General features: G+C 40.9%; 5 protein-coding genes across 14 annotated transcripts; 4 read left to right on the forward strand and 1 right to left on the reverse strand.

Annotated features, from left to right (window-relative positions):
• The first annotated feature begins 24945 nt into the window (after nucleotides 1-24945).
• Nucleotides 24946-54848, forward strand: prickle1b (prickle homolog 1b). Of its 2 annotated transcripts, none has more exons than XM_039791539.1 (8): nucleotides 24946-25151; nucleotides 45630-45827; nucleotides 46677-46790; nucleotides 48847-48984; nucleotides 51342-51545; nucleotides 51648-51834; nucleotides 51988-52992; nucleotides 53093-54848. In XM_039791539.1, the coding sequence occupies exons 2-8, from the start codon at nucleotides 45642-45644 to the stop codon at nucleotides 54034-54036; spliced, it is 2778 nt and encodes a 925-aa protein (XP_039647473.1). In that variant the 5' UTR covers nucleotides 24946-25151; nucleotides 45630-45641; the 3' UTR covers nucleotides 54037-54848. The 2 variants fall into 2 exon arrangements, with proteins under 2 accessions (XP_039647473.1, XP_039647472.1); XM_039791538.1 differs by lacking the exon at nucleotides 24946-25151 and adding an exon at nucleotides 41385-41769.
• A 387-nt stretch (nucleotides 54849-55235) lies between these two features.
• Nucleotides 55236-74248, reverse strand: pphln1 (periphilin 1). 5 transcript variants are annotated; one of them, XM_039791542.1, is made up of 11 exons: nucleotides 74144-74248; nucleotides 73479-73543; nucleotides 72999-73063; nucleotides 72328-72543; nucleotides 70950-71014; nucleotides 68917-69042; nucleotides 68127-68299; nucleotides 67707-67793; nucleotides 65128-65183; nucleotides 61157-61297; nucleotides 55236-56236 (listed from the first exon to the last, which is right to left on the reverse strand). In XM_039791542.1, coding segments are annotated over exons 2-11 (1203 nt in total). In that variant the 5' UTR covers nucleotides 73480-73543; nucleotides 74144-74248; the 3' UTR covers nucleotides 55236-55963. The 5 variants fall into 5 exon arrangements, with proteins under 5 accessions (XP_039647476.1, XP_039647474.1, XP_039647475.1 ...); XM_039791540.1 differs by having other exon boundaries at nucleotides 68121-68299; XM_039791541.1 differs by lacking the exon at nucleotides 74144-74248 and adding an exon at nucleotides 73914-73937 and having other exon boundaries at nucleotides 68121-68299.
• zcrb1 (zinc finger CCHC-type and RNA binding motif 1) lies at nucleotides 74244-76384 on the forward strand. 2 transcript variants are annotated; one of them, XM_039791545.1, is made up of 8 exons: nucleotides 74244-74396; nucleotides 74545-74647; nucleotides 74830-74858; nucleotides 75011-75122; nucleotides 75238-75345; nucleotides 75518-75627; nucleotides 75715-75790; nucleotides 75994-76384. In XM_039791545.1, the coding sequence occupies exons 2-8, from the start codon at nucleotides 74564-74566 to the stop codon at nucleotides 76144-76146; spliced, it is 672 nt and encodes a 223-aa protein (XP_039647479.1). In that variant the 5' UTR covers nucleotides 74244-74396; nucleotides 74545-74563; the 3' UTR covers nucleotides 76147-76384. The 2 variants fall into 2 exon arrangements, with proteins under 2 accessions (XP_039647479.1, XP_039647480.1); XM_039791546.1 differs by having other exon boundaries at nucleotides 74251-74403.
• A 1253-nt stretch (nucleotides 76385-77637) lies between these two features.
• Nucleotides 77638-94139, forward strand: yaf2 (YY1 associated factor 2). 3 transcript variants are annotated; one of them, XM_039791822.1, is made up of 4 exons: nucleotides 77638-77810; nucleotides 78224-78349; nucleotides 88913-89068; nucleotides 89471-89854. In XM_039791822.1, the coding sequence occupies exons 1-4, from the start codon at nucleotides 77785-77787 to the stop codon at nucleotides 89646-89648; spliced, it is 486 nt and encodes a 161-aa protein (XP_039647756.1). In that variant the 5' UTR covers nucleotides 77638-77784; the 3' UTR covers nucleotides 89649-89854. The 3 variants fall into 3 exon arrangements, with proteins under 3 accessions (XP_039647756.1, XP_039647757.1, XP_039647754.1); XM_039791820.1 differs by lacking the exon at nucleotides 89471-89854 and adding an exon at nucleotides 90646-94139 and having other exon boundaries at nucleotides 77642-77810; XM_039791823.1 differs by lacking the exons at nucleotides 78224-78349; nucleotides 89471-89854 and adding an exon at nucleotides 90646-94139 and having other exon boundaries at nucleotides 77641-77810.
• A 670-nt stretch (nucleotides 94140-94809) lies between these two features.
• Nucleotides 94810-104196, forward strand: gxylt1b (glucoside xylosyltransferase 1b). Of its 2 annotated transcripts, none has more exons than XM_039792224.1 (7): nucleotides 94810-95654; nucleotides 97593-97803; nucleotides 97933-98064; nucleotides 98545-98796; nucleotides 99052-99175; nucleotides 99358-99530; nucleotides 103136-103862. In XM_039792224.1, the coding sequence occupies exons 1-7, from the start codon at nucleotides 95452-95454 to the stop codon at nucleotides 103277-103279; spliced, it is 1239 nt and encodes a 412-aa protein (XP_039648158.1). In that variant the 5' UTR covers nucleotides 94810-95451; the 3' UTR covers nucleotides 103280-103862. The 2 variants fall into 2 exon arrangements, with proteins under 2 accessions (XP_039648158.1, XP_039648157.1); XM_039792223.1 differs by lacking the exon at nucleotides 103136-103862 and adding an exon at nucleotides 103871-104196 and having other exon boundaries at nucleotides 95053-95654.
• The last annotated feature ends 23432 nt before the right edge of the window (nucleotides 104197-127628 follow it).

Consider the following 127628-nt stretch of genomic DNA (forward strand, 5'->3'; position numbering starts at 1 on the left):
CAGGCATCCAAAGGGGCTTTTGACCGACCAGTGCTTCAGCCATGTCTGACAGCAAATCTTCAGGGACTCATAGGGAATCTTTGCATGTAAAAAGGACATGGGTATTAACTTCAGGAAATCCCCCCCAAATACTGCTTTGGACGTTTTTGTATGCTGACATGAACAAAATCCAGACAGGAAAGTTGTGTTATTCGTTACTTAATGATTTTGACTTTGGCTCATAGTACAAATTTTCTACTTTGCATGAGCCCAGGTAACAAGTTCTCGTTTTACTTTCTTGTGCACAGGTTCTTTTCTGTCTTTTCACATATCTGTATCTGTGTGTTAAACTCTGAGCTGTATGAACATTAGGCTTGAGTGTGGGCTGGGCTTGTGTAAATGTGGTTTACATAAACCTATAATTGCTTTCACATCCCTGATCCCTGCCGCAGGCCTGTTCCTCCTGTGTCATGCTGCCGCAGTGTCAGTAGCATGCCAACCCACACTGTTACATACGTAATTGATAAGTCTCCATGGTGACATGGAACCTGAGGAGTCATTGCCTTAGTTATCTTGATTGGATTCACAGGTTTCTTATCTGATTATGTTATTCTTACTTGTCTGTGTAATTTGAACCAATTAACCCTTGTGTTGTCTTCCATTCGACCATGCATCATCCTCCCAGGTCAAAACTGAAAATCAACACTTTTTCTGGCGTCTTTGTCTCTTTTTTCGACATTTATTTAATTTATTTTTTACATATAGACGCTTATTTTCACTACTATGCATGAACACCATCACCAACTTATATAGTGTTACACTTATTTTTGGAATTCATGGTCAATAAACCTCCTTTTTAGGAAATTGTACACAATTCTGTAGTTAAAAAAGCAGGAATTATGAATTATTTTATATTATTATATATATTAAAGGAAGGATAATCAAAAAAATGAAATGTTTCGAAACTGAACCCGACTGGACGTTGACATATACCCTGTCAACGTCCAGTTGGGTTCAGTTTCGAAACATTTCATTTTATTTATTTTTTTAATGTTAAAAAATTGAACAAAACTGTGAATGAAAGTAGAGATCCGATCTTCTGTTGTACTTGCAAAGCGCGTTGTATGGAATCAGCCATGTTATTTTTTATCAAAACTAGGTAGTTAAAAAGAAACCCATATTTCTGATAAAAATGTTGAAAACGGGTCAAATTTGACCCAAAGACAACACAAGGGTTAAACTCGTGTTACATGTGATTTAGTTTTAAATTTGACATGGTTCAGGTAACATTTGTCATTTCCAATAAGTGAGATTCAGTTATTGTTGCCTATATTTTACATATTTGGAGAGTTACTAAACAGGACATGGTAATGAGATGAGTCAGTGAAGGTGAGGCTGGTGAACCCATCACAAATGATTTGTATAAAAGCCACTGTGGACAGACGAGACAGTGCATTATCATAATGCAGGATGTCTATTTAAAGATAGGAGGACATGCTCCGTAATTTTTTTGTTGTTGAATTTTTCATTATGCTGTCAGCCCTGGGGCCCATCTATTTTCTTTCTTTTCCCGTCTTATTAGTCACAATGGTTTTATTTGAAACACTAAAGTGTGCATAGTAAACCACTGGGGATGAGAGTGGATACATCTTCTGTATGGAAGAACCCCCTTGTACATGAGTTAATCCTCATAGCAGTAGGTGGGTTTTTGAGCATAAATCAAATTATATCTGTAAAGCAAAACTACATTTCTGTTGTAAAATGGCCTGAAGTTAGTGGGGTGAAACTGTGCCACAGGTTGACGTATGTTAAAATTAACTGCCATTGCCACAAGCGCATGTGTTTCAAGGTCTGATAGGTTGAGGAAAGCTGCAGTTTGACAGTTAAAAACTGAGACTGGGCTTTTGCTTGGGGAAGAATGAAAAGTCACTCAGAGTTCAGACACAGCTGCCTGTCTGTCTGTCTGTCTGTCTGTCTTTCTGTCTGTCTGTCTGTCTGTCTGTCTGTGTCTGTTTGTCTGGCAGATGATCGATGTGAGGCGTCTTTCTGCATAATGTGAAAAACCCTAGCGGGGCCAGCCAAAAAGGGCACCACTGAAAGTCAACAACAAGGTTTAAACCCACTGAATAGAGCATTGCACTGAAACTGGGGGAATTTTGGCATTCAACTGCCATTAAGGTCATCAAAATTAAAAAGGTCAGAGGAAAACTCTGTGGAATGTGGATGCAGCTGTTTATAAAATGTGTCTGTCTATTAAGATAAGGAATTACCTTACCATATTTTTCTATGGATACATATTGTTTTGAAATGGAATCATTTATACAGTATACCCCCCCCCCCCTTTCTGTCCAGATAAACAGTTACTACAGAAAATAAATAAATGTCAACACACCCAGGTTGAATCCAGAAATAGTTGGAGCTAGTGAGCTGGGAATCCAAACAGCTATGCGTGATATTGCCATTTTGCCATTTTAATATGTGATTATCTGGCTATTATAACAGCAGACACTGCATGGGCACAGTCTTGCTGTGCCTATAATAGCTGGGTGTGGTGGAGGAAATGATATAAGTACTGCAAGGGTATCAAGCACAAACGCTGATCTCAGTTTGGCCATTGTGTGCATGTGTGTGCGAGAGAGAGACACAACGTGTCATCCTGTTGCTGATTGATTGGCCCTATAGCGCTCATGGTGATCTTATGGACTTATCTGATCTTACAAACATGTGACTGGATGGATTCATCCGACGCTGACACACACACACACACACACACAACAACACACACACACACACACAACACACACACACACACACACACACACACACACACACACACTGCTGCCCATGTGAAAGTCCACAACATCCAATCCAACATGTTAAGGCTTTGCATGCAAGTGGAAACCTGTTTGAAGAAAGCACAAAGAAGCATTTATAAGTCCTCCATACTACAGAATAGGTTGTTTGTCATTGCCTTCCGTAATGACCATTATTAGCTTTTTTTTTTTTTTAGATCTGGTGCCTCTATTGGCAAAACCAAAGTGTTTGTCAATGTCTTCTAAAATGCGTATGACTTTTTTTCTGCTCTGCCACCAGGTTAAGGCATAAAAACTCCTTGGTTAAGGTTATAGAAAGATTGTGGTCATGGGAGATTTTGCAGCACCATATTTGTCACACTACTTCCACCTTTACTTCTGACAGACAATATCAATATTATTATGCTCACGTAGAAAAGTAGAACCCCCTTCAGAAACCTGGATAAGCATAAACATTGCTACTGTAGAAGTGTCAACTTTCTCTTAATCCCTTACCCTGATTTACCAGGTTCAAAAATATGGTATAAATACAAAAATAGTTTACATTTTTTACTTTAATCAAGTGCATGTAAATGTAGTGGGGAAACATATATCTTATTTCATAAGGAAACTGGTCGTATAGTTTATATCGTTTAAATAAAGACATTTCAATAAGAAAGACGGCAATGTGCATGGTGGTGACCTATATTGCTGGTGGGAACACTGTAAACACTTCTGTTTGTTTTTGCCCTCCAAATAGTCGCACAATGTCCATTAAATCCACATAATGAACATGTGGCACACTTAATCTTGAATGCACAGATTATAAAACAAAAGGCTGGCTAATCCTGTGGCTCTGCACAATTTAGAGAATGACTTGTTCTCAGCTCTTTGTATTAATTAATGAGCAACACTTTTACTACTTTTTCAAAACTGTGCCAAACTTAAGCCACATCACTTACAATTCCTTTCTTAATGTGGTTGATGTTGGCCCGCACAGTCCCTCAGGCTGCGGAGTGATGCCGTCTGTTGCTCTGCACACCACCTTGTAATTAACCTGTTTATTTTAAAAATGCTTTATAAATAAATTTGACATTGCTTGATGTGATGGATGTGTGGTTAGCTTCATGCATTGCAGCAGACTTCTAAAGAGCTTTGAGCTGCGAGTGTAAAATGGCCCTGTTAGTGCCCGGCCTTAATATTTACATTAATCTTTTAGCTCCAGGGGGCCACGACACGGGAACGGCTTTAATGAACGCCACTGCAACAGCAGGCAGTTACCCACACATGCATAAACATACACATGTATGCACAAAAGACAGTATATATAGGCTATGCACAAAGAGAAAACACATGCACGTATGTACTGTATGTATGTGCACTCGTGGTTACTCAAGCAAACGAGGTTAATCAAGCTAGGATGATTCAGCCCCCCCCCTTCAGCTTCTGTAATTGCTTTGAGTGCCCCCTTCTTCACAGTCTGCCATCTCTAACATTTTGTTTACACATTTAGCTGATCCTCCTATAATGATCCTACATTTTTATTTATTTTACACATGAAAGGGAATTTACTGTACGTTAAGCCCCACCCCCCTTCGTTACTGTTCCTATGCAAGCTTTTCGTTCTTACAGTTAAAAGTGATAACGAAAGATGAGTTATAATAAATTCCTAGTCATTTTTAAAACAATGGGTCCTTAATTTCAGACAGAGGTAAACAAAAGCAGGGTTCTCATTTCTATTTTTTATAATTATGCTGAAACTTGGATTTCCATGCATTATTATTATTATAAATTTATAATTTGGTCATAAAATATGGTCTGATAGCCTTCAAAGTCACAATAATGCACAAGCTTCATCTGCCTGAAATAGTAGCCTAATACAAGAACAATTGCATATTTTGGTGTAGGCCTGTTGATTGAACTATTTGCTTGAACGTTCAAAGTCAGGTTGGAAACAAATGGTTTTTGTAACTAGTTAAACCTTTGTCTACAGCAGTGACTTCAACCAAATTTTTCCTGCATGTGTTAATCACATCTCGTCATTGAAGATTATAGCAAGCTAGATCCCTGGGCAAAACCTTTTAATTACATTGATATTTTAGGAATGTCTTGATCATAAATGGCTCTCTTCAGTCCATGTCACAGAATCTCAATTGATTAGCGGCCAGGATTGACCTTAACTATTCTCAAACATTACCTTTCATATGTCTTATGTTCATTTTTCATGTTTAAGGGCATTGTCATGATACATCTCCCAACATCTATTAAGCATCAGATGACCCACAGCTACCCTGAAACGTTCAAACATATACAAATAATTCTTACAAGTGTGTGCATTGTTTTCTTAATGAGTAATGACTGTTCAGGGCGAAGGGGAGCAAAGCGTCTACTAATCATAGTGATCCCTACACCATGCTTCACTTTAAGGATGATGTTATGGTACTGTAGGCTATTAGGCCATTTGTTTCAAGTTACCACATAACATTGTCCCAGTAACATAATACCAAATTCAGGTTTCCAATTTGAGATGTACAATGTCATCTATTTATTTTAAGGGAGAACCATGTTTTCCTCCATGGTGCCCTTCCATGAGCACCATTGTCGCCCTATACTTTTCTTATTGCTGAGACATAAATCACAGCCTCATTGACTTTGAGATGTTTAGACAGATCCTTAATTGCAAACCAAGGGCTCTCTTCCACCTTTATAAAGCTTTTTTTGCCATCTTGCTTCATCTGAAGTCCTCTGAAAGCACATAGTACAGCACATTAGTAACCAATATTTTTCATACAAAACAAGACAGAATTAACCACTAACAATTTCAACTCATTGATGGGAAAATCAGACTTGCAGTAGGCCTAGCTTTGCTAGGAGGTTGTTTGTAAAGGGGTTCACATTCTATTTATAGAGTGTATCTGTTTATTATAGTTACTTTGATGAAGATCAGACCACATTTTATGGATGAATTATGCATAAATGTAGGTAATTCCAAAGAGTCCACGTTTTTCTTGGCCTCCTGCTTCCAAGCAAAACAAGCTGACAGAACTGGGCATGGCAGTGTGGAGCTAGAGGGGGCAAAAGGATACAAGCCGTACCTTATGTTATCCACAATGGACATTTTCCTCCCTCCTTTCCATAACTAACCCCCCTCTTGGCCCAGCGAGAGTGGCTGTGCTGCTGTATGGACTGTGTGCTTGGCCCAACGTTGGGTTTCATTGTGAGTCAATGGGGTGTGAATAAAAAGCATGGTCTTTCGCAGGACACAGTTTGGCATTAAGAGATGATCTGCAGTAAACAAAAGATCAGAGGGAGTAAGGGACAAACTGTGCAGGACGGTGCAGATTTACACACACACACACACACACACACACACACACACACACACACACACACACACTTAAAGATCATACAATACAGTAGAGATGTCAAAGAAAAAACGGATTATCTTGAAGTCAGCCAGAAGCCATTCTTTTGTATGTGTTTTCAGCATTAGGGAATGCCGTTTTTTGCATTAGTGCTTTATCTGATTAATTTGAAATGGATAGTGTTTACATATTGTGTTTTTTTAGAGTTAGACAGCTTACTCACAACTCACATTTGAATTCATTCAGGCAGGGCCGGAGGTTTAGCACCAGTCTAAATCAGCATATGTTTTCGTGTTTTCTTCCCCCTCTTCCTAAGTCAACAGAAATCGGGCCGGTAAGTCAATGAATAGTGTCTTTATTCCACATGGATGGCTGCAGCAAGGATCTACTAGAAAATATCACCTAGGTGGTCTTGATTCAAGAGCAGACTGGAGCAGGAGTGAATTACTGACCGAAACCTTTTATTCAAAATGACAAGATTAGCTATGCATAAAAAACAGGAAAGTTGTTTCAGGTTGCCTTGAAAACTGGATTTGAAGGGAGCCCAGTAACAACGTTAGAAGGCTGTAATGTGATTACCAGACAGCACAGAAATGTGACTTTAAGAGCAGCAGACTCATGATTGTGACGCTTCTTGGTAGCAATCAGTTTAACTTGTGGAGGTGTCAGAGTTGTAGGGCGCACAAAGTGGGACATAATCAAACATGATGTATGGTTTTGTGTTGACTGGGAGCTGGTTGGCAGGAAATACACATCCATCAAACCAACAGCCAACCTATTTAGTCTCCGATTGAACACTTTAAACTGTGCTTAATTTGATTGACATTTGCAAAATGGCAAATCCTATTAAGTAGCCTTGTTTTGTGTTTCTGAATTTTGGCAGTTGAAGGTCGTTTAAAATAAAAGTCAAAAGGGCGTTTTTCGTCCCATCATGAACTCACTATTTGGTTTAGTGAGAAGGAAAGGTGGTATGAATGTAAAGCCTTGACAAGGTTAAAAATCTACAGCCATGTTAGCAGCTGTTAGGCTGTACTTATGTATAGTAGTGCTTTGTGCTAATAACAATGTTAACATGTTTACCATATTAATTTAGCGTGTTAGCATGCTGATAAACTACATCTGGTAAATATTACACCTGCTATTCTGCATCTTAGCATTGTCAAATTAGCATTTAACAGAGAGTAGAGCTCAATGACAATGCCTATGTTTTTTCAGGTATTTGGTCATAAACGTGAAAGTATTAGTCAAAGTGAAATTTTGACCTGTTGATAAATTAGGGATTACCAAAGTGATTAAAATGTATCCTCTCGGGACTATGAAAGTCTGTACTACATTTGGTGGCAATCCATCGAATAGTTGCTAAGGTTTGTCACTAAAACACAAAAACGTCAATCTCGTAGTGGCACTAGAGGGAAAATCAGGGGATCACCAAAGTGAGTGGGATTCATCCTCTGGTGACCATGCAACAAAACGTCAAGCTAATCCATCCAATAACTGAGATATTTCAGTTTAGACCAAGGCGGTGGACGGACCAACAGACCAACATTGACATCCATAAAGCCATGCCACTAGCATGCAAAAAAAAAAATCGTAATATCTATCTCAGAACACTTTCTCTGCTTTTAAGATATACAGCAAAATGTATGCCAACGTTTGCCAGGGTTGTTTTGCAAAGAAACGTCTAAATCTCTTCTTTTACCAAGATCTCTTGGAAAGAAACCGAAAACTGCTACTTTTTTTAAACTTTTATTTTTCTGTCGGCTCCAAAACATGTCAGAACCGTTTAGTGTAACACACGTGACCTTGTGAATGTCTTTGTTTTGGTTGTGGTGAACTGAGGTCACTCGTGTTGTGTCCTCAGGCTAATAGCGGGTTAAATGAGCCTGGCGAGTTGCAAAGAGGTTAAGAGTCCGTCAGAAGGGTCTCAGAGCTGATTATTCGGCAGACGTAGTCCAACACCATGCAATTTATGCAATTAATTAATCTGCTGGGATGAATGAAATTCATTTTTTTTCTTCCTTGGACGTTGCCTGGGTAAAGTTTGGGCTGTCAAGATCGATGTAGTGTTCAGACTGTTGAGTCAAGCCTGTAGGTCCGGGGTGTCGCCACTGGTTCCCCTGGGAACAAATGACCTTTGACCCCTCTGGTAGCCAAGGAGTCACCAGGCTTTGACCTCAGCAGTTACAAGGGTGCATTCCCACTTAGAGGGTTGAAGACTTGAAATCCCAGGGCCACAACACACACACACACACGCACACACACACACACACACACACACACACACACACACACACACACACACACACACACACACACACACACACACACACTCTAGCATAAACACATTCAAAATATGTACCGAGCTCCTGCGCTCCTCTGCTGAATCAGCAAAAACATACTCCCAGGCTACTTCGTTTTGACAATCAAGTTTGACTTTGAAGGTTTTCCTGTGAACATTATTAAATTTCCCCCAGAGTCACAAAGTCTGGCACGTCTTTATTAATTAGTGCAATGAGTAGCGAGTGATTTACGACAGGAGTCTTTGGTGTCAGAGTTTAGAGTGGTAGAAATAGGTATCATTAGTCTGCGAGACGCTCTAAGTAGTGGCCATATAGGCATAATGAAAGCTTTAATTAGGAATCTGGGAAGATTGGTTGGTTGTTGCGAGGTGAGTAAGCTTGCGTGTGTTGTGGCAGCATGATATGCATGAGAGTATGCACGCATGCTTGTGTACGTGTACCTTTTTATTTGGCTTTGTTTGGCTCCCTTTCTCGTCAGGGTTACTTTTGGCAGTAAGCAAGTGTATGTGTGTAGCACACGCACACATAATTGTCTCTTTCTCTTCTCCCTTTTGTCCATTTTGGCATTTCTTCCTTATCCCACTTGACCGGTACCCCACCAGTATCTGTTACCCCCACTATGTTTCTATTTAATTTATTGTGTACCAGTATTGACTTTTAATGTATTCAAGCTATAGCCCATTGATTCATGGTTACAGGTTGCTGATTTTGCATACCATACATACAGTACTTCATACATACATACATTGATGATTCTACCAGGCTTCAAAAGTAGCATGGGAAAGTGCAATGTGCTACTGTGCACCAATGTGAAGCAATAGTGTTTTACATGGTGGATCTGATTAAGATGTGGTTAAGTTCATTTTACTGAAGCATTTTGCCCTGAGTGCTCTCAGGTGTTGCTACTTTGTGAGTTTCATCATATTAGGCTAAATTCATTAAATATGCAGAACATACTTCAAGTAGATGTAAATTTTTTTTAATAATCTGAGTTTTGTGGTATTGATTATTTTGCATAGTTATGTCTGTATCTTCCTGTGCAGCTGCTCTCTTGACCCCATCCTCCATATTGATTTAAAAAACAAAAACAAAAAAAAGGAGTAGTTAAAAGGACTACTTCAGTCCCACATGATCTCATGGATGACATTTTAGCCTCTCTCGCATTGTGGCTCTATGGCAATGTCAGCGTGTGGATCCAGCACTTTTGGTCAAGCTAGGATGCACACAGCACAGCTGAGGTCAAAGAAAGAACAAAGGGGGCAAGGTAGTATATGTAACCTCTCGTTTTGGGTGAAGTGATTGCACTTGAGGGGGGCGTGTCCTGTCCAGGTAGGAGTGCTTGTGTTGTCCTCCCTGCCTCAGGTGTGCAATATGGGTTATGAATTCAAATCCAATGACCTCTTTACCAAACCTCCTCTGTAAAATGGGAATTTATGCAGCACAATCACCCTGAAGTGTTAATATGAGCAATGCTTTTTTCCCACGTGTCCTGCTTTGCTGCCAGTGGATGAAATACTCTCTCTCTCTCTGTCACTCACTCACACACACACACACACACACACACACAAACACACACACACACACATACACACACACACTCTCACTAACGAACACACACACAACTAGCACAAAGCAGCCAATTAACCACAGACCACACCAGTTCATCATTAACACTGTGAGTCTCTCAGTGTGTGTGTTTGTGTGCAGACAGAGGGATCTCTAACCTTATGTAATCTGTGTATATCCTGTAGGCTTGTCATCTGTTGGTAAATTAATCATTAAGTCCTGCTGCTGCACTGTACCATCTCTGGCCTCTATGTTTTTAAGCTGTGCATCAAGCTGTTCTTTTATATAATACTATGCCCAGTGTAAACATTTAAATATATTATTTTCATGAGAATCTCATTCCTCCTTTGTGCTGATTGAAGAAATAAATTCAAGCTGACTTTGGTGTATCTGTACTCACTTTGAGTCAAACAACATTCAAACACCTCTCAAGGAAATGAACCAAAATTAGACATAAAAACCAAACGCAATGGAGTTTCATTTGGGATAAAATGAAGAGTTTATCCACAAGGGCATCTTCTGATGGCTTTGGTCCTCAGAGACTCATTGATCTCAGCAGCAGGTTTTATCTCAATTCCTGTCTTCCCTGCTGCTGCACGCAGATGGTTATATTCCTTCAAACAGCTTAAAAGGTTCCTTAAAAAGCACCTCTAGGTGAGTGAAAAATGTGTGCTTTAGCAGAATGTTTTTTTTGTCAGATCTTGTCCTTTTTCTTGGTGTAAACTCTTTGTTTCCCTCTTTTTCTTTCAACACACACACACACACACACACACACACAGACTCTGTGGGAGTTGGCTGCCATAGTGCTGAGATTGTGTGATGCCAAGGCAGCAGCCTGGTGCGGCAGTGACGGTGAGTCATAACTAGCAAGAACACAGCAAGGAGCCATGGCGCCCCGTCATTACAACACACACACACACACACACACACACACACACACACACACACACACACACACACACACACACACACACACACACTGCAGGGCTCCAGATAAGGTACAATCCAGGTGCAGTGCAGATGCAGCAGCTTTGATTCAAGTTAGAATCAGTATGTTGAATTCATGAGTTTTCCCTCTCCATCACTCAGTCTCTATTTGTATATTTTTTTCATTCCTCTGTGTGTATTCCTTTCTTCTTCATCTGTACTCACTTCAAAGCTCCTACATGCTTTTCAACCCACTCAAACACTGAGCCTTCGCACCCTCAAACAACACAATCTTGCAGTTGCGAGCACAATCAACCAAACAAATAACCTCGGCAGAAGACAGAATTAATCTTCCTGCAGTTTACTTTGTTTACATACTTGAGGAGATGGTGATGCCGTGCTTGGTTGCAGAAATCTATGATGGTGCGCCGCCACATGCATGAATGTGTGTGTTTACGTCTGTGTGCGTGCACGCACACGTCAGCATTCATAGCCTGTGAATGCATTAAAAGCCCCTATTAATGATCTGGAGATGTGATGAGATGCAGGAATCAATCTTTTCCCTCCTCTTGAACCTGTAAATATCAGCTGAGCCGAGCACACAGCTGGTTTGCGCTGCACTGCATGGCACCGCTCTGGTGGCTTTATGCATCATTGGACTCTAATGTAGTGTGATAAGCAGCAACACAGATCAGGTAGAGGGAGTTGGACTTATCGCAAATGAAGAACTTAAGAACAAAATCAGATAGCCGTTATTTGAAAATTATGAGGCCTGGTCTAATTACTGGGTGGAATTAAAGAATGAACCCCGTAAACATTGGTAAATACCCTTTCAGATGCTGCACTATATTTTAAAATATTTTCAACTGTGCTGACCTCAAATGAAAAATGGTACATCATAATGTATGTATGTACAATAACAAGCAGACATGGTGGACAAATGGTCACACGGACTCTCCTGTAACATACAGGTCACAGGTTCACTCTAAACAGCCTCCCATTTGTTGCCATTACCAGCCAAGTATTCACTCTCAGTTCTGCTGTTTGGCTCATCTGCTGTAAATCACCGTAATGAGATTGTTTGCAGAGCGTCCACAGTACAAATGCAAATAGAGCGAAATTAAAATGATCCGACAAGATGTAGAGTCATTACAACAAGCCTTTTGTGTTCCTTGTGCTGCAGCAGCAAGGTCGTAAACAACATATGGGTTCCCGAGGGTGGCATCTTTACTTACAGATAGTTTGTCAGGAGATGCACTGTGGGACTGGGTGCATGAAAAACAGCATTCCTAACTGTAGCAGTTCTCCTTAACTCTCTCACTCTATTTCTACCTCACACACACACCTGAGCCCACCTGTGGGGGTTATTCTATACCCAGCAGCAATCGCAGGAGAGCTCGGGCAGGTGTAGCGTTACATTACTGACAGACTTTACCATTAGCTTCAGCTCATTAGCGTAAACTGGTGCTTCTGTACTTGCTAATCACTGTTTTGGAAGTTCTACTCTACTGAGTTGTCATTAGTTCACTGAACAATTAGCTGTGAGCGTTATGGACTTCTGAAACTGTGGTACGATATTGTGTACGTTAAGTAATGTTTTCTGTGCAGGCGGAATAAACCATCTAATTTTTAGCTGGACTTGTAATATGGGAGGAGAAAAAGCAAAAACAATCCAACAATGTCAATGTGGTGAAATGTAACTAGGGTAAGTACATTTATTCAAGTACTTAAGTACAATTCTGAGGGTCATTTTCTGTATTTCCATTTCATGCTACTTTATACTGTTCTCTGCTACATTTAGAGGGAAATATTGTTGGGAAACCTGGATATGCTTCATGGAATATTCTGATGTGCGAAATATGTGTCACCCAATGGTTTTACAAGCATTTCCAAAAATAGGATTTGGGATTTTTTTGGCATAACAATGAGGGACATGGTTGAACTTTGGCACAAAATAGTGGATGTTAACAGCTACAGCTTCAGTGCCACAGTATCAGTACAAAAATGTCTACTTAAACCTACTCTGGAAATGTGATCTACACATTTTGTCCTCATCAGTGTACGTCTCTACGATTTTCCCTCGTGCCACCGACTAAATGAAAACTGTGTTTTTTATGTTTATTTATAATGAAATATATATATAGCACACTGTTATATGTTTTGCACCATCCTGATGCCCCTCTGCCAAGTATTCCAGTGTTTACTTGTTTTAATCCACTATTTGTTGATGTGCCTCTCCAACTGCCTCAAAACCAAAACAAATCCATGTCCATTTATTGCCCTTGGCAAATAAAATGATTCGGAGTGTCAGGGCTTGGCTCAGCACTGCTTTCAATACTTCCAGAAGATGGATGAGTGACGAAACAACAGAGAGGGGAGAAAGTGTCAGAGACCAAATGATAGATGGACCAGGCACAGAGGAGGCATGTTCAGTGGATACAAGCCAAGATTTCTGTTGCAGGGGCTAAACCCAACAGGGAGAGCTATCTCACATCCTCCCCAGTAGAGTTTCAGACCCTCCCCTCGACTCTGTACGTCCCAGCCCTATCCCCACTATCCCTAATATTCCCCCTCTTTCCTTTTCTTTTTATAGCTCCCCCCTCCCCTGATATTTTTCCATCTGTCTCCACTCTTCCCTTCCTTCTCGCCGCTCTCCTCCCTCTCTCCTCCCTCTCTCCTCCCTCTCTCCTCCACTCTTCACAGACGTGATGACAGAACTTCCCTGGCACGTGTTGCGCAGATGAACCTCCAGTCTCTAGACACACACCAACACACATGTACCCACCCACACACACACACACACACATACAACACATTAATTCAACTGTGCCATACCCACCTGGGCTGAGGAGATTGTGATGGAACATGCAGGGAAGTCTGCAGCCTGGCTATATGTATATGTATACACTGCACAATTCCTTACTGCCTTGCTGATTTCCCAGTTTTCCTAGTACCATGCTAGCTACTGATATGCAGCCATGTAACTGTGTATCAGTGCCTGGGACTAATTCATGTTCAAGGAATAGTTTGTTCAGTAAATATGAAGCTCCAAGCAAGCAGGCAATTATCTCAGCTTAGGATAAAGACTGGAAGCAGGTTGACACCATAAAACTTGTAATTTTTACCCAAGAAATAACATGTTAATTAGGGGCTTAAGGGGTGAGCTTTACAGGTGGTGGAGAGGGATTTTTTTTAACTTTTGGACTGATTTTACATATTTTATTAATTATTTATCTTTATTTTAAAAGCACTGATCTGGAGTGACACCTCAAATGTTGTTGTTTCATGACAAATAAAGCTTGATTTGATTTGATTTGATCCAGGCTAGTTGTTTCCTCCTGTTTCTAGTATTTATGCTACGCTAACGCTAACTGGATAGTCAGCGCACAGTCATGAGAGTGGTATCAATCCTCTCATCTAACTCTCAGCAAGAAAGAAAGCCAAATATCAAACCATTAATTTACAGGCTGTGATGGAATGTCATTTTGGTTTAGACTGAAAAGGTTCTGCACTTCCAAATGTATCTTTGTTTACTTAACGTAACCCCAGTTCTCTGATAACATTATAGATATTTAGTTAAGGCAGGCTACAGTTTGGACATAAGACTGTGTCTCAAGTAATACATGAGAAAAGACAACTACTTTTTATTTATTTTATTTCACCTTTATTTTACCAGGGAAGTCGTTAAGAACAGGTTCTTATTTATAATGGTGGCCTGACAAGTGGCAAAGCTACTTAGGGAAAGGGAATGAGGGCTATAAAATAAAATAAATTAGAAAAACATACAGTTTAAATGACATAAAATACAATCTGAAATACAACACAGACAGCAGTAAACACATATACTGAGAGGAACACACAGGTACATGGGTGAGTAAAAGAGGGAGAAACCGTACAAATATTTAGCTGGGAAATTTTGATGTAGAACAGCATATGTCACTTATAGGCAAATTAGGAATGTGGCCAATTCAGAAAAAGGCTTTATTGTGGATGCATACGCAGCTAGAAAAGAATACTATGGTCAGTCTTTGCATTCTGAAAACCTGAAAAATCGCAGTATAAAACCAAAAATGAGATTGGAAATAGAAGCATACATATTCTTTCCTTTAACTAAAAGGCTGCCTTAGAGAGGCATTCAGGGATGCATTTGCATTCACACAACACTGCATATGTGGACAAAGGCATATTTGAGATCTGCTTCTTGGGATTCAAAGCTCCATCTGAGATAGATTTGTTTTGCCAAGTGTGAACAGAGTCAAAGTAGCTTTGAAAGTCAAGTTTGAAGCAACATTAATGAAGCAAATTTATGCTTGTACATCTGTTTTTGAGCTCTTTTCTACCTTCTTTGATTTGTTTTATGATTAATGGAACTTCAAGAGTGGGTGTCCTCTTGTGTTAGTATGATTGAGAGAAATAGTACATGAGTATTTTTTTCTGCTTTCTCTGGATTATGTCTTGTAATGGTGCCTTTGCTGGCAGTGGAAACGGACCAACTCTGAGCATTCGAACTATTGAGCTCTCAGAAACTGGAAAGATCTGGATTTTTGATAAGTTTGCTGTCATCAAGCAACTGATATTGAATATGCAAATATTGATTTTTAAAGATTTGGAACAGGTCATTTCTGGAGTATTTTAACCAGTGAGCAACAGACATAATGCAGAAAAAGATGCATCAAACTAACTCATTAAACTTCAAACTATACATAGGAAATCAATATGATTTGGTAAAAGGCTTTGTGAAATTGCCAGATAAATTTTTTGTTTCAACAAAGTGTTTTGTTTCTTCTCAAAGAAAATAGTGAGCGCATTATCTGGCCAAAATCTGCACTTGATTTCTTCTTCTCTCTTGGGCCTGTGGGAGCCTGGTTTTTATGCTGGACAAGGCTGTGAGCATTAGCTAAGGTTATGGAGTACACATTTCACAGGGTGTAGTTTGATAGGGAGGCATAAAACACAGAATTGCATAATCACTGTATATATCATAACCTATATGTTATGGGGGCTGGATAGCTGATTATGCCCTGTGTTTATACATTCTGTGCATACATCATCTGAAACATAACACAGCTATGAGCTCCTGCGATTGTGTGTGTGGGAACGAGTTGGTACATCAGAGAGACTGTCCATGTGTGGAACATGTGTTTCTCATTGGGTGTCATTGAGTTTCATTCGCCTATCTGAGCCAGGTTCTCACCTCTAAAGCCCCTGGCTTTATGCGTAAAGGGAGATATGAGACAGGTTTGAAAAATAGATTGTTCTAATGTTACAGATGCAAAGAGGAGAACTGTAATGCTTCTGACCACATAGATGACTGATTGAATGACAGGGAGCAGGGGTGTTGGAAGAGTGCCCATTAGTTTTTGACCACCCAGTGTAGTTTTCTTGACTTAAAGGAAGAGTTGATACTACTCTTATATCTGTAACCTACAGCCAGCAGCGGGTTAAATCAGCACAAAGTCTGGAAACAGCTAGCCTGGCTATGTCCGAAGGTAACCACATCGCTTCAGTTAACTATCTAATATGTTACATCCTGTTTGTTAAATCTGTAGCCGACTAAAACCAAGTGTAAAAAGAACATTTGGTTTTATAGGGGTTGGAGCCCAGCTAGCTATTTCCCCCTGTGTTCAGTCCTTGTGCTAAGCTAAGCTAACTAGCTGTGGCTCCATATTTACGGTACAGACATGAAAATGGTATAGCTTTTTCGTCCATCTCTCTACAAGGCAGACGATGGGCTAAGTGAGATTCCCAAAATGTCAAGCCAAGTCAAAGGGAAGTTCATGCTACAAACCGGATGGCATACCGTGTGCCATTTCAAAAGGATTGACTGATATCACAAAGTCTAGTTCCTTGACTTTCAAGTCTTTAATGAACAACATTATAATACTGTTGCCAAGTGGATACCGGATTGTTTTAAATGGCAGTTTGGAATTGAACACTTCATCTGCGAGAGAAAGACAGAGTCTCCTGGGACACTTCAGTTAAGGAACCTTCAAAGAGTTGTCAAATAAAGTATTTTCCTAATATTTTATCTGTCGTTGACGTGCTGCAGTCTGGGGACTGTAGGGAGGGTTTGACGTATTTGGCTGCAGTTGTAACAACGGCAGGATAATTCATTTCTGGACTGTGAAAGACATTTGTTCTCCCTGCCCTCCCAAGGCGGGAGTGCAATCAGAGGTCTTTCTTCTCCTCTCTTTTCCTTTCCTTTCCTGTCTATGTTTCCTATGTCCTTACTCTCCTTCACCCTCCCTCCAATCTCCTGTCTTGCCCTTGGCTGACATATCCCCTGGGTTTTGTGTGGGTGTGTGTCCGTACGTGTGTGTGTGTGTGTGTGTGTGTGTGTGTGTGTGTATGTGTGTGTGTGTGTGTGTGTGTGTGTGTGTGTGTGGGTGGGTGTGTGTGTGTCTTCCTGTGTGAGACATTCCTCAGTATGGTCCAGGAGCTACATGCTGTCACACACTTCCTCCCTAAGGCCAGAGCCCTGTGGAGGAGGGAGGAAGAAGAAGAGGGAGGTTGGCTCACAACTTGAAAATACTTTTGAAAAATGCACACAGGTAGGTCAAACAATAGCCTCCAGTGAGCATGAGTATTTGAAGATTGTTGATGTGATATGCACAGTTGACAGGTTAAGGTTACTTCCTTTATTAAGCTGAAACATACCATTGAGGCCCCCCTGTCATTCTATCCACTAGGTGTGCATGTATGTGTGTTTTCAACTTGCCTAAATGCCTGATGCTGTTTGTGTTTTAGCTCACCTCAGTAACTGCCAAACCAAAAGTTTAATTTGTTTACCCCTCCCCCCTCCATGCACACACACACACACACACACACACACACACACACACACACACACACACACACACACACACACGTGAATCTAGTGTTTACTCGTAGGACCTCCTTCTCGTGTTGAAACCATAGACTGTAAATATTAATGGACCACGCATCCGGTTCGACAAAGTGCTGCAAATGCGGAAGTGCCTTAAACCTGCATTCTACCTGAATTCCAGCAGGGGGCGACACGTGCGGTTGCAAAAGGAGGTCGGTTTCTGTAGAAGTCTATGAGAAAGTGATCCACTTACCACTTGATTTATTACCTCAGTAAACATTTTCATAATGAGTTTATGGTCTCAATCGCTAGTTTTAAGTCTTATGCAACACAGAATGATGTTCACTTTTTGAATTATGGTCTCGTTGATTTTAAAATCAGCGATAAAGCAGGGGGTGTTTTAGGGCGTGGCTATGATGTGATTGCCAGTGAAAGTGTGTAACGTAACGTAGAGTGTAAGCAGCTCCTCCCTCACTCCTCACTCTCGTCTAAAATCGTCACACCCGCAACCAGGATGGCTGCGCCCGTAACGGCAAACACCACGACTCATGGCAGATCTCCACAAACCAATGGGTGACGTCACACATGCTCTGTCCACTAATTTACAGTCTATGGTTGAAACAAATAAATGACATAACTATCACAGAAGTCCCTTTGCAGTTTAATGAGTATCAGCTCCTCATAGCTCACATCCTGCACTTTTATATACATACTAATATTTTAATGAATATATTGTATTATATTCAACTGGCCTAGTTGACAGTGCCACAGTAATCTTCATCACCTCAGTAAATAATGTGTTGGTAACAACACAAAAGGGTTACATCCATTTAAAATGTGCTCCTTTGTTTTACTGCTTTGTTATTATACAGTATATGGTGACCTTTGGGTCTGCGGAGGCTCAAAGTTTAGGCAATGTCATATAGGAGAGGTTTAATTCTGTGAGGTTATCACTTTAAGATCTATAGACAGAGAAGCAGTCGATTGGGCCTTTATATGGTCATAGATCTGACCGAGGCAACAGCGAAAACAAGCGTATTAATAGTGCTGGCAGTGTCAAGACTATGTAGACAGAATTGTAAATTACAATAGACATGAAGATGGCATAATGATTTATACATGATGAAATCTGAAATAGTTGTTGCAATTGATATTAGATAGCCTAATGTGGATTTCTTGTGTGATTATTTGCATCTCTGATAATAAATGTAGTTTCTTTAACTCATTAGTAAAGTTAAGTTCATTTATTAACCCTTAGGATTTGTTTACAAATGATCACAATAATTACTGCATATAATATTCATGGTATTCTTGGTCTATCAGCATTACAGTTAACTGACACTGTTGATAAAGGTAAACCTTGTTGACAACAAATAGAAATTAGCGCTTCCCTGACCCACTGTGAGGATCTTAAATCTTGAGTTAAAGGATGACCAACGCTTCTGCTGAGTTTGGGATTTCACTGTCTGACAGTACAACCCTGAGGGGGAAACTCCACTCCAGGGACACCATCCAGTGTTACATTGCAGATGTGGACATGGTTGCTCTGTAGGCCAAGCATTAGTTTAAGTGTGTACCTTCTTTTTATTTTAATTTTTTTTATTTTACCTTTTATTTAACCAGGAAGAGACTCATTGAGATTAAACATCTCTTTTTCAAGAGTGTCCTGGCCAAGACAGGCAGCAGTACAACCACACATACAGTATTTACATAGATGTTTGAGTTAAGGGTCTGGATTCTGAACCCTTATGGCACACAACCAATGGTAGTGGCAAAAATTTGGACTATAGTGTTAGAACTGACAGCTCTGATGGAAAGATTTGATTCTTCCAGTTAAACTTTCATGTCAAATCGATTTTTATTACTGTAGAGCCCATAATCACAAATTTGCCTCAAAGGACTTTACAATCTGTACAGCACACCAACAGCAACATCTTTGCACCCTTTCATTCGGAAAAGGAATAACGCCACCCAAAGGGAACTGGGGGGGGAAAGGACAAAAAGAAGTAATTCACCAGACAACAGAATGTTTTGTAATTCACCAGACAACAGAATGTTTTTAGCTCATTAATAATACGTTTTTTGCTTTTTGCACTAGATGGTTTTTCCCACGACAGACCAATCCAAAACCAGATTTCAGTTACTACGATTAAAACGTTGCAAACATTGCTATACCGACATATTTGACACGTATGCGACATTCAAAAACTTTCTTAAAAGGGCTGCCAATACATCCTTGTAAAGTCAAGTGTGGGTCACTTGGCCAGGCAGTGACTGAAATGTCCAGTAATTGTGTTTAGAAATGGGGATGCATCAGGAAGACGCAGGCCGCGTTGTGGCTACTTCCATTCACTCGAGTTGGGCTTAACGACCACCCAACCTAATATGGTCAAAGACTCAAGAGTTAAACAGCCAGGCTCTAGGGGTTCAAGTGCCTGACAAAGTGCTCAGGTATGCCAGCTATGGTGGCTTAACTGCAGGAGGTCCTGCACAGGTTGGAGGTAGCACGCCGGATGTGATGTGCTTAGCCTAATTAGGGCAGTTTGAGAGGTATCACCATAGGAGTTATTTTGCGTGTGTGTGTATGTGTGGAGGGACTAAATGTGCCTTGAGCAATGAACAGCACATCCACCTAATGGGATTAACATTTAACCAGTGCACTCACTCGCTGTCACACACCTGTCTAAAAAAACACCAGAGTCAGTGTGTGTGTGTGTGTGTGTGTGTGTGTGTGTGTGTGTGTGTGTGTGTGTGTGTGTGTGAGTGTGAGAAAGAGAGAGAGAGAGAGAGAGAGAGAGAGAGAGAGTGTCCCAGTAGGGGGGCACCAACTGTTGATTTACTTCATTCAACAATTACCACTCCGAGGTGGCAGGAATTCCAGAAATGAGGAAATATTGTGTTCCACTCAGGGCCTTTCTTCTCAGAAAAATACCTGAATTAGTTGCATTAGTTGGCTAAGCCTCTCTTGTGTCATACCACATCTCACCCTTGAAGGTCCACTTGTCATTCTGAGTTATGTATTCCTCTTTAAAATGATTGTGATGTTGTGCATGCAGGTAGGGGTGAGTTGCAGTGCTCACTTACACTTAGACAGGACACTGGGCTTTATACAGCGAATGTTTTTTTTGGTAAAATGTTAGTTTAATTTAAAATTTGACATTTTGTGAAATACGCTAATAGTCTTTATTTATTTATTTTGCCAAGAGTTAGATGAGGAGATTGATACCACTGTACAGTAAATACTGTATGAAGCTACTGCCAGCAGCCAATAAGCTTAGCATAAAGAGTGGAAGCAGGGGGAAACAGCTAGCCTCTCTGTCCTTCCACCTACCAGCTCCTCTAGAGCTCACAAATCAACACATTATGTTTTGTTTTTTTATTCATACAAAAAAACAAAGTGTAAAAACAAGTTGTGCCGAGTGAACGCAGAGTAAAAAATATGAAATGCAAAATGCACATTTCACAAACAACAGACTTTGATGAATGAATGGGGTCATGCATCCTGTAGTGTAACTGAACCTCCTCTGACTCGAATGAACTGACACATCTGATGACAGCTCAGTGCAACCCCTTCCCCGCATTCAGCCAGTGGTAACGACAGAGATGACACGAGCAGATAGTTTAATGACAGGGGAGAAAGACAACATATTACAGGTAGATACATGTGATGAGGGACAGTGAGTGAGCGAACATTCTGGTTATAGAAATGCAAAGAAAAGGTTTGTAGACTTTATCTAAAAATGTTCTTTTGCTTTTATCTGCAGGAGAAAGAAACTTCGTCCTGAGTTTGTTTTTAGTGAGACAGTCAGAGGATGATTCAGACGACATTCCTGTTCACTGTCTCCTCCAGATGATGTTTTGGGGACGACCGGACCGTTACGAAACGCAGCCCAGACTCCCACAGATTGATTGACAGTTTTCCTTTAGGGCCAAATCTGGAACCACTTACTCACAAAGGGGGTTGGAGGTTTTGGAGCTGGGTTATACAAGGTCACAGAGAGAAGGGGCCCGGTGGGTCACGACCAGGAAAGGAAAAAAGATTTTTTTGTTGTACATATTGCTTGATGATCCCAAACTATTTTCACCAGATAGTAGTTTTACCTAGTTGTATCCAAAGCTTCTAGTGCCTAACAGCCTCTCAGGATTCACAGCTCTTGGCTTGGGGCTATTTGTAGTTGTCCCAACTGGTCGTTATCTTGTCTGTCTGACATAGTTTCACAGGGTTAAATATCACTTTATGCAGAAATGCATTAGTCAGGTTAACGACACAGTGTTTTTAATGACCAGATATCACCTTTCAAGTCCTGAAATCATACGCCACATTTTTTTGTTTTCCTTTCAATGCCTTGTCCAACAGCCAGATTCGCTGATAGGAAGATAGCCTCTTCATGCAGCCGTTTGCCATTCATTGCTCATGACATCCAAGCTGCCGTCACAAAGCACGCAGTCCCACATCTATCTGGATTGTTTTCAAAGCAGCGTTCCATAAAGAGTAAAGAAGAAGGGGGAGAAGACAGAGATAAAAGACAGGATCAGAGATGTACAACGTGCTGCGCCTGCCTCTGACACATTCATCAACCGTGCTGTGTTTCCACGCACCAGAAGGTGACAGGGGCAGGATTTACTGACCCAGAGGCCCCTTTTGTGCTCTCCACGCTGCACTGATCCTCGCTTCCTCTCTGGCTGTATGTGTAGGCCTATAGGCTTACCTTTTATACCCCTTCCCCTCTTCTCTATGTCTGCTGTAAATAGGCTTAATGTTACAGATGTCTGTGTACGAGCACAAAGAGCCGAGGAGAAGCACAGAGGCTGGCTCTATTCTGCGTTGAAGCCAGGAGAACAGGTGGAAAGAGAGCAATCGGGACTCAGACGATGATCGGATTTCCCATTAAAAAGTTCTGCAGCTACGTGTGTGTTTTAAGTGTGTGTGTGTGTGTGTGTGTGTGTGTGTGTGTGTGTGTGTGTGTGTGTGTGTGTGTGTGTGTGTGTGTGTGTGTGTGTGTGTGTGTGTGTGATGCTATGCACAACAGGTGAAGTGAGTGGTGAGAGTAGCTGCTCAGTCAAATAGACAAAAACAGAACAGTTTAAAAGAGATATGTGGCTTTATTTTGTTTACTTGTTCAACTTCTTTGCACATTTTTCAAGGCACCAATGAAACGTTTGTTCACATCTGATGCCAGTGTCAGCCACACCACTGCTTGCTTTCAGTGTATTGGCAATCTATGAATTGAAGCTTATTCTGCTGCTGCACTCATTGACTAAAATGTTAAATGTAAATTTAGGTTGTAAATCAAGCTGTCAGATGCTGTCAGAGCAGCAGCCAGCAGGGCGTCCGTGGGTCCCTCACTGTGTGGGCTGACTGACTGGCTGGCAGGGACAATAAGCCATACTGTTTGACCTGCTCTGCGTGTCCCACTGCCAGGCTCACAGACATTCAAACAGCTCTCTTCACTCCCTTAACTCCACGTCTGACACTGAAAATTCAATCTAAACGCAACACTCCACAAATCAGGATCTGCTGCCTTTAAAACTCTTTATTACTTGGTGTTGATCCATCTCTGTGTCTGAACGAGTTACCTTTTTGACAACCATGACCTTAAATAGTGTCATGAGTGAGATTTTGTTTATTCTGTGCTGGCAGGAGTCACTTTTTTCATTAAAAGGCTTTTCCCCTTTCCTTTATTGTTTTATATATCTTTTTGTGCATGTTATAGGTTTACAAAGTGAAAAAGCCCAAAGTCTACCCCAAAGGGACTTACCATCTTCCAGAGAAAACACTGTTCACAAACTGCTCCAAACAGCTCTATTGTAGTCCAGCCTTTACTTCCGTGACGAACGTGCGTCACTTTGTAACACAGGTTATAATGCTCGCCTAGCTGCTAGCATGGCACTCCCTCATACTCTGCAACTGACTAGCTAGCAGTATACTTACTGCGCATGTGCGACTCCCAACAAAGATGGAACAGAAGTGTGATGCCTCACTCTGTAGCTAAAGCAGAGCGCTCAACACACAGGGTGAAAAGAGGAGCTGCAGCAATGTGCAGTACAACAAAAATATGGTGTTTTCTGAAAATTAAACCACATAAACCTATTCTGGTACAACCTCTAAATACAATTATGAACCTAAAAATGAGCATAATATGAGTACTTTAAACTATGATGCTGGCCTCACAATAGGTCATGTGTTTGTTTCTGATTGGTTCCTCTCATGACCATGGTCACTTTATTAAATCAAAAACATATTATGATACCACCAGTTATTATTATATTTTAGTATAGTGCAGCTCCAGGGTTGTCCTGCTCTACTAATTGAGCTCAACTGGCCTCAGGGAATGTGACAATGAGTCCATGCAAGAGATTTCTAAAAAAAAAAAAGAAGAAAAAAAATGAAACTGCTTTAATATACTATTTTGTCTCATACAGCCACACACTCCCACTAGAGCTGCCCAGTGCAACCACATCCTATAGCCTACTGACCACTGGAGCACTGAGGGGTTTAGCATTCTCAACGACTAAACAATGACTGACACTCCCTTTCCAAGAAAGCAGCAGGCTTCAAGTAAGAGAAGCCACTTCTGGATAATTCAAATATTGGACATACATGGTTTCATATATCGGGCAAGGCTTGGTTTAACATATGTGCGGTACATAATACCTCCACACGGGACACGTGAAATGTTGGTTTAGAGTTTCAGGGGGCTACTGTGTGGTACATACATGCCATAGATACATCTGATGTAATAGTTAATCTAGGATTTTGTTTAAGGTTGTTGTGACTCTTGGATACAGTCCATCCAATCAAGCATTTCTTGTAAAATTCTTGTGTATAATTTATGAAGAGGAGCTGAACCCAGAGGACATTGTATTACATCATTGCTGCTTTATACCTATGGGCACTTGAAGTGTCTCTAAGGTAGTAACTAATGAGATTACAATGACCTTATCATGCTTCAACACATTATAATGAGAACCTCGTCTTTCTGAAGAAATTGACTTGATATATGCTTCCAAAACATATCCATAAAGCCATGGTTGGGATGTTTACAGTATGCTGTGTGCCTGTAAGTGAGAGGGAGGCGTGTGTGTGCTGAGAAGGGAAAGAGGCTTGGCTTCATGTTTAAGCCAATAGGCGCAGAGCAGCGCTAATGTAATTTCTCGACGCTTTAACTTGGTGCCAGAGCTGCGCAGCGCGCAACCCTTGCTGAGCGTCCTTCTCTCTCCCTCTCTTTCCATGATCATGCATTGAAAGACTACACCTATTGAGCTGATTTAGGACTCGAAACGGTAGGAGTTGTGTTTGTTGGATGCAGTCAGCCCGGATGCCTCCAGAGTCGTGATTTTATTCTGATAAACGGAATATTCAAACCCGAACCCGGACCAAGTTGTTGTTTCTGAGGTGAGTGTCAAGTTATGGCTAATAACTATTCAGTTTAAGGTATTACTTTGTAAATGTTGCAATCTTGCTGTTTAAGTGCACCTAGTTCTGTGTGAATGTAGAATTATTTGTGAGCATACAAAAATGTGCAAGTCAAGTCTAGAGAGGCTTAGAAATCCTCATGTAGCAACACAATTTATGGGATGGAAATGATTTGTCTCCCCATTACTTCGTGGTCAGACGCACCAAAGCGAGAAGAAAAGAGTTAGTTGAGGCTCTGTAGCACATTTTCCCTGAAGGAGGAGAGAACTGAGAGAAGTGAAACTGTGGCTGAGTCTGGGGAGATTTTAGCTTGGAAAGTGTGTGTGCGTAAAGACGCACTTAATGGAGGGTTGCATTTTTGTTTCCAGATGTGTGGACTCAGCTGTTGCTTGTCACTCAGGTGGTCTCTGTCTACTTTTTTCAGTGTCTTCACGAGCCTTTTCACACAGCTCTTCAGAATCACATCAGTGTTCACACACCACATCCCAAATCCACAGAAACATTACAAAGGGAAGCCAAACATCACTTTAGCCAAACCCAACAACTGACCAAGGAAGGCGTTTACAAATCTCCAATCATACTTCAGACTTAAATCTATTTTTTAACAGGTGTAACAACTTTGGAGTGTTAACCTTAGTGTATTTAAGTAGGCCTACAATGGAACTGATTCTCTCCATGTGATTTCAGTCTTGCACTGAGATACTGACTTGTGTCTCAAATTGCATAAAAGTGTATTTAAAGAGCATAAAGAAACAGGTTAAAATACTGAATATGAGTCTTATGATAGAATGTCTTTTCAGTGATGTGTGATCTGTTTGGAAGCCAGTGGTGGCACCTAGTGGTGGGTGAGATCTGTAAAGATGCTGCAGTGAGAGCAGTGGGCCTTTGGATCTCCTGAGTCTTAAAACTTGAAGAAAGCATGTTTTAATTATTTCATTCAATTTAAAATGTTTATATTTGGGATATTTTGAAATAGTCCCTTGCAGTGCTCAGTCCTGTATTGTTTCCATGCAGGCTTGGTCGCTGTAATTGAATGACAAGCTGCTGCTGTGTGGTTCACTGATCCAAGATGAGAGAGCAGCCGAGGATCAGGTGACTGAGGTGTATTCCCCCTCTGTGGGAGGCCAGTCAGCCAAACTATGCTACACTTTGCTGGGGGTATACACTCTGCAATACTAAGCCTTTGTTAATGAGTATGTATCTGTGTGCGTCCTTGTCTGTGTGTGGTACTGGGGGCACGAAATCTGCACGGCTATTACTTTGAATGCTTGTGTGCACACATGCATGTGTGTGTTTCTGTGTTTCTGTGTGTGTGTGTGTGTGTGTGTGTGTGTGTGTGTGTGTGTGTGTGTGTGTGTGTGTGTGTGTGTGTGTGTGTGTGTGTGGCAAGAGAGGGAGAGCGAGAGAGAGAGAGAGAGAGAGAGAGAGAGAGAGAGAGAGAGAGAGAGATGGGTGTTTGGACCCAGGAGTTAAGCTGCTGTTAATTGGTCAGCCATTGAAGCACATGGAAGAGTCAAGTCAGGCAGTAGCTGAGATGATTGGTATGCTTGGCTTGACTACTGCTTGCTATGGGACATAACATTGATTCTAGGCTTTTAATGGATCCTGAACAGGGTCTTTTGTTTCTTTATATTTCATTTAATGATGGTACCATCCACAGTAAATTGTATGCATCAGTATAATTAGTTTAAAGAAATAGTTTTTGGGGAAATACATTTATTGTCTTTCATGTTTATGAACTAAATGTGTAGCTCTAGCCAGCAGCTGGTTAGCTTAGCTTGACTACTGGAAAAGGGGAAACAGCTAGCCTGGGTCTGTTCAATGATTCCCAAGCTCACTAATTACATCTTGTTCATTTAATCTATACAATACTGGAATCTTGTCATTACCCAGCCAAGAAATACTTGTTTTTATACTTCTGTTTTAGTACGAGCTAAACGAGATATGACTTGTTAGTCAGTGAGATTTAGAGGTGCTGGTAGGCAGATTTAGGTAGCTTTCGATGGAGCCAGGCTAGCTAGTTAAGCTAAGCTAAGCTAGCTGCTGGCTGTAGCTTCATATTTACCATACAGACATGAGAGTGATATATCAATCTTCTTGTCTAATTCTGGTCAAGAAAGCGAATAAGAGTACTTCCCACAAGTCAACATAAGTAGAGGTGTTTCTGTCCTTCATGGTGAAGTTTGGTAGAGGATTTTTGCTAGCTAAAAAAATGAGAGCCGGGGTGAAAAGGTTGATTTTGTTTAAACATGTCAGAGCGAGGAGAGGAAGAAAATGCTCTGGCTGAGTAGGATGTGATTCAGAGGGGAGGATGTGAAGCAGTTCTTGAGAATACGACCTTTGAGATTTCAATGAAAGACAGAGTATGACTGGACATTTACCGTCATACAATTATGAGCCTAGCGTTGGCAGTGGATGTGGACGGATCATGAATGCATCCTTGACTTTTTTGTTGCATTGCTTTTTTGAGGCCCCTGCTGACTTCTTGTTTATGGACAATTTTCTAAATTGACAGACTCATTTTCAGAGCAATGTCTCTCGATTAGAGTCTTCATCCGACACAGTTCTTCATTTTCTCATATGCAACCCAGATTCTCATTCTCCAGTGGGGTTTGAGTGCCAGATAGGAAATCCAGCCTGGAGATTGTTTTGATATTGTTGGACACTCTCCTGGAAAACCTTTTTGCTCAGCAACCATGGGTGTTCTGGATTTAGAGCCATTGGCTCCTGGGCTGAAACACCTCATCTGATCACAGAAGTAAAGCTGTTTGAAGAGCTCAAGATGTGCCGTGTTTCACCTTTTTGTTTTAGTTTGAAGCTGAAGAGAATTAATCCAAAAGAAGATTGTCACCACTGCAAATGTTCTACAAAAGCAAGTTCCTTCCCGAGACCATTTTGCAGAGCCAACGTTGCTGCATCTGGAACTTAGTGCCGCCTAAGACAATTGTGATTGGTTTAAAGAAATGCAAACAAGCCAGAGCAGTTTTTTTCACCTATCCCAGAATGTATCTGTGGTGTAGACCTTACTCCACAGCGGTGTGGATAATAGCTGCTGGCTGACTCTGGTTCAGGGGGGTCATGCAGCATTCACAGATTTCTTGTGTCCCAGTGTTTGAGTTGGAGCACAGATTGGCATTAGATTAAGTAAATTGTATCAATAAGAAACATAAACATGAATGTGATGTGTGTGTGTGTGTGTGTGTGTGTGTGTGTGTGTGTGTGTGTGTGTGTGTATCCATAAAAAAGACCTCCATCTATTAGTAAGTCAACACTGTTCTGTCTGTGCACCTCTGTCAGCCTAATACCTCAGACCAACATGCGAACACACAGGCAAGATTGTGCTGTCATACTGGAATTAATCGAGTGTGGGGTTGGGTAAATCGTTCCAAACCTCAGAAAACACAATCTTTCTCTTACACACTCACACACACACACACACACACATACACACGCACGCTTGCCAAGCAACTATCCCCTGTAGTTGTGTGTGACGTGCCAAACACTGAAGGACCAATCACTGAACAGGAGAAACAGTGAACAATGAAAAACAGACCTTTCTTGGAAGGACAGAGATTAAACAAGTCTTAAAGCGATATTCTGAGTGTTGCATGGGAACCACCCAGTTATACCAGTTATCAGCAGCATTATCACTGGTGCAGTGGAAGATTGCATACAAATAGTGCTGGGAAAAACCTTGACCAAGTAAAAATGCCAAACATTCCCTGGTCACAGCGTTTATTCACATTTTATAGACTCAACGATTAATCAAGAGATCCGTTGCAAATGCAAATAAATTAGTTGCAGCCCAACATGCCTTTTTACATGTGACGGAAATGTCTGTTCAGGTTCAGTTTCTGTCAGGTTGTTCATGTTTGAACTAAATATTGCTCTCTAAATGGTGAAAGAGAAGCTAATATAATGTATGTATATTGGGCTACAGTAGCTATAAATCATGGCTGTGCTGAAGGAGGTGAAGGGTGCGGTGTGTAAATGTGTGGTTGGGGGGACTGGGATGGCTGTCCTTGATATACAAGCACTAATCGTGATCCTTGTGCTCATCTAGTGGTTACAGACCAAACCCTTCAGGCCGCATTGGCTCCACAAGCCTGGTATTATGGTCAGCTTGTGGGGAGGAAAAGTAATCCAGGGCTGAGAAGAATATCAGACACTGAGTAATGGACTCTGAGAGGGAGTTGCACTGTGTTAAAACTTGCAGCGGAGCTGAAATAAAGTTGCCCGCAGCACTTGCTAAGCAATGCAACACTAAGGTGTTGTCCTGACTCGTGCCTGTGAGTGAGAGTCGATTTGGCACCACCTTAATTACCTATACACACAGCTCTATTTGATGATGATTAAAGCCACTCACACACACACACACACACACACACACACAGATACACACACCTGCCCAGACACTGGCAGTCGCCAGTCACAGTGGTTATGGAGACATTAAAGGTGATGATTATTAGATGATAATAATTAAAAGGCTTTAAAGCTCGAGTAAAAAGAAAACAGTATAGATAGAAGCACAGTCTGGTATAGGAAGACGAGATTGCGGCGCAACAACCACGTAATTATTCCTCGTCAAATGACCACCCTGAGGCAGAACACAAATGATAGCTTCCAGTTTTGTTTTTGATTGGGAGAAAACATAAAAGGTCTCCATAACACATTCTGTTTTGTTTGGTACTACATCACTCATACAATATTGCTGTTGTGATGTGAAAACCTCCTGATTCCTATTTTGGAGATCATGTTTCACAGTTTGATGTTTGGTGGTTTCATCTTTTCATATCAGATGAAGGGCCACCCGTTCTAAATCCATCTGATAATGTTAAAAATGTATCACCACAAGACCAAAGACAATCCCGCTGTTGTTAGTGAAAAGCTGACACTTTGGAGCTAAATGGTTTTTATGTAACAGTGATGTTGTGAGCTGAGTAAGTATGATCAAAACAGTTTAACTTGAAACTGTACTATTCAAAGAATATATTTTGAAAAATGTCTTAAAATGTAAGTGACACACTTACTCTTTTTGGCATGACAATAAATATATATTATGGATAATAGATGCAGAAAGCCATTTTTGAGGCATCATTGGCTAAAAATAGCTGTAGGCTACTGAAAGGACAGAACCAGCTCAAAAACAACATAATCATAATTGTTCATAAATATGGGACCAACAGGAAAACCTTTTATAAATGATTCCATGATTAAATTCTGGGTGGGTCAATCAGGAAAACATGACTTGGCTCCTGCCTTCCCTTGTTAAATTGGTCTCATGTGTTGGACAGTGTGTTCCTGAGGTGAATGTCTCAGCTCAGGTCTAATCAGGGACAGTCTGCTCTTTTCTTCCTCTTACCACCTCTCTTCCAATATGCATGAACCTTCAGATGGCACAGGATGTTCTCATGAGTATAACTCACGTTTTTTTTCCAGGGACTAATTATTGTCAGTCTGCTTCAATAAACAGAAGCAGATGAGGTAGAGAACATTTTTTTAAGCTTTGTGACAAATGTAAGTTACACAATTTCAGGCAGACATCCATGCTGAAGTAAACCTTCGGCTGTTGGGTGGTCGCCTGTCTCTGCGGAAGTCTCTGGGGACATGCCCTATCTGTCACTTTATCTTGCCTCACACCATCCCAAAGGAATACCAGCCTTTTAATTCACCCAAGGGGGAAAAGGCTCCATCCAATCTGATGCCACTCAGAGTGAGGAAATGGCTTGTTGTGATAACTACTGTGTAAGTGAGGGTGGGGGAAATTACGGGATTCAAATTTGCCAAAAGCTGCATGTTGTGCTTTGCTGGAGTCTTGCTTTTCATAAAAGCTGCTTTAAATAATATTATTTTAAATAATATTGATGAAATGACTATGTGTAATGTAAAAGGGGTCAATCTTGGTGACAAACCCATTAAAGGATTGCAACGACTGTAGTTACTCAACTCTACGGAGCGTTTTGACGTCTTTGAGCTCTTTGTTTTGGTTTTCTGGCTCGCATCTTTATTATTTTGGTTCACTCTCACCACTCTCATAGTCTACAGGCAGCTGTTTTCAGCAGAAAAGCTATAAAAACTCACTGTACGCACCAAACTAGCTGAAGATCATAGTAAAGCATTTGGCAGCTAACAAGCTAAATATATTCCTCAGGAGATGGTGAAGACCAGAAACAGAGCTAAAAGCAGAGCAAATATTGAACAGATGGCCAAAAGAAGCTCCAAATGAATGCTAATGTGGCTCTGTATCATGTGTCAAATAGGCAACTGTATGCTAACATGTTCATCATATTCATCTATCCTTAACTTAAAAGGTAATAATACATCAGTGTTGTGTTCACAGCTTCTTTCCGTTGCCCCCCGGGTTGCCAAAAATCAGTTACTTCAAGTTTCAAATTAAATTTGTGTATGCACAAACCATGCCAGACATTTTAGATGGTACATATGCCTCAAAGGGAAGCCTGAAATTTCTTATAAGAGGTACCCTGTCTTCTTATATAACCTCTCCTCCCATTAACTAGCCCCTGACTGCCTTTGTGTTCTGTGGCAAGTAATCAAACAGAAGTGTACCCTTCAGCGAGGACAATTTCATCTCCAAGAGAGGGAGAATGTAACAGATATTTACCCGTAGTGGTTAGCTGATGAAAGCTCGGGGCTTTCCAAATGTTCGTCGCTAAACCAATACAAACAGTTATTTGACAGTCTGGGTTTCAGTGCTATAAGATCCATCCGTTCCTTTTTTTCCTGAGAAAGAGTGCTCAAATTGCCACTTGCATTAATGAGGTAATAAATTAATGTCTTTTGTGTTTACACTAATGACCTCAAAAACCAGACAGTAAACTGGGTGCTAATGCGTTCATTATCTCTAACCAGCCACCCCTGAAATCCAACATGTGCGGGCTTGTTTAGGTGTGTGAACATGTATGCATCCGTGCTCATTTGCTTATTTCCATAAATTTTTATTTAATCAATTATTTACATACATCTGTTAGTGTGTGTGGCTGAGTGTGTGAACAGGTTCACTTCAGAGAAAGCTCTCAAGAATGCCCCTCAGGGCCTTTCCGACATCTGGTTGCGGATGGACAGCTTATATCTCCAAGTAATATGTCCAGTTAAGCCCCTGGGAGCCGCCGCTGTGCACATCATTACAGCCCTCCTCTGGCTTTGCTTGGAACTTCGCTGAAACCTTATCGTTTGGTTTAGAGGGGTACAAATATGTTGTATATCCTTTTATACTACTTCCTCCCCGGTCCATCTGTTGCAGATTAGTCTTCAGTGTGTTTAGAGAGCTGAGCCTGTCGCTGAGCGGGACAGATAGTAAACCCAGAAGGTTTTAGTCAGAACTGTCAGGTAGGTCTGAATTAACAGAGAGGCCAACTGAGGATATGGGTGGCTGAGAGGAAAGACAAGGGGGGGGAGGTTGGAGGAGAGAGAGACAGCTAGAGGGTAAGACAGGCTCCAAAATGACACAGCGAGCCCACCAAACGGTTTGTCTGTTTACCCATGAACCTCAGGCCCGCTACTCGAGGGTCCGTGTGGAATGCCAACAGCGGCTGCCAGGCCAAATTCAACCACAGTCCCCAGGACGGAGGGGGGCGGGGGGGGGCAAACACCCCACAAAACGGCCAGTCACGCTACTTTCCCTGTGATACTGAGTTTATTTAAGCACAGAGCTCAAAGTGACCTTCATATAACACATAGCCGCGATATCTGTCAAACTCGTGGCATCCAAACCCGCCACCAAAATGTTACCGTGCTGAGCTAAGCTGGTGTCACTCAGCTGTTTTGTTATCTCTGTCTTTTCTATCGCTGGCTCAGTAACCCAAATAAAGCTAAACAAAAAGCACCTTGGGAATCCGCTATTGGAACTAAAGGCTATATGGTTTCACACACACACACACACATACACACACACCCTTCTCTGACACTATGCTGACTTGAGAACTGTGCCAGCCCATGTAGGCGAAACTGCAGCCCGAGTGTGACAAAGTGCCTGGGGCTGCAAACTTGGTCAAACCCGCCGTTCCCAGCTCTTGTTGTGCTTCCAATGCTAAATTATGGAAAAGTGAGGGTACTCTGGTTGTGTAATACACAGCCAGTTTGTGTGTGTGTGTGTGTGTGTGTGTGTGTGTGTGTGTGTGTGTGTGTGTGTGTGTGTGTGTGTGTGTGTGTGTGTGTGTGTGTGTGTGTGTGTGTGTGTGTGTGTTTGTCTGTTCCGCTTGACTGATGTGCCATCCCTTTAGGGTCCTGTCATTAAGCCTCTGTGTACACAACCCCAATCCCTGGCCTACATCTATCTCTTATGCTAAATTCATGCGGGATTCGCATACACACACACCACACACACACAGCTTTCCCCTACTAAATGTGATGCAACGCTGCTGCTCGTCTTGCATGATATGTCATCAGATGTAGCTGTTTTTGCATTAGCTTCTCTCTCTTCTTTTTTTTTATGGATTTGTTTTTCACAAGCAATGCTTCCATCTAGTTTGAGTGGCACAGCTCATTAAAAGCCCTGTTTCTTTTGGCTGAAGTGTGACACACTGTAAATCAGTTAGATGGGTACCTAGATAGACCTGATAGAGGGACCGCACGTAATGACAATAACAATGCTGCATCATTCTTAGTTCAATCAAAGTATCGTGGAGGCCAGTTAAAAGTTTATTTCTGGTAAGTGCAGCTGGAGTGTTTTTTCCTTTTAACAAGAACAAGAGAAACTGGTTTCTTATCTTTGATTGTAGTCTGTCGGCCTTACATCTGTGGCCTAATAACAGTTTGTGAGTTTTTCTTTAAAGAACAGCTGGAATATTTCACTGCTACAGTTTGTGGGCCTTACATCAGTGTTCCAATCATGAACACTGTGCTTTTCTTACCATTCAAGTGAAGCAAAACTGCAGTTATACGTACATGTTTTCTGTCAACAAGAACAAGACAGTCTGGTTCTTGACATTTTTCATTTCTATCATCAGTCCATAGCTCGCCACTGTTCCAGGTATAAATGTCTGCCTGTTCTTGCTTTTGTGTACTTTGTATGCGAGGCAATGTGATAGCAGCAGCCTGGGATTTAATTAAGATGCTTCAAACACACACACACTCCTTTCACAGTGGTGGTTACAGTGACCTCTGGCTTTTGTTTAAAGAAAGAATGCATCACTTAACAATATCAAATTAGTGTTGGATGGGATGCACAAGACATGACACAAGTCACACACACACAAGTCGCACGCACGCACGCACGCATGCACACACACATACACACACACTACTGTAACAGGTTCCTATTGTTTCCTAATAGGTATTACAGTTTTGTGATGGTGTTTCACGCTTATATTCCATTTCCTCACTGAAGTGGTAAGAGTGCGTGAAAGTTCTCTCTTATTTCATGCAGATTCCTGGTATTATAAAGGTTTGTCACACTGTGGCAGTTGAGAGTGATTCTGTTTAACGTAGCTGCCTATTTTAAATCCCTTCATCATTGAGAGCAACCGACAGGAGGCTCATCCGTGTTGCAAAATCTGACTATGAGTGCGTATCTTTGAAAAACATGACCGGCTATTCTAAGAGCTTAGTTTACATTATTTTGAAATGCAGAGAAATATATTTCATCATCTATTATCATCAGTTGTTTTTCCACAGTGGATACTGCATATAACCCAGGAGGACCCATATTTTAGCCTACAGGGACCATCTAGGACTTGCATTCAGTCAGATTCAGGTAATGACTTGTTTTATGTTGTTTAAGTGAGGTAGACCCTGCCAACTCATGAAAACTAATAATAATAATAATAATGAATAGCTTACCTCTAGACATTAATGGGAGAAGCCTCTGTACTGTTTTTGACAACCCTATTTAGCCCTGAAATAGCATAATTCCTTAACATACTCTAATCAGCCAGTGAGTAGAGAAGGGATTTACAGAAAATCCACTCGAACGACAGAATAATTGGCTACATATGCAGGGATATAGGCAGAACAAAAAGCACAATAAAGATTGAGAGAAACATTCAAGGCTGAACAGTAGCTGTATTGAAGCAGCGATTATTTTCATTTGGCAACCATTCTTTGCAAAATGCGATACTTATTACTTTGGAAGAGAATGAATAGATTTAATAGCCTCTGTTGGATCTGGGGACTAAAGTTAGCTCGAATTTCCAACCCCAAATAGAGCTGGGCAATATATCGATATTATATCGATATCGTGATATGAGACTAGATATCGTCTTAGATTTTGGATATCGTAATATCGTAATATGGCATAAGTGTTGTCTTTTCCTGGTTTTAAAGGCTGCATTACAGTAAAGTGATGTCATTTTCTGAACTTACCAGACTGTTGTAACTGTTCTATTATTTGCCTTTACCCACTTAGTCATTATATCCACATTACTGAAGATTATTTATCAAAAATCTGATTGTGTACATATTTTATGAAAGCACCAATAGTCAACACTACAATATCGTTGCGGTATCTATATGGAGGTATTTGGTCAAAAATATTGTGATATTTGATTTTCTCCATATCACCCAGCCCTAACCCCAAAGCAGATAGCTTTATTGATCTTGTGAGAGATCACAAACACTCATCCATGTGCAAAGGTTTCTTGTCTGGTCAAGGAGTTCACATGTAAACGAAGGGTAAGTTAAAGATAGAAGCTGAGAATGTATTTAGTATGGTAGTATCTAGTACAGCTAAATCCCATTACGTTAAGCAGAGCAGAGATGGTGTTTTGGTTAAAATTTGTCAATTCTACAGGAATGTTTAACCTTTCTGCCACACTCCATCCCTGATGTCTCAATAAAGAAAGACGTAAAACAAGATTACAGGCATGGTAGCGGCTCTGTGAGGTTGCAATGCTAACATCAGCATGCTAACATGCTCACAATGTTAATATGCTGATGTTTAGCATGTTCACCACCATAGTATAGCGCTTTACTATGCTAACATTTGCTCATTAGGACGAAGCACAGCTAATGCTCATGGGAATGTCATTAGTTTTGCAGGTATTTGGTCAAAAACAAAAGTATTAGGCACATTTAAATTTTGACCTGATGGTGGTGCTAGATGGAAAGCATGATAAGCTTATAGACCTTTTTCACGGCAGACATGTTGACATGTCATAGTAGGACAAGCACAGGTGTATTCAAAACCATTAATGATGGCTGCATTCCACTTAGGAGAGGTCCTGGTATTGTGCATGCTGACTCACTGAAATAGCTTACTGGGACACTTGATGGAATTGAGCCATCGTTAAGGTTATCAATTTCAGCTGTGCTTTTCTTACTATGACAAGTTAAAATGTCTGCTGTGAAAAAGGTCCATTAAAGTCATTGCTATACATGAGTAGTGACAGGAATGTCTGTGCCAAGTTTTGGGGTAATACACCCAACAGTTGTTGCGACACAACATCTCATGGTGGCAATAGTCATCATCTGGGCATCAAAAATGCCTGTACAAATTTGAATGGCAATCCATCCAATAGATGTTGAGATATTTTAGTGTGGGCCAAAGTGGTGGATCAACCCACCAACCAACACTGCCATCACCTAAATAGATCAACATAAAAAATGGACTGCCTGCTCTGCATTTTACTTGTAAAGTAGACTTGTGAACAAGAGGAATTCTAAGTGAAGCTTCCTAACCCATTCCCTATAGCTCCCATCACAGTTACTTGACAATTTCCTGCATTTTACAGCACTTTTATAGCTGCTCCTCTTGTCCCAGAGGTGTGCCGGTAACACCCTGCAGTGGTTAACAAATCTCAGCAGAGGGTTTTATTACTAGAAACTTAAATCACACTCCGGCCCGGGAGTGTCAAGGAATATTAACACCAAACTGGCGGGACCACTAAGCAGCACTTCCACCGAACTGATATGCAGCAGCGAGTCGACCTGGTGGGCCTTGTTAGCGAGGGCTAAAGATCCATTTCCTGGTGTGAAAGGCTGCTGAGAGGCTGCTGAGAGGCGTCTGTCGGCGTGAATGGGGCTGAATGGGGGCGTCATAATGGATGTGAATTGAGACGTGGATCGGCAGTCTTTTTGTGAAGCGGATATGTGTGTGAGCTGGTTTGTCAGCCGTTGTGCATATGGCCTTTGTTAGTAGAACATTGCTGATTCAAATCAGTTGTGGGTGCATTCAGGATACAGGTGTCTTTGTTTTGTAAAGCTACTTGTAGAAATATTTGTCTTGTGGTTGTTGCTGTAGATATTAACAACAAATGAGTTCATATGACACAGGGCCATACAGACGACTAAAAATGTAAAATATAATTGGATCATATGCAGTCACAGAGGAATCTTCTTTGGAAAAGAAGTTTCACTTTCAGAGTTTAAAATGCTCCAATGGTGATTTGTGTGTCTGGGCTTGTCAGTTTCGGTTCAGCAGTATTACCTCTTGTGTAAGGAACTTTTTCAATATTTTTCTTGCAACTAACACAATGAGTGAGTATTTGAGGAGACAACATTGTGCACTGTTACCCAGTTTGCACACTTCAATGGCTCTCTTCCTTCTCTATGATGGCAGGCTTTTCGCCCTGCCTTCGAGTGTGGCTGTTAAGAGCTATAAACATTGTTGCCTTTAGACTTGGTGGGACAAATTATATGACATAGTTTCTAGTTTCAAGCATACGCTAGCCTTTTCAAGGTGGTGAGGCAGGGATTTATATCTGCACCATGACCTCCACACCTTTACATTTAACAGAATTATATGTGCAAGACATTTAAAGCCTGTTGGTTTTATTGCCGTGCAGGAGAGTTATTTGCACAATCTTGTGTATTTCATCTTGTATTTGCACTTTATGCTACTTCAACATCAGTATTGGTCTCTGTATACTATTGATGATCAACTGTCCTGCAACAAGTTGAGACATGTCACTGTCCTTGTTGATTTCTGTGTTGAACAGAGGGATGTCACCCCTGATATTTGCATTCTAAGAGATCAGTTTAACATCTTCTTGCCTCCTGGGGGTGAAACACAATAGTGGTAGTAGTTTCCAGGTGTGAATGACTGTTATAAATGAAAATGCAGAAAAGAGCCTGTCTGCTTCACACAATAAAGGTCAAGAAAAGGCCACATTACCAGTTGAGTTCTGTTCCAATAGATAGAGGAAATGTGCAGCCAGATTGAGTGAGTAAGCGTGCTGGGTATGTGTGTAAGAGTGTGTAGTCTTGACTTGGTCTTGGATTTCAAGTACAGAAAAGGCCAGTAGATCTTGTCTGAATCCAAAGCTTTAGCCAAGGAAAGAAAACTCTGCTCAGAAAGGCCTTTGAGAGACTTGATCAAAAGGTTTCTGCCCAAATTACTTCTGACTTTACTGGGCTTGGAATAGACCGATATCTTTGGCCGATAATGGCTTTTTAAATAATACTGGATATCAGCCAAAGGTTTTTCTATGAAATCAAATTCATTTTTATTTGACGTCATTATGTTTCCCTGTCCTAGAATGGTTGTGGATGGATTTATCGGTCTTAAATAGCTGCATGTGAAACATGAAGCTGCTAGTCCAGCGATATCATTTTGAATAACACAGAGCACTTGCCATTTTCCGACATTAAAAAGGTCACATTTAAAGCAGTTGTGGCTATTGGTGAAACTGTGCATTAGTGCACATTCACTATGTCTGCATTGTACGTTTGGATTTGTAAGCGCTTGGGTCAAAGGTCATTGCATAAACCCTCCATTTGTTAGTTCCTGCTCATCACACTCAGACATGTGAATGAGACCAGAGTATCATCAATTCAGGACATGTCCACTGGCTTTGCAGAGTGCTGATACATGACGACTTTTCCTTGTAATGACCTTATAAGACCCATTAAAACCCCCAGTTTATATTGCGAAGGGAGAGACAGAAGACAGAGGTCTGCACTTAAGTTGTGATCCTATAAATTTAAAAGCCAATGAATTCAAAAATAAAGAAATCATTTTTCCATTAAGTTCCTTGGCTGTAAAAGATAAACAAACTGACACCTTCAACACTAACAATAAGACTCCATTTTAAAGAACTTGAGATACTCTCTGCACTGTCGCACCCTCTCCTCTGCTCAGAGAGGAAGCAGAGCAGACGGAAGGGTCAACTGTCCTCTTGTCTTTTTTGAAGGACCATGAATCTTTGGCCACAAGCCCAGGCCCAGTCTGAAGGGCTGATATCTGCCTATTGTGTGGGATAAAGCTACTCATCCTTTGACCTGTCCTCTATTCACGGCAGAGCATTCATAACCCACTCATTGTGTCTCTTTTCATTATCGGAATTAAGTACTTGTCTGTCACAAAAATAGAGCTTTTTCCTCTCTATTCATCTGCCTGAACATATGATTTCGAGAGCTTTTCGCAATGCATAGCCAGATAAATATCTCAGGAAACTCAAGGCACATCTTTCGGGGGGTTAAACACAAAGTGACTTTCGCAGAGTGGCGCCAAGGCCCCTGGAAAACTTGAGAGCTTTTCTCAAAGGTTCACCCTCTGACTAGACTGCCAAGCTCCTCTCTCTCCTCTCACTCAATTTCAAATATGTGTTGGCATGCCAGGAAAGACGGCTGTGTTGTCGAAACACATAGACAATACCAACTCTATGCACACAGAGATCTCATGCTCTATCTCGACCCTCTAAGCTAGTTAGCTAACGAAGCCATTTCTCATTTGTAACAGGTATTTTGGCATGTAACAAACAGCCCTGTTGCCCTCTCTGCAAGTCACTTTGTGGGGTTGTCAGGGGAGAGGGTGTCTTTGTCTGCTGGACAATTGAGCAAACTCATTTGTCATTTTAGGCTCTTTAAATGAAGCCGTTGCTGCTTTTCAGCCTTTCACAATGACCGATGATGCAGAGCTTGTCCAAATAAATGAAAACAAACTTCCCCAGGCCTATCAAGTTTGTATTTTGTCGTCTTCTTTTGTATGCAGATTGTTTTTCTGCGCTGGTTTTCTGCAACTTTTCACATCTTTTAATTAATTATGCAGTGTCATATCTCCTTTTAGAACAAAACTCTTCACTTCTAGTTCTGCCCGATTGTCAGGCGTTTACTGACGTGAAGTGCTCTTTAACAAAAATGTCATTGTGATTGGCTGAAGTGAGAGATGAGGACAGGGGACCCCTCTCCTCTCACTCATTCAGATCTCCAACATAGGAAGGAGCTGACAGGGTGAGCAGACAGATCTCCGGCGTGAGAATTTCCTGAGGTGGATGAGGCTGATTTGGGAGGAAGCAACAGTCAATATTTAACCAGGAAAACTTCAAGAAAACAATAGGAGTTTCATTTTTGGGGGAAAAAATCATTAGCTCCTTTCAAATGATTCAACACCTCTAAATCAGGGTGAGCAGTTTGTCATGCTGTAAATATATTGGCAAACAAAGACGTTTTGCCTGAGCTTTGCGGTTTCAAAAACAAAGGCTTCATTTTCATTAAATAGCGTTTATGATCAAACCCTTTACATACTCTGATTTAGCTCAGTCGACGAGTTTCGTTAATGGAGCAGCTGGCCCAACAACACTTCCATTAACCACTACATGATCTAATCAGCAGCTGAGTAGAAATAAATGTGACATTATTAGAGCAAATGACATGAGATGCATCAGACTGCATGACCCCAGGAGCCATTTAATGACAGAGAGAGCAGGAGTGGGCAGTCACTTGCGTTATAAATAGACATTTTTGTGATGGAGGAAAGTAACGAGCAGTGATATTAGTGACTGTGATGCAAATAACCACAGATATTACAAAATAAAATCAATTGCATTTGAAGGATTTATCTTTTACACTATTATGCCTCCCTCAAAAGGAAGGAGTTTGAAATTGACTGTGGGATTATTTACGCTTCACTACTTTCTTATAAGGCAGTGTCTGGCTAGTAGAACAAACATTTTTTCGAAAGAATAAGACAGACTGAAAGAAAGACAAAGAGAAAGAGTGTGTCCGAAGAGTGGACTTGTCATCTGGCTCTCAGGAATCCTGCTGCCGAGTTGGGGGGGCAGGGGGGAGGGCTTGATGTCACTCTGGTGGAGGAAGGGGGTCTAGAGATAGATGGGGTGTTGACTCTGAAGTGTTTGTGTGTGTGTGTGTGTGTGTGTGTGTGTGTGTGTGTGTGTGTGTGTGTGTGTGTGTGTGTGTGTGTGTGTGTGTGTGTGTGTGTGTGTGTTATTGAAGTGCAATGGCAGGCGATTTGCTCTGGAGGGAGGAATGAGGGAGGGGCCTACAAGACTTGGCTGCCCCAAGAGCAGACACACACACACAGACACACACATCCACTCACTCCCACACACTCACAGGGATCAGAGACACTCCAGATAGAGACGTCACCTCTCTGCCCTCTTCTTTTGCTCTTTGGACCTCGGAATTTTGGATCTCTTAATGAGCTGCTGCCCATCTGCGAAGTGAGTGAGAGTTGCATCTCTTCAGATTTCCCCCTTACAGCTGACGTTGACTTTAAAAAAGCCTGAGCCGTTGGGGGAATACTTCCTGGCTGAGTGGGATCTGGATCTGATTAGAGCGTGGATCCGTTAAGCTTGATGCTGCAGACATGTAGCCAGAGCTGGAGCAACTGTGAGACCAGGGGGATTGTGGAAGTGAATGAAAGCTTTATGCGAAGATGGAAAGAGAGATGCTTTCCCGGGAGGTAAGAGGAAAATAGATGAGCTGAAACTTGCAAATGCAGAAGGATTTTGTTGAATAAAGAGCACTTTTGCAGCTCTGCTGTGGGAAATGCTTGCACCTAAGTTCCACCATTACTTAGTTTTGTTGATGAGGAGGCATGCATTGGATTGTGGGAGATTTCTTCGGTTTAAAGCAACGCAACAAGTGTTGAAAGCTAAAGCTTAGCACAATAATAAAGTGCTGTGTGTGTGTGTGTGTGTGTGTGTGAGAGGTGATTCTGCATATGTGTATCGCTCTATCTGTGATATAGTGCTTGGGTGAAAGTACAGTGTGTAGACAGTCCTTTTGTGTCTGTGCAGGTGGTCTCACTCCAGCTGTGTTAAGTCTCCTGTGCAACCCTTGACACCCATTTGGCCTTAAAATAACACTACTCACCAGTCAAAGAGCGATGACCTCGGCCTTTGAACCACACAACTTAATGGTTTTCCTAAAGTAAATCCCATGACGTTTAGAAAAATATTTTTTTTTTTCACTGTTTAGTTTAAGCAAGTGCTCAACAACTTCAAATCTGTCATTTGAATTGACTTCAGGTAACTTCTGCTCTGACTAATCTACCAGTTTGATATTTTGTATATATATCTCGTCACGGAGAGAATATGAAACACTTTGGCACTTTGACAAAAGTCAAACTTCTCAGTAAATTAGGATTTATTCCTTTAGTTCGCTAAGGGTTGTGTTCATTTGAAAGAAAGCCGTCTCTGACTAACTAATTCCTTGGTGAAGGAGAGCCCCTTTTAAAAGTGTCAGTTAACCGTTAGCCAGCTACATCTGGCCTATGTTTGCACAGACCCAATGTTGTGACTCTTTAAATGCCTTTTTCAAAGAGTTTCCCTTTTTAACCCCCTTAACCTCCTCCTGTCACGTCTCCACCGTGGCCCGGGTCTGGAGGAGGAATGGTTGGACATTTTGTTTTTGTTTTCGACAAAGACAGCCATTGTGTTATTGCCAATGGGTGGCATGGTGTAATGTGAGTTGCTGTGTATGTTGGCTCAGGAATCCACAGTCACCTTTTCCCCCGTAAGTTGTGGGATGAGAAGCAGGATAACTGAAGAGCACAGGAGGACAGACGGAATTTTTAAGCCTGGCGATACCAAAATACCTATTTAGAGCTGAAATGATCAGTGGTTTTAGCTTCTCAAAAGGGAGGATTATTTATGATTTTTTAAACAAGTAATTGGAACATGTCACCTTGGGCTTTGTTTTGGACAAATCGATAATAAAAAATAATCGAATACCAAACGTTTCAATAAACAATTCACAAATTTAGAATAAAGAATAAAAGACCATAAACTTTTTTTTAACTTTTTTCTTCATGCATAATTAAGGAGCTGTTTTGACGTTCTTGGGCACATTCCTTTTCAAACATGTTAAATGGGATCGTGCAATATCATGCTAATGTGAACACAATACAATCCCTCTGGTCATAGCCAGTGTGTACAACGCTGATATTGTTTAAGTCTGTGGTGATGCTGGGTGTCCCTCTGGTTTTGGGTGTCACAACCCTTGCAACAGCCAACGTGTGTCCATTAACAAATGTCATTGCTACATTTTTGCTGTAAACCAAACCTGCACCCATGTTGTCACCAAAAAAGCATAAGTATTTATGGCCTTTTATTCCAAGCTAATTCACTTAATCTCAGAACTTTCTGGTCTGAACTAAATTAGGCGAGATAAAGCAGAACAGGTCAAGAAAGGCTTCTGGGTGATAACATTATCTATCCTACCATAAAACCTGATAGATTAGTCACTAAAGAACAAAGCAACAGTTAAATACCCCTTTGTTCTGTGATAAGAGTTTTGGTTTATCTTGTAACAGCATTTCTAATCTGTAAATTTAGAGTTTTAAGGCCCGGGGCTTCATTCAACTGTATGCTAATTGAGGGAATGCTAATATTTCCACAGTCTTGTTACTTTTGACTACACGGTGAGGTGTGGGAGGCCTTGAGGCTGAGCTGAGTAGACAGAGGTGACATTTCTATGGGGATGGGGCTGCACAACAACAGAGTTTGGATTGTGAGTTCAGTTGCAGCTGACCTGTGACCTTTGTAGGGTGCAAACAAGATAATCATTCTTTAGCGGATCAATATATTATCAAACATTTTTTAAGAAAAAAAGTAATGGTACAGTGAACTTTGACACCAATTTATGACGATAAGAGGTTGATAAACGGGGCACAACATTTGTTATGTTTACCATAATTTTGCCTAATTCCACTTTGAATGTGCGATTTGGGCTAAAAGTGTATTGGTTATTGCTCTATTTATATATTGAGCTTGAAATCAGGATTTAGCTGAGAATTAATAAACAAAAATAATTATTTACTTACTTAAAAAAAAAAAAATCAAGCCTAATATTCTGCCACCCTCCGCACTCAAATAATTTCCGCACAGTCCCTAAGTATCACCTAGCACAAGCATTGGTCTGAATAAAATGAACTGCTCTACAGTCAAAGTTAACAGGCATTTTGTTTGGTCAATGGAAGCCATCAAGCCTCTAATGTCCCTTATAGTGCTGCTGTTGTGTAGAAGATCAAACCTACATTAAGTTTTAAAGTGCCTGTGTGAAGTGTCTGTGAACTGTTTATACCCAGACAAGTTCTATTCAGGTACATATTTGCATGTCAAAGAGGCAGAGCAGGGCGAATCACAAGTGGCTTTTTCGACGCTTTGAGAACAAAGTGCTGTTATCAGGCTGAGGGGGGGTCTGAAGAACATGGCTGCTGAGATAAGAGGGCTACTGCTAAAGGCGGGAGACACAACGATGAGACTGATTAATCCCTATTCATGTCCCTATTCAGTCCAACTGTTACCATCTTGTAAAGAGGAAGAAAAAAAGCTGCTGAAAGTGGATTCATGCTGCAGCAAACTGAGTGGACACATGCAGATAGTTCTGAAGGTTGATCATTTGTCTTTTGGGAGATTTGTATCAGATTTGTTGCCACTACATTTGTTGTTGTTTTTAGACATAGACATAGTTGTAAATCACCGCCCCAGCAACACAGTAGGCTTTTTACACGTGTTTCATAACCATCAGTACTTTGTAGCACAGTGGATAAGAGTAACAGATGTTTGGTGGCATAACAGCGGAAATTCCTGTTGCATCATGTTATGTTTAAGCATTAATTAATTATGATCCTAGAACCCATCCACTTATTCACTGACCCACGGCAAATAAATGCACGGAATTACCCCGATATAGAAAATATGATTTAAATGCAAATACATTCTGTACCTAAAAATGCTGCTGTTTTATTTCCACGTGCCTTTACAGTGAGGCTGTGTGTTTGGTTGTTGAATAAGTGCAGCATACTGGAAAAAGCCTGCAATGATTTTCCATTATATATCATCCCAAGTTTGTCTTAAGTTCCCTTTGAAGGTGGACAAGTAGTAGCCTATTTTGGGCACTTTATCAAGCATGATTCTGTAATGGATAAACAAAAGGAAGTATGGCTACACTAATGGGATGGAAAATAACACAGTTATTCTTGAGTGTGACTCAAGGGGTTGAAATGTGAAAGGATGGTGTGATCAAATGTCCTTTCTTCTCTGCTCTTCTCAGTACAATGTTAAACAAAATAAAATGATCTTGTGGAGAAACAGAGATTAAAACTAATTGACTGATTGCAGGCATATACAAAATACAGAGGAATTTACAATAAGTGCAAAATGTCCTAAATCAGCAGTATCCCAGCCAATCAGTGACAAGAAGTGGCATGGTAAAAGCCAGGGCTTTTAGTATAATACAATGGATATAAAAAAAAAATTAAAAATGAAACGTAGGTTTTATAAATGTGATTCCTAAATCCTCTCTTTTTATCCATAGCGCCCGTGTGTGATGAACCTGGAGCGCAGCGAAAGAGGGGAGCGCCCTTCTCCCCGCGGCCCGGAGATGGAGCCTCATACTGGGGGAAAGATGGGGAAGATATCTGTGGGCTTCCAGAGGAGCTCCACCTCAGATGATGACTCTGGATGTGCGTTGGAGGAGTATGCGTGGGTCCCACCGGGACTCAGGCCTGAGCAGGTAGGACCCTGTTGCATTTTTGCTCCAAAGTTACTTAATTGGACACCCACTCACTATCCTAGTATACTCTATCCATTTGTATGGAGTAGAAAAGTCAAATTTGAGGTTGTGGAGACACCACAAATATAAATCCCACCACCAAAACCTTGTATTCGAAAGTGGAGTTTTCCTTCAGAGAATGAGAGGATAATCCTGTATGCAAACAGCATGGGGGTTTAGTTCAAATAAGGTTATGTGTGCAGACATTCTGTTCTATATGCCATACTGGCGGATTAGTAGTGCTGCGTGCGGAAGCCTAACATCTGTCTATGGATTTTTTTCACATTCATTTGTGCGTATTCAAGATAGACATGTTCAGCACGTCTCAGTCAGAAACTGTTTGTTGTCTCCAATATATTCCCCTTTTTTTTTTTTCGTGGAAATGCACACCAGCAAACACCATTTTGTTAATGTTTCCTTTCCCTTGTCAGCGGGAATTATCCTAGGCAAACTTTAACATTTCCAGTCCCTAGCTGTCTCTCGTGCATGGAAAGATTTCACAGTCAGACGCCTGTGACTGGATTGAGATTGACATGCTTACCCCACAGTGTCACAGACTAAGGACACACATAGCAGCAGTCGTTCTCCACTGATATCCAGATGCCCTCTCCTCAAGCATACTGATAACACTGCTGGCCCTCCTGGCTGCAACATGTCTCACTCATCTATGCGGTCTAACGGAAAGAAAATTATATTTCAAAATGTTACACCATGAGAGTCTTGAGACAAGTGCTCAAAAGCTACCAATCGACTGACAAGATGTCAATTCTTTGTGTCTTCTAAAGTTCATTCATCCATCTTCATCCGCAGGTCCAGATGTATTTCTCCTGTCTGCCAGAGGAAAAGGTGCCGTACGTCAACAGCCCCGGAGAGAAGCTCAGGATCCGACAGCTCCTCTACCAGCTACCGCCGCATGACAACGAGGTAGAGATCATGAGAGAGAGAGAGAGACAGTGACAGGGGGTGTGATCCAAAACACATCGATGGGAGGAAGAAGTCAAGTTAATTTTATGATCTAGAACGAAGCTAAATTTAGGGCTGGGTATCATGCCTCAATACATGTTTTGGTACGGTCCAAAGTCTTGTAGCACACCCCTCAAATGCCTTTGTCACTTCAACTTAAACTGAATTATTTGTTCTTTTCATTGGGTTACAGTTCAACTGACATTTCAGGTGCTTTCATGTCTCCTCTTTAAATGACAGCTGCTTTCATTTCTTATTCTTCAGCTTACTCTTCGACTGCATACAAACTGACAATTAAATAGCTTACAGTACAAACGTGAAACTAGAAAAGGCTATGTTTTCTGAAGCATATTCTGAATGTTTCTGTGCTTGCTGCTGACATTTTGCAGAAACTTTGAAAATAGTAGAAATACCGATCATAAATTGCAAAGTGGCAATCTAAATAATGAAATCATCTACTGAAGTAGGTATTAAAATGATAAAGAAGTTAAAAGTTTCAGTTTGAGTGCAAGCACTTGCACTTAAATGAAGTTTAAGTAGCAGTTGAACTGAAAGCACTCAAAGGTGTTAAAATGTCAGTCGAAATGAAGGTGATAAATAAAGCTGGAAGTGTCAGTTGAAGTGGAAAGAAGAGAGTGACCATTCAAGTGGAAACACTGACAGACGGTTTCATTTAAAGTGTTGGTGGAAGTCTAAGCACTGACAGGAGTTTGGGGTGAATTTTGTATCAGGAGTGGAAGTTCTGGGAATCCATTTTTAAAGGCTTTCACTAATTACACTTCAACTGATTTCACCTGCTTTTGGCTCTTACAATTCAACGGGCACTTGAACTGCCACGCCCATGAAACATCTCACATGTAAGAAAAGATAACATTTAGGGACATTTTAATTTGTTTACAGTCTTTGCAATCGAGCACACTCACTTACACTTCTGATTTATTATTTATATTTTTGTTTTTTAGAAATGTGACTATTGTTTTCGGCCAAAGTTCTTTTATAGCTTCTTGTATTTAAACAACATTGAAGAAGTTTGGATTTTTTGTGAACTTAAAAACATGTCCTCATGCTAAGGTTAACAAAAAAAGTATCATTTTGGTATCAAATTGGCAATAAGAAATTTCAACCTATACCCAGCCCAAACTAAACTATAAAGCCAGCAGCTGAGTAAAGCCTTAACAATCTTATTAGCCTTTTCTTGTTAAACTAAAGCAATGGCCACATTCCCTCTTGTGACAGTAAAGCACATGCCAGCCTCGTTCTGTACAATAGTTTTATGGTGTGTAAACCAACACTCCTTTCACATCTGTGTTAATAGAGTTTACATTAGGAGATATGGTGGCAGGGTTATCGCCAGAGGGGAGGGACGGGACCGGGGGGAGGGGACTGTCTGATGGCGGTGGTCTCTGTATACACAACAGCATACAAAATAGCAACACTCAACACAAACACACACACACCCACCCAGACACACGCACGCACACACACACACACACACACGCACAAACACACACAGTGTTTGACTCTGGTTTTATGGTGTTTGTCGGCAGACTTGGTGGTTGAGGGAGCAAACTGCCGGATTCCTTGTGTAACTGTGGTTCGAAGGGATGAGCACTCAGTTTGTGTTGTGTGTGCGAAAAGGAGAGACAGTGTGTGTGTGCGTGTGTGTGTGAGAGAGCTCACACGCCAGCATCTTTTACTGTTGTTTAGAGAACAACCGAGCTGGTTGTTAGGACGGACTTGTTCTTTTATCTGGGCCTTCATCACCATCTCTAAATACAGAGGAAGGGTTTGTGTATTACTCACGCCATCCTTTCAACACAGCCTTGAGGGGAATTAGCTTCAATTAAACCCTTTTTTTTTTTTTACAGCCATATATGGCTATATACTGTATATACTCCCCCAAAGATGCAAGCAAAGATTAAAGCTGAATCATCCGCAATAATCGGTGGGAGAGCTTAATCGACTTCTCTGTGCTTTTACTTTGTCAACTCCACTTATCTCTCTCTTTCTTTACCAGGTGCGTTACTGCCACTCTCTGACGGAGGAGGAAAAGAGGGAGATCCAGATGTTCAGTGCCCAGAGGAAGAGGGAGGCACTGGGGAGAGGAACACCCAAGATCCTGCCCCGAGCTCTGCACCATACCCGGTGTGAAAATGTAGGTGCTACATGTGGATACCCATGAGCGCACACACACACACACACACACACACACACACACACACACACACACACACACACACACACACACACACACACACACACACACACACACACACACACACACACACACACACACACACACACACACACACACACACACGCATATGCACACATGTAGACTACTTGCGTCATTTAGTGCTCATAAAGCCATAAGGTAAGCTCGCAGTTTTGAGGAAACCAACTTGAGGGTCTTAAAGTTATTTATATCACAAGCAGCCATCCCAACGCATTGCTGCCCGATGCGGAATCCTGATTGGCTAATGCAATGGTTTTAATCACGGACATAAAACTCCTCATTAGTGCGAGAGGGGAAGCGGGGAAATTGGGAGGCTCACGCTCAAGCCGAGCGGAGAAGCAAGTTCCTCAGGAGGAATTTGGCAAATTTCCTGCCGCCCATCTATATCTCAGCATGACAGACTGCAAAAAAATGTACAGGTTAAGTAATTAATTCTTGAATAGAATCTTTAAAACCCTACTTTTTCCAAAGAAGTCACAGTATGTGGCACATTATTCCACATCTACTGGTATAATTACATGCAGCTGAGCTCAGTTTTAAGACTTTTTCTGCAAAGGAGTGGACAAGTTTCTGCATCTGTGTCTGAGAACTCTTGAACAATGTGGATTTACTTAAGTTGTAGATGTATCCACCGGTAAAACATAGTCTGTATACAAGCATGTACTGTCAAACCAAAGTAGCCTTTTTAACCTTTGCGTGGAAGGTCCAAGGTTTTCAGAAATGCAAGCTATTTTTCCATCAGCTTGCTGAAGGGAACCTTGACTTTCAGGAAAAGAGAGACATATATCTCGAGACACGCTGGTTGAAGTCATAGCAAGCTATGAACAAACACAACACTGTAAGCAATGCTTAAACCTGTTAAACTCTGTTTCCTACTTTTGATTTGGTGATTTAAACATAACATCCAGTGCCTTTCAAGCTGTCCTTTCGATGCAGCAAATGAAATATTAGCGTAATGTGGTTTCCGGGGAATTGAGCCCTGACCAATGAGTAAACCACATCCTCTGCCAGGCATCCAGGAAGAGCAGGCGACCCATGTTAATTCCCCCGGACAGGCAGATGAAGTCTGTCATAACTCAAACACAGATGCTCCCACAGACATGCAAGGTCACAACACACACACACACACACACACACACACACACACACACACACACACTGAAATGACACAGGAACACCAACAGAAACATATTCTTAGACATACTGAACATTTATGTGTATCCATATATGCTCTGCAAACACACAACCACCCTCTGACTCATCCTACACATGAGGACATTCATACACACCATTTTCCTGGTGGGGACACACAACACCCCCCGTATCCAAGGCCCCTGTCTCTCCACCCTGGTAATAATGGTTAACAGCTGGCCATGCTATGCCATAGCAGCCTATGGGTGTCTCATAGCTGGGTTATATAAAGACTCGTGATTGCACGTTTAGACACGCTCTTACGATCTCTGTGGAGTCATACGATCTTTCGACTTAGAACCAAGGCCAGTGTATTCTGTTTTAAGCTTATGGGACAAAAATGCTGTCCAATTCCTCAGCAACACCCAACTGATGACTTGTATCGTGAAGTGAAACAGCCACCCATTGAAACAAAATTAGTCATTTGAGTGTGTCCTACAACCTTTGCTGGTAAAGTAGTTATGCTAGGAGGCTATCAGGGTTTTTGAGATGCATTGCTACCAAGTCAACCCATTCCCTTTTAAAATGTAGCATCTGTCCCCATGTTAAGACAAAGAGTTCAACTCAGGAAGACTCTGGGTGGGGTTGTCACAGATGCGGTCAATCAGTTTTTAAAGATTAAATTGCACTATCCATGTTATCAGCTGTTGCTGTATTTATGCTATGATTGTCATCACTGTAGGAGTCACTGATGTGTTTTGAATGGATCATATTCCTTTTGGCACTTGCGGTATGATCACCTGTTGTTTGGCTTTCTTTGTTTCAGCATAGAAACATCAGCAGATATGTAATATATTTTGAATAGCTTCCATAATCCCTTTTGTTTACCTTGCATTCCTCATGTGCCACAGGCATCGACTGTTCCACACATTTCAAAATGTCATTCCTGTATGTGATCGTCTCCGTTTATCCCCACAGTTTTATTCTCAAGGTAGCATACTTATCATCAGATTTATTATTAATGCATATTAAGCGATGTCAAAGGCTCAATTGTACGCATTGTAAGCCAATTTGAAAAACTGCATCAACAAGATGCCTGAAATATAAATCTCATGGATCATTTGTTGTTTGTGTTTGATTGTCAGTGTGGCGGAGGCATCAATGGAGGGGAGATGGCAATTTTCGCCTCCAGAGCAGGACCGGGCCCCTGCTGGCACCCAGCGTGCTTTGTGTGCGCCACATGTCAAGAGCTGCTGGTGGATCTGATATATTTCTACCAAAATGGCAAGATTCTCTGTGGACGACACCATGCTGAGCTTATAAAACCACGGTGCTCTTCTTGTGACGAGGTAAGACGCAGTAATAGTAGCACTACCCACTTCATCTTTTACAGTGAACCATGGCAATGTCAGTTCCAAGTCTACAAAACTAACAAGTGTGTTTCCTTTTAGATCATCTTTGCCGATGAGTGCACTGAAGCAGAGGGTCGTCACTGGCACATGAAGCACTTTGCCTGTTTTGAGTGTGGGACGATGCTAGGGGGGCAGCGCTACATCATGAAAGATGGCCGGCCCTACTGTACTGGCTGCTTTGAGTCATTGTATGCAGAGTACTGTGAGGCCTGTGGTGAAAACATTGGTAAGTTATATTTGTGAGGTGCTAGCTTATTTGTTTCTCTTGGGATTAGAAGAATGTTGAACACCCAATCCTGCTGTTTTTCTTTGACTTCTTGTGTGGAAGTACTAAAACTAATCTTATGCTGATTTGTTTCTTCATCCTATTATCCTTTAGGTGTTGACCATGCCCAAATGACCTATGAAGGTGTACACTGGCATGCCTCAGACCAGTGCTTCTGTTGTGCCCAGTGCAAGACATCCTTGCTGGGCTGTCCCTTCCTGCCAAAGCAGGGTCGCATTTATTGCTCAAAGGCCTGCAGTCAGGGAGAAGATATTCATACCTCCGACTCGTCTGATTCGGCCTTCCAGTCTGCCCGCTCACGTGAATCACGGCGCAGTGTGCGCATGGGGAAGAGCAGCAAGCCTGCCGAACAGTGGAGACAGTCACAGCTGTTTAACCCCCCAGCTGCCGTCCCCTCATTTGAGTACAAGTTTGGAGATGGAGAGGGTGAAGGAGATGAAGATGCAGATTCCAACATAGGTATTGTAGGGCGCAAGCTGGCCCGTCTCGGCCTGGAAGAAGAGAGGTTCTGGAGGGAGCGGGAGGAGCAGGATGCTGGTGGAGAGGAGGATCCAGAGGAGTGGGCCCAGCATGAGGACTATATGACTCAGCTCCTTCTCAAGTTTGGTGACCGCGGGATGTTACACCAACTTCAGCAGCCATCCCTAAAATCTCCCAGCCCCAGCAGTGACAGAAACAGGCTAATAAGTGTCTCTGACCCCTGGCTTAAGCCTGATACTACATCTTTGGGGGTTACCGCCTCCTCTCCCACCCCTACCAGTCCCACCCAGAGCCAGACTTCCAATCAATCCCGAGCCAACAGTCTTAGCCCTGGACTGATGAGCAAGAAGCACCTGCCTGAAATGTACTGGGCCCAGTCCCAGGACGGGTTGGGAGACTCAGCCTATGGGAGTCATCCAGGTCCTGCCAGTGCCAGAAAGATCCAAGAGCTGGAGTTGGACCAGGATCAGGACCAATCTGGGACAGGAAGACGGGCATTCTGGACAGACACCAGGCAGTGGTATGAAGACTCCCTTGAGTGCATTGCTGATGAGCTGAGGAAAGCCGATCAGGGTGCTGGAGACTCCATGGACTCCCTGGCGCTCTCAAACATCACTGGTAAGGAGACTACTGCTTGCATGTGTTCAGTTGAAAAATGTGCTTTCATTTTAAATCAAACAGCTGTTCAAAACGTGTCTCTTCTGCTTGCTCCTTGTAGGTGCATCAGTGGATGGAGATGGCAGAGATAGACCTATAGTCTACAACCTTGCCATGCAGGATCCCACGGTGGCAGATGACTGCGAGAACATGAGCAACATGGGAACCTTTAATTCCTCTCATCTGCACCACAGTGCCAACTCTCTCAACCTTAACATGGAGAAGGGAGACGTGGAGGAGATAGCATTGGCAATGAGGGGAGGCACACCAGGAGGACTTCTCTCATTGTCCCCACATTCGGAGGGCCTCCCTCCCTCATTTGTCCATGCCCCAGCTCTGAGGAGGAGCAAGTCCCAGTCCAGGCCTCCTCAGATGGTCAAGTTCTCAGAAGACACCGTGGACAATGGATATAATGATGGGTTTGATGTCAATATTAGAAAGCATCCCATGAGTGAGAAGCCACAGCGGAGGGCCTACTGCACAGATGAGATGAGCCGAGAAAGAAGCCGCCCACTGAGCCACCACGGGCGCAGGCAGCACCACCACCGGCACAACAGGAGCCGCAGAACCCGCTCAGACAACAACCTTCACATGGTGCCTTTGGAGAAAGCACAGAGGCCGTATGAGCCCCAGCAGCAGGGTCTGGTAAACCCTCCTTGTGGTGCAATGCTCCTACAGCATCCTGCACACAGGCTGCCCTTGGCCTTCTCCCAAACCCAATCTGACTATATGCTTCAGGGCTCAGCTCAAGGAAACCCACGACTTGAGCATTTCATGGGTCTCTACAGAGATGAGGATGACTGTTGCTCTACTTGCTCTTCCTCATCATCGGACTCTGAGGAGGAGGGCTATTTCCTGGGCCAGCCAATCCCTCAGCCTCGAGCGGCTGGGCGCTACTACGCTGAGGACTACCCTACAAGGGTTACAGCCCTCCCTTCCCAGAGCCACGGCTCACAGACTGGTCGCAGAAAGAGCCACCGCTCCAAAAATTGTATCATCTCTTAACAGCTCGGAGTGCATTTACATCATAGCCTGCACTACACCAAGCAATAAAGTCAGATTTTCTGATCATATGATGATTTTTGCGGATCAAATCTGGATTTAGGCAGTTTAAAGCAACCCATTATGCCCTAACAGAAGGTGCATTGCCAAATGTCAAGATGCATATCATATTTAGGTCCAAATCTACTTTTTTGTGTATGTGCAAACTTCTCCTATATACTGATGCAGAGTTGGTAGAGTGGAAACATTAAACTTTTTTATTTCCGCATTTGCCAATACGTTTTTTTTTTTAAATGTTTAATGTTCAGTTAAAGTTTTGCAGCAATATCTTTGTGTGCATTAAAATGGCAATACATTGTACACAGAGGTTGATAAAGTAGAAAATAGAAATCAAACAAATAATTATTTAATGCATAATAGTACAAAATGATAATGTATATACTAAGTTAAGATTTTAATACTGGTATTTTTATATCCGTGGTTTAAAGATGTTTCTTTTGAAGTGTATATTAAAAAAAGGTTGTAATGGTAAACTAACAGACCTCATTAATATTTTATGAGAAACAACAAAGAAGGTGCCACTTCACAAACTGTGTTCTTCACAGTAAAGTGCCATGTTACTCTGTAACAATGTCTATTATAACATATATTCCACAATGCTCACTATTGGTGTACAAAATATTAAAAGAATGGCAATTACACCTGCATTTTCCATTTTCAGCTGATCTGTTCACTACCCCTTGCTCTAACATAACCAGAAAAAAATGCTTTGTGATGTAAAGATGCTTGTAATAAATACTTTTTCTCCTCTTAAAGCTTTAGGTATGATTTCTTTTTTTTCTTTTTTTCCCCACTGCAGCATTTTTCAAATTACATTTTGTAACCCTCAGATTTTAGTGGTGTTTTTAACCCTGAGGTGCACCAAAGAGGTTATGGGATTTTGTAGTGCGGTATGGAACTGGATACAAAACCTTGTTGGAAGTTGAAAACCATTTTCTAGCATGCATTTACATTAGAATGAAATACAAATTGTTGTAGCAGCCTATACCATACTAAAATACAGTTTATGTATGGTTGAGGGAGACCCTTAAATGGATTCAATAATGCCTGTAAACTGATCCTTAAAATATTTTAGATTAAGTCTGTGATGTCAGTGGGATATGGATGCAACTTATGTTCATAGACCACAATAAATCAAACCGTAAAGTTATTAGAAATCACTTTACTACAACTTCAGAGACACTTTAGTTTGTGCAAAGCTTTGTCTCAATGCCATCAAAGTAATCAAGCCTTGTGCAGCTTTTTCCTGGGAGGGCGATAGAATATAAAGTTTGTAAAAGGCAAAATGAGACAAACACAATGAAAAAGGTAACCAAACTGGCATGTCTGCACAATAAACATTTATACAAGGATGTAGAACTGTAAATTTAGCAGCACCAAGTCTTACATCTGACTGCTTCAAAATGTGCAGAACTAAAAAAAAAAAAAAAACATTGTCTTATCGGACTTTTCTTTAAGAAAAGTGTGATCATGCTGCAGGACTCACTGTCTATTCTCAACAACATATTTTCATCAAACTAGGTTAAATAACAAAACCCATGTTAACCATTTCCACAGTGATGTGAGACGTTAAATAGACAAAATGGGTTTTTTTGCCATCATTTGACAGAAAAACAACTTTTATTTATTTATAATTAACATATTTTTAACAGACAATTTGAAGGTAAAAAACTGTCTGTTCAAAATCTAACACTGCTTATCCCCACATATAATGCAACACTGCATCCTCTCCATGTAGAGTTGTTCTTCAGGTTGCTGTGCTGAAGAATCGGTTCAAGCCCAGCAATCCAAAATGTATTCTGAGATATCCATCATGTTCAGCAGTCAATCCTTCCATGCTCAGTCTCACATAGAGCAGATGGCCAACGTGTCAGTAAGACGTGCTGTGATTGACTCCTGTCTTTGAGAGTTTATGAGCCGTCAGGGACGCCAATGGGGTGGTCGAGTCACAGACGGAAGGTTCTGGCTGCCGGACCACCTCGTCCAGCTCGTTGATGAAGTGTTTGAGGTCCTCCAGGCAACGTTCGCGGATCTCCCCGAGATTCTCTCTTAGGGGAACCTGCAGCTGCTTCTCCAGGTTGGGGTCTTTAGCCACCAGCATCTTTACCACCATGCCAAATGTCTCACAGTCCTGACGGTACACCTGGAAGTGGATAGGAATAGGAGTAAATGAAGCATAGAGGCTTGATGCGCACACGTTAAAGAAATAGACAAACAAGGTGAAAACTTTACTTTCAAAAAACACACAGAGTAAACACATTTACATCCATTTGCATGCAGATTTTAGGACTGAAAAGTGTCAACAGGCAGAGGTCAAAACCTACAAGAGAAAAGCTCTTAATTGAGGAGATGAAAAGTGGTTTCCTTCCTGCTCGACCTGGCGCCTAGGTGTAAATATTCCAGTGTCATTGAGCCTGACCTGATCATTCTGGTGTCAACACACATCATGCAGTGTCAAAAGATAAACACTTCTCCTCTCAAGTTTAATAAGGGCCCTTTATATAGGACAGGGTGGCCCAAAGAGCAATAAAACCCCACTTTAGTGGTGTCTCACAGGCTTATAACAGGTGTTAGAAGGACAATGAGGAAGAGGTGCTGGAATCTTGTTTGGGAGCTGCTATTTCACACAGAGCCTCAAATGTCTCATAAAAAAAATAAAAAGTCAGGCCACTGCTCCCACATAAAGTGGTTAGATTTGCAAAATACCATAACAGATTTGTTTCCAACTCATGATCCTTCACATGAGCTGACAATGAAATTCCAGAGGGGGGAAATATCAGACACCTTAACCGATAATATTTTTTATGTCAGTTTCCATTTTCTAGGAGAACTAAAAGCTCCAGACGTGCTGTGGATAGATTCCCACGCACATCTGGCCAGGGACCTTTTATTCCATCTCTCTCCCTTGTTTCCGGTTGTCTCTCTAGTATTGCTATCCAATAATAGCCTTCAAATGCTCCAAAAAAAAAAAAGAAAAAAAAAATACACGTCACTCATGACGACCTTTTCTAATGGGACAGTGTGACAGACACACTGACAGATCTCAGGGACTCGGCTTTCTCTGTGGCATGCTGCTCTCTTCTCTCTGTTTTCTCCATCTTTCCTCCACTATTTCAGGACACATTTCTTTCTTTAGTCACTCTCTCTGTGCTTGGTTTCATCTTACCCTCCATCTCTTGGTCAATTCTCCTCCCTGTCTAAGTGCAAATGAAATAACCCACCAATACGGCTACTTATTAAGTCGTGCCGCAGGCGGACACAAGGGCACTTCCAATGACAAGGGTGGTGTGTGAATCTGTGTTTACGTGTGTGTGTGTGTGTGTGTGTGTGTGTGTACACGTGTGTGTGTGTGTGTGTGTGTGTGTGTGTGTGTGTGTGTGTGTGTGTGTGTGTGTGTGTGTGTGTGTGTGAGAAATTAGGCCAGGCAAGGGTGAGTTTCAGTCATTCACCGGATACCAACAGTAGCTTCTGTGCTGCGGGGCGTTCAAACTCACTGGCTTATTTATAGCTTTTCACAATGTTCCTTGAACAGAGAAAATGGTTGGAGCAGAGATCACAAATAAAGATCTGCTGTCTAATTGAGTTTATGTACTTGCAACAACAGAGGGCACCTTTCCAAAATCTGCATTAAACTAAAAATATTTCCACTGTATCAAAGCTGTGTTCAACTAAAAACAGTCTGCAGCTTAAATCGTAGACCAATGAGACCAATGGCCTCCTGATATTACCAACCGTGACACTTTACTGAAGATGATTTCTAGTGAAGGAATGAGACCAGCGTCTGTCTTTATGCAACCATGATGAGGGCTTCTTAATTGCCTCATTCTCGACCTACAGCAAACACAATCAGTTACCAGAGTCTTCGGTTCTCCCTCATAGAGTGACCTGAATCTAACAATGGGATACAATCATTTACAGGAAATACGTGGTGAACATACAAACAGTTTCAGGAAAGAGTGCGGACGTAAAATGAATACATTCTGGCCGTTTCGGTCATGTACAATAAACGATCAAGTGAAACAGTCAGACAACAAATCTGTTGTGTGGTCTCATTCAACAGCTGATAGCGGATTACTTTTTTTTTGGGGAGAATCCAATCAAGTGTGCTGACAACAACTTTAATGAATACAGAGAAAGTTGTTCCTAGATAACAATGTGCTGAAAATGTACTTCCTGTATTCAAACGCACTTCCTGAAATCCCTCCCTTGTTATCCAATCAGGAAGGAAAAAGGCCAGTTCTTGACTTTGGGTGGGGTCGGTCCAGAACTGTCTTTGCCTCTGAAGGCTTCTTTAAACTTAACTTTCTATAGCCAGTTAAAACAGGGTTAGGGTGAGCGTGTGAGCCTGCCTGGCTTCAGAAAAGAACGAGAGTGAAAGAGTTGGGGCCTCAGTCCAGTTCTGCCATCTTTGTACTTAAAAAAAAAGAAAAAAAAAGAAAAAAATAAATGAAATAAAGTCTGGAACCGTCTGGCTTTCCTTCTCGTAGCCAAATATATTTAGATTCCTCAACAAATGAAATAAAACTCCCTTTGTATCACAGCCCGGACTGTGAGGAGTAAAACATAATACCCTTTATTGCCTCGCATGCCTTGTCACTCACTATAACCAGTTAGTCTGTAGTGCAGCCAAAGTCAACTTTGACAATGAGGTTCAGGTTGAATTTCAGCGAACCAATTTCACTTAGCTACACAAACACACGGTGAGGCACTGGTATAACGCGGCCCAGCACGACGTCTGGCCGATGATGGAACGTTCAAGCTTGTGATCTATCAAAAGTGTAGAGACAGTTAGCGAGGAGCTACTGGACTGAAGTGGGTTTGTGTCCGTGCCTACAGAAGAGATGGCTAGACCAGATTGGGTGCAGAAAGCCAAACATCTGGCTGACACTTGTCAAGGAGCTAAACACCAGTGCCTACTGCAACAGAAACACTGCTGCGACTTTGTTGTTACAGACTGAAAAAGAAAGTCTGACTTAAGGAGCGTATAGCGGTGTGTTCTGGCCATGGTGGGAAATTAATACCAGCCACCACACAAGTGCTTATATATTTTCCAGCGGCTGGTTGGTTTGTCTGCAACTTTGTGAAGGCAATTCTCTCAGGTTTTTATTCGAGTTTACAAATCTTCTTTAAAAAAAAAAAAAAAAAAAAAAAAAGTTAAATTGTTTATAGACAATCAAAAAACAGACTTTCTGAACTAGTTCTTTCCATTCAGCTTTCCCTTTTTCCTAGTCAGAGAGTAGGAAAAGATCCTGGGCAAGTTTTTCATTAAACTTTTGATTTCTGACCTGGTTGATGTGTGTGACAGAAACAAGGCTGACTTAACTCACAATCACGACCAAACAAGCCAGCCTTTGACACAGAGTCACAAACCTTCATGGCCAAGTGGTGTGGACATCACAAAAGCCAAAGAAAGGGACAGGAGGAGGGAAAAAGCTGATAATCATCCATTTCTACTGACAGAATCTGAAATCTAGGAAAGAAAAGCTGAAACTTCATATCCCTGTGAAAATGGAATACACCTTTCCCTCTCGTTTTTCTTTTTGCACGAGTTATACAGACAATGGAAACATGAAAAATACCTAAAGAATAATCTCTTCTTGTGCTCTATTTTTGAGGCGTATACATACCTGTATGTACTGTCTAAAATAAAATAAAAATTTGATGACAAAAAAGGAATAATCTCTTCTTGGTTGTCATTTTCCAAAATGCGTATGTACTGATATGTATGAAATGACTTGAAAACATGAAATTAATAGCGCTGGAGGAACGTGAGGAGACACAGATGGGGGAGAAAGAGACAGGCTATAAAACGGGCCAGGAGCTGCAGCGTCAGCAACAGCCTTATAAGCGCCTATATAGGCTCCGTGGCGCAGCTCAATGTGGGAGCAGCGCAGTGTGTGCTCCGGGGCAGAGCTGGTCTGGCTTTAATGGTCCCAGTAAAGCAGCAGTAGCGCTCACTAGTGCAGGAATGGCCTTCATTAGATAACTGAGCAGAGCTGGAACCTGTAGCCTGGGGCTGTTTTAGCTCGGTTAAGTGGACGACCTCTCGATTTATTGTATGCACAAATCTACCATGCCTAAAGTTTACTTGCGTTTGCGCTTTCGTTTATGTGTTCCTGTACCATGTACGTTATCCTAGTGTTTTCAAATCCCTGTGTGTGGGCCTATACTGTATGTGTGTGCGCGGTGGGCACTTGGAAAAAGGGGAGGGAGAGTTGTGACGTTTGAGCCATGCGGGATATTAAGCTGGTGGAGGGTATAATGAGCAGTTGTTGCAGCGCTGCCGGCCAGGATGGGAGATTTACAAGAGCCACCAGGAAAATGGTGATAAATTTGGCAACCAGCTACTTTGGCAGATAATTAAGCATCATTCTGCTCTAAAACAGATATCTGGCTGGCAACAGTGAAAGCGGCTGGTGAATTTTAGGATGTAGCCACCACGGTGACTGGTGGACAGAAAAGTTAATGTCCTGCTTTGTCGGGAACACAATAGTTGGCTGTTCCAGTAATGCCTCTCTCGTAAAATAATCCATGTGCGTGTCACAAAAGTCAAAGCCACCATATGTACGGGAACGCTTGCCAAGGGTACAGCACGTGTTATGCGTGCCCCAAGTTGACATTTATAGAAAAGTCTTACAAATTACAAACTTGTAATGAGAGGATTGTAAATGCAGTGATTTTCCAAAAGGGGCAACTGAGAGCAACTGGCACAAAATGTTCACTTATATATTTTTCCTTTATAAATGCTACTAAATGAATACCAATAAAGAATTCCACCTTTCCAAAATAGTGATGTATCATCTTTGATCTGCTCATAGTGAGTATACAGAGAAGTCTAAAAACAAGTTACGTTGGCTGCGAAATGTGGAAAAGAAAATGTGCAGCGCTGTTAATACAATTGTCTTACAACGGGGTGTGGCCTAAAGTTGAGTTTGTAAAAATCACAGAAAGGCTCATTTGAATAACTGATGTTTTATTTTAACACAGACCTAATGCCTGCCCACTCATTTTAAACTCCTTCCTTTAAAGATCAGCTAAATGTAAGTTGGAGTTGGACAGGTACCTTCTCTATTTCCTGAGCTTTGGATGCGATGGCCAGGGCTCGTCGCTCTTGAAAGTTGTCTATAGTCGACTTTTGGATTTCCTCCACGACTGGAGCCACAAGTGGGTCCTCTTTTCCTACTTCTGGAGGATGGTTCTCCTCCTAAAAATGTAGAGGAGAAACAGGGGTGAGTCACTGCTCTATAAGGAAAGACTTTAAGCAAAAAGGGTATTTTAAAGCAACGCTTTAACTGTCACAGCATCAGAGAAATGAAAAGTTTTTAAAAATCATGAAATGTATGGCATACAAGCACAGAAGTGAACTTTTTAAATACATCAATACATGTTTTAAGAAGTGTACTGCTACTGCCAAGATGACCGAAATTACTAAACGCCAGCAGTTACGCGATACAGAGAAAGGATGTGAAAGGACGTGGGTCAGCAATGTATAGCCCAATCACAGAAAGTCTGTGACCTGACCTACTGACTGTTTAACTTTACAGCAAAGATGTGGTTGATGAGGCGTACCAAAAGATAAAGCTTAAACAGTAGCTCCTAAAGCTGAAAAGCCAGAGTAGACTCTGAGTGGATTTCTAGCTACGTTTACAACTTGTCTTGAATTAGGGATTCATAAAATTACAGCACTAAGAAGCTGCATATCACATGCCATATTTATCACAACAGATCTTCATATTGTACTCGGTTCTCATTACTTAGCCAATTATGACTAAAACCTGGCTTAACATTGCACTTATTTTTCCAATGTAAATTGTCGAATTTGATATTTCAGCTGTTTTCATATCTTAAGGGAATCTGGCGAGACAAGCCATTCAATGGATAGACTGGAAACTCTAGTACCCAGAAGTATTACTGTGAAAGCAAAAAGAAAAGAGCAAAGGGGAGAAATGAGGCCAACTCGGATCACCGCTCAATTTCTTTTGCTCATTTCCTGAAACTATTAGGAGTTTGAAGGCCAGGGAGCAGAACTGCCCAGCCATGACTAAAGTCCACTCATACATTAAGGGAAACAGACCATAGACTAAGTCATTAAATCTCTCGATGAATGAGGAAAGAAATCACAGAGGATGGTCTAAAATAAATAAAATAAAAATTCATAAAAAGCATCATCCAATTATTCCTCCTTCCAATTCTCTCCCTTAAGCTATGCTTGGGAGAAGTCTAGTGTGTACGTGTGTGCACGTACATTCGTTGTTCAGCCTCTTGAGCCTCAGTGACAAAAATATCCCCGTCTGGATCTTTCACTTCCACTCGCTGCGCTGGGCACAGCCCAACCTGGAAGGGATGTTCCACCATCAATATAATATAAAGCTTGGCAGATATATTTTGTACAAACCAGACTAAATGAAATGTCATCAGGGGTAATCTGTCACAAACAAAAAAAGCATCTTCCTCTAAACTAAGCACTTGCTTGGTCTGGTGAACCATTAAGTGACCTTTAAATTGAAGACTGCTTTAGAATCCTATTTATTGTGGTTTAAAATGATTTTTGTTTGCTTGGTGGTGTATTATTTTTTTTTTTTACCCCTACTGATAGCCTGCCATGCACATTCATGAAAACATAAAAAAGTTTTAGTGTCAAAGCCAGGATCAAACTGCAAGAGCTTTTTTTTTTGTCAGCAGCTCAGCATCTAGCAACGATGGTCAAAAACATACAGAAAGCTCCGTAGTAGTAGAGAAACACCACCGACATCTCCAAGACACAATAACAACTAACAAATGTTCATGAGCATGATGGTCATATGCCTATAACTTCATGTAAACATACAAGTCTGAATACCAAATTGAATGTCATCACGAGATCTCATTAACTGTCTTGGTTGGTCAAATGTCATACTATATAGAAGGGGTGTAAGAAAAAAAAAAAAAAGATACACTTGACTATTGCTATATTTTATTTTGCAATACTGTATCGATTTTCAATTTTATTATTTTTTAAACGTTCAAAAAAACAGTGGTTCACGTTAATGTTGTGTTTAAACCCCCTACCGCTAGATGGCTATGCTGAGACGCACCACTAGTGTCCTAGAAGCTAACAACGTAGCTATGGCTGAACTTTGGCCTACTTTAGCATATCAAAATTAGCTCACTCAGAACCCGTGAACTACAATCCCAAACTGGCTGTTTGATTTTCTGTGTACTGAATTGTTTACCTAAAGTAAACTTCTTTGACTTTTATGAACATCATGTCTTTTTTTTAATTTTTTTTTTATATATTAGTTTGTCTGAAATTATACTTTAAAAAAATCCCAATATATCGCCTTACGCACAGCATCGCAATATATTGAATCGTGATCCATGTATCGGGATATGTATCGTATCGCCAAATTCTTGCCAATACACAGCCCTACTATATAATGACAGGAACTTGTGTAGGGATCAAAACGCCTGGTGACCTTTTCAGTTACAGAGCATGCTCTCCACCTACTACGCCACCGTGGCTCGCAGCCAGAGCCGGAGGTGCTCTTTAGACCCCCGCTTTGGTCTCTTCTGTCTGGGATGGCTCCAGAGAGCCTGTGTGCGTTTGTTGAATCCCCACAGCAGGCAGCGGCCGGGGCCATAAGTGCAAGCTTTACTGGGGACACAGCACAGGCCTTTCATCTTAGCCAAGGTTACGGGTTTGTGGCCCCAGAACAGAAAAAAAAAAACAATGCACCACAGGCTAGATCAAACACAGCAAAAAATAGCTGTGTGTGTGTGGCGAGAGGTAGGGCACTTAGTAAAACTTTCATCACAGCAGTTGATTGGGTGGTTCTTACAAAAATGCACATAAGGAGGAGAGGAATGGGTCATGTTTCTGTATTGTATCTTGTAATTTCTGATTTATAAAACAATGAGTTAATAAGAAGCCTGCTTGGACATTAAAGCAGCATTTAAAGATGCAGTTTATAGGCTTTTTGATCAAAGTCAATTCTGCACATCATGACACTGTTTGGCCGTTTGCCTAAAATGAAATAGAGTGATTGACAATTAGAGCAGGAACACCAGGAGCAGGGTAGTCGACAACAAAAGGGTTTAAAGTTTTCAGACTGGCCGGAAAACTGCGTGCCTTAAATTTTATTTGGCTAATTAAAATCATCCATCCTACGAGACATTAAGGTGGCATAAGACACACTAGCTGTTGATAGGTATTGTCAAGGCTTTTCCTGTGACCTGTGTAACACACCAATTTCTCACAAGCACAAGACCACAGACCTGCTACATCTACTCGACAGTCACAGCTACCAAACTCTGTCTGTCTGTCATACTCTTCAACAGAAAAAAGGGAAACGTAAACGGTCTAAACGCACCCCAATGAGTTCCACAGGGACTTCTCTGGGCTTTGCGGCTAAGATCCAACGATAAAGCTGTGACTTGGGCTACTGAGTTAGCCTATTCACTTCTGGGTGGCCATAGCCAGACGCATTGCGCCTAATCACATCTGATTCTATTTACACTCCTCTGCACAGTTGGAGATGGTGATGATATCACCAAAACAAGTTATTATTCGCAAAACAGGCAGGAGAGATCTGGATTCAATACCTACTCAAAACAGTTAAGTATTTCTTTTAAAAACAAGAGCACTTTAAGGAAGCACAGCTCGTACTTTCGTCGACACTTGAGCCCTTTTCCCTACACCAGTACAAGTTCTTCTGATTGAAGTCTGCTTACAGCACAGGTAAACAAAGCATAGGCCTGATAGCTTTTATGCTCCGCTTGAGGCCCACTTTAAAACCCATTACCATACTTCAATGGGACTAAACACTTATTAGAAGGATGGAATTTAAGATGTTCCAGATGCATCCTGCTGTACAGTGACAGAGGTGGAGTCCACAATACATAATACACAGTAATTTTGGGACTGAATTGCTGTATTTAATAATAAAAGCTTATATTTAAGCAAAATATGTTCTTGTTCATTCAAAAATCAACTTTAAAAAAGGTACAAATTTCAGCACAAAAAAAATAAATAAAAAATGTACTGCAGTTCGGTACCTTGTTTGAGGTTGCGCTGTGTGGGGAGCCTTCTCTTGACAGGCCAGGAATTTTGTCTAGAGAAATTAAAGAGACAAAAAAAAAAGAATATATAGTTTGACACAGTCAGACTTGAGTGAAGGGCTAAATAAAGTGAGAAAGAAAGATCTGGAATGAGAAAATGATAAAGTAGAGGAAAGGAGGAAAACAATAGCAGGATTCAGAAATTTTATGGAAAAAGGACAATTAGTATGTCTGGAAAGTAGGTGCTTATAATAGTCAGGGCTCTGTAAAAGGTGTTCATGTTTGGTTCCAGGATCCAAACCGGTACCTAGGCTAGAACATCTAAAAGGGCCAGACAGACACACCGACCAGACGGCTGACCCTTGGCAAAAAAAGCAGTTTGACTGATCGGTCTCCCCGAGTTGGTCAAAAAAGTGCCTCGGAACACACCAAAGCGACGAGACGCAATACGTCTCCATAACAGTAGGCAGCGCTAATCTGTATTGTCGCCCAAAAATGAAAACCGGAGCCGATTGGACGAACGTGTCACGTGAGTCTGGTTTTTCCGGCAAATTCAAAGACAGACTGTCATGGCGGCTTGTTCAGAATACAATCTCCTATTGTACTAAAATAGTTCACTGAAACGTGTTTGTAAAAACATTTTAAGCGAGAAATAGGCCGTGCAGTTGCTCAATCTGTCTTCATTTCAGATCGACAAAGGTCAGTTTAAAAGATTTTCGTCAGATTTTGAGAGACTCTAGTCACGCTCATTCCGCTCCCCGTTTCCGGGTTAGCACTCTACCAATCAGATCGGTCATTTGAGTCTGACTGCCGGCAGTGCCCACCACGCCGATTATACATGTCAAATCGGCAAAAATGAAGGCCGAGGGGCCCTCGGACGGAAGACGGCACGTAACACACCAAACAGACTCGAGTCACTGACCTCGCCACACTGTCCAACGGCTGATTATCGGCTTGGTGTGTCTCGGGCTTAAGAACAACCAAGAAACAGACTGTTCACAAATCGGGCTTCAAACTCCAGTTGGTGGATTCACTGTTGTGTACAATTCTCTCTTTTGCAGATTCCCACTCATCGATCGGACACCGCCCCCTCTCTCAATTTCCATTTGGTCTTCTATCAACCTTTCTCTCCAGTCATTCTGGCACCACCCAAGACTTTGTAGCCAACCAGTCAATTCTACCAACAAACCTCGCTATGAAACAAAAACACCCCCATGTGGAAGCGTTGGCTTCAGGAATATCCATCAGACATCCTATACCTTTTCCCTCTTCGTCCACACACGACCTGGTGGCATCTTTATGAGGCCTGACAAAGTGGCAGACGGAGCGGGGAGAAAGGCTGGCTGCTGGACACATTAGAAACACTCCGTCTCTCTCAAGTTACCCAGACTGGGAATAGGTTAAGTTTAACGAGTGTAACCTTTGTATATTTCTGAAACAAATCCCCTGCATGTAATTTCATCTCTCATTAACTGGTATTAAAAAAAAAAAAATTAAAGATGTGGTAGAGACTAAATTGTACATTTCCTCTGCAAACATTTTAAAGTATAAAAACACTACCAAACTGCTACTGACGCAACTATTCTATCCTGTCTACAACAACAATACTGAACTTACCAGTCATCCTGCTCTGAGAAACAGGATTTATTTATTTTGCCACATAAGCATGATGAACACTTGTCATTCTGAGGTCCGCCGAGCTCATTTCATGAGTAAAAAATCCAAATGGAAATTTGAAAGGAGAGATGGCCAGCACTGAAGCTGGTAGCAGACCTACATAACACTGTACTACTTGTGGAAACAGGGAGCTCACAAGGTTACGCTAGCGTTTTTGCATTTTACAGTCCAGTTCATTTCGAGATTATTATTAGTTATGTAAACTTAGCATCGAGTACATATCCAGAGTCAGTGACATAAATAATGAAATATAAATCAGAGATGCAAACATGCATCAAAAGAGGCCACTGTCTCTTCATACAAGTGCAACGTCATCCAGCTTTGATATGGACTGCAAAGTCAACCGTCCCTGACTCATAACTGAAGGGAGAATAATGCGGGGACATTTAAAACTTCACATATCTCTAGATCTAGAAAATCCAATGGCATACATTTACAGATCAGAGTAGGAAGCACAGAAAGTGATCAACATGTAGAAATGGTTAATATGAAAGGAACCCACTACAGCCAGGTCACTACTAGGTACTAATTAAGAAACAGAATTAATGATGCAACTTACTTTAGACCTGGGTGAAAGAATGTCAGTGTCAAATAGTTTATTGTGGTTAGAATTCTTTAGGTTCAATTATTTTGATTGTTATTAAATTCATATTTTGTAAGTTATATTATAGACACTTTTTATATTCTGTAGGTTTAAACTTGATCTTGGTTTTAAGCATATACAGGCCATAAAGGCGTTCTCTCCTCCAACCTTGCATCCTTCTCGCTCTTTGGAGTATCGAAAGTCCCAATATTTCCTTCTAACATTATAAAAGGATGCAAGGAGTGTGAGTGAGAAACACCACATCAGCATTTTGTCACCCAAGTCCAAGCTTGTTCACGTGGCTCAATGTACAGACCGAAAGTTTCATGTCCACTCTGTTGAGGATAGTGCGCCCCCCAAAGGTGCTCAGAAACACCTGCGTGACCCTCTGGACCGTCCACACCTGAAAAGCCGATCAGCCAGATTATGAGTCATTGATAAAACAGTGAAAATATTGGGGGAAAATGAAGAGGTCTTGACAATTAACGTACATTTTGGGGGTGACTGTCTTGAGTTTAAAACTTGTTCAGTAAAGCAAGGCCTAACGGATCTTTTTTCAAATGACCTTGGGCAATAAAGGGTCTTGACCAAAACTGGATTATCTGCTATTCATAGTATTCAATTCACCTTGTGCCAGGATGGACACAAAGTGGTTTAAAAAAAAAAAATAAAATAAAAAAGGAGCTCTACACAGCATCTGGGGAGGGGAAACGCTAAGGGTTCTACATACTCTTGCCTTGCTGTGAGGGAAATGGCAGGCTCTTGGCTCTGTCTGGTGAGTAGCCTCTGCTGCTGACGCTGGAGCCGGAGCGACTGTGGGGGGAGCGGGCCACCTCGCGGCGCACAGGAGAACGCTCTCTGAGTGGAGGGAACGGGGCTGCCTTTCTCCTGTAGAGGTCTCGGTCCTCCCTGGGAAAGCACAGGGAATGTGTGGGCTGTAGCAATTTAAATAGACCGAACATCCAAAGTGTTGTCGGAAGGACAAATTGGCTCCTCTTCCTCATCCGACAACTCTCGAGTTACAAACCCATATCTGCAACAACATCTTTCAGAGAATCTAAAACACAAGTACTTCTACCTTTCCTCTGTTGTGCCAACATAGCACAACACTGCCATCTAGCATTGAGGCCTAAACATGTGCAGGTGTTTTTTTCTGACCATATACACACTAGATGTTTTCACTGATTACACACTTCCTCTGACTGCAGCATTGATGGCTGCAATCAATAAGCTACATACACTATGCAGTGATTAGGCATGCATTCACAGCGTTTCCTTTAGGATTTTTTTTAGCAGTGGGGGCAGGTCTTAATTTAAATTTGCAAGACCAGGCTTAAATGAAGTGACAACATAAGTTATATGACTTACAGTTCTCAAGCACGTACACACACGATCTCAACTGGCTAGTTATCCTTGTGTGTCCGCGCTATTCTCCAACATGCACTCTAACAATGCAGCCCTATTTCTGATGCCGTGGGGGGCTGCCACGGTCAAATCAACAGAGGAAACACTGCATTCACTCGTACCCTCTGTCCAGGTTGAGGATGGCTTGCACGAGTGTGTCCTCCCCGCTCTCTGGGAGAGCTCTGGGCGCTGGGTAGATGCCCTGGTTTCGCACATTATGAGGTGGTGGTGGTGGTGCTGCACGGGCGCTGAGGGAATAAATACACACAAATGTGTGGTCAGTTGCAGATACATATACTGTACAACATGGCAACAAAATACCATTTGGTCAATTCGCATCTAATGTGTTTCAAACAACCTTAAAATGCCAGTGCTGTCAGGATTTTGTATTCAGGGTATGGGTTGCCTCACTCTCCCTGGTCACAATTTAGTAGCACGCACTTCTTCCATACGCAAAAAAATGTCTGACAAAGAATCTTGAAGCAAGCAACAACTGACACTAGCCAAGTATGGTTACAGGTTTACACAAAACCACACATGAGGTGGAACTTATCCAATAACTAGATGAGGTTTAAAAATGCAGACAGAACTGCTGCAGTCTTTTCCATCCTCTGTCAGGATCCTAACCTGACATTTATTCAGGCTGAACAGATACTGCCAGTCTGGCTTAAATAAAGAGGATTTTTTTTCTATGATATCATTAATGCTAATTCATTAGAACAAATATAACAGAAAGGTGACACTTCATGCAGCATTGTGATTGCAAACAGAGCAACAGATCTTCCAGAGTCTAAAATATGCATGAGAAGCTGGAGATGTTAAATTATACGGTATATCAATTTTGAATGTGTCACATGATGGTTACAGGGTAATATAATAATGTCAACCGTGTGAAATACAGATTTTTAGTTTATGCTCCCCAATAACAAAACCTTCTTGAATGGAAAGATAAAGATGTACAGGCATGCCCTGTATCCCTTGTAACTCCTGGCACCCATTATCTCTGTGCCCCTTTTCCTAACTCCCCACTGCGTCTCAACTGACCTCTGACCTCTACCCATACCAAACCTACCAATCAACAGACGGGGACTGACCTCAGTGCCCTTTCACAGCTCCAAATGTTTGGAGTAAAAGCCATACTTTCCCTGTCCGCCTGCTAAGTGGTGAATTTAGTCAATATATTTTTTTGAAATTTCTGTCCTGTTTTGCAACTGTATAAATCAGTGCATTTTTAAGATCAACTTTCAGTGTTGATACCACTCAAGGGATTTAAGCTGAAATAATGTAAATTTATTACATGACACTGGACTACGGCAAAAATTTTAAGTGTCATGTTAGGATGGGTTATCTTATTTCACCTTTTTCTTTGATCTAGCCAAGTGAACTTCACTCGACCGTCAAATATTAACTCAAATTTATCAGTTGTTTAGGCACCGTCAAACAGCACAGGTGCGCAACCTTAAAACCTAATCAACGTTCCCAATAAACAAGAAGGAAGAGCGTTTCCCAGCATTTCAGTGTCTCACTATACTCCAGCACAAGTCTATAAAAAAAAAAATCATATTTACAAACCAATAGCTGGAAATTTGACCGTTTTAATATAGAAAACAAAATAACATGAAAATATGGGCAACATCAGAATTGATTGTGAATGAACAGTAACATACCTTAACCGAAATGCTTAAGCGGAACCAGAGCCAAGGGTTTTGAGTAAATATTGTAAACCTGCTAACCAAAATCAGTAGTCTAGATTTTTGCCACCCAAATTGTGGCCTAAATACAGACACTGTTCAGCTAAGAACCGTAGTTATCGTCTGGAGCCAGGGGAGCACTGAGACTGCCAGAAATTATGTAAATAGGGTGAGACAGGCCAATATGGGTCAGAGCAGACCATGATTTATAATAGCGGTTATGTAAACAAATATTTCAAACACATACTGAAAATGGAGGCCTACTCCTGCAGCAATCCCCCTTCTTAGCCTAACTAGAGGACTTTGTTCAAAACACAAGTGCATAGAAAAAGTGCCCTGCTACCCAAAATGATAACGTATAATTCTGCTGAGTGATATTACTTATGGAGGTACAACTTGGTAGACCAGATTAATTTTTTGGAAAACAAATATTAGCTCCTTTAAGACAAACAGAAGCAGTTTACCCAAACTCCAAAGGCCGTCCTGTGTGTTGTTGGTCTTCCCTGGGTACTCTGTAAGGATAGTCCTCCTATCCAATAAAGAACATGTAAAAAAAGATCAAATCAATGAAAGGGACCTTTGCTGGCACTTTTTCTTCAACGGATTTGATCATGTCCTAAAATACAGATTTTATGGAACTTAGTTATAAATGATCAGTCTGAAACTACAAAAGATTTACCAGTTTTGATTTCAAAATGTGCCTTTAACTTCCATACAGCCAAACGTCCCCCCCCCCTACAGTTTATTTAATAGTATCTCATGGATTCATGACCTGATAAATATGCTAAATGAATATTGATGCCAAGACATCGTTTTTAGATAATTTTAGAATGTGTCTCTGGGAAAATGTCACTAAGTCAGTCAGCTTTATCAGCAATAAAAGACAAAGAAAACACTGCAAAAAGGGAGAAAAAAAAAAAATCTATGACAACAACATCCCTCGTACTGGAATATCAAAGTCCAAGAAGCAATTGATATGGGCTTTTCATAATAAAACGGCAACAATGTAGCACACACTGTTTGACTTAAAAATATTTCAATTTGATCCTTTTAACTACAGCGCCCTCAGCTGGCCAAATGTGAGTGTGCATATTAAACCAACAATATTAAGGCAAGGCAAGGCAGCTTTATTTGTATAGCACATTTCAGCAACAGGGCAATTCAAAGTGCTTTACATAAAACATTAAAGAGCAGTTAACATGATATATACATGATATTAACATGATATGCGGGGGGGATTAAGGGATAATTTAAAGTTTTTCAATAAAAAACAATGCAATTTCACATCATTTTATTATTATTATTACCATATCTGTGTCTAAAATGTTGGAAAACCTAAAAGTTGAAAGACAAAACTTGCTAAAGAAGTCCACTTGGGATCAACTACAATTATTAGATCTGAAAAAAGTCATGTAGTTAATTTTGGTGCTCACATTGATTTTTCATTCATCCGGCTTAGGTGGTGCCCAAACAAGTTTGCTGCTACCTTATAATGGTAGGGAAAACCCTGGAGTTGTTTATTAATGTAACTCAATTACTTTGTGAAGTGGCAGCTGCTAATATTTCTCATTTTAAAAACTAACTTTTTGACCCATATTAAATCCTGAAAGAATTTTGCTGAGCTTGAGCATCTTGTTTTGCTCTATATGCTTTCATCTCATTCCTAGATTGCTTGTTAAACAAGCAACTTAAATACATTTGTTGTTTGTGACCGTTCTTCTAAATTGAGGCAGCCTTTGGAAGTTCCCATTTTATCTCCACTTCACACATTGTCACTACATTTTAACTAAATTTGTTCATATGAACACAACAATGTTAACTGTATGACATTTATGCTCTTACCCTTCTTGAAGGTGGAACAGCTCTGCGTTCAGCAGGGAAATGAAGGTTGTCACCATGGTAGCCCCTCTGATCTTCATGATAATTTCGTGGGCCTCCTCCATTCGGGAAGAAGCGTGGACCTCCTTCATATTCGTACCCGCCGCGGCCATAGTCGTCCTCTGGTCTGCTAAAGGGGCCCCTCCTCTCCGCTGCCCCAGCTGCCCGTGGGTATGGACCCTACCAGGATGGGTACATTTTATTATTTTACATTTGCAGTTAAATTGTTTAAAAAAAATATATATATGTTGGGGAGTCTAATTTAGTAAAAAATGTTTGTCTGCTCAAATTACCCATGGCTTATGTCAACCTGGTTAAGAACTTATTCACCTGATGTAGCAATTATATAGAAGATTTTGCTCAATTAAGCTAGTTGTATAAAGCCATGGTATACTTGATCAGAACTAGTTTGTATGACGTGTTGTCCATCAATGTCAGAAAAAATAAATTACATTTTATTTATAGTTTGGTTAGAAATATGCTCCCCGCAAATTTTGTATCCTGGCTGCTTGAAAGACATACACTGCAAGTCTTCCTACTTGTGTTTTTATGTGCATACTCTTGAATGCGATACAATGAGGTCAAAGTGCTATCAAGAAAAGAAAATAGACTGAATTCACTTTGTACACACTCACCGGTCTCTCTGTTAAAAAGCGTTCATCATACACCTCTCGTATACTCCTGTCTCTCCTGTACGTCACTGCAAAAGGCAGAGCAACAGTAGGGATGAATGCATTGTACATGTAATCATGCAACGGTGGTTCCACAAAATAAATAAAAAATGCCAATGCCAACTTCTTGAGGCAGCAATATTTTAGTTTAAACAAATGTTCACTAGATATGCAAGAACATAAAATGATAGCCTATATTTAGTTTGATGACAACAACCATGGGACAAGAGTTTCATCATGTGAAAGCATTTTGGTTCAGTCAGGTGCATGCTGCAACAAAAATGCTCCAAATATTGTCCCAATCCTTGCATGTGCAATATGATCCGGTTTAATTCATTTATTATTTATATTTAGGCAGTAGTGGGATTTCTCTTGTGGTCTTGGTGTCAAACAAAACACTGTTAAATGAATGTACTGTAAAGACAAGTGTTGTCACTAACTTACTTTTGGACTCAAGGACCTCTGTGAATCGGGGTGATACGATAATGAGATGTGATCTTCAACACAATCTGTAAAAAGATAACACTGTGAAGACTAACATATACACTTGGAATAAGTTTCCATGCAACGGTTTAGGAAATATTCTTTATATTTAAGCCTATAAAATAAATAAATGAGACATATTTTTGTAGAGAATAAAAACCGCTCTATGTTGCACATTTTTAAAATAAGATAAGTTGTGGAGCACTGTTTGAACATGCAACTGAGCTGGCAGAGGTTTCTGTCTGCAGAATAGATGGATGAATGCTCATTTGACCAACAACGCCATATTAAACATAGCACTAACGTTAGCTTCATCGCACCCAGCCGATAAGTTACACAAATCACTAGCTACATGTTCTGTGATGGGGAATGTAACATGTAACAGTTAGTACTAACATTAAATACTGTAACGTTAGCTCCACGCAGAAAGGACAGCTAGCATTGCTAATTAGCTAGCCTCCATATTTGCTGCAAATTCGCAGGTTTTATTTAATCAGAGAGCAAGTTAACTAATCGATACCGGCACACACAAATCACAAGTAAATATTTACGGCGAAATATTGCATCTTCTAGATAAACACGTGTTAAATAACCCACAGTAGCCCAAGCTAGCACAACAATCTCACCTTCCTCTATCGTTTAGTTAGCCTAGCCTTTCCGGTAGGTGTAGCAGCGACATGGATAACCGCTGTTTTATTGGACGAGGAATGCGCACACGTCATCAACTTGCGACGTACAGACATGGCGTTTGTTTCTGTTTGCTAAAGTAGCTGCATACAAATCATATGTCAATGATCATAATACGTCCATGATACAAATACACACAAGTCTGCTATTTTAAACACATTTGGATATTATTCAACGGTGGAGGCTGTGTTGGTAAGTGGTAAGTTTGGTTAATGTAGTCAATTGATTGCAGTTACGTTAAAGGTTTAACGTGACATGAATGGATTTACCAAGAAAGCTAAGTAGCTGGTTGTGCATTAAACAACTTTATGATCATTTAGCTGTCTTATTTGTCTTACAGTGTGTCATATGCGTCCAGTATGAGCGGGGGTTTGGCACCAAGCAAAAGCACTGTGTATGTGTCAAACCTGCCATTCTCTCTTACCAACAATGACCTACACAAGGTAAGACAATAATTACAATTGTTGACAAGTGTTCATCAGGGTTGTGAATTTTTGTTTTGCTAATGATGTTTGTAATAAGCTTTTGTTTGGCAAAAAAACAAACACAAATGAGTCAAATTCTACCGTGGTCTCCGAATCCAAGAAACGTCCTTACTGAAACAGATCACTTTGTCTCATTTCAGCTATTCACCAAATATGGAAAAGTTGTAAAGTAAGTTAACGGCTCTATCATACTTCATTTGTTATCTTAAAGCAAAGTAGTGAAGGAATAACCCACAACAATCAATTAAAGGCTCTGGATACTTGTAATAGTTTTTATTACACGTTAAAAAAAAAGATGTTAATAACTCTTGCATATTTCAGGGTTACAATCGTTAAAGATAAAGACACTCGCCAGAGTAAAGGGGTGGCGTTTGTTCTCTTCCTGGACAGAGAATCTGCTCACAACTGTGCAAGAGCAGTGAATAACAAACAGGTGAGTCTGATACCATTAGTGTTCATACTGTGTCACTGAGCATCATCTGCGGTCTCCTTGTGAGCAATGTTTCTGATATTCACTTGTCAGACTTCCAAATGTGTTTGTCTCCCAGTTGTTTGGCAGAACAGTGAAAGCTAGCATTGCCGTAGACAATGGGCGAGCAACTGAGTTTATAAGAAGACGGAACTACACAGACAAGACCAAATGTTACGAATGTGGGGTCAGTGCATATTTAACAGTTTTTCTGTGAGCTCATCACATTTTATTGACAATTACAATTGCAAGTATAATTTTTTTTTTCTGCCTTGAATGGAAATAAAATGTGCAAAAAAAAAATAATCATCCCAGAAAGAGTTGTCTGATTTTGTGCATTATTAAATGAAACCTCACAGGATACAGGTCATTTGAGCTACGCATGCCCCAAAAACATTCTGGGAGAGAGGGAACCTCCAAAGAAGAAGGAAAAGAAAAAGAAGAAAAAGGCTGACCAACCTGAGCATGTGTAAGTATTTGATAGCTGATATTTTGTGAGATATTGTATATTGGGTATAGTTGTTTTTGTAATTCCTACATATTTTCCCCTTTTTAGTGAAGAAGAAGAAGAAAGTGAAGAAGAGGGAGAGGACCCAACCTTAGATAGTCTGAGCCAAGCAATAGCTTTTCAGGTAAGTGACAAATATAGAAATCCAAATTGGCTTCGCTACTGAAATGTAACATACTCCCCAAAAAAAGACAAGAGCTAGTAGGTAATATGAATAACTGCTGTTTGGACTGAGGCTATGGGAACTGAAAACAAGTTCTGCATGTAAAACGTATGTTATTATCTTTTAGCAGTGTTCTATTTCTTCTGTCTTTTGTGTCCCTCCAGCAAGCCCGTATTGAGGAAGAGAACGAAACACAGAAGAAGCAGGCACGCTTGTCTCAAGAGGAAGGTGCTCACGCTTCAACATCCTCAGACTCTAAGAAACCAAGGATCAAAAAGAGTACATACTTCAGTGACGAGGAGGAGCTTAGTGACTAATAATAATAATAATAATAATGATACACAGCTTGGACATAAGTCGTTTGTCAAATATTGCTTTATGTTTGTAAATTATATTGTATTATAGTGGGGATGCTTTCGTTGACACTGATGAATTTACATTTTCCTCTTTTTGTAACTAAGACATTTCCTGTTGTTGGATTGATTGAGTGAGCATATGTGGTGTTTCTCAAAATCAGTCCGTCAATAAAACTTTGTTTCTTAATGACATACCAAATTTATTGTTGGTTGTTCCAGAATCAGATAAAGATTGCTGAAGAAAAACGATTATTTATTAATTTGCTTAGGTCGATGAAGTAAATGGAATTTCGGAAACACAACTGATGCTGGAAATGTCCATTTTTATTTATCATTGATCAAATTAGTGGTTGGATTATATATATATATATATATATATATATGAATAATTTTCTCCATACAAATATCAAAAGCGGTTATGTGTGTCAGTTAAGCATAATAATGGGTATTTGTATGACCGATTTTCTCCTCGACAACCAGGATTAAGTGCCAAACTGTACTACATGCAATGATCTTGACAGTGCGTATAAATTGCACAAAATGCGGTAAAATCTCATTTTCGGGACATAAAGGAGATCCAGTTGATATGAAAAGGTTTGGGAACCCCCGGCCTCAGTCTGGGGCTCATCCCATCATTTGAAAAGCAGCATGATAGATGAGAGTCGCGGAACAGTGGTTCGCTTTGGAATTTGGTTTTTGATACTCGCTTGCGTCAGCACGCGAATAAAGCGAGGGATTTCCCGATATTTAATGCAGCTGTGGTGAGGTCTAAATAGCTGCGGTATTTCCGCAGTTTTCGAGTCAAAGTCGTAGATCCAGGGAAATGAGAGGATTCCAAGTACAGTGAGCTGATAATGAGTGGTTAACACCATGCTTTAACACAACATTTGCTACAATGGCTTTTGTTGCATTTAGGTGCTGTCGGAAATTACATTTTATAGGGCTCATGACAAGGAGAATAGATAAAGCGGGCAACTGCTGCAAAACATATTTATCTCATTCGATGACTAGTAGTAAAATGATGCATTAAATGCATGTGTAATCGCAATATACCAAATTACCGTAGTCGGTTTTTTTACACTGCTCATTAATGTTCCTAATTTTATATTCCATCATGTTACTTTGAGCTTTTGTGCACGAGCTACTAGGTATTTGTTGAAGTGAAGTGTCAATACTATTTAAATCAAACACAGAATGAGAAGATATTTTTCCAGTTTTTTTTCCTGATTAAAGGTGTGCAAACATTTGTTTATACGATTGTATATTAGAGTCAGTTTAAGAACATAATGTTAGCAGGTCACGTTTGTCATAATAACCAATTTATATATATATATATATATTTGTTTTTTTTTTAACACCCTTAGTACACAGAAGTACGAGTGTACGTGAAGGCGGCATAGATTCATCAAGAGGAATGTCAGCCTCAGGAAGTAACCCTGCCTCTGATTGGCCAAAGCGAGTCACGTGATCATTTCCCAAGCGGAGTTTCCACGACAGCTGGAAGCCGAGCGGCACAGGCGCATCGCTTCTTTGCTAAAATTATTGGAAATAACAAGACTTCTGCTCGTCTCAGCACCTCCAGATAAACCCTGGTCTGGCATGGGCGACAAGAGGAGTCCCACAAGGTAACGACCGAGTTAGTGCGTACCTAGATAGTCAAGCTAGGAGAGGGGAGCGGACATCGACAAGCGCACGAAAAAAAAGGGTTTTCTCCACTGTCTCTCTCTCTTTCGTCTCTCCCCCCCCCCCTCTCTCTCTCTCATTGCATGTGTCTATGTTCGCGTGCGGGAGTGTGCGCGCGGGTGTTAAAACCTCATCGCCAATTACAGTGTCGGATCACAGCGCGCTTGCAGATGATTTCCTAAATCCTATAGGCTAACCCAGATGTTTGCTATCGATAGCCTTCGTGGATGCGAGCTGAACTCACTCTTGTCTCCTCTCGCCCCTTTTCTCTCCCACCATTTCTTTTCGTTTTTTTTTTTTTTTTTTTTTTAATTTTATGTTTTTCTTTTTGTTTGTACATTTTATTGTTTTAAAGGCCGAAGCGTCAACCGAAGCCCTCCTCCGACGAGGGGTTTTGGGACTGCAGCGTGTGCACGTACAAGAACACAGCAGAGGCTTTTAAGTGCATGATGTGTGATGTCAGGAAGGGGACGTCAACAAGGTAAGGCGATGGATATACATTACCTTTGGTCTCTTTTGCAATAGCTGGTCCCCAAGGGGTGGTCCTTGGGGACTCAGGGACTGCCCCCCAACAACAACAAAATGAGCAGTTCTCACTACCACCCCTCTCCCTCTAAGCAATATGTGCATTTGTACCATGAGACAATGGATTGAGATAATTGTATATTTTTCAGATATTTAAACCATGCCACTGTTACTATCCTATATACAGTTCAGACGGTAAACACAAACAAAACATGGCACAGGCTGGTTCTTTTCTTGTAGTTTTCATTTTCAATTGCATTTATGCAATAGAAAATATATGACTGTTACTTCTATTACTTTATCAATGTTAACTTCAAACTCAACAATTCTCAATCAATTCTCTTTTCACTTTCCTCTGAGCAGTGCATTAGTCTCCATGTTCTTGCCAGGCTGTTCACACTGACCTCCGTAAAATGAGGGAGAGGGTTGGCTCGCTCTTTAGGCACACACACACACACACACACACACACACACACACACACACACACACACACACACACACACACACATCCATCCATGTAACAGACCAGGGGGGGGGAGGCACTTCCAATATGCATGCACACAAGCTCACACACACATAGAAAGGTACTCAAGCATAAAAATACCTAGCATGTAGGTACACACTCTGTGCCCTCTGTGCTGTGGCTGGTATTTGTCCTGACATCCGTGATTTGAGGCAGGAAATGGCTGTTATTCCTGAGTGGCAGTCATTATCAGGATGAAAACACAACAAAGGGTGAAGAAGAGGAAGTGTAGCTGTTAGCTCTGGCTATGGGAAACAGTGTGTAATGTTACATGATCTCCCTCTTTAATGTATCCTCTCCTGCATTAGCACAACTTTGCCAATGATTTAACAACAACAACAACAACAACAACCACAACACATCAGTGCAGTTGTCAGCTTTGATGTCTTTTCAGAATTGTGGTATTTCTTGTGTTTGCATGCACTTATATGCCTGTGTGTTTTTGTGTGTCTGCACTTGTGTGTGTGGAGGAGGGCTAGTTGTGAAAAGAGGTTGTCAGAGCAGCTGCCAGACAGACAGCCATAGCTCATTACTATGCAACAGCTTAATCAGCCCGCTGTCATCAGATACACACACACACACACACACACACACACACACACACACACACACACACACACACACACACACGTACAGATGCACTCAACATGCAAATTTTACACATGACATGTTCGTACACAAACGCACACATACACATTCTTAAAACGTGCACCCATAATCGCACACTCAAGTGCACAGTTGCTGCTTGCACAAACAAAGCGATTGAGCAGCAGACATACTGTTGTCATAGGGTTCAGCCTATTGCAGTAGAGCGTTGATTGTTGAGAGGACACTCCAGGGACTCTGTGTGTGTGTGCTTCTGTAAAAACAAGCGGGCTGGCAGCTTTGCCAAGAACCTGTCTGAATCCTCACTTCACCAAAAGCTGTGACACCCTTTGTCTTCCCCATCTGGGCATTTTTTGGGGAAGTTGGCAAGGACACAAGGACCAGAAATCCTCACCACACCCCTGATAAATATAGAAGATGTCCACGAGAAGGTCTTATTTAATGTTAATTATAACCCACTGTCTTCCCAACTGCAGTGCTGCAGAAATGTAGTAGTAATAGTGTTTGTCATACTCTTTTTTTTTTTTTTTTTTTTTTTTTTTTTCTCCTTTTCTTTCCCAGAAGGCCATACACAAACCACCACACGCAGGCTAATACTGCAGCAAAATGGCCACACAGGTGGTCGCAGCTGTTAACGACCGAACACAACAGTCAAGTGGATTTCTCAGCGAGCAAGCCAAAGGTGGTAAAGGGCATACGACATGCAGAATATAAATGTAGGACACGACAAATTCCCTCGCTGGTTACTAAACAAGCATGACTGAGCCGTTACTGCAAAGTAATGAATTAATGCTCGACACAGGCGAGGAGTTGTCCCGTAGCCGGAAGGTCACAGGTTTGACAGCCAGTGTGGGCTCAGTGGAAGTGGCTTAAATCAACTTATCACTTGTCACAGGTTGAAAACACCACCTAACTGCATAAAGTGTCACTTTTCCTGACAGGATCAGTAAATACTAGAGGTGATGGATGCAATCAAAAAACATGGAACATTTTGGCTCATGGCAGAGAAATATTTTAGGAGCGAGAGAGTTTGCATGTAGAAAGCCGTCCAGAGATAAAAGATGAATGTTTTATGAAGGTGAGGTTTTTGCAGATCTCGCTGCCTAGATCCCTCTGATGCGGAAGGGATGATCTACTGCAGGGCCCCAAAGCCGGCGGCTGATTGAAAGCACATCGTTGAGGGCTGCGAGTTTGACTGCAGACAGGGACACATCAGCATCAGGACTGGACTCACTTATCAGAGGAGGTGGAGTGAAATGGAAGAGAGAGAGTGAGAGACAGATTGACAAAAGAGGGACCCGGCTGACGTTCCGCTAATTCTGTCAGCGGCTCGAAAACTTGTGCAGCTAGGGAGTCAAATTTGAGGCATGGCAAAAACCGAACGGAGTGTTTTCAATATTCTCTCTTCCCCTAAATATATTTAAAGGAAATGCACACTGACTGCAAACCTGATGCAGTAATTTTTTTTTAACCAGTATTTTTAATTAAAGTCGTCTTAAGAGGAGCTTTGGGATCACAACATATCATGCAGCCTCATTACCTGAAGACTTTGCTGAGAAAAAGTGGGAGACGTTTTTTTTTTTCTCCCACGGCTCTTTGGGATCAGTCCCAGCCCTTTGAAAAGCAGCATGATAGATGAAAGTCATGGCGCAGTGGCGTGGTGCTTAAAAAGAGGTTTGATATTTGATGAGTGCAAGGCCACAGGCTTGATTCCTACATCAGCTGAAACTACCGAGAGTGTCCTTGAGCAAGACATTGATGGCCTCCCAGTGTACCCATTATGACTTGTCCCGGATTATAGCGTCATCTTAATGTTTAAAGATGGGAGACGAGGCATGTTTCGGAGCTAACGCACCTGTCTGGTGTTTGGAATAGCTTGAATAAGCTGAAAATGTCATGTGAAGTGGTGCTGACAGCCAGTAGTATTTGGCTAAGGAAGTTGTTTAGGTTTGGGTTTAGCAGCTAAGTGTAATAGAGCGGCGTGTGTGTGTGTGTGTGTGTGTGTGTGTGAGACCTTCTCTTGTGTCTAGCTTACACCACCTGCATCTGTTCGCTGAGCTCTGACAAGTCAGGCCCGCCAGGGAAACACTCGGTGTGTGCATGCTCTGAGCTTGTTTAGCAGCATTCTATTTCTACAGGTCAGGACAGTGAGCTTGGTCTTGTTCTGATTAGTTCTCTCGCTGCCTTTGGCTCTCTTGTCTGTATTCACTTTCTCCCTACCTTCATCTCTTAGCTATTCCTGTTTGGTCTCTCTCTCTCTCTCTCTCTCTCTCTCTCTCTCTCTCTCTCTCTCTCTCTCTCTCTCTCTCTCTCTCTCTCTAAGTTGAACTTGACCTAAGGCGTCTCTTAGTGACAGATTGACTGATGTGCACATTTTGTCAGCTCCACCTAAACAAGCACAAGCTATTCTGGCTGGCTGGCAACCTGTCAGCTTCTGGCTGTTTAGATGTTGTTTTATCATCCTCCGCACATGCTCGCCCTCACAGTTCATGTGCAGCGCACGCACACTAAAACTTGGGCTGTAATTGTGCAATTCCCTTTAAAACAAATGTAGCTTTCAATATGACATAGTTCAGAATATCTAGTGTAGGATTCAAACATTTTTATTGAGTTTATCATACGAATAACAGAGGCAAGACCGATATGTTTTGAGACGAGTAACTATTAAACCAATCCCTATGTAAGTTTGTAACCTAATATAAGTAGTGTAGGGCTGCAACTAGCAACTAGCATTTCACCTAAAGGAGGCAGTGATTAATCACAAGATAAGTGAAATAAAATCACAAAAATCAAAAAGGAGCGTAGTGAAAACAATTCTGATGCAGATAGCGGTAATGAATTGTTGCCATTTCGAAACTTTTGCGTGAACTTTACAAATCTAGCCACTGATTGGTTGCAGTAGATATCCATTGCAAAGATGAGATATGATCAGCCTGCTGGAGCCTTCGGGTTATTTGAAAACAGAAACTTTGTTTTGTTTTGTTGCATAGATTAAGTTTATCTTCAAGGTGTATGGTGGGTTTTAAATTTGGGATTCCAAATGCAATACAGAACTTCTAATGATAAAAGGAAAGGATTAATCATCTCTTTTCCTATCTTTTTGTTCTCTCAAAGTAGCTGCATTGGTAGCAATGTGTGCAACCACCATGAAATACTAATATACAATATGTACATACATTAAAATGCTGCCTGAAGAAAAATGCATGTTTGAAATGCACAGTGTAACGTGTGAATTAGTTGTACTTCCATATTGTTCCACTGCCTTTGTACACACACACACACATATATACACACATACATATATATACATACACATATATATATATATATACACACACATATATACACATATATATATATACACACACATATATATACACACACACACATATACATATACATACATATACATATATATATATATATATACATACATACATACATATACACACACACACACACACACACACACACACACACACACACACACACACACACACACACACACACCAATCCAGTTTGCTTTCGGCAATGAAATCAGCTACCCGTTACTTACATCTCTATTATGGGTATTATTAGCTTCCTAACTTCCCTCCTCCACACGTTGTACAGCGTCAAGATTTTAAATCCTTTTAAATAATAAACCAATCTGGTTCTTAGCTGGCAACATGCATGGGAGAAAGCTCATTTACCAGACACAACCAATACAGTATATACACCGCCATTTGGCTGCTGTGTTAATGTTAATCTCCCCAATCTGATTACACAACGTGCAAACAAGCAGCACAGAGCCACACATTCGACTGTCGCCTCATGAGTCATGTGTTTTCATTCATTATTTAAGCACAATGAAGGAAAATGCTAGGTTTGTTTTGCCACACCTTTGGTGCTAAATGTTGAGTCATGTACAGTGTATCCCCAGAAAAGTAGAGGGATTAAAGAAACATATCCAGGTCTTTTCAGACGTTGTTGCTTGTGTGCCTTTTATAGTTTTGGAATAGTTCCTGGGCAGGCGAGGCAACAACAAATACCGATTAAAGCTGGATCTGCAAGTGTGAGTGACAACATGGGATGTTATTTATATGAATAAGTGACATTATTACTGCAACTGTAAGTGGAATGATTAATACACTGTTTGTCACCTATCAGTGTTTGATCATCCCATCTAAAATGATTACATCCGCTTATAAAAGTCACACAGTCGGCTCAGTCGTGCGGGTTACTGGTTTTAGCGCTCACACTGCATACAAACGTTGAGTGTACACCAGGGACAATGAAGCGGCTGTTATCACGTCACTGTGGCTCAAGATTATGGCTACGTGATAAGCCTGTAATTACTGCGGTGACACTGATGCATGACATACTGCTCTATGTGTGTATGCCTGTGTGCAGGCGGGCCTATGTAAGGGAGGAGATGGTGCTATAGTGTGGCTAGTGGACTGTAGAAAGTGTCATAAACCACAGGACGCAGAGCTCTCTCTCTCTCTCTCTCTCTCTCTCTCTCTCTCTCTCTCTCTCTCTCTCTCTCTCTAACACGCATGGTGGGAGCATGTACAGGCAGGGAGAGACATTAATCATCGGGTTGGAGGAGCTCCCAGGAGCAGCCTACGTCCTGCTGATAGAAGACTTGACACACACCTACACCTAGATTGAGAGTGTTCAACTGGGCATAAAATAAGCTATTTCACAATGATCTTACAATCATCACAGAACAGTGAGATGAGATTTGTTTATAGCAGCACACTCCAGTGCCTATTTGCAGTCCATCGGCTGCCCTGTAAGCGGTTTGCTCATCACACAATGTACTCGACAAATGTTAGCAGGCAGTCCAAACATCTGCAGCTTTCTGCACTGCTGTCTTTACCAGTTGAACATTTTAAAGAGCAAATGGCTGGTATAACGGCCAAAGGTGCCCTGTCAGGACTAGAGACAGCTTTGTGAGCTTTTTGAAAATAAGATCACCTCTCATGATTATACTATACTACTAATCAAAACTATGACAGCTTCCCCTAAAGACTGGCCAGACTTTGAGAGCAGAACACTTGTTTTTATTTTTTTAGACAAGCACTGCACCTCTCAGTGCACCTCATTTGTATGGACCTTCCTGTCCTTGTACAGACACGTCACCTCCTGAGGTGAGAGTTTGGATTTGTTACAGCACCATTGTTACATTTTGTTATGTTTTTTGGGTGGACAGACGCAATTAAACTGGAGTGGTCGCTTCCTTTTTTGTGTGGAGATGAAACAGTTGGTAGTAAGTAGCTCGCAATCAAACCGTTTACAAGGTCTGTAAAGAACTGTGAGTAACCGCGTTAGTATAGTAGTAAAAGATGATGCAGTTCAGATTTTCAAGTGGAATTTTTTTGAACGTCGACAGGCCACAAAACCAATCGTCACTTTTTTCTCATTTTGTGAAAACCTTGTATCTATATGTATTTATCTAAATTTGGTGAATTTTAACAGATGAACTGAAGGCATAAGTGTCGCTTTATGGGTTGAAAACATTCTCATGTCTTAGGCTAAACAACCCATTTGAAAACCCATTGCATTATCTGAAAAATGCATTGTCACAAAACTGAAAACAGGCCGGTTTTTTATTAAGTCATGAAAACTTGATGTTTTGGAAATGTATTATTTTTAACAGCACAGGGATGCAATGGTGTGTTAATCTGAGTTTAAGCAGACTAGACCACTCATAGTCACTGTTCTTTCTAAGCCTAAGGTTATTATGACAGGTCTATAAACAGATTATGGTATCATACACACTACCACACCATCTGTGTTACTGACGAGTCTCTGTGAGCTGTGGTGTTTATGACCTGCTGTGGCAGAAATTTGATGGTCAAACCATCCTGAGTCATAATTCGACCACCTACTGAATTTTGTACGTGACCAAATCAGGACCAGAGAAGATATTTTCAGCCAGTGTGTTGGTTCATCGACTGCTTTGTTGGTGGAGGAGTATCAGGTCAGTGGGTTCATCAGAAGGAGGGAGAGAGATAGTGATAGATGGTTTGCGTATGTGTGTGTTCATGACATATTTGCAAAGGCGTCAGCCAGAGTTTCCCCATCAGTGAAATGTGTGCGTAAAAGAGAGACTATGTTTTCCTGACTACATTAAAAGAGAGTCAAAATACAAGAGATTGCGATTTCCTTTTCAAGGAAATGGAATTTCGGTGTGTTTAATCCCTCCTCGTAACGTCCTAATTTCCCAGTGTGGGACTCCATTAGCTGCAGTGGAATAGATGGCATGAGTGGAGCAAACATCGATTGGAACAACAGTTCCAACACGCAGTATTAATGTCAGAAAGAATAGGCCGTTACATTAGGCACAGAAATTCCTGTTGCAATCAATAGACGCACGCACACAAACACACACTCAGCTTCCAGATGGAGGCCAGTAGCGAAAGGCCTAAGTGCTAAGATAATAACCATTTGATTGGGTTAACAGAGGTAGCTCTGTTTAGGCCTGCCGCTTTGCCTCACAGTGATATTTGCTTGTCTCCTCTTTTACCTCCAGGTTATTGAGCTGGCTCTATTAGTGAAAATCTACTTCACTGTTATACACAAAGAAAATGGGATTTACAAAATATGTTTATAGTTGGCCCCAATCGCTCTCAGGCACCGCCAGTCTTTTCATTTTAAATAGAAAATAGCAATTAGCCTTGGGTGTTTTTTTTTTTTTTCTTCTTCTTCTGATCGCACATCAAGCCAAACATACAGCGCTCATTTGCAGCATTAATGAGTGACAGAGATAGTAGTAATTCATCTCCTCATTACATACACAGGAACCATATAAGCGCATAATAACATCCAGAAAACATATCAAAGACACATCAAAAGGAGGTTATGAATGAGTCAGCTGGTTGTCTTGGTTTTTATTTTTGGAAGCTGGTAACATTTAGCCCGAGGGCAGGATGGTCCATTCTGTTCTGACAATTGCGGTTTTGTGTGAGAGCTTAGAGTAAATTCAGAAAACTAGACATTTCTTCATTGTTGTAGTTTAAAGAGGAGTGCCACAAATTACTTGAGCTAGAGGACTTTGAGAGGCCTCTGCTTTTATTTAAAAGTTGTCAGCAGTTCTGCAGCGTCGTGCTGACAAGACAGACATATTAGAGGATCTCGACATCTCCTCCCTATCAGATGGTTATGTAGGCCAAGAGACCCATTTGCATTTTGCTCTAGCCTTGCTAGTATCACTGCATGTTCTGAGAATGCAATGATAACTCTGAAGGAAAAACTGGGAGAGACTCTTTGAAGCTGGGCCCCAATTTAGGTCATCCCAGAACTGTTAAACAACAGCTTTGCCCTTAGAACAAGACAGCAGACCAGCAGCCCTGGCTTATACATTTCCTGTTAGAAAATGAGGTGGAAGCCTCTAAATTAAGCTAAATAGGCCAGCGAGGCGCTTTTTGGCAGAAATGTGGCGCATTGTCAGGGCAACACTTGGCCAGGTGCTCAAACTAATTTTGTGGATGGATTTTGTCAAGTCCAGTGCATTTGTACACTCTGTACTTGTACTGTGTTTCAGCCTTATAATTACATTAGGCAAGTGCAAAAGGGCATTTTTCATGAAGCACCTGGAAGCCAATGTTTTGTAATTGTAATACCTTTCGAAGGGTTCATACACACAGGCTAGTATAGTTGAGTGAAGCTGTTGTACAGTGTTACCAACAGAGAGTTACAGTATGAAAGCATCAATACAATGCTTAGCTTACATGCTAAGATCAATATTTTCATGAGCAGTAGTTTGAAGCTTACATTTCACAGAAACTGGATGGTTAATTATGAAATTAAATTATGAATTACAAATATGACTGCTCAACAGGGCTCAGAAAACACACTGTGTTCTTCTGCTGTTCTCATCATGCCCTCATGCTTCATCTGCTCACTGCTGTGTGTGTGTGTGTGTGTGTGTGTGTGTGTGTGTGTGTGTGTGTGTGTGTGTGTGTGTGTGTGTGTGTGTGCAGTCACGTGCATGGGCTTTAATATGCCTGATTGTATGTGTCTGTTGATTGCACTTAAAGCATGCATAACTTTTTATGTGCACCCATTTTGGATTTGTATACACCACTTTGGCTTTTTGGTGCCGTATGTGTATGCTGTAATGTGCATAGGTGCATTCATACATACAACCGTGTTGATGTGTGTGTGCATGCAAAATCAGGCACTAGATGTGTAGGCTCTCTCAACAGATGGCCTTCAACACACTTGCCTCTCGGCTAGGGCTCTTGCCAGCCCCAAAACACACACACACACACACACACACACACACACACACACACACACACACGATCGCAGCCCTCATACATGCAAACGGTTGCCAGACCAATTGCATAATGTATAATTTTTGAGACAGCAGGCACTCACGGAGGATGGAAATGTGACTGTGAGGAGAAACATTTTATTCACCGTGTTACACTGAAGTTCTATTTGATATCGGATTTGTCTTTTAGCATTCTGCGGAGCTTGTGTATGAAGGTGCATCATCCTCACTTATCAGGCAAGCATTGCCATCAGCGAACACTGTTTTCTCTGTCATCAATAACAAACCAGGGACCATGACTTTTGATGCAAGGCAGAAAAATCATTACGGTGTGTTTTGTACGTAATCTATAATCAAAATCTTAAAATCCATCATGGAAAATATAATTACACTCTGACAGAAGCCATTTACACAACTGACAGCGATCACGGATGGGAAGCCAGTGAAGGATCATGCCCCCTGGTGCTGCAGTAGTGTCTACTGATTGTAAAAAGAAGCAGCAGGTGACACACTTTATGGCTGTTTACACCCTCGCCTTGAGTTCTAAGAGACAGAGACTGCAGTGCAGGAGAATTCCACATTTGGGAAGAACGGGGAAAAACATATTGGGTGTGACCTTTTAATAAAAAATGTGACATACTGTAGTTGAGGCCAGAGCTGATCTCACTTCTTCTCTTAACAAACAGCAAAACACCACTCTTAGTCTCATGGATTTCTTTTGTGAGTTTTATAAAAGCAAGTAGAAAACATACATGCATGCCTCCTATGCAATCTGACTTCTGAGTATTTTGCATTCCTATCACATTTTTGTGTTCACCAGAACAGCTCTCAGCTTGTCAATGTTTATCCCTCTGAGCCTTAAAAACAAGCCTGTGCAGGTATACTACATATCTCACAGATGGCTGAATCCTGGATTTTATTCTGAATGCACTCAGTATGTGGTGCCACTTGCTGCCAGTGTTAAGAACACTTTCAGCAGCACCATCCTAACCAGCACTGGCAGTGATTATTGGCTCTTGATTATGGTAGAACGCTAGCATGAAGCCATGTGCTCACTGTGATTTTCCCTCTCATTAATCTGTCACACTCTGTCTCTTTATTTTTCCCCCCTTCCGCGGATCAGGAAGCCTCGTCCCGTCTCCCAGCTCGTCTCGCAGCAGCAGGTAACGCAGCAGTTTGTGTTGCCCTTGCAGCCCAAAAAGGAGAAGAAGGAGAGAGTAGAGAGGGAGAAGAGCGACAGAGAGCCGGCGCTCAAGAAGAACAGTCACAAGAAGATGAGGTAAACAAGCTGATATGGGGTTAGGGTGGGGGGGGATCAACTGGAATTAGATATTACAGGGATGCATGAATAAACACTGGAAACTATAGATGGTGTTTATGTTGCCACCTGAAGTGAGGTTGATGTGTTGTCATATTTCATAAAGTACTTCAAACGATAGACGTGAGGTGGGTGGGAAACACCAGAAAATAAATTTCAAAGCAGTGTCTGGAAAAGCTCTTTGCAGTTTTCAGTGACATGGTAGCCGAAAGATCAAGGTGCTTTCACTCCTGGGTAAATCAAAGATAGAATCTTGCAAGGGCTGATTAATGCACAATCTCATGCAGGATTTTAAAGTGGGACGCCCCTGGGGTTGTCCTCTGCTGTTCTCTGTTTTGGTGTGTGTGCCTTTTTTACTTCCAGGGTGTTCCAGGGTGCCTGTAGGCGGAGTCAAGGCCAGGGTTGCAGAGGAGATGTGGGCACACCTGTACTGCCTGGCTCACCTGTACTTAAGATGGCTGCAGAACATGCTCTTGCTCTCTCTTCACCATGCCACACCCCGGGGGGACACTCCAGCTCTCCACTATCCACTATTTTCTGACTCTTACTTTTACACACACACACACACACACACACACACACACACACACACACACACACACACACACACACACACCTCATGATACTCTCACCCATACATTCCTGGCACTACTGATATTAAACATAAAAAAACAAACATGGAAATGTTTTTCTTGATGTTTATGGTAATCTGTAGTTTGGCTGAATAAAGCCCTTCGCAGTCACGTTTGTGGAGCTTCCCCTTTTTTTTTGCAAGAAGGAGCCAACTTGTAACAAATGGGGGCTCGTCCAGGATCCCTCCTGGTTTATTTTTCACTTTCTCTTCTGCCTTGAGTAAGTTCATGAGCCTAGTCAGTGTTGGTTTTGTTGTTTCAACTAATGAGATGGTTGTGCGAGTGGTTTAAAGGTGTGTTTTCAGTAACAGTAGATACCTAGTATTGGGCGTTGAGTGTCAGTTGTACTTGCTGAAACAGGAGGAAGTTCAGCAAACAAAACTGTGATGGTTGTGAAACATTTGAGTGTCTCAGGGTGGGAAAGCAAGGGAATTGTAGAAAACAATAGAGGCTGAGTTAACTAAACAGTTTGTGCCTGGTGTGGGGCATCAAGGGTGTTTACCTTTTAGAGTTACCTTTCCCAGTAGGATTAAGCAACATTGTCTCCCTTGGGGGCTTGTTGGTTCGTTATTTTAATTAGTTATTTTCTACATGAACACGATTTGACATTTTGTCTGTCTTGGGCACACTTCCATGGCAGTCTAGATGAGTAACAGGGATCCTGGGGCTTAACCGGGTCATAGGGTTTTTGAGCAGAAGGGCAGTAGTGTGGTTGCATCATTTTGCCTGATTCAAGTTCTAGCACCGAAATGTTGCAAAAAAAAATATATATATATATATTCTTGAAGATAGACAGTTTAGGAGTTTGTTAGCAAAGAAATAGCCTTAAAATACTTTCTCAGTTTTTTTTTTCTTTTCTTTTTATATGTTTCTCTTACTCTCCCCAACTATTTCTTACTCACTCAGGCCGAGGTTAAAAAACATTGACCGGAGCAGCGCCCAGCACCTGGAGGTGACGGTTGGGGACCTGACAGTCATCATAACGGACTTTAAGGAGAAGGCCAAGCCCTCGTCCACCTCGGCTACGCCATCCAGCACCGCGTCTACGGCCGACCACCACAGCCAGAACGGCTCCAGCTCAGAGAACACAGAGAAGGGGCTTTCCCGCTCCTCCTCTCCCAGAGGAGAGGGGAGCTCGGTCAACGGAGAGTCCCACTGAGTCACCCGCCCTCGAAATCTCCCTCTGCCTCCAACCCCATCTCATCTGCAAGCCCACAGGTCACTGGTGGGACACCCTGCCTCGACTTTAGAGCTGCACATTATTGACTAAAACAGTTTTGCTTTCTTTCTTTTGGATATTACAATTTGGCGATTTTAAATCAGTTTAATATTCTCCACAGCAGTGGAATCCTGCATTTAGAAAGCAATATAAAAAGACCTTTTTGCTCCATCTTTGAAGTTTTTAGTGACCTACATTTTCACTTGGACATTTAGTGTAATCGAAAGGATCCCGCACGCTGTCCAAACCTTGCTACAAGAACATTTACTAAGACAATTTTATTTTGACAAAGAACTTCCTCAGAACAGATCTGAGATGTCTGAATAAATGTTTGGACAAGCTTAATGGCCCTGTGCGGTTCCTTTCGGATGCACCTGCCTGTCCAGGTGTTTCTTTTTCTTTTGTTTTTATACTTTTGTTAAACGAAATGTGCAGCCCCCACCCTCGACATTACCTTCAGCGGCCAGCAGAGTGACCTATTCTTCCCCCATGTGGAATCTTCATCCTCTGTCTGGAATCTTTACCTAGCCGTTATAAACCTGAACCACCTATTACGCGCTCTCAGTGTCCCTACACTGAATCTTCAACCTCTCAGCAAACCTTTGCTCCTGCACTCGATTACTCCAAGCTTTTACTTGTGGACTGCCTCTGCTGTGGAGTGACTTTTGACATAGCACAGCGGCTGTACTCTGACTGGCACCGTTTGGTGTTTTGGGGTAATGTTTGGAGCAGGTTGTTTAGTTCAGGTAATGCTCGTTATGTCCATATAAAAAGGGACATTGGGCAGGTTTTGATAAAAGCCCTCTTTTAAATGGTGCGGGAACATATAGTTTGTGATTTTAAAAGGAAAATGCCGGTGTTTTTTGTTTTCAGTTTGTGCCATTGATCTACGTCTACATGTCATGTTGGAGATAAAAAAATCAAGGTTTTGTTTTTCTATCTTTGCAGCCATTAATTTTGTACCACTAACTTGCATTAAGTGATATTTTTGATATGTTAAAAGCTAAATATATTGAGAAGTAGCAATTAGCAACCCAAAAACTGCAGTCCCTCAAATGGCCACTTGAGGCTGGCTGGTGGTTTATTCTATAGCTAATTTCCCTATTCATGACAACTGTACGGAGAGTGGATTTTTATATTACTGGTCCATTTAAATTATATAAGTTATGCATGATTAAGGGCTTGGCTGCCAGGTGACCGGTGGGTGCCATCACAGGTGGCTAGCTCAGCAACCAGGCTTCTTCGGCCCGCCTCAGCTCCACCTCTTGCCCATTTTTGGATTAGCCGGCAGCAGGCAGAGTCAGGCATTGCCAAGATGGCGAAGGCCGCACTAAGCTTCACAATGGCTCTTCAGGAATCTGCTGTATGTGTGAGGTCACAGAGGCTACGTCCATGTTCTATACAGTCTGTGGTTCTATGGACCCTCACATAGACAAACCATAAACTATCCATGTTCAGCAAACCAGCTCAAACAAGCTGTTAACACTATCTGGCCAGCATGAAATCACAGAAGATTGAAGTTTCTGGAAAAGAAAGTCTTTAAATGAGTCAATATTGTGCTAGTATTGGTCAGAAGACCAAAAACACTAATGCAAAGGGATTTTAATGTTGGTATCTGTCTGCTAGATGTGCAAGTAGGCTGCTAAAGGTACAGCTAAAATCCTGTCTCTCAGGGCTTTGTTTCTTTGAATTGATTCTGCAGTCTTGCTGTACCCTCCTGCTATCAAAAAGATCACTTAATGCAACTTTAAGAATTACCTAAGCTTTGTAATAATTTTCAGTCACACTTTATCTGTCACATTGTAAGTACATGATGTACATGGCTCCCACAGAATGAAATATATATATACGCTCTTCCACGTTCTTCATACATCATAGTTCTGCTTGCATTTGGCATGCTTATTTTTTCTTTTCTTTGTTTCAGAGATGAAAAAAAAGAAGAGTTGATGGCAAAATGTCAACTAAATGTAGATGATAGTTAAGGGACTGTCACTTTAAATGACACCGGCATTCTCCTTTTAATCTCTGCTGCACACACAGGGCTGCACCTGCTCAGCGTCACAGTGGAAAACCAGAGGGTGCTCATGCTGTTCTGCCCCCACTGTGAACCCAGTGTGGAGACTGCATGGTGCTTCCACAACAGAAAAGGAGCTTTGACTTCTGGACGTGCAGTTATCAACTGCATAAGGTGATGGACTTCAGAAACTGTTTAAATTCCTCCATTTTGACGTAGCAAAGTGGGGGAGCTTTAGAATATACTAAACCCCCAGCAGAACAACTATAGATCAACCTAACTACACAATAATGTATGAAACCTGTAGAATACTACACAGATAAAATGGATATTTCTAAAATATTGTACTACAATGTTTTGATGTGGTTGTATTATCCATCATAGCAGTGTTATAGTTGAGATTTTTACTTTAACATTTTAGCACAGATCCTGAGAACTGTCATGGCATGATAATATTATGGTCTCTGTATATTGTGGGACAGGCTATGTCTCTTAGTTTGTTAGCATTGTCATATGTGTCAGAGATCTCATAGGTTCACCACACTAGCTGGGACTAGCTGGGGGGACTCGTGAGAAATGTTTGGATGGACGTTTGTTATTTGGTTGTGGCAAAAATGGAAAGACACTTAAAAACATGTTGGTTGTCACCTGTTGATATTATTTTGTTTTGCTTTGCCATGCTCAAATTGTTTTGAAATGTGTGAACTTGTTTATTACATGTCTGAATAAGAAAATAAGAAAATTCAAACAAAAGAAATCATTTTACTTTTTGTAATTAGGTGCATGCATTGCTTACACTTTTGTGTTGTCACTGGTTTGCTAATCTAGGCTTTTTCTAAGCAGAGGAGGAGTGCTTGTTGTGTTTTCAGCTCCATCTGGTGAACGACTTAACTGCTACTTATCCTCAACACAGAACCATAGACACAGAACATGCAGGCTTACAGATCAGGCCCATAATGCAACTCTGCATACATTGAAAATGGTGAATATCCATGTAATGACATAAGTATATAGGCCTACAGTATTTATGAGCATAAGGTATGGTTTACACACTAACAACCACTACATCAGTCAATAACCTAATTTTCCCACACTAAATGAAAATGCAGTTGACGGTCAGGTCTGTTCTAGTGGAGCAACATCAATAAAGACGAATAAAGCCATGAATGGGTCTTTTCAGAGGTGAAATCAATGGAAAGTTGCTGCAGACACAGCATGAGGGGGGAGGGGGAAGGAGGAATCAACTTGCTTATCGCTCCCACCCTTCCCCCATTTGGGGGTCCCAAACCTCCTGCTTCTGCAGCATGAAGAGCATCAAGTCAAACTGGTAAAAATAGAGAAACCCGGAAGTTTGCTGTGGCCTTCAAAATAAAAGCCTAAATGTACTCCTACAAATGGTGATAGAGGGCAGTGGCTACTAAACCTGAAAGTAATTGAGACCACACTAAGACACGAAAGTATTACATATACTATTAAGATAACTGGCACATCATTTGTAATATGGTATATTTCCAAGCATCCAATCTGTCAGGAGTAAGTTTACCAACTGTCAAAATTCTTGAATTTGTAGGAAGTGGGATAAACATAATACCAAATAGTTTCTCCTTCGCTCACATAGTCTTCAAGAACAAGAGTGTAACAGCGCACAAGCGATATCTGAACTACGCTTTCAAGCATTAGCATGAGCATTAAGAGGATCTGGTACAAAATTTTAAGAAATGCCCAAATTTTACAGTGCAAACCTGCATAAATGGGTGTTAATCTTCTTATGCAATTCACCCCACCCTATTTTTGAGCAGAAATGCCCACTCTGACTCAATGAATAAGAATGTTTTTTCTAGAAAGGAAAGACCTGCGAAACCTGTTAAGTGGGTGAGATGTATAAAATCTTAACAGAAATGTAAAGTATCAAACATACCAAAAATAGAATGAAAGCAGAAAGGCATAGGGATAATATATTGTAGAATCAAAAACACTAAAAATGTAAGCTGTGACAATCTGGGACAGCTTTGTTTTGTTACATTGTTTTCCACACTAAAAAACTGTCACACAGTATTTAAATTGTTAAATAGCATTTATCTAGTGGCATAGCATGCCATTTGTGTGTAATCTTGTACATTCTTCCCACTCTGTTCTATTACACAAGACTATTCTATACTTATTCCTTCAGATCAAACAAACAAACAAACAACCAACCAACCAACCAACCAACCAACCAACCAACAACAACAACAACAACAACAACAACAAGTAAATAAAGCTATTGTCATTGTTTCAAAAGCTTTAATAGTAAGAAATGTAGAGAAGGTTGCAGAGCCAGACCGCCAGAGGGCGTAATTACCACGCCTGATAAGTTTTATTTTTTAAACGCTGACCGGAAGTGCGTTACAATTGCGAGGAGCTTCGCAGTTATTATTTTTACCATACGCTAGTTTCTGTGTCATGACTTTAGCTCCAAGTTGCGTTTTCAAACTCCAAAATGCGGCGTTACATTCGTGCACTAATGTTGTGCACGGTGTTTGCCATGTTTTCGGGCTTGTATGTTTACAGTAAACTGTTTTACTCGGACGTGTCGGGCGGTGGAAACGGACCTAGAAGGGTTTTCATCCCACAGAGAGTCCCCGGAGGCAGGCGAGGTGCCGCGGACAAAACTGGGCCCCAAAGCCCACACTGGTACAATAGGTAGGACTGAATTTTCTGTTTTTTTTCCTGCTTTAACGTGATACAACTGGGAAACAAATCACATTTCATTATAAGCGTGAGTATAGTTGTAGATAATCTACTCTGCACCACACTTGTGATGTACAGGAATGTGACGCTGCCCGACTGAACGGCCCTCCCTATGCAGACAAAGTACACTACACTACTTGTCTATGGTTGAAGACCGTAGTGACGCGAGACTTTGACAGGTGTGCGACCCCATGTGCAGCCCTCCTGATGGTACCGAGATTAATTGATATGCCACTAAAGTTATACCCTAGTTGTCATACAAAGAATAGCCTACAACAGTGCGACGCCCACGGTCCACTTTAAGGCCTACGTTTAGACAAATGTTCAATGTAAAATTCTGATAGAACAAACAAATTAAAGCACAACATGAATATTTCAACACGTGAAGTGATTACCGAACTTCAGCTTTACTACAGCTTTGTTTTCACACCTGGCTGTTTAGTGTCTGCCAGATGTTAGGGTTTGAGGGGTGGGATAAATGGGAGGAGTAACTAATAAAGTTCAAAACTAGCAGTTTTCCCTTACAGAGGTCACGGCCATAATGGCTGTAGGCGAGTCAAGATAAAATGTCTATTTTTTACTATGACATAACTAAGGAAAGAACATTTAAGAAGCTGGAAACACAGAATGATTGACATTTTTGCTTACAAATGGACTTCAGCTCTAGTTTATACCATGACAAAGACATATTGGTTAGGGGTGGGAATCTCTTGGCACCTCACGATTCGATTCCGATAAAGAGGCCAACGATTCGATTCTAAACCGATTATCGATGCATCTCGATGCAAAACATTTTTTATGTACATTTCCATGAGTGATTTAAAAAAATGTACATATAAATCTGAGTTTGCTACTCAAGAGTTTGCTAATCACTTCCTAGCCAAAGCAGCTAGACAAAGCTTAGATTTTGACATATACGGTATTTGTCACACACAAGTTTTGATGAAATGTTTTGTCTGAGTTTTTTTTTTATTTTGTAGTCATTCCATGCTTAAGCCTTAAACATGCTTGTGAAATTCACCTTTTCTTTTACAGTAAGCTTCCATGTCAGAGGCTCAGTCATGTTTAAAGGTGGATCATTGGCTTTTTAGAACATGAAACATGAGGTGGTCAGATGTAATGTGATAAAGTAGATGAACAGCCTATATGTGTTTTGCCTAATTATTTTATGTATGTCTTCTTAGATCATGTGTATATATATATAAATACATACATACATACACACACACACACACACACACACACACACACAAAATTAAAAATCTTTTTTTTCCTTTTGGCCATTTTTTGTGTGTTTTTTTTTTTCCTGCACTCTTGCCTAAACTCTAAGCTGTTGTCCATTATCCCATTCTCTTTCAGTCACTCGGTTTTCTAATTCGTACTTGTCTGGAGACTGTAACTTTTAAATAAAAATCAACACATAAATCGCATAAAGAATCAATTATTTTTTCAACCCTAATATTGGTGGTAGTTAGTCACACAGCCAAACTCAATCTGAGTAAAGTTATTTCAAACAACAAAAAAAAAATGTACTTAAAAGCAGACACATACAAGTTTTAGCTTCCGGAAGGTTGAATTAATGTCAAACCACAGTATGATTAGTTTAGCTAAAATGTCATAGACTGAGATATATATATATATATATATATATATATATAGATATAGATATAGATATAGATAGATAGAAGTATTTTTTAAAACACACTCAAATCATGTGCCCTTCAGTATCAAGGCTCATATAAATGCTAACAAGAAAACATGGCTGACACCTAAGCCACCCTGAGAAAGCCTTTTGTCAAAACCATGCAATATTACAAACGTATTGTTATACTCAGAACTCTGGAATTCATTCATTATAACATTTGTCCGACTCTCCATCCTCTCACTCAGGTACATCATGCGTCAGCGGGGTCAGGGGGAGGCAGGTGGCGGCAGCGTTCAGAGCAGACCCGAACCTCCCATGCACCTGGCTGTGGTGGCCTGTGGCGAGAGGCTGGAGGAGACTCTCACCATGATCAAGTCTGCTGTGCTTTTCAGCATCAAGAGCCTCCACCTGCACATCTTTGCTGAAGATCAGCTACATGCCAGCTTCATTAAAGCTGTAAGTAGGAAATATTTGGAAAATTGAAGTCTGAAAACGTCAAATTGCTTGCTGTTGACTGACTGTGAATGTTGATCATATCCTTTACTATACCACTACTAGTAATTTGTTGGGTTGTCTGTGTTCCAGTTGGAGTCGTGGCCTGGTTTTATTCACTCCAGGTTCAACTACACAGTCTACTCCATCAGCTTCCCCAGTGAGAACGCAGCCGAGTGGAAGAAACTCTTCAAACCCTGCGCTTCTCAGAGGCTCTTCCTACCTGTGAGTTTCTTATAGAGAGAGGACTCCTCAGCATGAGTATCACACTGAGAAATGTACATCTGAAGTCATTATGACACTCAATTTGTTTTTAAGAGTTACTTTTAAAAGACAAAACATAACCCAAGTTAAAAAAAATCAGAGTCTGCAAAACGCTGTAAAATACCAATTTCATTTGCCTAATTTTACAGGTCACCGATTTCACTTTTGGTGTAAATTTATACCTTAACACTTATAGAATGAAATATGAGAAAAACTGTTTTGCCTTTTTATATTCAGGAGCACTGTAGAGAAATGTAATGTTTTCCGAATCATCGAAGTTCACCTTTATACATTATATAAAGGGCGATTATATTGTACCACCGTAGAAGAAAATCCCCTTTGTTAGGCCAATGCAGAACATACTGGCAGTATGCACCACTCAAAACAATGGAGAGCATCCACTCGAATATTCTCTGTCCTTGTCTTTTTTAATCTATGCAGCTGATCCTGAAGGATGTTGACTCAGTCGTGTATGTCGACTCAGACATCCTCTTCCTGCAGCCTGTAGACCACCTGTGGGCGTTCCTGTCCCAGTTTAATTCCTCCCAGTTGGCTGCTATGGCCCCGGAGCACGAGGAGCCCCGTATTGCCTGGTACAACCGCTTCGCCCGCCACCCCTTCTATGGCAGGACGGGCATCAACTCAGGGGTCATGTTAATGAACATGACAAGGATGAGAAACATGTTCTTTAAGGTAGGGCTGAATGCTGGAGACGCATTTTCCAGGAAAGTTGCATTTAGTCGTTCTGTTTACTGTATTATTGCACCACTTTTATTGGCCACAAGATGTCCTCCTCCTCTTGCTGTAGTTGTGTAAGGTCTGTGAGAGGATTCACTTTGATACTGTTGCAATGTGAAGCTCCCAACACTTAACCACTTGACAATATTGTGACACAGTAAAGGCATCTTTTTGACTGGTGTGTGTGTGTATATATGTCTGTGTTGACAGAATGACATGACGTCTGTGGGGCTGCGTTGGGAGGAGCTGCTGATGCCTCTACTTCAGAAATACAAACTCAACATAACCTGGGGAGACCAGGACCTTCTCAATATCATTTTCCACCACAACCCTGGTAATCCTGTGTGATTTGCACACATTGCATGTCTATTTCCATATGCACAACTGTTGTTATTGAGTGTCCAGTTTTTTTTTAGACATATGATGTATCATACTCTTCAAAGTCTACAGGATGCCACTTTGTAGCAGTAGTTTGTTGACTTAAGCGTTTCTGGTTTTGTGTACCTCCATTTACAGAGTGCTTGCTGGAGTTTCCGTGCCAGTGGAATTATCGTCCTGATCATTGTATCTATGGCAGTAACTGTGCGTCAGCTGAAGAAGATGGCATCTACATACTGCATGGAAACAGAGGGGTTTACCACGACAACAAACAACCTGCCTTCAGGGCTGTTTACGAGGCCATACGAAAGGTGGGTGCGCCTTAGGGTGTTTTTGTTAGTGTATGTGAGATGCTTGAATACATTTGTCTATCTTTAGGCTTTGTGAATTCAGCTACAGTATGGGCCTCTTCTTATGTTTGATCCAAACATGTTCAGCCAGGACATGGATTTGTCACAGGGGGATTTATGCACTGTTTAGACCAGAACAATTAGCATTACAGAACTCTATGTGAAAGAGAAAAAAAAAATACATTAAAATGGGCTGTATTACATTAAAGTCTAACAACTGATGCATCAACTCCCAAGATGTATCTGCTTTAATGTTATCTAAAGTTGCCCTCAGTGCATAAAATTAACTGCCCTTCCATCAATCTTAATAATTTTTTATCGTTCACTTAGGCCATTTTCATAACAGACTTGAGCTAAACTTGAGTGCAGTGTGTTTACAATTACATTTAAAAAAAAAACATGTCAATAAACTTAAATATCAAATGAAAAAAATAATCTGGTTTAAAGTGCTCATATTATGCTTTGTGGCTTTTCCCCTTTCCTTTATTGTGTTATATATCTTTTTTGTGCATGTAATAGGTCTACAAAGTGAAAAAGCCCAAAGTCCACCCCAAAAGGGACTTACCTTCGACAACAGCAAACAAATATTGTTCACAAACTGCTCCAAACCGCTCTATTGTAGTCCAGCCTTTACTGCCGTGACGAACTTGCATAACACACGTTATAATGCTCGCCTAGCTGCTAGCGTGGCACGCCCTCATACTCTGCTTCTGACTGGCTAGTAGTGCTGACCTAGGTACTGCACATGTGTGACTCAACAAAGATGGAATAGAAGTGTGATGTCTCACTCTGTAGCTAAAACGGAGAGCTCAACACAGGGTGAAAAGAGGAGATGCAGCAATGTGCAGTACAACAAAAATATGTGTTTTTTTAAAATTAAACCATGTAAACCTATTCCGATATAACCTCTAAATACAATTATGAACCTGAAAATTAGCATAATATGAGCATTTTAAGTGTTTGACCCTGAGGCTTCAAAGGCTTTAATCCCAGCTCACAGACATTATACAGGCAGATCTTGATGGTAGCAGAGGAGAAGGAGCAGCCTCATATTGCAGTCCATTATAAGAAGAGGATGCAGCCCACTCCTTTGACTGAAATGACTTGCTTTCTTGTTATAATGACAGGTTTTATGGCATTACATTTTTTGTTCCCTTCCACATGTACCGATTGAAGAAAATTTGGCAAAAAGGCATTTTGGGTAATAAAGTGTCTACCAGAAAAGTGACTGAAAACGAGCACCCTGTTAAAAGTCTCTTGGGTACATTAAAGTAAAAAAGCCTGGTGAGCCCTTCAGAGTTGTGGGTGTAATTTAGTCCAACATCTGATGAGCAGAGCCCTTTTACAACCCCAGTGACACACCTGCTCTCCTCCACTGCCCTGCTCCTTTACCCTCCTAGATGAGATTTTGGATTGGTGCGACCCTAAAGACCCTAAGTGTTACTGCCATCAGATGGTCTGCATTGGAAAACAAATCTCCACCATTTCCAGAAGGTTGGAGTGAAAGCTAATTTCCCCCATGAGGATGTTTATGGGTTGTTTACCAGCAGTGTAATGATATTGACAACACCGCTGGCATTTACTTAATGAAGCCATCAACATTGGAAGTCTCATTGCTTTCCTAATAACAAAGCATTTAACATAGATCAGAGCGATGGCTGATCCATACCTTATCCATGGCTTTATTTTACAGGCATAATTACAGCTGTAGACACACATGTACTGTACATGTGCTGCTACAAGTGAGCATAAACCCCCACACAAGGTCCCATAGCATGCACTGATAACAGTTTTCCAATAGCCTATGTAGGTATTGATACTTTCATAGATATGTGATTTGCCAGGAGTATAGAAAGATCTTTTGTGCGTTTCATCTCACTGGGCAGACCATTTCATCCATTTCTTGCTTCTTCATCTGCAGCACAACCTCAGGCAATCGGAGTAGTGTTATGGAGTGAATAATAAACAGGACAGCACTACAGTGGCAGCTCAGTAAAAAGTGTGAGGGTTCAGAAAAGTGGTACAGGAATGAGGACTCAAATGCAGATTCACTTTCACTCAGTTTGGAAATGGTGTGGTTACAGGGAAATGATGAGTGACAGCAAGTTTAAAAAATCATCCCTGGATTTATTTGATCTCAAACTATTGCCTCGTGTGAAAGCGTGCAGTTTAACCCAACATCAAACCCAATGTGCAATCTTATGTTCCCTTCTGCTATTCCCAACCTGGCTTACATACCGTGACTGAGTTTAAGTCCCTTTCATCTAATGTGCAAGTTCGTGTAAGCAAACTCCCACAGAAGGCAGACAAAACTAAAAAGGGGCGAACACCAATCTAAAAGGGTAATACAGTGAGGCCTCTGGAAAGCTTAGGCAACAGAGACAATCTGGTAAACAGGTGAAGGTTTGTTGGAGAGCAAAAATATACTGGGGCTGATTACCAATGTAGAGCAGGTGTGTGACAGGTCAGGTGACGGTTTGAGGCGGAAACGCACCGAGCACCGTTAGAGGACAGGTGTGGAATGACTTAGAGCACAGGTGTTGCTAATAACATTAACGATGGCTCTGTTGTATTCCCCCCACATTTTTAGCTTTTCTGTTGTTTTCACTCCTTAACATGACTGCTGAAGTTGATATAACTTGCCTCGGCTAATTAGCCACACGATAGCTTTCTGTTCACCAAAATCACAAAATGCCCGCCCACTGCAAACGGTAAAAAATGTCCCACACATCATGAAAAGCCAATCAGCAAATTAAGGATATAGTCATGCCCACAGCCCAAATTCTGATAAACATGTAATTTATGTTGGGCTATACCTTTTTAAATTATTTAATTTATTTGTTAATCCTTCCTGCTTAATCTTTTAATCTATAAAATGTCACAAAATAGTGAAATCAAAATGCCTCAGAGCCCCATGAAAGATCATAAAATTGCTTATTTTGTCCGACCAACAGTCCAACACCCAAACACATTAACGTTATAATTATTTAAAATAAAGAAAAGCAGCAAATCCTCACATATGAGAGACTGGGACCAGTGAATGATTGTCATTTTTGCTTGATAAATGACTTAAATAATTAATTGTTCATCAAAATTGTTGTTAATTTATATAATAGTCTCTATTGTTATGTAGTGATTAATTATACTGCTAAATGTAGTTGTTTTTATCATAGCAGCTATTATTCGCAGTAAACTGGAGACAAGTGTACATAAATCCGTGTCCTGAATCCTCACACAAAGAAATGGGAATACAAACAGTGCTACTCCCTGTCTGTCTGCCTGTCTGTGTCTAAAACAGACCACAGCGATCTGTCTGTCATAAAGCATCTCCTCCCTCCCTCCCTCCCTCCGCTGCAAAAAAGCTGAGCCCAGCGTGCAGCAGTTAAATTTTTACTGCCAATGGTACATTTAGAGTTGGAGTCTGCACACCAACAGTGCCCCATCAGCCACACAAAATCAATACACCAACTGTAAATGCAACTTTATGACCGGCGGGCGGGCGTGTGTGTGTGTGTGTGTTGTATGTGCTCATAAAAAACGCCATTCTCTTTGTGACCCAATATCAGGGACCGAACTGCAAGCAAATGAGCCGCATAAAAAATGGTAATTCCCCTTTGATTTCCTCGGAGCATTGTAAAGGCTCCTTCATTATTGGGAAGACAGAAATTTCTACTGTAATCCCTGGTTATCGCTGGACGGTAAGCCTATAGCATAAAACTGACTCCAACCATGTGGACTGCTTTATGTTTTGCCCGGCTGACCAATCAGATTAGATGTGGATTCCCTTCTGATCTCAGCATGCCTTGCGGATTTAGTTTTTAATTTATCCAGGGAAAGATATCCTCCAAGCCCAAATGCTGCCCAAAGCACCACTTTGCTTACTTACTGAGGGAATCTGATCAATTCCACTGGAACAGTAGGAGGCTAAGAGCTGTCCTCGGGGAGTTTTGATAGTAGTTTGGGATTTCAGCCTGCTCACTTTAAGTTTCAAAGCCCACTCCTCCTACCCTCCAGACAACCATCATCCCCGTGTTTCAGCTCTTTGAAGAAACAGGAGAGTACAAGTCATCTTACGAGTCTGCCTTCATATTCAGTACAATTCCTTGTTTTAAAATGTCCTCGTTATCGTGTGCTTTTTGTTTACTGAATGTCTCAACATGTAGGATCAATACATTTAAATTGAAGGGATCTTATTCTTTGGATTAAGAGAAAAGTGCTTTGGAATTTATCTTTAGATCATCGAAGCAAACAATACAATACATCACACCAAATCCAACCAATGAATTGTTTTATCGTTCCAGTACTCTTTTGGTGCAGACCCAGTGACTTCTTTGTTGGATCCACTAGAAGAGGAGCTGTTGAAGACGACACACACTTATTGTGGTAAATCCCACGCGCTCCTTACCAAGAGACTGGCACACAGCCTGGCAAACATCAACAGAAAGGCCCCACGTGGACGGTGACAAAACTGAATCACAATGATGGGACGGAGGTCAAAAATAGAGACTCCGAGAGACTTTATCTTGAGTACAGGCTTGTTGTCCTTGAGCAAGAAACTAAACCCCCAGCAGGGATTTTTGACAGATATATATATATATATATATATATATATATATATATATATATATATATATATATATATATATATATATATATATATAAAAATGAACCACTACAGCTCTCTCAACATGTTTTTACCTGGCAAACTGTTCAATTACAATGAACAGGAGTTGTCCAAAAATGCATAGACTACTTTGTGGAAACCAATGAGTGGAGCTTTTAGATCATTTTGGTGAATAGCTGCTCCATAAAGGTGCTGACACACCAAGCAGACGGCAAAGAACTATTGGCGAGGTAAAGCCCGACTGTGGCATCGCCTCACGTCTCCTCAAGAGCTTGTGTCTTGGCCAAAAAGTTGCACTTGAACACACTGCAAAGACTACTTTGGAGTGTGTGACTTGGCAACGGACGCACAAAGAATTGAGGATCAAAAGACCTGTTACCTAGTATGCGGCCGCTGCACATTATTTGCCAAGTGAGAAACAGTAGGACATGTCAGCCTCTCAGAATCCTGCTCGCATCGCCATTATGTAGAAGCAGAAAAGTACTGAAGGAGGAGGTTTCCAAGATCGTCTGTTTATTCCTGGGGAACAATAGTAGAATAATGGTCAAGCTCGGTTTTTACAGTGTCTAACAAACATCATGCCAAGCCTTACATCATATGTTATTGGTCCCAGACTGCTCTCAGATAACCTGCCCTGCCACGTTTACAATGGGTCAGTATGACCTGCTGTGCTGTTTTCCAGTTGTTGACAAGAGCCTGTGACTGGCCCAGGTCAGCTAAGAACATCTGCGACAGACAACTTCTTTTACACACATACAAAATCAATTCATGCACTATGCGGAAGAGGAGAGACCGGGCGGCCCACTGCGGTCCGCCAGCTAGTTAGCTAACGTTAGCTTGCTAATTCCACCCAACAGTTGTTACTCATCTGGCGATAGCAATGTCCTTTCCTACGTGACAAGAATGTGTGAATGAAACATTAATTTGTTACATTTTACTAATTTTGTGGCCAGCCAGGGCTAGCTGCCTGGTTAGCTTGCTTGCTAGGGGGCTCAGTTCTCAGTCTAGCACCAACCACAGCGCAGGGGGAGAGAGGTTTGCTGTCTTTATATTAACTTTTATGTTATAGGACATTATTTTATTATTTTATTTTGTAATGTGTAGGTATGTAGATATTTTAAAAGACATGTTTATGTTGAAATAAATATAACTATACAAGTAGGTATGTATCTTGTTGTACGTCGACCTCCTTGGTGTGTCAGGGCCTTATAACAGTTGGGATTGTCTCAAACTGAGACTAATACTTGTTCACCTCTTGTAAGTTGCTCTAGATAAGAGCGTGATGTAAATGCCTGAAATCTACTGTAAATGTTGCAAAGGCCAATTGGCCTTGTAGCAAAGTACCGAACTTAGAAGAGAAAAATATTTACTACAGATGGACACATAGATTTTTTCTCCAGGTGTTTCTATTACAGACTTTCCAAACATTTCATATTTGACTGACAAATGTGGATTTTTATTTTTACTTTTAGTCTCTTCCATGTAATATATGTTCTCCTTTCGGTGCCTTTGGTTACTGACTGAAAGGTGAATAATCCTCGCGGTGCAAAAGATCTGTAAACATTTGGAAGAGTAGCTCTTGACTTTCCATATTGGAGAATTTAAATGAACCTTGTTAAACACTCTTATTAAAAGAGACAAACGATAATAATATCAGACCTGGACAAAGGCTTTTAACAGGGCCTATTTTGAGAGATGTATGCACTGGACCACTTTTCCAAACTTTAGAAACCACTTCAGTACCAACAAGATGGAAGAAGGACATTTCAGAGAACATGCATGAAATATAGTAATTATAATAATAATTTCTGAGTTTGTAAAGTGATTATGTATGTAATCACTGTATGGAACAGTTCTTCATATGTGTGGAATAATTCTTCCAATGTGATTTTCTACTGTGGCAGGGGTGGAGCACAAGGATCTCTATCGGAGTTCTGTTTTCCTGATTAAAGTTTGTCCTATTCTGTGTAATTTTATTGGTAACACAGGTAACCTTGACCCGAAATAGAACAAGCAAAATGTTGCAATTCACATAGTCATAGGTCATTTTTATGTGTGATGTCAGTCTACACTTTTGTTTTTGTTTCTAATAAAGTTCATACATTTCCTTATGTTGCTTTGAACAGGCATGTTTCTGGCACATTGCTAAATAATTAGATGCTATGTACTCTTTTTTTTTTTTTTTTTAAGGATATGTTTTGCAGATATGCTAAAAATCCTATTAGGTTAGTTTCTCTCCTGATGCCAAAGCATTCTTTTTATTATACAATAATTATGGATTTTGTGCCATTGAATGTATTTTTTTAACACTACTGGGTGAAATCAAAATGTTATCAGTGCTTGTGTTGGTGTGAGGATATCATTTGTGACATGTTTACTTTTTTATATCATGTTTTGTGTTGTTTTTACATTAAAGATCACGTCAGTGTTGTGTAATTCGTACAGCAGTGTGTCCTGTTTAACCACCAGAGGGTAGCATTTTTTGATAGGTCCACTAGTGCTTAAGGATGAAGGATATTTAAAAAGATAAAAATAAATACAATTTATGATAAAGGAGTAATTATAAGGGGGAAGCTATAAACAAAAAATAATCAGTGTTGCTATCATTGTTTGAATGCTGATTCAACAGCATTCACAGTATTGTTATTCTTTTCTTTATTATTCAGCTTCTTCTGTACGTTTTTTGATGATGGGACTTCTTCAGCTTTTGTTCTGTGTTATACTTTCTTAAAAATTAAGCTTTTAAACATTTTATTTTAACATTAAAGTCAATGAGAGCAGGCTTCATATCCTTCAAATCCTCTTCCACTTCAAAAGTTCTAGCTCCTTCATACTTTCAACTACAGACGCCAGACACAACTTAAACCATTCACAAAATATTTAGCTATTTTTCAGTTTGATATATTTTACATTTTTTTGTGAAAAAGCTGTTTAAGTTTAGTGTTCATTTTAGGCATTTTCATCGATTATAATGGGTATGTATTGCGTGAGTAACTGGGTGATTTTTTTCAACGTAGGGTGGGACTTGCCTAGAACTGCTCTGGGATCCATAATAACGCAAACCATGCACACTTATCTTGTGGGTTTTCTGAGGAAATCAAATTTCTGATTAGTTGACAACGAATTGAGGCAGGGTCTCTCAGCCGCAATGTGTGCCGAACGGCTCGCTTGCCACTGCTGTGCCACTGTTGTAACTCCTACGACTTTCATACAATATGGCTATTATTCAACTTTTTATACATTCGACATTTATATTAATTAGAACAATTATCACTTTTCAACATTTCCTACAACTTCACCTTCTTCTTACACATTTTAACCAGCAATCCAGTTTAGCTTTAGCCCTACATTTAAAAAAAAAAAACTCTAATTATTCCACATCTTTATATTTACATTGTCAATGAAATTCATACTAATTAAAACCATTCCCACTTTTCCAACTATTCTCACTACTTCAACTTCTTAAGGATTTAAGCTATTAATCCAGTTTAGCTTTAGCAATTTAGCTATTCAGCATTTGCATGCATTTTCTGCAGGAAATGCGTTTTCGAGTTTAACTTGATATATTTTCAAGACTTTTCATATTCGATGTATCTCATTTTACCGACCTAAGGCATCTCTGTTAGTTTATTCTATAAAGATCTAGCTTGAAGCAGATTGATGCTGTGTTTCTATTGCCTCATTGGGCAGATCAATGGACTTGCCAATAATCTATGACTAGGTCACTGAAGGTGCTCCACCATTTCTGCTTCAGCTCTGAGGTGCTCATAAAGTGTAAGTGATGGACCAATAACGCACCTGTATAGGTGCCTGTTTGTGACACTGTATGGCATTGACTATGGAGAATGAGTTTATGCTTATTCCCATTAGGTGGGGGATACAACCGCCAGTCATTTATGGCTCCGGAGGTAGTTTGATTCATTGCACCAGAAATATCCTTCATTCATCACTATATATCTGTATGAGAGCTTATCAATTACCTGTATTGACCTGTGTGCTTAAATGCAACATGTAACAGGCAAGGTCCCCAGGGAGAGGGAGACAATGGCTTGGATTGAGCACCACGTTGAAAAAAATCAATATAGTCCATCCTCCAAGGTTTCATTTTCCTGAAACTACATGTTTTATATCGTAATAAATAACTCTGGGTTTATATCTTTTGTGCCATCGTAGCGGGAACAGAAACTATTTAAAATAAAAATGTGACCTCCAGCATTTAAGACTGGGGTTAGAGTGGGAGAGATGAGGGGAAAATGGCCACATCACAGAGTAATTAAGTGTGAGAGTGTGTTTATGATGGAGAAAAAGAGAAAAAGATAATTATTTTTAAATCCAGGTAAAGTCACCCATACTCTATTGTTACAGCACAAAATGTTGAAGAGGAGAGATGAGTGCATAGTGGAAGGACAGAGAAAAGGCTGACGGAGTGTGTTAGGGATGAAAGAAAATAACAAGGCTGTCATAGCCAATATAGCAATTAGGTAACTCTGTTGCTTCAGAGCTCCATCTTTTGGTTATTGCTTTCCTGAAAACACAGTTGGAACTATAAATGGGATCATCAAAAGCTAACAGCAACAGAGAGATTTCTAGAGAAACAAACATGATATTGCAGGTATTTTGGATACATCATTTGGATGACGTACAGTGTAGCACTGAATAAATAGTGGGCTAATAACGAACTGTATTCATTGATCAAATAGGGTAAACAACCGCTGGAAAAAAAATCTGAAATCGATAAATGCCACAAGAACCTTAAGAGGTAGATAAGTGCAGCATAAGAAATCTACACTCATCATTTTAACTGGTCAAGGGGGAAGCTTTGCTGCTGATCCATCAACACTTGCTACATTTTCTCTGTGATTCTAAATGCAGAGGCATCCAGTTTGAAGAAAGCTAAAAAAAAATCCAAAAAAAAATCTGATGTGCTCAAACATTGGAGCCCAAATATGGTTATAATTTCTGGTCTATAAAGTCTTAATAAATGATTCATTAACCATTAATAAAGCACAAGTTAAAATTAAAAAATCCTTTATATGTATGCCTTATTAGAAAGCGGTAACTCTTTGAATATGGGCTCTCTGAGCTTTGGCTTTGCTTGAAAATATGTGTCATTTATAGAAAGTGTACGCTTTGATCTAAAGTAGAAGTTCCTCTTATTTATGTGACTTGTCATATAAGACAACACAGCATCTGTCTAATTCTGACAGCTTAAATCATATACAGTATATGGATGCATAATGCACACATGTTCAAACACCTACAACTCGAGCAGAGGTATGTGGGTTGAGAGGCATCACCCCACACACACACACACACACACACACACATATTCACTCTTATACTATATGCAACTTCTGCTCCACATATCTGAGCATGTACTGTATGTCATATATACTTCTCTATTGCACAGTAGGGGGTCATTTACATGTTGTAATAGGGTCTACATATCACTGCTGTAGGAGATGAGAGACAGAGGCACGCAGGCCTTAACGTTCCCTACAAACAAAATGTCATGTTCTGAGCTTCTTATTTACATGCGTGTGACTCCAGGGTACATTTGATGCCCAGTGAGATGGAATATGACATATTTGCTCACACTGACACTGAATCTGCTTCGGTGATTCACCGGTACGTCATGTGAAGATAGAGAGAGAGAGAGAGAGAGAGAGAGAGAGAGAGAGAGAGAGAGAGAGATATGTGTATTTCAGCAGATTTGTTACTTCCCAGCTCACTGTGTGTGTTTGTCAGACTCGACACAGCAAATGCCACGCAGCCAAGCCAAAGGATGTTTCTTTCCAGCTCTCTGCGAAATCTGGCTGCTTTCAAGGGAGGCAAGCACTCAGGAATATCCAGCTATTATCAGGCTGTGTGCCTAATGCGGTCCTTGTTTTTGTCCTTATCTTTAAATGCATGTTCCTTCCCTTCTCCCTTTTCAGCCTTTTATTTTACCCTGCCCATGTCTTGCCTTTCTTCTTGTGTTCCTAAATTCCCATCTTTCCACATTATTTCTACAAGAATCTACCTTTAAAATCCTCCTCAGTGTCTGACCTAGTTTCTCATGCTTGATCTTTTTTTCTGCACCCATCAGGGCACTCAAACTTTCAAAGACAAACCACACTGTGAATACAAAAATACCCAATGTGCTCATCAAACATGCTTATATCTTCTTTGTTTTTCTTTTTAAAGAAATGGCAACAGAGTGTTTTCAAAGACAGATTGTGTTGCAGACTTTCTCACCTCGACGATTTCTAAAACGCCAGTGTGAGTCTGTGCCTACTTAGAAATGCTAGCCTTGGGGATATGAGCTCCTTCGCTTTGTACTAGACGGTAGGCACACATAAGAGCCCAAAACAAGGCTGCTACTGTAAGACAAACGCATCCAAGGACATTAACGAGACACTGTTGTCTTTTCAAGCATGGGAGGTTGTTTAGTTACTGCTCGCAAACAAAATAGGATGTTCAGGAAGGGTTTTGAAGTGGTTTAAGCACCTGCATTTGCCATATAAATATAAACAGGCACACAGCTCCGTGATTCTTTTTAAAAGAAAAGTTTGACATTGGGCTTATTAGCTTTTTCAAAGCTCGACACCACTCTCATGTTTGCATGGTACATATGAAGCTACCACCAGCAGCCTAATTCCAATTAATCTAATTTAGCTTAATTGGAATTTTCTTTTGTATGGATGAAACAAATGTATTAATTAAACACTACCAGGCTAGCTGTTTCTAGCTAGCTCGGGAAGATCGACACCACTCTCATTTCTGTTAAATACAAGGCTACAGGTAGCAGCTGGTTAGCAAAAGGACACAACTTTTACACTTCAGATTTTGTCCGTTTTAAACCAACAAGCTATATCGTGGGAAATGGTTAACTTTAGAGGTGTGCTAGAATTTTTTTTTTAACCTTTGGACAGAGCCAGGCTAGCTGTTTTCCCCTGCTTCCGGTTTTTATGCTAAGCTAAGCTAACCAGCATATTCACTGTACAAACATGAGAGTGGTCTCAATCTTCTCATCTAGCTCTGCAAGGAAGCGAAGACCAGTAAGAGTATTTCCCAAAATGTTTAACTATCCCTTTAAGATCTTGGACTCTTTGCATTGATGTGATGTAACGTAACAGGCTGCAGTAAACGCAGAATAGCAGAGGTTTATTTCAATAGTCTACAATACAAAATATTCCTTAAATTTTTTGCAGAGAATGTCAGCAGGATGGGAACACAAAATTGCACATTTATATGCACAATACACATTTACACAGGAAATGACACACACACACACACACACACACACACACCATCTGCTCTCCCCGGTCTATAGATCCCATATAACTTAAAGCCGAAGCAGAGGGGGCGCTGAGATCGAGTGGCTGACATCAGAAATGAGAGTGACCATGCCGCTTTTATATCCCAACGTACCCTGACCCTCCTCCTCTTCTTCCTGCTGCATCCTCATTGCACAACAATAGCTTTCCCATTACTGCTCCTATACTTCCTTCCTCCCTCAATCACAGCTCGGCAATGTTTAGCCTCAGAGTGGTCCGATTCAGAAAATACGGAGCACATGCGTGCATGAGCGTGTGTGTGCGTGTGTGTGTGTGTGTGTGTGTGTGTGTGGCCATGTGAATATTTTCTCAAGGCATGTGTGAATATGTAAGTCATGTGTGTGTTGTGTGAAGTGTCTATAGCTATATTGTATTCCAAAAACCCAGAGCTTATCTTTTCTCCTCTCTTTTTTACCCCACTCTCCACAGACTCACACACTCACACACTCACACTCTCTCTCTCTCTCTCTCTCTCTCTCTCTCTCTCTCTCTCTCTCTCTCTCTCTCTCTCACACACACACACACACACACACACACACACACACACACACACACACACACACACACACACACACACACACACACACACACACTCTCTCTCCCTTTCCCCTGTGAGCTTTTCAATTAGGTAATTACAGTGGCAGTGAATAGAGCCTGCCTGGACACTGGCGCTCTATTGTAAAAGCACCTGTCCCCCCATAGACAGCAATTACCTGCCAGGCTGAAGGGGAGTTGCAGGCTATTGTCTGTGTGCATATATTTGTGTGTGTGAAACAGCAACTGTGTCTGTATGTGTCTTCTCAGCCTGGGTATACATGTACTGAATATGCACCTAAGCAGGTGTGTTTGTGTGCACACTCATTTTGGTGCTACGGTGTCTATTGTGTGTGTGTCCTGGATCAGCTTAGATACTGCTGCCGCCCAGAAGCAGCATATTTACTACGTTGTTAAACTCTTTAACATTTTAAGCCTAGTTATGGAGCGAAAAAAGTGGGGTTTCTCTCACGTGAGCAGAGCGTAAGTGGAGAGTGGCAAAGAAAATATGGACTCCAGTTTGCTTAAATATCTGGCCACACAGGCATTGCTTGACAAAAACGGTTGAAAAAGGATATTTAATTAACTTTACAGAACATCACAAACAATAACAACATCAAACAACACTACACTCAAGTGCTGTGTGGATAAGGTAGAAACTCAATGGGGACCTGTTTATAAAAACATTGCTTGGCAATGCTACTTGTGACAAAAACTGTGAAGATTACTTATTAAAGGTGCTCTAAAGCTATGTTCACACCGCAAGTCTTAATGCCTAATTCAGATTTTTTGCTCAGACCAGATTTTTTGTTTGGCTGTTCACATTACCTTTTAAAATGTGGCCTATATCAGATTCCAGTGTGAACTGTTTGCGGTTTCGAACTGACCTGCATGCGCAAAAGAACAAAAACAATGACATCAGACGCAGCACGCTGTTGCACTAAAGTTAGGGAGGTTATGGAGGAAGTAAGCATTTTCGCTTTTATTTCAAAATGTTTGTGTAATGGCAGCCATAATATTAATGAGCAGGTGCTGAGGAGGAGAAGAATGAAGAGAACGAGAGACAAATTGGCTATTTGGGCCTTTTGTGGGGTTATGGCTGCAAATTCACTACAGAGGTCTGTGTGACCGGACGACTTATTTGCACGTCAGGACCTCTACGGACCTCCACCAGAGTTTCCTCTGGCTTCGCCCTCGCACGCGCTCATGCTCCACCTCTTCGGGGTCATGCGCACCACCGGCCCGTTTCGCCCGCACCGGCCCTCACTTTCATTGCGCCACGGGGCGACCCTCTGACTTGCGCGTGCCTTTTAGACTCCTTGGTCCGTGTTTCAAGACTAGTGTTTCACACTACTTCTGAAGAAGTCTGACCTGGTCACTTGACCCCAAAAAAATCGGATTTGGGCCACTTTTGCATGCAGTCTGAACGTAGCCTAAGCAATATTGGGTGATGCCACTTCTTGTTGACATTCGAAGTATTGTCAAACAAGCTCACCCCTCCCTCCTCCTCATCCCGTCCCCTCCCCCTCCCTTCCGCGTACTAACCCCCCAACAACCCCCACCCCCAAATCCTTCTTGTCGGTTATTGGCTGTAACACTGTTTATGCTTCGTGATGTAGGTTGGCACAGTTTGTTTGTGTTGCCGTCTACAGAGACCGCGGTTTTTTTAGTGTGTTCAGTGGACAGACAGCTCACGGGTAGTGAGGAGATGTTTGCTGTATGTGACAAAAAAATGTTGTAGCCTAAAAAACGCATTTTTAATATGATCTAGTGTCCCCAAGGAAGAGGACAATGAAATGTTAAGTTTCAACTGACAACAAACAGTTTAACAAACAGTACAAAGGCTACTGTGGGCGTAGCCAACACCAAAACAGCAAAATCCGTTAGCTCTTTTGTTAGCAATGTTAGCTACCTGAACTAGCATAAAAATCAACATTTCCTCAAAATCTGCCGTCACAGGTAGTTATAGTGCGTTCCATTAAAGTGTAAATTGCAGGTTAAATTTTTCATGAAGTTAAGCAATGTGCTTATTAAACATAAAGATTAGAGCCGCCCACCATTGTTTTGTATGGCTTTTTATAACAAAATGCTGAATATAATATGAAAAGTTGGTACTTTTTACAGTGGTTTTAAGCACTCCCCCTCCCTTCCACTAGGCGGGGTGTGACGTCATGAGAGGGACTCCAAGAGTCTAACGGCTAGTAGGCAGTAGGCTAGCAGTTATATTGGAGACCTAGCTAGCTAGCAAAAATGGTAAACTATTGTGTTTGTGCGGGATGTACGAGTACATCAGAAACAGGGCAGAGGGTCCACCAGGACAAATGGCTGATTCGTGCCTGGGTGAGGTTTGGGGCTATGAAGTGGGCTGATTTTACTGCTGCCTCTGTGACCCACTCTCTCCTCTGCCTGCTACGCTGTAGCACTGTGTGTGTGTGTGGCCGTGTGTGTGTGTGTGTGTGGCCATGTGTATGTGTATGTGTATGTGTATGTGTGTGTGTGTGTGTGGGTGTGTGTGTGTGTGTGTGTGTGGGTGTGTGAGAGATGGCTGGCCAGGTGCTTGTTGAGTTTAACTCCGAAAAGACAGTTAACCACAGATTCCCATTAATCTTATGATGGACATGTGTTGTGATATTTAAACAAACGATCCATCAACGGCGAAAAGCCTCTTATTTACGAGAGCGGTCTGAGAGACCTCCGGTTTACAGCGGTGTGTCCGAGCGACGAGCCAGTGGCCGGGGCAGGCGCTGCTGGTTGTTGCGTTACTTCATGGAGCTTCTCAACTCCGAAAACTTTGAAGCAAATTGTCAATTCAGCAACAATTTTCGCAAGACTGCCTATATTCAAAATCTAAACAGTTAATTTCTCACCTAAAACGTTGTCAGAAGTGAATTTAGTGATGAATAAGATGGCGAAAATGGATAAAATTGTCCCGTTGTTGGCCTGTCTATGTACCTGCTATGGGTTGCTACCACTCCCTCTTATGACGTCATCACCCAGTTACTGTAAAAAAACATGCTACCTTTGAAGAAACCCCAATAAATGTTATTTTAATGCATTTTAAGACAGAAATGTTTAAATATATACATATTGAGCACTTTATTTACATATTAATTGGTTGTGGTGGTTAACCTGCACCTTACACTTTATGTACTCGGAAGTTGGATTTTCCGAGGTCAAAGTCGGAAACATGCCCCCTTACATCAGATTTCCGAGCTCGGAACTTGGACAACCTCCGAGTACCCGAGCTCACAATCCAACATGGATGTCCCGTGCATCAACAGTGGAGAAAGCTGTAGTAACACCAGTTGTCCAACTATCTGTGGACATGTTGACAGGCTGTTTGTATGCATAAAAAAACAACTTAATGCGTTGTAATCAACTGGTATTGCTAACAATGGCTAACCTGGCTAGATGAAAAATCCGACTTGTAAATGAAACCCATTCAACTCTGGTATGACGTCATTTTCAGCTCTGGCTTCCGAGTTCCGAGGTAAATGGAACGCACTAGCCTACAAGAGACAGCGACAGGCTTCACAGCTTAGTTTAGAAACCCTGGAAACTGCAATCTTAATTGTCCCTTTCATTCTTAGCTCTCACTGAACAACGACTCTTTATACACCCAGTCTAATCCTATAGTCTCTAACTGAGAGATTTGCCATTGAATCCTGTTGTTTTCCTTTGTATTATTTGCAAAAACAGAGCTTGGGAAGTGGCTTTACATTGAGCCATGTAGTTTCAGCTTCTGTGAACAAAGAATAGATTTTAAAAATGTTAAAGCAGTTTATAACAAGTAGAAAAAAAATGTGGATGATAACCCATCAGATCACTATAATTACATTTAGCCAATGGCATGGACGCAAGGAAAATATATTATGTATGAAATGTTTTGACAGCCTATAATAACAATGTTTTCATGTAGGCTATAATAGATACGTGCCAAGTAAAGCTGTGTCAGGAAAGAGGGAATGTTTTTGAGTCAAATCTAGTAAATAAAGATTATGCAGTGTTAAGAAAGCTCACTTTCTGTTATATGAAAATCGTACAGCGCATTGCACCTCCAACTACTTGTTGTTCACTTGTCCAAATGACACCCTGGTGAATCATGTTCTGGCAGCTTCCCTTGTGTTAATTTACGCCTGGGTCCATTTTATAGTGAGCACCTATTGATCTGCTTGAACACACATGTAAGGCTCTTAAGCTCTGTTAAGACATTGGCTAAATGTCTGCTACACATTGATGATGTGTGTCTGTGCATACAGTGTTTCACACTATAGGATTCTCAAACCTTTCAAGGTGGCAAAATACGTCAGTAACACCTATTACATCTGTTCCCATGACGATAAGGACCCACTACGTTAATTAAAGCCCCGTTATGTTATGTGATGGACAAGTTAAAGTGTGCCATTAGGGCTTGCGCTAGTACAAAAACACACGCATAAACAAATACCATGGTTTAGTGATGTGTCTAAGTGGAGGACTCTAAATGCTCCATTGTCTCTCAATTTGTTAACGGCTTTATTATTTCGGCAGGTAAAGGCAGTGACGCATGAAGATGATATGCCATCACATACGCTCACCACCGACTGCTTTGTGGCTCCTAAATTGTGTCAATGAGTAAAATGCAGAACGACTAATGGTTAGGCATCTTGGCAGGGCTCCGAGTCGCTGTAATCAAATGCATTCAGAGTTTATCAGTGATGTTTATCAGGCTCAGCACTCTTGATGTTCCGGGCGGAGGATGTGAGACAGGATATGAGGCTGATGGTTGTGATCAATCACTGATAGCATCACACGGAACTAACGAGGTCTCCTAACGAAGGGACATAGAGAAAAGGATTTAATTGGGAAAACTCATGATTATCTACCTCAAAGATGGATTCATACTGTCGGGGGAGGGAAAGGGAGAAAGGAGATGTGAAATAAAAGGTCAATAATGAAACGCTGCAAGGCAGCGAAGAAAGACAAAGACTAAGCTAACAGTGATGTCTCCTGTCAACGAATCCCTGAGAGACAACTGAAACCCTACCTCCTCTCTTGTAAGATAACACAGCACTTTATTGATCCCAAACTGAATGGCCCAATATGCTTGATTCACATGGTAAAATGAATGTAAACATAGTTGAAATATGCTATATACATACAAATAAAAAAATACATTCTTAGTAAACAGGGCCATAGCCAGGATTTTAGAAACACTAAGGGCATGAGTCCAAATCCCCCTGAAAACATCTGTATAATCTTCTTTTTTTTTAAACATATATATTCATTTAACTTTTAAAATACATACATAAAATATAATTCCACTACACAATGGTCCAAAAGCTTTTTCGCTTTTTTAAAATGCATTTATTATTATTATTATTATTATTATTATTATTATTATTATTATTATTATTATTATTATTATTATTATTATTATTATTATTATTTAACTCCCAATGTGTAATTCAAGTTAACTGTTTTAATGTAAGCTCACCTCAAGTCATTAAAGTCCCCAAATTCCCAGAGACAGTACAATTGAATGAAATAAAAGGTGAACAAACTGGTTACTATGTGATTGTATTGGTTTTTAGCTATTCAAGTGGCATTGCTCTAATTTTTTTTATTTTTAAACCTACCATACCAACACGATGTTGCTGTATATGCTGTTGATACATCTCATATTCACACTTATCTTTCTGTGCCTATATTCCTAGTAAGGGACTGTGTAAATTACTAGGGTGAGGTTGGGGGATCAACCTGAGTCTTATAAATAACAGTAAATTGTTATTATTAGGAAGAGCATCTCAGATTCATTTCACAATTACAATTTTCACACTTTTACTTTTAAAAATGCACAGAAGCCCACGATTTACCTATTTACTTTTTCAAGGTCCTTATACTGTGCCTTACAGAGAAAAAACATCTCTTTTCCCAAGTCACGAACCAGCAGCAGTGAGGCAGCCTGAACCAGCCTGGGGATCCTCCTGCTGGAGCGAACATATTAAGGACACTTCAGCTGCTTAGACAGGCCTCACTTTGATCTGGGAATACACAGAGTCCTCAGTGCTGACAGTTTACGTAAGCAGCAGATCCGAGCCTGTCGCTCAGATCACCCCCGCTTTGGGGAAAGAAACGGCTCACGCTTTTGAGAGCATGGACGTGGAGACACACTTGCAGAAAGACAGGGGTAACAAAGACATGTGGGTCTTGAACATGGAGTGTCTCAATTCGTGGAGAGGTCTCAGGCATTTTAAACAGTCAGACTGCAGTCAAGGACATGGCACAGCGTGATGTCTTGCGAATCTTTACGTGCTGCAACTCTGATGGTGAAATACAAGTAATTGACGCCCTGAATACCGTCCAATGGAATGATTCCACTTTCTAAGGACTCATTCATTAAGAGGTTAATGGTTCGAAATGGGAAATTAATTTAACGTCCAATGGAACATTCCCTGTAAGTGTGTGTGTGTGTGTGTGTGTGTGTGTGTGTGTGAGGGATGGACTGTGCTCAACCATCGGCCTAATGCTCTTCAAAGTCAAGATGAATGGACCCCTCCCTTCTTCAGTGAACTCCATTTCTCCAATACCGATCATAGATATGGGCCGTTGCTTTTTTCATGGCCAGATTCAATTTATGGTTTAATTAACATTTTGGAGCCAAAAAGACACTCTCACGTCTTAAATAGCGCAGCTGGCCCGAGATGCATTTATGGATATAATGAATTGGAAATGAAAAAGCACAGAGATTTTGACTTAGAGATTATTATATCATCTGATTGAGCCGCATATATGAACTCACACTCGACAGCTGGGGGAAGACTTACTTACTGTCAGTACTGTTAACTTAAAATAAAAAATAAAAAAACTCCATTTCTTTGTTCACTGGGGAGCAGTAAAAACAGATGGCAACTAAAATGATCCATGTATGCAGTATGATGACAATATCTGATCATAATTTACCCAGAGCTCATCACAGTAATGTTGTGTTTGCAAAGTGCTTAATTCATTTTTGATTCAATGCCATCATAAAAAGACACAGTCTTTGTAGATGTGACCACTATTTCAGTTGGCAGGCCGGCAGGCTTACTGTCAGTTATATTGGCCAATGCTGATTAAAGCTTTAAATTTGGATCACCGGAGATTCAGGCTCTCAATATTGGTCAACAGTGATTAAGCTGTCACTGCAGGGCAAGGTCATTTCCCCTTCCTGGTAATGATACAGACTGATTTTCATCTGTCGACATGTTTTCATCATCTAATGGTGACTACTCTGGCAAATAAAAGAAACAAACTTGAGCCAATAGTTAACATCTATAAAATACACTGAACGTACAAAATATGAGGGACATCTTGCGAAACTGTTCTTTGGTTTATGACCTAAAACATTCCCGTCAACCTCTGCTGTAATTTGTGTTAGTGCTTATTAGCAGATGTTAGCATGCTAACAAGATAGTAAATATGGTAAACATGATACCTACTTAACATCAGTATGTTATCATTGTCATTCTGCGCATGTTAGCATGTTGTTAGCATTTATCCTAAAGCACCGGTGTGCCTAAATACAGCCTCACATAACTGTGAACTCCTACGCCACCTCCAACCTACCTCCTTCCGCGAAATTTGGCGCTCTTTTACTTTGCCATCTTACTTTCTGCTTTGCTCCCGTTATAATTACTACAGCGACTAGGGGTCGCCATCACTAAAAAGGTAAATATGAGTCGTAATTGCTGCTTGAACAAAAAAACGTATGTGGGTGTTTCTAAGGGGAGGACAGTCTCCTTGTACCACATAATGAATATTTTAATGTATAAGGCAGAACATAATTTCTTTTGAGCTTTTAAGTTAATTGTTATAGCTGTTCTGGAGGTTTCAATCCCATCACATGATCTTCATCAACAGATGGAGTTTGCTCAGTTTTCCAATTTCCATTTAGAGCACTTTAAGAACTAAAAGAGATTTGTTTCTGTTTGGAACAATTACATTACACTTATATGTCTTTGGAAAGCCCGTGTCAAAAGTTTTATCATTTTGTCAATCCATTATAGGCTCATACTGTTGTATACACTATCCAATGAGATATATATATATATAATGAATAAGGTTGGGTTGGATTACAAGGGATTTGTAATGGACAGTGTGAATTTCCCCATTGTGGGATTAATAAAAGATTTTGAATCTTGAATCTTGATTTAAAAAAGGAATTTGTCTTAGGAATGGCTACACACTTTTCCACAAAACCGTTGTTTTTTTTCATTTTCTGAAGTGTTTCTTCCCTTTTGCCAGCTGTAAATGGTGCCTTCATTTCAATTTCACTCTGCACTTTGACAATTGTGAAGCACCACACCCATTAAAAATTTAGCAATTGGCTGAATGCTGGCACGTTATTTTTTTCATTGTGATATTATACATGCTCAAAACACTGTACAGCATGATACAAGCCTATTGAAGATGGAGGACAGATATAGATTGTTTAGATTTACAGCACTGCGGAAGAATAATTACATCTTCTAATTGTGCTAAAGTCTGAGCTCTCAAGGGAGCAACACTGCTTCAAAACAAAGAAAGATTAATAATGAAATGATGAGACATGGACTATCAGAGGGTGATGTGCTGGGAGGGGAAGCTGTGATTTAAAGATCTGGACAAGCTAAGACTTAATCACTTTATCTGATTGGTATTTGAAGCCATGAATCTCAATTAGCAGGCATTAGGATCTTTGTTTTGGCAGTTATGCAGAGTCCATTTCCATGATTGGACCCCTCGTCAGCCAGAGTTAATATACTGCATCGAAGGAAATATAAAAAATAAAAAAAACAACCAGAGAAAACATATGGGCCATAAGATGTAAATTTAAGATTGCTAACATATTGATAACTAATGAGATTCAGCCAAACAACAGCAGATATAGAGGCTGTGGACAGAATTCATGCTAAATAAGCCCTTTTTTCACCTTCATTATTGAAGTGCTTTTTCTTAGCTGCCGCTGCTGTTGTTGTTTCCTTTTTATCTTATAATTAATGATTTCCCATCTTTGCTGCTTTGTCTATAGCGCTTTGTCTCTCCATGTTAGCCAATGTGTACTGTATCCTCTTGCTTTTGTGTGCCTTAATTATGGCTGAGTAGACAATGAGTCTTTTAACTGATAGGCCTTTCTCTCAGCTTCCAGGTCCTCTATCATTCCTCGCCACAGGTTCTCAAAAATGGCTGCCTTTGTACCTGCTCCCTCCATACCCTCAATTATTAACAAACCAAACAGTCGCCCTGGTTACCTGCAGATAAGCAGCTAGGCTAATTCAGTTAGCTTGTTATCTCATCAGTCGGAAGGTAGAATGAAAAGATGCTGGGAAATCACCTAATTAGCCATTTTGAGATATTGTCCCTTTGTAAGTATACAATCAACAAAAAAAAGATTATCTTACTCCGCTGCTGAAATCCAGGATTACCAAAAATGCTTTTGATTTTTTTCCCTGCATTTTTGGAATATATTTTTTTAATTATTCACATTCTGATCTCCCCTTTTTGCTCCCTCGGCGCACAAACATTCACAAACCCAGTTTCCACAGAGCCTCTTTAGCATCACCTGGGGTAGTTTAGAAGGAATGCTAATCTAGAATTCAGTTTGATAATATGTCTATGAAATATTCACTCTTCTCTCGCTCTCTCAGCGTTGATTTTTGCATCCTACAGTAACCTGCGAGCTGCCTCTTTGTGGCGGCATGTGTCTGATATTGGCAGAGGCTCTCGGGGAGATGTTGCATGTGTGCGCGCCGATGACATCGGGGAATCACTCAGACGAGTGTCCTACTTGACAGTTGCTCGCTGCCATCCGATGCATCTCACCTGAGGCGCAGGCACCGTCGTCCTTCAAAACCATCTGCCTGCCTTTCACTGCTAATTGATTTGTCCTTGGATGGAGGTGTCGGCGAATGCTGCAGGGAGAATATGTATTTTGACAGATGCTCAGCACTTGAATGTGTACCGTACACGAAAAAGGGCGGGGCCTTGACTGGAAGACGCTTTCGGCGCCCGGAGGTGAATTAGTCGTCTTTGTGAGGCGTTGAGTTGTTTAAAGAAAGCGGCTGGGAGCCTAATGGCTTGGCGTTTCAGCAATTTTACAGCAGCAATTCGGTTTGTTTTTCCTGTGCTTCAAAGTACATTAAACTCTTTCTCTACAGTATGTCTCTCTTTCTCTCTGGTAGCTCCTCAACTAAGCCAGCACTTTTTATAGTCTTTAGGGATTCATGCCTAAATGCAAAAAAACACTATCACAGGAGGTGGTGGACTCCCTGCGTCTTTGATACAAGCTGATACAGCTTCCAAAACAGTTTTCCCATCATCAAATGCTTGAAGCATTGAAATCAATACATTGTTTTGTTTTTGACACAATAGCATTATGATAGCCCACACTTGGTGTGTGTGTTTTTTTTCTCCCAGTAAGACCATGAAGGCAATAATTAATTCAGGAAGTGAGGAATTATTCAAAAAAGGAAAGGCTGTAAGCCATAAGTTGAATACTGTAGCCTTAAGTTTGAGTTCAGTGCTCAGAAGGGATTCCTCCCTGATTTTTTTTTTTTGCCATAATTGCACACTATACCTTATTAATATAACACTTCACCACCCTTCAATGCGTAAAAAATTGTCTGGAAGAAATGTAGGTTATCATCAGCATGAAGTGCTATATGTGGTAACAAGAAACTTCTTAGGCTATAAGTCAGACAGTGCAGAAGTAGATGGTTATGATATTCACAGATCCTCTCTAAAGGGATTTCAATGAGAGAACTGCACAGAATTATTCATGGCTCATCACTGTAAAGGCACATCTACCAAAATCCTGAGAATATAAGTGTTGGATTCATCATGCTACAATCCAGTGTAATGGAAAATACTTCTAATGAGCATCAACTAGCTGTTTTAGGGTTAGGGTTTGCAACTTAATTTTAAACCCACTAGAACAGCTTCTGCTATAGCATCCTGCCCTCATAATTACCATAGGATCCAGGATCTGGGACTCCTTTTCCCAGTCAGTGTAGAAATACCCGCCAACAATTGGTGGTCTGGCTCTGAGGATCTATTCCCTAGTGCTTATATTGAACAAGGAGAGTAGCTAATATATTGGTGTCAGAGAAGGTTAAATGCCTACACCAGCATTAAAATGTAATTCAGCTTTTCTCCCAGTATGGAAAGAAAGACAAACACAAACATGTATTGCATATGCAAAAACATGTATCAGCTTCTTAACATACATTTTTAAATAGTCTAAACCCCAATTCTCCTTTATGTAATAATGCTGCAGTAATAGAGACAAAAATTACAAAAAAATAATCACTATATACAACATGAAATATCCTTAGATACCAATATGTAGTTTTTAATATAATGCTACTTGCACAAACAGCTTCCCTAGTTGGAGCCAAGGCATACACAAACATGCAGCAAAAGAGTCCCATGGCCATTTAGAAGCAAGGCACAGCAATAGAGGCTTTTAAAAATGCAGGTTTAATTATTTGATCGTACCTGTGATCGCTTCCTCACTAACCTAATAACAGCATGACTGTCTGCTGGGGTTGTGCGTTGATTCCAGGGGGGCAGTGGGCTACAGAAGAGACGATTAACCATTTGCATTTAGATTGTGTGTTGACACACAATTTAGACGTATGGCCCTGTGATTCATACTGTAGGGAGAGAGAAAGTTAGAGAGATAGAAGTTGTCTATGGGGGCCCTTAGTGTGTGTGTGTGTGTGTGTGTATGTATGTGTGTACACACACGGTTGAGGTGGTCCAGTGTTAATAGCCATGTCTATCGCTCTGCCCCACGGCTTTCCTCAGGTCTTTCCCCTATCAGTGATGAAGGATTGGAGGATTCGTAGCATTAGCTCCACTGTAGCTTATTGCTTATTAGTTGGCCTCGACACCCTGAGGAGAACATGTGGGTAAATATAAGGGGGATTTAAGGAGGTTCCATCCAGTGAATGGATGGATTACATGATTATAAAGAGCCCTACAGGGAGGCTTCGATGTTACTAGAGGCAACCAGCTGGGGAAAAAGAAAAATATGAAAATACAGTAAGTAGAGGAGGAGAGATGGGAGGACACTTTGAATGTGCACTGATGTAAAAGGAACTTTACTGTGGACATTAATTCCTTCTATACTGTAGAAGTCAGTGTTACTGTACTGTAGTGTAAATGGTACAGTAATATAAAGACAGTTTGTGCTTAAAAATTGTGCTTTGGCAATCTGGCTCTCAATTTTGGCCATCATCTCTGTTGATTATGATAAAATTGTACTTATCAGCTGTTGTGATACATGGAAATGTCAACTATGTTAGACGAGAAATAGGCCTAAATTTAAACAGACATTTAGACTTTGAATCTGAATCTTATTTTTTAAATTGGGGGCACCAAAAAATTACATTATCAACTCACTGTTCTTTTATCTTTGTTTTGGTCTCCACCAACTCTTGTGAGAAATATGTGTCTCTTTAGCTACTAAATGCTCCACTATGTTCACCAGCTAGTTGCTAACTTTGTCTGCTTTTAAGTGTTGGGCAGATAGCTTACAGTCAGTTTATTAGAGCTTTTTCACTGAAATAAGGTTAGGACAGTGACTCTGCTTAGAGAATACTGAGAAGTGCAGCTTTAAGCAGTCCACACTTTACACAAACCGAATAGTAAAGTTACTTTATAACATGTAAACTAATCTAAACTACTACTACTTACTTTGAACATAAGAACTATAAAAGAATTACAGTGGGCATTTATCTTGACTTTCTTGAGTTAGCAAGTGGACATAAAGTTGTAGTGCATGAGGCATGCTGATGCTTTCCTCTACATTCTCTCAGTCTCACTGGTGAACATGGCTACCCTTTTATAATTCATAATTTGACAATGTGTTATTTGCTTATTGTCTGTAAATACATATATACATTTAAAACCTATGTTTCCACACGTTTCCTTGCCCACAGACAACTCTGCCCCTTTTCCGACTCAGCCTCACTTTGTCAAATGGCAATTACATACGAGACTATTACTCTATCAGATCATGAGAGGGCCTGCTCCAGCAAATTACGGAAATCTACCGATGCAGTCCGGTGGTGATGACTTACGTGACAAATTCTAATAACAGTGACTCAATCGATCAAGTGTGAAGCATTTGTAAGTTTGTTAAGTCAGTGCGGGAGTCAAATGCAATATGTAGAATGTAAGACGGTAGGTCTTTATTGACTGGTTGTTCAGCAGATATTTACAGAGCTCTGCTGTGTGAAACAGTTAATTAGTGTAATCGATCGCAAAACATAGACTCCTCCATCATGCTGTCAAATAAGCTGCTTTGGTCTAAAGCTGTTCTTATTGATATATCTCGATGTTTCTTGCATTTTCTTTTACTTTTCTCGCTCAGATGAATCTTATTGATTTCAACCTTCAACAACACAAATCTTTGCTTTACTGACAAAGTCTAGAGGTGTACTTTATGTTTTGAAAAGTTAAGATTCTGTTTACAACCTTTATGGCTGAACAAATCAGATATACTCAGAAGATAGAGTCAAGAGTCTGCAACATACAGCCCTTAGTGCCACCCAGGACAGTTGGGATAGGGATTAAAGAAATACAAACAAGCCAGAGCATTTTTACCCCCCTATCCCAGAATAGAAAGGGGTGTAGCCAGACCATACTTCAGCACTGACACAGCACAGTGGAGATAGGTCTGGCAATGCGAGACCAAGTCCAAATAACTGCAAAACTGATGACATTCCCATCAGTCTCAGCTGTATTTTGTGTTTAATGCTAATTATTAAATGTTAGCATCTTTGTAAGAATGTTAGCATTCTGAGGTTAGCATCTAGCTCAAAGCAGTTAGCATGGCTGTAGACTCTTGAGTCTGGTTCTACTTCACTTTCATGTCATATTTGGTATTTTGATGCTGTAGGCTGTTGTTATGGACACAGTTTGAGATTGAGAAGAAATTTTAATTCCTTCCCATCTCGTTAAATGTGCATGGTACATAGTTTCACAGCACTATACATGTATGACTTGCCAAATTGTGTTGGTATATGTATTAAACTATAAGGACATGTAAATATTTCCTCATCTAAACATTTAATTCTGTCAACATTGGAAAGGTAACACTTATTGAACAGTTTTTATTGCTTTCCAGGTAATTCCCCAGATATGTATTGCGCAGCTTTAATCAGCCTTTCACCTAATGTTTCTCAGCATCATTGACCCACAGGTCCCAATGACTCGACTGCAACATCACAGTGCAGCTTCTCATAAAGCCAGATCAATTACTCCGAGTAAGACCCGATTTTAGTGTAATTTCCTGTCCTCTTTTTTTCACAGCTTCACAGAGACTGTAGGGGAAGGAAGCACCATCTGTGCACCTTTGCCCACAAAGAAAAAAAGAAAACATGTTCTCTCTGAGTTAAAGATAATCTCATGGAGGCACTTGTTCCTCTGGAAATCCTCTTGCCACTGAAATCAATTTGCTTTCATCAGGTTTAATGACACTTGGTTAGAGCTGCCATTTTAAAGTAGGCCATTCAGGAAGCTATTCATAGAGGATGAACTAACTTGGTGAAAACACTTCAGTATCCAATAATCCATAGTCAATAGACTTTGCAGAAAAGATCAAAGAAGTGCACCCCTCACCCATACACACACATTTATCTTGCATTTAAAATATATACCTTTTATTTACTTACTCTTTTATTTATTGACACTATAACAGTTGACGCATTAGCTATTTTCATTAAATTTCAGCAAGAACTGTTTTGAGTTTTAACCAACTGACCAATGCTGATACAAAGGACTATGAACAAGTAATAGTCGTAGTCCATTTCCCCAGGATAGAGTGGGTACCCAGTAGCCAGCTCTGCAGCTACCAGGCCCAGAGACCACATATCGATGGCCTCATTAAAGGGAATGTGCAGCATGACCTCTGGTGCTCCGTCCAGGTGGTCTGCACAGAGAGAAACCAGGCTGAGCAGCAGATACATGGCCAAAGTCAATCATGTACTCACAGTGGCTGCTGCTGGTGGTCCCCAAAGATAATATTGTCAGGCTTGAGGTCCCCATGTACAAATCCCATGGACCTCAAGTGGGAGAGGGCTGTGGCTAACTGAAATATAATCGTGCGCAGCTCGAAGACCCTGGTTATTTCTGTCCTCCATACAAGCTTTGATCAAGTAATTCAAAGTTAAGGCGGATAGGATCTTTGTCAATGAAAAAAACATTCCACCTCACAGTGTACATGCAAACCAATTTCCCACTATTATTCCGAATATGACAATATTCCAAATTTGATTCAGGTCACGTAAACAGCATATTCCATTTGGATATTCCGAAGAAGGCCTTTTTCCGAATATAGCCTTTTTCCGATTAAGATGTGGGATATGCTGGTATTATTCGTGTTTTAGAGGCATTCGTTTGGACATGTATACAGCACATTTGGAATATGCATCTCAATCTGGGTTTTTACAGCAGTTTACGGCCTCTTGCCTGTTTACTGCTTATGGTCAGCTCTGTGTGTTGCTTATGTTGCTGTACACAAACCAACCAGCCAACGGTTTGCAAGGATGCAGACCCGGAAAGGAGGAGAAACAA

This window comes from Perca fluviatilis, chromosome 23 (genome assembly GCF_010015445.1).
Source record: "Perca fluviatilis chromosome 23, GENO_Pfluv_1.0, whole genome shotgun sequence".
NCBI classification, from domain to species: Eukaryota; Metazoa; Chordata; class Actinopteri; order Perciformes; family Percidae; genus Perca; species Perca fluviatilis.

What these genes read in the sequence shown, in the direction of transcription:
- gxylt1b (XM_039792223.1), top strand. Translation starts at nt 95,452, where the DNA reads ATGCGGCGTTACATTCGTGCACTAATGTTGTGCACGGTGTTTGCCATG. An exon ending in CATTTTCCACCACAACCCTG is followed by an intron (nt 99,176 to 99,357) that starts GTAATCCTGTGT and finishes CTCCATTTACAG; the next exon opens with AGTGCTTGCTGGAGTTTCCG. An exon ending in TTTACGAGGCCATACGAAAG is followed by an intron (nt 99,531 to 103,870) that starts GTGGGTGCGCCT and finishes TTATCGTTCCAG; the next exon opens with TACTCTTTTGGTGCAGACCC.
- prickle1b (XM_039791538.1), top strand. Translation starts at nt 41,743, where the DNA reads ATGGAAAGAGAGATGCTTTCCCGGGAG. An exon ending in TACCGCCGCATGACAACGAG is followed by an intron (nt 46,791 to 48,846) that starts GTAGAGATCATG and finishes TTTCTTTACCAG; the next exon opens with GTGCGTTACTGCCACTCTCT. An exon ending in ACCATACCCGGTGTGAAAAT is followed by an intron (nt 48,985 to 51,341) that starts GTAGGTGCTACA and finishes TTTGATTGTCAG; the next exon opens with TGTGGCGGAGGCATCAATGG.
- pphln1 (XM_039791540.1), bottom strand. An exon ending in GCTTTTTAACAGAGAGACCG is followed by an intron (nt 72,544 to 72,998) that starts GTGAGTGTGTAC and finishes CCATCCTGGTAG; the next exon opens with GGTCCATACCCACGGGCAGC. An exon ending in ACAGCGCAACCTCAAACAAG is followed by an intron (nt 61,298 to 65,127) that starts GTACCGAACTGC and finishes CTACATTTTTAG; the next exon opens with GAGGAGAACCATCCTCCAGA.
- zcrb1 (XM_039791545.1), top strand. Translation starts at nt 74,564, where the DNA reads ATGAGCGGGGGTTTGGCACCAAGCAAAAGCACTGTGTATGTGTCAAAC. An exon ending in GAGCAGTGAATAACAAACAG is followed by an intron (nt 75,123 to 75,237) that starts GTGAGTCTGATA and finishes TTTGTCTCCCAG; the next exon opens with TTGTTTGGCAGAACAGTGAA. An exon ending in GCTGACCAACCTGAGCATGT is followed by an intron (nt 75,628 to 75,714) that starts GTAAGTATTTGA and finishes TCCCCTTTTTAG; the next exon opens with TGAAGAAGAAGAAGAAAGTG.
- yaf2 (XM_039791820.1), top strand. Translation starts at nt 77,785, where the DNA reads ATGGGCGACAAGAGGAGTCCCACAAG. An exon ending in GACAAGAGGAGTCCCACAAG is followed by an intron (nt 77,811 to 78,223) that starts GTAACGACCGAG and finishes ATTGTTTTAAAG; the next exon opens with GCCGAAGCGTCAACCGAAGC. An exon ending in AGGAAGGGGACGTCAACAAG is followed by an intron (nt 78,350 to 88,912) that starts GTAAGGCGATGG and finishes TCCGCGGATCAG; the next exon opens with GAAGCCTCGTCCCGTCTCCC.